We start from the raw sequence: 144,179 nt of genomic DNA, 5'->3' as shown, positions 1-144,179 counted from the left end.
GTCTTGACTTGTTTTCTACTAGCCAGAGATTTTTAACTGTTTTTTGGTCTTAAAGTCATGACAGATACAAACACAGAAAAATACATGCCCAAAGACACAAAACCCCATTCCTACTAAAACCTGAAATTCAGCAGCACTGCAGCTTTATAATACATTACAGCAGCAGAGATCCACTGACTGTTTCTAGATTATTCAGTTTTATTTAAATCTTCATGATATAAAGGTCCTGCTGGATGTGACTTGTCTAGTCTTGTATCTCTGATTCAGGATTTTTTTCATCACTTTTCATCACTAAAATGTTCTTTAGTTACTAGAACTAGACTCCCTTTTTGTTAAAATGCAAATGCGTCTTATAAAATAAATGAACAATATCATCGTTTTGAGAGAAAACAATTTAGGGGCCCCTATTACACCCCATGCAAGGCGTGTAGCGTCAACAGTCTATTTTTACACCTCGCGCATGCGCCCTTAAAATAGCGATAGACTTTTGGAATATATTAATGCTGATGAGCGTGGTGGTCTGGAAACGACGTGTGTTCAGATAAATTTCTGGCATATTTCTATCTTGGCGGCAGGAAAAAAACATTGCGCGATTGATCCAGTGAAAGGACGTCTAAATTGAACTGTCACCCAGAACTGAATCACGATCACCCTGCGCTCCAAAATACCCCATACCATCTCTAACTTACCACAGAAAAATACACCTTACCCAGAGCAATCAACTATTAAAATAAAATATAAAAATAAAATCTGAACAGTAACTATGAATTATTATTAGTTATATTTATTTCTGTCAGTTACAAGGATTTATATTTATGTTTAGTACACAGACTTAATAACTGTAACGTAATATAGCAGACACAGGCATTCTGCTGTTTTCTAGTCTTCTAGTGTCAATTTGCTTTATTGACCTTAAGATGATCCAAATCACACCGACTAGTACACATCAGAATAGCTAAAAAAATAAATAAAAGAAGGTTTTGGCGTGTCTTAGTGAAAGTCTGATTGAAATGCTGTGGCTGATCTTAAACAGGACATTCATACTCAAAAACCCTCCAATGTGTCTGAATTACAGTGTTTTACAGACGCTAACAGGCTTTTTACAATCTGTATTCACATTTTCAAATCTCTTACTACCCTTAACACAACGTCTGTCTGTTGTGGACTATACTGTTCATACAGTTCATGTTACTATAATACAATATGTATTTACACCTGCTACTTAAAATATAAAAGTAAAAGTAATGGAAGGGAAAAGCTTAGGCTATGCCACAGGACCCTATAGTACAGTATCCCCCTCCCCCATGTTATATTAAAATGTTAATGTTGATACATTTAGGATGCACTAGGCTGTCTGTTTCCCTGTTTCAGCTGCATATCTGCCCATTGAAAATGAATGTATTTTAGTACAATACGAATATATATTAAGAATCTGAGTATAATATATTAAGAAGCTTAGTATAATAAATTAAGAAGCTTAGTATAATATATTAAGAAGTTTAGTGTAATATATTAAGAATCTGAGTATAATATATTAAGAAGCTTAGTATAATATATTAAGAATCTGAGTATAATATATTAAGAAGCTTAGTATAATATATTAAGAAGCTTAGTATAATATATTAAGAAGCTTAGTGTAATATATTAAGAAGCTTAGTGTAATATATTAAGAAGCTTAGTATAATATATTAAGAAGCTTAGTATAATATATTAAGAAGCTTAGTGAAATATATTAAGAATCTGAGTATAATATATTAAGAAGCTTAGTACAATATATTAAGAAGCTTAGTGTAATATATTAAGAAGCTTAGTATAATATATTAAGAAGCTTAGTGTAATATATTAAGAAGCTTAGTATAATATATTAAGAAGCTTAGTATAATATATTAAGAATCTGAGTATAATATATTAAGAAGCTTAGTATAATATATTAAGAATCTGAGTATAATATATTAAGAAGCTTAGTATAATATATTAAGAAGCTTAGTATAATATATTAAGAATCTGAGTATAATATATTAAGAAGCTTAGTGTAATATATTAAGAAGCTTAGTATAATATATTAAGAAGCTTAGTATAATATATTAAGAAGCTTAGTGAAATATATTAAGAATCTGAGTATAATATATTAAGAAGCTTAGTACAATATATTAAGAAGCTTAGTGTAATATATTAAGAAGCTTAGTATAATATATTAAGAAGCTTAGTATAATATATTAAGAAGCTTAGTATAATAAATTAAGAAGCTTAGTATAATATATTAAGAAGTTTAGTGTAATATATTAAGAATCTGAGTATAATATATTAAGAAGCTTAGTATAATATATTAAGAATCTGAGTATAATATATTAAGAAACTTAGTATAATATATTAAGAAGCTTAGTATAATATATTAAGAAGCTTAGTGTAATATATTAAGAAGCTTAGTGTAATATATTAAGAAGCTTAGTATAATATATTAAGAAGCTTAGTGAAATATATTAAGAATCTGAGTATAATATATTAAGAAGCTTAGTACAATATATTAAGAAGCTTAATGTAATATATTAAGAAGCTTAGTATAATATATTAAGAAGCTTAGTGTAATATATTATGAAGTTTAGTGTAATATATTAAGAAGTTTAGTATAATATATTAAGAAGCTTAGTGTAATATATTAAGAAGTTTAGTATAATATATTATGAAGTTTAATATATTAAGAAGCTTAGTATAATATATTAAGAAGCTTAGTGAAATATATTAAGAATCTGAGTATAATATATTAAGAAGCTTAGTACAATATATTAAGAAGCTTAGTGTAATATATTAAGAAGCTTAGTATAATATATTAAGAAGCTTAGTGTAATATATTAAGAAGCTTAGTGTAATATATTAAGAAGTTTAGTATAATATATTATGAAGTTTAGTGTAATATATTAAGAAGTTTAGTATAATATATTAAGAAGCTTAGTGTAATATATTAAGAAGTTTAGTATAATATATTATGAAGTTTAATATATTAAGAAGTTTAGTATAATATATTAAGAAGTTTAGTGTAATATATTAAGAAGTTTAGTATAATATATTAAGAAGCTTAGTGTAATATATTAAGAAGTTTAGTATAATATATTATGAAGTTTAATATAATATATTAAGAAGTTTAGTTTAATATATTAAGAAGTTTAGTTTAATATATTAAGAAGTTTAGTTTAATATATTAAGAAGTTTAGTGTAATATATTAAGAAGTTTAGTATAATATATTATGAAGTTTAGTGTAATATATTAAGAAGTTTAGTATAATATATTAAGAAGTTTAGTGTAATATATAAGAAGTTTAGTGTAATATATAAGAAGTTTAGTGTAATATATTAAGAAGCTTAGTGTAATATATTAAGAAGTTTAGTATAATATATTAAGAAGTTTAGTATAATATATTATGAAGTTTAGTATAATATATTATGAAGTTTAATATAATATATTAAGAAGTTTAGTTTAATATATTAAGAAGTTTAGTGTAATATATTAAGAAGTTTAGTGTAATATATTAAGAAGTTTAGTGTAATATATTAAGAAGCTTAGTATAATATATTAAGAAGTTTAGTGTAATATATTAAGAAGTTTAGTGTAATATATTAAGAAGTTTAGTGTAATATATTAAGAAGTTTAGTGTAATATATTAAGAAGTTTAGTGTAATATATTAAGAAGTTTAGTGTAATATATTAAGAAGTTTAGTATAATATATTATGAAGTTTAGTGTAATATATTAAGAAGTTTAGTATAATATATTAAGAAGCTTAGTGTAATATATTAAGAAGTTTAGTATAATATATTATGAAGTTTAATATATTAAGAAGTTTAGTATAATATATTAAGAAGTTTAGTGTAATATATTAAGAAGTTTAGTATAATATATTAAGAAGCTTAGTGTAATATATTAAGAAGTTTAGTATAATATATTAAGAAGTTTAGTGTAATATATTAAGAAGTTTAGTATAATATATTAAGAAGTTTAGTGTAATATATTAAGAAGTTTAGTTTAATATATTAAGAAGTTTAGTGTAATATATTAAGAAGTTTAGTATAATATATTATGAAGTTTAGTGTAATATATTAAGAAGTTTAGTATAATATATTAAGAAGGTTAGTGTAATATATAAGAAGTTTAGTGTAATATATTAAGAAGCTTAGTGTAATATATTAAGAAGTTTAGTATAATATATTATGAAGTTTAGTATAATATATTATGAAGTTTAGTATAATATATTATGAAGTTTAGTGTAATATATTAAGAAGTTTAGTTTAATATATTAAGAAGTTTAGTATAATATATTAAGAAGTTTAGTGTAATATATTAAGAAGTTTAGTTTAATATATTAAGAAGTTTAGTATAATATATTAAGAAGTTTAGTGTAATATATTAAGAAGTTTAGTATAATATATTAAGAAGTTTAGTGTAATATATTAAGAAGTTTAGTGTAATATATTAAGAAGTTTAGTGTAATATATTAAGAAGTTTAGTGTAATATATTAAGAAGTTTAGTGTAATATATTAAGAAGTTTAGTGTAATATATTAAGAAGTTTAGTGTAATATATTAAGAAGTTTAGTGTAATATATTAAGAAGTTTAGTGTAATATATTAAGAAGTTTAGTGTAATATATTAAGAAGTTTAGTATAATATATTAAGAAGTTTAGTGTAATATATTAAGAAGTTTAGTATAATATATTAAGAAGTTTAGTATAATATATTAAGAAGTTTAGTGTAATATATTAAGAAGTTTAGTGTAATATATTAAGAAGTTTAGTGTAATATATTAAGAAGTTTAGTGTAATATATTAAGAAGTTTAGTGTAATATATTAAGAAGTTTAGTATAATATATTAAGAAGTTTAGTATAATATATTAAGAAGTTTAGTGTAATATATTAAGAAGTTTAGTATAATATATTAAGAAGTTTAGTATAATATATTAAGAAGTTTAGTGTAATATATTAAGAAGTTTAGTATAATATATTAAGAAGCTTAGTATAATATATTAAGAAGCTTAGTATAATATATTAAGAAGTTTAGTGTAATATATTAAGAAGTTTAGTATAATATATTAAGAAGTTTAGTGTAATATATTAAGAAGTTTAGTGTAATATATTAAGAAGTTTAGTGTAATATATTAAGAAGTTTAGTATAATATATTAAGAAGTTTAGTGTAATATATTAAGAAGTTTAGTATAGTATATTAACAAGTTTAGTGTAATATATTAAGAAGTTTAGTATAATATATTAAGAAGTTTAGTATAATATATTAAGAAGTTTAGTGTAATATATTAAGAAGTTTAGTATAATATATTAAGAAGTCTAGTATAATATATTAAGAAGTTTAGTGTAATATATTAAGAAGTTTAGTATAATATATTAAGAAGTTTAGTGTAATATATTAAGAAGTTTAGTATAATATATTAAGAAGTTTTGTATAATATATTAATAAGTTTAGTATAATATATTAAGAAGTTTAGTGTAATATATTAAGAAGTTTAGTGTAATATATTAAGAAGTTTAGTATAATATATTAAGAAGTTTAGTGTAATATATTAAGAAGTTTAGTGTAATATATTAAGAAGTTTAGTGTAATATATTAAGAAGCTTAGTATAATATATTAAGAAGTTTAGTGTAATATATTAAGAAGTTTAGTATAATATATTAAGAAGTTTAGTGTAATATATTAAGAAGTTTAGTATAATATATTAAGAAGTTTTGTATAATATATTAAGAAGTTTAGTGTAATATATTAAGAAGTTTAGTGTAATATATTAAGAAGTTTAGTGTAATATATTAAGAAGTTTAGTGTAATATATTAAGAAGTTTAGTGTAATATATTAAGAAGTTTAGTGTAATATATTAAGAAGTTTAGTATAATATATTAAGAAGTTTAGTGTAATATATTAAGAAGTTTAGTGTAATATATTAAGAAGTTTAGTGTAATATATTAAGAAGTTTAGTATAATATATTAAGAAGTTTAGTGTAATATATTAAGAAGTTTAGTGTAATATATTAAGAAGTTTAGTGTAATATATTAAGAAGTTTAGTGTAATATATTAAGAAGTTTAGTTGGGAGATTTTGGGAGCTTGAGTTTTCTTGAGTCTCTGTATGGATCATCTTTATACTAGACTACATATATCTGTCATGTTCTTGCTGGAGTGTTGCGTGACGTGTGCAGGTGTGATGAATCTCGTATAAACCAATAGGGTGTCAGAATGGTATATATTTATACTTCTCCTCCAACCACAATTAGATTTATTCTATCTGGAGAGATTTATCTGGATAGGGGGGTTTATTTTGAACAATGAGAAGCCAAAATAAAAACAAGCTGAAATAAATTAAGAGTAACAAGGTTATTTTTAGTTAAGTATAGATAATCAAAATTTTTACTTACAGTTTTTCTTGATCAATAACACAAAAGTTTGACCTTTATGATCTGCATAATTTTGTATCTTAGCTTTTAGTGAGATTAGCGCCTCCCTCCATGATGGGGGAGTAACTGCTTCTTTGAGAGTCTAAATAAAAAGAGGCAAGCAAATCTGGTGGGATCTCAGTTTTAAACATTTAATATCACTCAGGTGGATCTCCATCACTTCCCTTTTTTAAGTGACTTTGTCCAACATTGTCTTAGTAATAGTATCACCTTAATGCTCTTGGAAACAAATCAATCAAAGAATTAGAAAAATTGGACATTTTGGAAAAAGGCCTTTTTATTATTAAGAGGAACATGAACATTAAACAATGTTATTGGAATTTGTTCAAGCATGCATTTCATTTCATACAAAAAATGTTCCTCTTTGTCATATATTTCTCTAGTTAGTTTCTAAACATTTGCTACTCTGCTTCTGTTCTTCATGCCTTCAAAGGAAGAATAATGTGTGTTTTAGCCAAACTTTACAAAATAATCATGTTCGATTGGGGATAAATGTGATTCCTGCAGGAAAATTATTTGTACCTGTTTCCTTTTTAACCTCCTTAAAAGCCTGTCTCTTTTTATAGAGCATTTAAATGTAAATGGGTTGAATTTAAACTACTTTTAGATCATAAGACATATGTACTTCCAGTAACAGTGCAAATTCTACCCTGGCTGCTTCAGCAACATACTTTCATTCTTCAGAACATCAAGCTCAGCTTTAACATCCTTTCTAATTTTATTTTGAAGCTCCAACAAGTTTTTTTATTTTTTAGCTCACAATTTAGCTTGTTGATTTGTTTGTTGATGTCTAGCATTGCTTGAGCTGTGTCGTGGAAAGTAACAAATTACATTTACTCACGTTACTGTAATTGAGTAGATTTTATGAGTAATTTGTCATTTTTAAAGTAGTTTTTAAAATAGGTAAAGTACATTTTGACACAAGTAATTTACTTCGCTATGTTAGAAAACTCATCGTTACTGAGTAAAAAATAAAATGCTGGGAAAAAAACAATGTCTGAATAAAAAATAATAATAATTGGCACTAATGAGCTGGATCATGGATGGAGCACAGTCTTGGGGGTGAGAGAAATGCCTAATGTTCGCTGTGTTTATGTTCTGCTGATTTTATCACACATAGTTGCGCTTAGTTTTGTTCTCCATGGCAGTGCAGCTGAACTTTTCCCAGCAGTGTTTATTACTGTTAGTGGCAGAGATGCTGTGTGAATCAGCTGTGTAGCCTGGGGTCAGTGTGTGCGGCTCGGGGGAACCAGTGTTCTGTCAAGTCATGCTACCCATCGATATGTGCTTCTTTACGACACTGCGCATGTGCCCTTCATTTTATGTTTTTAATGATAAATCCTTAAGTTTTTATTGGGAACATAAAACAATCTTCTTGAATATTAAAAAACATGTAAATAGCAGTTAAAGCATAGCAATGTTAAGTAAAAAAAATAGTTAAAAGTTAAAATAATAATGAACTGTAAAACTATAAAATTATGGTTTATAGTCACCTATATGACCATCACTTTTGACAGTAAAGAAAAAAAATGGATCATAGAAACCTATACCACTTGTTCTTGTTTTATCGGGTGGTCTGAACAAATACTGCCTGAAAGGTCCAACTTATTATGTGGAATAATAGTTCATTAAACTTTTACTTTAGCTTTTACTCAAAGTACATTTTAAATTGAGTACTTTTTTACTTTTACTTTTAGATTTTTAGATGGGTACAAATTGTGAATAAAAACTGAATGCAATGGTGTGGAGATGGCAAATGTCAATATTTTATTCATAAAAGAACATAGATGACAGATCAAAAGTTTAATCTGAGTAAATGAAACATTTTAAAGGAAAAATATGTTTAACCAAAATTTCACAGCGTAAACAAATCCCCAAAAAGTTGGGATAAGTAGCAATAAGTGGCTGGAAAAAGGAAATTGAGCACATAACGAACAGCTGGAAGACCAATTAACACTAATTAGGTCAATTGACAACATGATTGGGTATAAAAAGAGCTTCTCAGAGTGTCAGTGTCTCTCAGAAGTGAAGATGTTAAAAGGGTCACCAATTCCCCCATTGTTGTTCAGAAAGATAGTGCAGCAATACCAGAATGGTGTTACCCAGCGTAAAATAGAGAAGTTATCATCATCAATCGTGCAGAACATCATCAAAAGAATCAGAGAATCTGGAACAATCGCTGTGCGTAAGGGTCAAGGCCGTAAAACTCTACTGGATGCTCGTGATCTTAAACTGCACCTCAAATAGGCCTGTACAATATTTCGATATCGGTATTTATCGCGATAAGAAATGTTTCATTAACGGTGATATCATTTTTGTGGCATATCTATATGTATTATTTACAGAATCTATCACAGACTGGTGTTTTTTAGCGGCGTCAGTTCACTGCGGAGCTGAACACAATCAGCCTCTGTAGCCGGGCTACATCACTGCGTGATGACATAATCACACAGGCACGTAGCCGGCTAGGCTAGGCTAAGCCTGGGTCGGCTCTGCTCCGCATCGCATCTAAAATCTCCCGCGATGAAGCTCTGCTGTGCTCCGGTCCACACCTAAAATGTCCCACGATAAAGCGAAACAGACCATAACCGGATCTCGGAGTTCCTCGGTTAGGCTCGGCCCCGCTCAACTTCATCACGGGAGATTTAAGATGCAGAATGAGTGCACCTGAGAGACACGCTTTTAAATTGTCAGCGGGGGGATTGTTGGTTGGTGGGGAGAGATACATTTTAAAATCATAACCGGGGGGGGGGGGGGGGGGCTTTAAAGACTTAAATTAAAATTTCAGACAGTAGTGTACATATTTCCATTGCAGGGATTCTTAGCAGTTTTTTTCTGAGGCCTTCAAAGTATTTATATCGATATCGAAATTATATCGTATCGATCGAAATTAAGGAATATATCGTGATATAAATTTTGGCCATATTGTCCAGCACTAACCTCAAACAGGAATACCACTGTTAGGGAAAAACAGAATGGGCTCAGGAATACTTCCAGAAAGCAGTGTCAGTGAACACAATCCACCGTGCCATCTGCCGTTTCCAGCTGAAACTCTACAGTGCAAAGAGGAAGCCATTTCTAAGCAAGCTCCACAAGCTCAGACGTTTGCACTGACCAGGGTCATTTAAAATGGAGTGTAGCAAAATGAAGACTGTTCTGTGGTCAGATGAGTCACGATTTGAAGTTCTTTATGGAACACTGGGACACCATGTCATCCGGACCAGAGAGGACAAGAATAACCCAAGTTGTTATAAACGCTCCGTTCAGAAGCTGCATCACTGATGGTATGGGGTTGCATGAGTGCTTGTGGCTTGGGCAGCTTGCATGTCTGGAAAGGCACCATTAATGCAGAGAACTTTGTTCAGGTTCTAGATCAACACATGCTCCCATCTAGACGTCATCTCTTTCAGGGAAGACCCTGCATTTTTCAACAAGATAATGCCAGACCACATTCTGCAGCAATCACAACATCATGTCTACGTAGGAGAAGAATCCGGGTACTGAAACGGCCAGCCTGCAGTCCAGATCTTTCATCTATAGAGAACATTTGGAGCATCATAAAGAGGAAGGTGTGACGATTGAACAGTTAGAGGCCTGTATTAGACATGAATGGGAGAGCATTCCTATTTCTAAACTTGAGAAACTCGTCTCCTCTGTTCACAGACGTCTGTTGAGAGTTGTAAGAAGAAGGGGGGATGCCACACAGTGGTGAAAATGGCCTTGTCCCAACTTTTTGGATTTGTTGACGTCATGAAATTTTTAAACAACAGATTTTTCCTTTAAATTGATACAATCTCTCAGTTTAAACTTTTGATCTGTAATTTGTGTTCTATTCTAAATAAAATATTGACATTTGCCATCTCCACATCATTGCATTCAGTTTTTATTCACAATTTGTTTGAAATTTTTGTACTTAATTTGTACTTAATTACAATTTTTCAGTATTTTTCCTCCTCTGGTCGTTCAGCCCGCTGTCATTCTTCAGCCTCCTTCCCTCCTGTTTGTTAGTTGACCTCTCTCTGTTTTCACCTCACTTGTCCTTTTCAGTTTTCCTGAGTTGAGTTAGTTGAATTTTTAAGTGTAGTGAGGGTTTATCTTTGAGTTAGACGAGGAGCTCACCGCTCACCCTGCTACTCTTATCATGTCCAACCAGAAGTTCCCATCTTCATTTCTTACATATTTCAGGTTCTTCTTCCCTTAAGTTTTTAATTATATTGAATACATGATCAGTTGGATCTTAATCAACATTACAACAAAAAATCAATAATACTAATTAAAACAAATCTTATAATCGATTGATTTGTATTCAGATTAGCACTCTCAGCTCTTACAGCACACTCTGCTGCTCTGCTCATTATGGTTGTAAGCTAACATATTCTAAGAGAATTCACAATATCTATAAAAATATTGTTCATTATGACATTTGAAAAATGTAAAAGGATTCTGAACTGTTTAGGTAATAATTTTGACTTTTTTTCTACTAGTCAGGGATTTTTAACTATTTTCTAGACTTAAAGTCATGACAGAGACACAGAAAAATACATGCCCAAAGACACAAAACCCCATTCCTACTAAAACCTGAAATTCAGCAGCACTGCAGCTTTATAATACATTACAGCAGCAGAGATCCACTGACTGTTTCTAGATTATTCAGTTTAATTTAAATCTTCATGATATAAAGGTCATGCAGACAGTAGCAGTATAGCAGCATTTAGCTAGTCTTGTATCTCTGATTCAGAATTCTGTATCTTTCTTTCTGTATCTTTGTTATTTAGATACTAGAATTAGACTTTTTATTAAAATGAAAATGTGTTTGATAAAAATGTGACTTTTTAGAAAATAAATGAACAAATGTCATCAATAATAATTTAGGTGTATAAAAGAGGAAAAGAGAGAGAGAGAGAGAGAGAGAGAGAGAGAGAGAGTGTTCCTGATGTGTTTTTCTCTTTTCTAGGTTGGAAGACTGTGATCTCTCAGAGGGAAGCTGTGAACATCTGGCCAAAGTTCTCCAATCAGAGAACTCTAAACTGATAGAGCTGAACCTGAGTCAGAATAGAGGACTGGGAGATTTAGGAGTGAAGAATCTCTGTGACGAACTGAAGCATAAAAACTGTAAACTACAGATACTGAGGTAAGATTATTATTTTATCAGTCAATTCACACATTCTCACAAGCACACGTACTCTCACACGCGTGCACACTCTTACATGCGCATGCAGTCTCACACACGCACACTCTAACGCTCGCGCATGCACTCACGCGCGCACGTACTCTCACAGTTGCACGCACTCACCCACGCACTTTCACGCATACACACACTTTCACACGCGCGCACACTCACGCGTGCACACTTTTTCATGCGCACACAGTCTCGTGCGCACACACTCACACACACTCTCTCACTCGCACATACTCTCACACGCTCGCACATGCACACACTCTCACACATTTCTTTATTTTCTATTATCTATTGCAGATCTCCTGCATGTGGTTGGAGTGATTTATAGAGGCGGTTCTGAGTATTTTCTCTGGTGATGTTTTATCTAGTCTCTAATGCAGCATCTTCATTTCTTACATATTTCAGATTCTTGTTCCCTTAATTTTATAATCATATTGAATGAAAGCTCAGTTGGATCTAAATCAATATTATCACAGAAAACAATAATATAAATATAATAAATCTTAGACTCTATTGTTTTGTATTCAGATCAGCACTCTAAGCTCTTACAGCACACTCTACTGACCTGGAGTATGTTTCCCAAAAGCTTCATAACTAGGGCTGTCAACGTTAAAGTGTTAACACACACTGTTAATTTGGAATCAGTAACACGTTACTTATTGTTTAATGCAAGTTAATGAAGGCACCAAGTTTGACCCGAACTTCCCCCATAATCTGCCCCGCCCCCGCCCAACTGATCTGTTGTCTGGCGGAGTGATTGAACAGCGGCGCTCTTGCAGTGTCCAGCAGTAACACTCCATGTTACGGCCTGAAAAGCCAGACCAGTAACATATGCTAAGATGACACCCGCTCACGCATTTTTAGCCCAGACCAAAGATGATACCAACCACAGAGATACAAGCCAAAATGATTTATTTATAATAATCAGTAGCATTTACGTCAGGGATAAGAAATGCCTAAAATAACAAACAAAACTAACTTCGAAATTTTGAGCTAACTTACCTAACAAAAGAAAAGGAAATAAAAATACATAAATCTTCCCTCCCTCCCTAACTAACAAAACACAGGAGAAAAGAAACCCCCTCCCAAAGAAACAGGCCTTTATTGTGACGCAGGACCAGGATCAATTAATCAGCTCCTCCCTCTCACAGGTAACCTGCAGGACTAATAGAAAGAGTGAAGGAGAGCGCAAGAGTGAGGTAGCTTGGAAAAGGGAAGGCAACAAAGAAAAATATAAACATCTCCCTCCGTAACACTCCAGTTCAGACTTCCAGCTCCAACCTGCTCAGAGATTTCTCTCTCTGCCTCACTCTCTGTCTCTCTCTCTTCTCTCTCTCTCTCTCTCTCTCTCTCTCTCTCTCTCTCTCTCTCTCTCTCTCCGTGTGCATGCGCAAGTGAGCGGCGAGGTGGGAGTGTGGTGCAAGGAGCAGTTGGCGTTTAGCCAAACTTTTCTGTGAGTTTGTTGGTTTCAGTTTTGTTTTCTGAAGCGTTTACTTAATGTGAGTGTGTTTGAGTGATAGTGTGAGAGAGTGAGTGTGTGTGTGCGCGTGCGGGGTGTGTGTGTGTGTTTGGCGTGAACATGGTGGCTCTGGGCGACTCTCGGCTGTGTGAGAGCTTAATGCGCTGGCATGGGGTGCAGATCGTGTCCCGCGCGAGTATAGAAGACGCGTGTATTTCTGTGGGATCCGCTGTAGGCTATGGAAACATCGTCTCCACCTCTCGGATGAACAACGCGATTGTTTTATGTGTTAAAACGGTTGATCAAGCGCTGGTTCTGGTTCAGGGTGGAATCACTCTGAACGGTTTACTAACACCTGTGTTGCCCCTGAGTTCCCCATCTAAAAATATCATCCTGTCCAACCTTCCCCCTTTTATTAAAGATGATCTGATCAGGCAGGAGCTCTCCCGCTTTGGGAGAGTTTGTTCTGAAATAAAGAAGTTAAAGTTGGGCTGTAAATCTCCACTGAGGCTGAGGTTTGTTAGTTCCATCTAACAAAAGAAAATGTAAGGCAAATGAAAAGGGGGTAAAACAGGCTTAAAAAGAGGTGAAGGTGGTGGAGGAGGTGGAGTCAGAAGCTAGTCAGGAGTTGGAAGGCTATATGTCAGTGTGCTCTCAAGATGAGAGAACACCTGTAGTGTACACTGTACAACAAGTAAAGAGGTTCCTGCGGGTCACTAAAGGGCAGTGGGGTGTTCGGTTGGAGGACCATTTTCACTTTACATTAGTGGGTGTAATGTTAAGCCACAAAGTGCGTACTGGCATTTTAATACTGCATTTTTAGAGGATTCTAATTTTAAATACTTTTTTTTGGGTATGTTTTTAGATTAGAAAAAACATCTTATATATCTCTTCAGCTGTGGTGGGACATAATACAGATTAAAATATTCTGTCAGCAGTACACTCTCAATGTCATGAGGGACATAATCAGATCTCTTAAAGCTCTAGGGATTGCAATAGTGGAACTCCAGGGATTACAAAGGACCACAGGAAATTAAAAGCATATTAGCTCTCTTAAACGCAAAAAAGCCTCTTTGGCTGACCTACTGGGTATTACAGTACAGGGGACGCTGATCCGCTCGCGTTTTCAGTGCATAACTGAAATGGACGCTACTTCTAAGTTCTTCTTCGGTCTTGAGCGTAAAAATGGACAGAAAAGGTTTATGCATGCTGTGCAAACAGAATCAGGGGATCTCCTTTCGGAACCTGCTGAAATTCGCCAGCAAACAATCAGCTTTTTTTCAAAGCTGCATGAGAGCGAGTGGTCGGAGGTACAGGACGTGGAGGACAGGTTCCTGCAGAACATGACCAAACTTGAGCAACAGTCTGCTGAGGTGCTTGATGCCAAACTATCTCTGAAGGAGAAACACGAGGCTCTCCAAGGTATGGAGAATGACAGGGCACCTTTCATTGATGGCCTACCTGTCGAATTTTATAAAGCTCTCTGGTCAGTGTTGGGGCAAGATGTGCTGGAGGTTCTCAAGAGCAGCATTAATGACGGGAGTCTTCCGATAAGCTGCAGGAGAGCTGTCCTAACCTTGCTGCCCAAGAAAGGAGACCTGTCCAACCTGAAAAACTGGCGACCTGTATCTCTGTTGTGCACGGACTGCAAGCTGCTCTCAAAATCATTGGCCTCAAGACTAGGGAAGGTGATGGAGCAGGTAATCCACATTGACCAGACGTACTCTATACCTGGTAGGTCTTTTTTTGACAATGTACATTTAATTTGGGATGTTTTGGACGTCTCCTGACTTTTGGGCTTAAAGACTGATCTTTTATTTTTAGACCAGGAAAAGGCTTTTGACCGGGTTGAACATGGCTATCTATGGAAAGTTCTGGAGAACTTTGGGTTCAACCCTGGGTTCATAGCCATGATCAAAGTTTTGTTCAGTGAAATCGAGAGTGTACTAAAAGTTAACAGTGGTTTATGTGCTCCTTTTAAAGTACACAGGGGTATCAGACAAGGATGTGCTCTCTCTGGTATGCTGTATTCTCTAGCAACAGAACCCCTGTTAGTCAAGCTAAGAGCCTGCGTTTCTGGCTTGACTATACCTGGTTGTACCACTCCTGTATGTCTCTCTGCTTATGCTGATGATCTGGCAGTTTTAACAAGTACCCAAAACGATATAGACTTTTTAGCTGATATTTTAAATGATTTTAAGGTTTTATCCTCTGCAAAAATTAACTGGCTTAAGAGTGAAGCAGTTTTAGCTGGGCAGTGGGAAGGTGGGGAACCTGTACTTCCTTTTGTCCTTATTAACTTTATTAACGTGCCTTAAGAACAACTACGGATTATTTGTTTAATTAACATCGGTCTCGGGAGTGCGCGCGGCGCGGCAGGGGGCTGCCTCGCACCCTCCACAGTGTGCTAGAGAATGTCAGCGTTGATGAGTTTTTAGTATTGGGTGGTGATTTTAACTGCACTACTGATAACATGGACAGAAATCACATGGAACCACATCCTGCCTCTCGCAAACGGCTTTGTGAGAGGGTTAAGTCTAATGAACTGTGTGATGTCTGGAGAAACTTTCACTCTGATCAGAGACAGTACACTTGGACACATTTTAAAGATAATATGCTCTCACTTGCACGGCTGGACCGGTTCTATGTTTTTAAACATCACCGGACTGTTTTTACTAGCTGCTGTATTTATCCTGTTGGTTTTTCAGATCATTGTATGGTGCAGTATGCTATTAGAAAGCCCTGTGTGAAGCCTCGGAGTGCATATTGGCCTTTTAACACTGCTCTTTTAAATGATGCTAATTTTAGGGAATGTTTTCTCTTTTTCTGGAACACTTTTAAAATGCAAAAATCATCTTTTAATTCTCTGCAACAGTGGTGGGACATAGCTAAAGTACAAATTTTTGTCAGCAGTATACTCTCAATGTCACAAGGGACATCACCAGATCTCTTAAAGCTCTGGAGATAGAAATTGTTGAGCTCCAGAATTTGGGAGTAACCACAGGAAATCGAGAGCATATTAAAGCTCTCAAAATGAAATCAGCCATATTGGCAAACCTGCTGGGTGCGTTTTAAAAATGTGTCTGAGATTGATGCTCCTTCTAAGTTCTTTTTTAGCCTTGAGCAGAAAAATGGACAGAAAAGGTTCATGCATGCCGTGCGAACAGAATCAGGAGATCTTGTGTCTGATCTTACTGAAATTCACAGGCAGTCATTTAGCTTCTACTCAACGCTTTTTACGACTGTGAGCAAGTGGAAGCACAGGAGGTGAAGGAAAGCTTTCTCTGTAACCTGCCTAAGCTTTTAAAACAGTCTGCTGCAATGCTGGACAGGGATTTGTCCCTGGACAATTTGCACACAGCTCTCCAAGGTATGGAGGTATGGAGGTCACCAGGCATTGATGGTCTCCCTGTAGAATTGTACAAGTCCTTTTGGTCTGAACTGGGGCAGGATGTGCTGGATGTGCTCAAAAGTAGCTTGGTAGAGGGGAAGCTTCCTTTAAGCTGTAGAAGGGCAGTCCTCACTCTTTTGCCCAAGAATGGAGACCTAACTGACCTGAGGAACTGGCGCCCGGTGTCGCTGTTGTACACAGACTGTAAATTGCTCTCCAAAGCATTAGCTGCAAGGTTAGGAAAGGTGATGGAACAGATCATTCATCTTGATCAAACATACTGTGTGCCTAGCAGGTCAATATTTGATAATATACATCTGATTCGGGCAGTTTTGGACGTCTCTAGGCTATTGAGCTTAAGGACTGGTCTCTTATTTCTTAACCAGGAAAAGGCTTTTGACCGTGTTGAACACGGGTACCTCTGGAAGGTTCTAGAGAGCTTTGGGTTCAACCCTGGTTTCATAACCATGATCAAGGTGTTGTACAGTGACATTGAGAATTCTCAAGGTAATGGCTATCACAGTTCACAAAGCTGCGACAGTTGGTGGAACTGGCAGGACCATATCTTACCATCATAGGCAGTGTTGTAGTATCTGAAATTTTAAACAGATTGAGAAAAGCTCTCACAACTAAGGAACATCAGCTCCTGAAGGGCCATGCTTCACAGGCTGAACCTTTCCGAAAATTACCATCTCTCCAAACCTAGGTGACTGTGGGTCACTCCTGGAGGGTAGGGGGGAGGACAGGATGGTTTTAGGGGAGGTCAGTGGGAAGCTTTTATACAGAGCCTGTGTAAAGGCTATCAACAGGAAAAGGCTGGATGGTAAAGCTGAAACTCCATGGCGTAGGGAGCTGGGGCTTAACAAGGACACTAAGCCGGAGTGGTGGGTTATATACAAACCACCAATAACCAAAAAAATAGCTGACCTTCAGTGGAGAGTCCTGCATGGTATTTTCGTCTCACGTCTCACGTGTCCCTTTTGCATGCAGAGAGAAACAGTGTTTCATGCTTTTATGAGATGTTTTAGATTGCATCCCCTGTTTGGAGTTTTACAGACTGTTTTTACACTTTTAAACCTCAGGTTTTACACCGCAGAGTTTCATCCTTGGTTTTAAATACAGTCGATCCCAGCGGTTCAAGTGCCAGTTGATACATTTTATCCTTGGCCAAGCAAAACTGGCCATATACACCAGCAGAAAGAACAAGATAGCATCCAGCACAGATTATAATGCTGTGCAGATCTTCACTAGGCAGGTCAGGGCAAGGGTGAAGGTGGATTTTAATTTCTATAAGAGCATGAGTGACTTGGACTCTTTTAAGCTGGTGTGGTGTTATGGGGATGTGGTTTGCTCTGTGGAAGAGGACGAGCTTTTCTTTGCTGCAGTTTTTATTTGAGTGTGTTTTTTTTTTCTTTGTCTGGCTTTTTGCACATCTCTTTATTATTTAAACCTTGTAACATATTTATGATATTTATTGTTTCTGTATGTTTATATGTATGTTTTAGTCACCCTAGTAATGGTAGCAGCGATTGTTTGGTGGGTGGGGCTACAGCCTTAAAAGGGGAGGCATGACTAAACTTGGGGGCTCCTCTTTGTATTTGAAAATGGCGTTGTTAGAGGGAGGTAGGGTTTTTGTGCAGCAGGCCAGCTGTGACCCATTACTGGCTGATGTGAAGTCAGGTAGCCCTCATTACTTTTAAAACTCCTTTCTTTTCATTTTTTGTAAAGTTTTTCTTTAACGTCTTTTCTGCGTGCTGAGAACTAAAATAAAATCACTGGGGATTTTGCACCTACCTCTGAGGTGTTTGTCTCTCTATTGTTGGTGGAGCCCGCCTTCCAGTCCTTACACTCCTCCACATGTAAACCCAACAGCAGCAACATTCACATGTGGACTTTATTTTTCATTTTAATTCATGTTGCTATCATACAATATGCATTTAATAATCATTTTCAAACATGTTTAAATTTTATTAACAAACAAGACTATCCACAAGATTTATCACAATTCTGCATCTTTTTGATCTTATTTACAATGTATTGAATACAGCATGCCTCATGTTCCAAACCTTAAATAGTACCAGAAAAGATGCAGTTAAAAAAGAAAAAGAGAGAGGAAGAGTTGGGTAGGGATAAGAGAGAGAGAAAAAAGTATTTGTGTAACAAAAGTATTTACATTTATTACTCTGTAGGGAGAAGTACAGATACAAGGGTTTAAAATACTTGTGTAGAAGCTAAAGGATCAACTCAAGCTTTTTACTCAAGAAAAAGTGTAAAAGTACTGATTTCAAAACTACTTAAAGTATAATAGTAAAAGTTGCTCAAGTTCTCTATCAAGGGTTTTATATGTATATTATTTTATCCTTTAATGAGCTGTTGTGACTGAAAATAACTTTCCCCTTAGGATTCAGCATCCCAGTGTACAGTAGAGCTAACCTCTCCTTTTATTTAGAAAAACTGTTTAATTTCATCCTTCATCTGTTTAATGATAGTAAGGTTATTTAAAATCTGAAAGTGTATTCAGTTGTAGTTTAAGATATAGAGCTGGTATATCTGGTGGTCTGAAACATTTGGATCTTTTATACTGCAGTCCTCTTTTACATGCATAAAGAAGTAATTCAATTTTAAATAGGCTTTATGTAGAACTGAGTAATATAGTCCCTGATCTCTCCATATGTCCAATAGACCCAAATCTACTTAGATGTTATTCATTAATCTCATCTTCCTGGATTGGATCCTCTTAGTAACAGTAGGGTCCAGTCTATGGTGGAGGACTAAGTTAAAATCACCTCCACAAATTAATGTTCTCTGGCTCTCGGAAGCAAGTCAATCAAACAATTGAAAAAAAAGGCATTATTACTATTAGGAGGAACATAAACATTGAACAACTTTATTGCATTTGTTCAAACATTGTATCAATTTACAAATACAAATCAGCCTCAGCTCTTTTTCATTTATTTCTCTAGTTAGTTTCTAAACATAATTACAACCCGGCTTCTGTTCTTCCTGCCTTTAAAGGAAGAATAATATGTTTATTTATAGCCAAACTTTCTACATTTTTTTACGTTTGATTGGGGATAAATGTGTTTCCTGCAGGAAGATTATTTGTACCTTATCCTTTTTTATCCTCCTCAACACCCTGTCTCTTTTTATAGGGTTATTCAACCCATTTACATTTAATGTAACGTTAATTACTTTTAGATCATAAGACATATCTACTTCCAGTAACAGTGCAATTTCTAGCCTGGCAGCTTCACCAACATAAAAACATAAAATACATTTCCTGAACAAAGAGAAATAAACAGTGGCCTCCAGCTTCAGGGTGTCATAACACCCCGTTTGGACCCAACCAGTACTTGGGTCCCACTCATATCCCTTTTTGTTAAAATGCAAATACATCTGATAAAAATTAGGCTTTTTATAAAATAAATGAACAATATCATCGTTTTGAAAGAAAGCAATTTAGCTCGTTGCGATCGTACACCCCATCAGTCTATTTTTACAACTCACGCATGTGTCCTTAAAATAGCGATATACTTTTGGAATGTATTAACGCCGATGAGCGTGGTGGTCTGGAAATGACATGTTCAGGTAAATTAAGCAGTGGTCATCTCACACCTCGACTACTGCAATGCGGTACTAACTGGCTTCCCGGCCTGTGTAGTAAAACCACTCCAGATGATCCAGAATGCAGCAGCACGTCTGGTCTTCAACCAGCCAAAACAGGCACATGTCACCCCGCTGCTCATTGAGCTCCATTGGCTACAAGTTGCTGCTCGTATCAAATTCAAAGCTCTTACAATCGCCTACAAGGTGATGACAGAACAGCTCCTTCCTACCTGCACTGATCACTCCTGAAGGCTTACGCTACCTCCCGGCCGCTGCGCTCCTCCAATGAACGTCGCCTCGCTTTACCAAACACTCACACAAAGCAATCCAGACTGTTCTCATACAGAGTTCCCCAATGGTGGAACAAACTACCTTCCACTACCAGATCAGGAGAATCTCTCGCTATCTTTAAGAAACTCCTGAAGACAGAGCTCTTCAAAGAGCACTTACTCTCCTAACACCTCTAACACACTAACTACTTCTAACCCCATTTCCTTCACTCCTCTATCCCATTATCTCCCTTTGACCTCCTTTAGGCCCTGTCTGAAGATGATTTTTCCTTCTATTATTTTTGTACTTTACTATGGTAAGTCGCTTTGGACAAAAGCGTCTGCCAAATGTAAATTTCTGGTGTGTTTCTATCTTGGTGGCAGAAAAGCATTGCGCGACTGATCCGGTGAAAGGATGTCTAAATTCAACTGTCACTGGTGCACCCAGAACTGAATCACGATCACCCTGCGCCCTGCGCTCCAAAACACCCCATACCATCTCTCACTTACCACAGAAAAATACACCTTACCCAGAGCCTTCAGCAAGCAACTATTAAAAATAAAATCTGCCCGAGAGGTATAAGGATTTATATTTATATTTAGTACACAGACTTAATAACTGTAACGTAATATAGCAGACAAAGGCATTCTGCTGTTTTCTAGTCTTCTAGTGTCAATTTGCTTTATTGACCTTAAGATGATCCAAATTACACCGACAAGTACACATCAGAATAGCTAAAAAAATAAATAAAAGAAGGTTTTGGCGTGTCTTAGTGAAAGTCTGATTGAAATGCTGTGGCTGATCTTAAACAGGACATTCATACTCAAAAACCCTCCAATGTGTCTGAATTACAGTATTTTACAGACGCTAACAGGCTTTTTACAATCTGTATTCACATTTTCAAATCTCTTACTACGCTTAACACAACATCTGTCTGTTGTGGACTATACTGTTCATACAGTTCATGTTACTATAATACAATATGTATTTACACCTGCTACTTAAAATATAAAAGTAAAAGTAATGGAAGGGAAAAGCTTAGGCTATGCCACAGGACCCTATAGTACAGTATCCCCCTCCCCCATGTTATATTAAAATGTTAATGTTGATACATTAGAGATGCACTAGGCTGTCTGTTTCCCTGTTTCAGCTGCATATCTGCCCATTGAAAATGAATGTATTTTAGTACAATGTGAATATATATTAAGAAGCTTGGTGTAATATATTAAGAAGTTTAGTATAATATATTAAGAATTTTGGTGTAATATATTAAGAAGCTTAGTGTAATATATTAAGAAGCTTAGTGTAATATATTAAGAAGCTTAGTGTTGTCACAAATGAGGATGGAGGGATGGACGTAAGTGCCCAATATTATTTATTTAAACAAACTAGATAAAAAAAAAACAGAAAACAAAACACGGGTAACGCAATAACTCAAAAAAAAAAAAAACAAGATAAGGATATAAATCTAACTAAGACAAAGACTAGAAAAACTGAGGAAACATGAAACTCTAAATATAACTCTAAACATAAAATAACCTGAGAACACAAAGATTACAACCTGAACAAACTTGGAACACTTACATACAGAGGACAAGGATACAAAAGACTCAACCCTGAACGCTCAAACAGAGGGGCTTAAATACATGAGGAGAGTGAGGAACACCTGGGCTTGGATAACGAGGGGGCGGGGTTACAAATCACTAATGACAGGGTGGGGCTAGGGCGGAGACAGGACCAAAACACAACAGTAGCACATGGCTGGGAAACATGACAGGAAAACAGAGGGGCAGGAGCACAATAGACCAGGAGAGGGAGACACAACGAGACAGACACGGGCTAAACTGTGACATTACCCCCCCTCAACAGCGCCACTACCAGAGGCGCCGAGAGAGAGGGAACAGAAAAACAAGACAAGGCTAGACAAGACCAGAGAAAGAACACAGGAGCAGGAACTGAGACAGGAGACTAGACAGGAGAAACATACTGGGACTGGAATGGAGACTGGGGAGGCGGAAAAAACAGAGACTGGACAGGGGACGAGAACTGAGACTGGACAGAGGGCTGTACATTGGGCAGGGATGCAGAAAGGGCAGGGGACATGAACAAAGACTGAACAGGGGACGGAGACTGGACGAAAGACTGGACAGGGGACCGAGACTGGACGAAAGACTGGACAGGGGGCTGAGACTGGACAGGGGGCTGGACGTTAGACTGGGACAGAGACTGGACTGTGGAGAAGAACATAGACTGGGCTAGGGGCTTAGACTGGACAGAGGACTTGGGCTGGACAAACTGGGTCTGGACAAGACAGGGCGATGGAACCGGGACAAATACACTTACTGGGACTGACACAAATACGGTGACAGGGATGGGAACAGAAAAACCACCGGGGACAGGAATGGGAACAAACACAGACACTGGGACCAGGACAGGGAGAGACATGGGAACAAACAAAACTTCGGGATGCCCAGGACTGGCTAAAGTCTGTGGGGTAGTTAGAGGGGCCAGCCTGGGCACAGTTCTTGGGCAGAGGTCCGGGGGCCTTGGTGCGGGCCTAGGAGCCCGTGACCTGGGAGCAGGCCTGGGGATAGGCCTGGGGGCATACAACGTTCTGGGAGTGGGCACAGGGTCAGAGGCGGCCGGAGCCGCGGGCACAGGGTCAGAGGCGGCCGGAGCCGCGGGCACAGGGTCAGAGGCGGCCGGAGCCGCGGGCACAGGGTCAGAGGCGGCCGGAGCCGCGGGCACAGGGTCAGAGGCGGCCGGAGCCGCGGGCACAGGGTCAGAGGCGGCCGGAGCCGCGGGCACAGGGTCAGAGGCGGCCGGAGCCGCGGGCACAGGGTCAGAGGCGGCCGGAGCCGCGGGCACAGGGTCAGAGGCGGCCGGAGCCGCGGGCACAGGGTCAGAGGCGGCCGGAGCCGCGGGCACAGGGTCAGAGGCGGCCGGAGCCGCGGGCACAGGGTCTGGAGCAGTGGGTACCACGTGGGCGGCAGGCACTGCTGGTGCTGGAGCTGAGGCTGGAGCAGCGGGAGCTGCTGGAGCTGGAGCTGAGGCTGGAGCAGCGGGAGCTTAAGCAGCGGGAGCTGCTGGCGCTGGAGCTTAAGCAGCGGGAGCTGCTGGCGCTGGAGCTTAAGCAGCGGGAGCTGCTGGCGCTGGAGCTTAAGCAGCGGGAGCTGCTGGCGCTGGAGCTTAAGCAGCGGGAGCTGCTGGCGCTGGAGCTTAAGCAGCGGGAGCTGCTGGCGCTGGAGCTTAAGCAGCGGGAGCTGCTGGCGCTGGAGCTTAAGCAGCGGGAGCTGCTGGCGCTGGAGCTTAAGCAGCGGGAGCTGCTGGCGCTGGAGCTTAAGCAGCGGGAGCTGCTGGCGCTGGAGCTTAAGCAGCGGGAGCTGCTGGCGCTGGAGCTGAAGCTGGGGCAGCTGCTGGCGCTGGAGCTGAAGCTGGGGCAGCTGCTGGCGCTGGAGCTGAAGCTGGGGCAGCTGCTGGCGCTGGAGCTTAAGCAGCGGGAGCTGCTGGCGCTGGAGCTGAAGCTGGGGCAGCAGGTGCTGGAGCTGGGGCAGCAGGAGCTGGAGCTGGGGCAGCAGGTGCTGGAGCTGGAGCTGGGGCAGCAGGTGCTGAAGCAGCGGGAGCTGCTGGTGCTGGAGCTGAAGCAGCGGGAGCTGCTGGTGCTGGAGCTGGAGCTGAAGCAGCGGGAGCTGCTGGTGCTGGAGCTGGAGCTGAAGCAGCGGGAGCTGCTGGTGCTGGAGCTGGAGCTGAAGCAGCGGGAGCTGCTGGTGCTGGAGCTGGAGCTGGGGCAGCAGGTGCTGGAGCTGGGGCAGCAGGTGCTGGAGCTGGAGCTGGGGCAGCAGGTGCTGGAGCTGGAGCTGGGGCAGCAGGTGCTGGAGCTGGAGCTGGGGCAGCAGGTGCTGGAGCTGGAGCTGGGGCAGCAGGTGCTGGAGCTGGAGCTGGGGCAGCAGGTGCTGGGGCAGCAGGTGCTGGAGCTGGAGCTGGGGCAGCAGGTGCTGGAGCTGGAGCTGGGGCAGCAGGTGCTGGAGCAGCAGGTGCTGGAGCTGGAGCTGGGGCAGCAGGTGCTGGAGCTGGGGCAGCAGGTGCTGGAGCTGGGGCAGCAGGTGCTGGAGCTGGAGCTGGGGCAGCTGGAGCAGCGGGAGCTGCTGGTGCTGGAGCTGCAGCAGCGGGAGCTGCTGGTGCTGGAGCTGGAGCAGCGGGAGCTGCTGGTGCTGGAGCTGGAGCAGCGGGAGCTGCTGGTGCTGGAGCTGGAGCAGCGGGAGCTGCTGGTGCTGGAGCTGGAGCAGCGGGAGCTGCTGGTGCTGGAGCTGGAGCAGCGGGAGCTGCTGGTGCTGGAGCTGGAGCAGCGGGAGCTGCTGGTGCTGGAGCTGGAGCAGCTGGGGCAGCAGGTGCTGGAGCTGGAGCTGGGGCAGCAGGTGCTGGAGCTGGAGCTGGGGCAGCAGGTGCTGGAGCTGGGGCAGCTGGAGCTGCTGGTGCTGGAGCTGGGGCAGCAGGTGCTGGAGCTGGAGCTGGGGCAGCGGGAGCTGCTGGTGCTGGAGCTGGAGCAGCGGGAGCTGCTGGTGCTGGAGCTGGAGCAGCGGGAGCTGCTGGTGCTGGAGCTGGAGCAGCGGGAGCTGCTGGTGCTGGAGCTGGGGCAGCGGGAGCTGCTGGTGCTGGAGCTGGAGCAGCGGGAGCTGCTGGTGCTGGAGCTGGAGCAGCGGGAGCTGCTGGTGCTGGAGCTGGAGCAGCGGGAGCTGCTGGTGCTGGAGCTGGAGCAGCGGGAGCTGCTGGTGCTGGAGCTGCAGCAGCGGGAGGTGCTGGAGCTGGAGCAGCGGGAGCTGCTGGTGCTGGAGCAGCGGGAGCTGCTGGTGCTGGAGCTGGAGCTGCAGCAGCGGGAGGTGCTGGAGCTGGAGCAGCGGGAGCTGCTGGTGCTGGAGCTGGAGCAGCGGGAGCTGCTGGTGCTGGAGCTGGAGCAGCGGGAGCTGCTGGAGCTGGAGCAGCGGGAGCTGCTGGTGCTGGAGCTGAAGCAGCGGGAGCTGCTGGTGCTGGAGCTGAAGCAGCAGGTGCTGGAGCTGGAGCTGGGGCAGCAGGTGCTGGAGCTGGGGCAGCAGGTGCTGGAGCTGGAGCTGGGGCAGCAGGTGCTGGAGCTGGGGCAGCAGGTGCTGGAGCTGGGGCAGCAGGTGCTGGAGCTGGAGCTGGGGCAGCAGGTGCTGGAGCTGGGGCAGCAGGTGCTGGAGCTGGAGCTGGGGCAGCAGGTGCTGGAGCTGGGGCAGCAGGTGCTGGAGCTGGGGCAGCAGGTGCTGGAGCTGGGGCAGCAGGTGCTGGAGCTGGAGCTGGGGCAGCAGGTGCTGGAGCTGGAGCTGGGGCAGCAGGTGCTGGAGCTGGAGCTGGGGCAGCAGGTGCTGGAGCTGGAGCTGGGGCAGCAGGTGCTGGAGCTGGAGCTGGGGCAGCAGGTGCTGGAGCTGGAGCTGGGGCAGCAGGTGCTGGAGCTGGAGCTGGGGCAGCAGGTGCTGGAGCTGGAGCTGGGGCAGCAGGTGCTGGAGCTGGAGCTGGGGCAGCAGGTGCTGGAGCTGGAGCTGGGGCAGCAGGTGCTGGAGCTGGAGCTGGGGCAGCAGGTGCTGGAGCTGGAGCTGGGGCAGCAGGTGCTGGAGCTGGAGCTGGGGCAGCAGGTGCTGGAGCTGGAGCTGGGGCAGCAGGTGCTGGAGCTGGAGCTGGGGCAGCAGGTGCTGGAGCTGGGGCAGCAGGTGCTGGAGCTGGGGCAGCAGGTGCTGGAGCTGGGGCAGCTGGGGCAGCAGGTGCTGGAGCTGAGGCTGAGGCAGCAGGTGCTGGAGCTGAGGCTGAGGCAGCAGGTGCTGGAGCTGAGGCAGCAGGTGCTGGAGCTGAGGCTGGAGCAGCGGAAGCTGATGGTGCTTGAGCTGGAGCTGAGGCTGGAGCAGCGGAAGCTGCTGGTGCTTGAGCTGGAGCTGAGGCTGGAGCAGCGGAAGCTGCTGGTGCTTGAGCTGGAGCTGAGGCTGGAGCAGCGGAAGCTGCTGGTGCTTGAGCTGGAGCTGAGGCTGGAGCAGCGGAAGCTGCTGGTGCTTGAGCTGGAGCTGAGGCTGGAGCAGCGGAAGCTGCTGGTGCTTGAGCTGGAGCAGCGGAAGCTGCTGGTGCTTGAGCTGGAGCTGAGGCTGGAGCAGCGGAAGCTGCTGGTGCTTGAGCTGGAGCTGAGGCTGGAGCAGCGGAAGCTGCTGGTGCTTGAGCTGGAGCTGAGGCTGGAGCAGCGGAAGCTGCTGGTGCTTGAGCTGGAGCAGCGGAAGCTGCTGGTGCTTGAGCTGGAGCTGAGGCTGGAGCAGCGGAAGCTGCTGGTTCTTGAGCTGGAGCTGAGGCTGGAGCAGCGGAAGCTGCTGGTGCTTGAGCTGGAGCAGCGGAAGCTGCTGGTGCTTGAGCTGGAGCTGGCTGTAGAGCTCGGGCAGCGGCGGGTGCAGCTTGGGCAGGCTCGGAGGGTTCCAACCCGAGGAAAGGCGCTGGGAGCGGAATATCTCCTCGGATTTGCTCGGCGAGGAGCCGGAGAAATTCAAGGTCCGCCTTCCGAGTAGCATGCCACTGTGCTACGTCCATATTTAGGTTGAGTCTTATGTCACAAATGAGGATGGAGGGATGGACGTAAGTGCACAATATTATTTATTTAAACAAACTAGATAAAAAAAAACAGAAAACAAAACACGGGTAACGCAAAAAAAAAACAAGATAAGGATATAAATCTAACTAAGACAAAGACTAGAAAAACTGAGGAAACATGAAACTCTAAATATAACTCTAAACATAAAATAACCTGAGAACACAAAGATTACAACCTGAACAAACTTGGAACACTTACATACAGAGGACAAGGATACAAAAGACTCAACCCTGAACGCTCAAACAGAGGGGCTTAAATACATGAGGAGAGTGAGGAACACCTGGGCTTGGATAACGAGGGGGCGGGGTTACAAATCACTAATGACAGGGTGGGGCTAGGGCGGAGACAGGACCAAAACACAACAGTAGCACATGGCTGGGAAACATGACAGGAAAACAGAGGGGCAGGAGCACAATAGACCAGGAGAGGGAGACACAACGAGACAGACACGGGCTAAACTGTGACAAGTGTAATATATTAAGAAGTTTAGTATAATATATTAAGAAGTTTAGTGTAATATATTAAGAAGTTTAGTATAATATATTAAGAAGTTTAGTATAATATATTAAGAAGTTTAGTATAATATATTAAGAAGTTTAGTATAATATATTAAGAAGTTTAGTGTAATATATTAAGAAGTTTAGTATAATATATTAAGAAGTTTAGTATAATATATTAAGAAGCTTAGTATAATATATTAAGAAGTTTAGTATAATATATTAAGAAGTTTAGTGTAATATATTAAGAAGTTTAGTATAATATATTAAGAAGTTTAGTATAATATATTAAGAAGTTTAGTGTAATATATTAAGAAGCTTAGTTGGGAGATTTTGGGAGCTTGAGTTCTCTTGAGTCTCTGTATGGATCATCTTTATACTAGACTACATATATCTGTCATGTTCTTGCTGGAGTGTTGCGTGACGTGTGCAGGTGTGATGAATCCCGTATAAACCAATAGGGTGTCAGAATGGTATATATTTATACTTCTCCTCCAACCACAATTAGATTTATTCTATCTGGAGAGATTTATCTGGATAGGGGGGTTTATTTTGAACAATGAGAAGCCAAAATAAAAACAAGCTGAAATAAATTAAGAGTAACAAGGTTATTTTTAGTTAAGTATAGATAATCAAAATTTTTACTTACAGTTTTTCTTGATCAATAACACACAAACACTGGTTCTTGAGACACAATAACCAAAACATGTAGCGTAGGCACCAACCCCCTGAATCAGTTCTGCTACAGTCTGACAGTCCTCAGGGGCCGATGCTGTTGGATTTTTTTTCCTTCCCTTTTTTTCTAAGACACCGGCCCACAATTTAGAGTGGGCTGCCCACTGGCCCATCTTCAATAAAGAAAGTGGACTGAACCAATCAGGATATAGCACTAAAATGGCCCCACCCTCTCTCTGCGTGATCCACTGTAACTCACGCTACGTTTAGTGTTGAGCGGGTATGTTAAAGGAGAGGCAGTATGGAGAAACAGAAGCATCAGAAAGTGGGTGTGGAGAAATTACGCGTGAAGAAATGGAAGAGTCACACTGTAGCTGCTACAAAATGTGTAACAATCACAGACATGTTCGCTGCTGTTTATTAAGAATAGCTGCACACAGCGCTGCAAGACAAACGTGGACAAGTAGAGAAGCTCACGTGCGCCCAGAGCTGCGTGATTATAACATTCTAACTGGTGCAACTTTTTTAGACAATTTGATTTTTTACTTACAATTTTTCATTATAGTTTAATTTAATTTTGTTTTTACGTTTTCTCCTCCAATTGAGTTAGTTTTAATTATTAGTTTTATTAAGAGTGGGTTTGCTATCACATCAGATAGCTTATTCTGAGAAACACACAAACAAACTGTTATGCTCCTCCCCTTTTGTCTAGGGGTGAGGAGAGTAACAATAATGCATGTGATGGAGGAGGAAGTGGGAGGACAACAATTGGTGGTAAAAAAAAAGGATATTTATTACAAAAGGCAAAAGTATAAATACAGAAATACAAAAGATAAAGAGACAAATGAATAAACTGAAGATAAAGAGAATACAGCAATTAAATATGTTGATAACAAAACTAGAAGGTGTATCTTAAAGAGAAAATAAATCAACAGAAACTGTAATGTCTAAAGGGTGGACTAAAGGATTGTGCCAACAAAAAGAAAATAACAAAACCAAATTAAACTGCCTAACCAAAAAACTAAACTAACCAAAATACAAAAGTAGCACCCACCCCTAACCTAGTGTGTCTAAACAAAAGTGCTCCTGCATGTGTGTAAATGTAGGGCGCCACTCTTACCTGTCCACACAGTAGACAAACAGAAGTGAGGTAGAGTAATTAGTGTGCTCAAACAATGTGAGTTGTTACCAAAGTTTAGATTTAAAAGCTAGAGTGTAGATTTAAGTAAACATAGGATCAGAATCAATTAACTAGGGATGGACGGTTTGACATCGAGGCTTCGAAGCTTGTGTCACTTTTCCGACACGTGCTGACTCAGTGTACCGGAGCTTGTCGCTACTATCACGTGACTATGACGTTTGAAGCTTCGAACGCGTCAATGAACCACCGGAAATGGGCGGGACTGGTTCAAGGGTTTAGGCTACCCCATGTCTCACTGACTACCTAATAACACAGTAAAGCTCTTGATGGCCCGTTTGTGTTGTACAGTATCATTATTGATCTTGTAAACAGTATGGAATCTTTCACCACCTCTACCTCAACCAAGCGTTCCACTGCTTGGAAACATTTTGAGGAAATAGCGAGGAATAGAGTAAGCACTAAATGTATTAAAATGTTATGTTATTTAACAATAACACAACAATATGGTGTGTGAAGAAAATATTTATATTTTAAAGGAGCGGACTCAGCTCTATTCCTAGGAGTTAGCATATAATAAAACACCTCCTTAATGCTGAGACATCTTCGTGCATGGCAGCACCTTAGCACCCCATTCCTTCATTATATGGTATTTTCAAATTAAATAGTTGTTAAAATGTCCAGATATTTTAACATAAATTCAATGTAAACATTGCAGAAGTTTTAATAAGCATTTGTGAATCATTAAATAAACATGTGACCTTTATTTTATTTTATTTTTTGTAAAAAAAAAGGCCTAATGTACATCTGCATGAGACATTCAGTTGTTTTAGAAATTTGAGTCTACATTCAAAGGTTTTTCTTTGTCTTTTATATTGAACATTATATGTTCAAATCTATGTGTCACCACACACAATTGTTCAAATGCCAGGGTCACTATACACTGGCAAAATATTTCTTCTAATCATATTAAAAAACATATTAATTGTGTTTTTTTAATAATGACAACAACTATTTATTGCATCACTTTAATAATAAAACATAGTTAACAGTGGATCAGAAGGGATATTGAGTGAGCAGTACATCTCACAGGATTCATTTGCTTTGAGGTAAAATGCAGGCTGTAATAATTTATTTTAGCCACCAGATGTCACTCTTTCTGAAGCTTCAATGCCTCGAATCTTTTTCGGCACAATCAGGAAGAAGCTTCAAAAGCTTCAGTGAGGCTTCATCCGCCCATCACTAGCCCTGCGGCTCCTCTCAGGCTCCTCTTACGCTGTAAGGCCCGCCTCTTCCTGTCTCAGTGCAGAGTGTGATTGGCAGATGCAGCCAAGCTGGAGGAGGATCTTCATTGGTGCTCAGCCAATCACCTTTCTCCATTAACGTAACCTTACACAGAGCGAGAGAGAGAGAGAGAGAGAGAGAGAGAGAGAGAGAGAGAGAGGGGGAGCAAAAAGAAAAACAAAGCACACGTGCACTCGTTGCACATAACCCAAACTCAAAAACTCAATAAACTTTACAGGTTTCACTAATTTTCACCATGAGCAGTTAGTTACCTTTTTTCTTTTAATTACTGTTTTTATTAGTTTCAGTTAACAAAAAAATTATTTTTACTTTCAGTTTTCGTTATTCTGTTCGTTTTCATTAACAAAAATTCTTTGCTACTTAGCTATATTGTAATTATCACACCATAGCTTTATATAAAATAAAAATATCATAAAAAAACAGGTGCCTATGTCACAGACTATTTTCTGGAGTCCGACCCGCCCGAGGAAAGTGGTGGGAAATCTCTCCCCGACCCTTTAACCTTAAGTATTAGAAGTGAGCTGTTTTATCAGAGAAATTCAGAAAGTACATATTAGAGGTGATTTGAATAAAAAGGATAAAAAATCAATTGAACTACACAGAGCAGAGAAAAATAGTGGAGTTAACATCAGACACTAAACTTCTTATATTTAATATGTTGATACATTATGCTATTATGTAACCCCACATACATAAATTACAAGTCGTTGTGCTCCACTAATTATGAGGGGCCGGTCTAAACCGAAAATACCAGACCAATTATTTTATCCCAGTCCAGCCCTGCCTCAGAGAGACCTGTTGTATTTCACAAAGAACAAGAAAAAGTGGATTTTAGCGGAAGGAGATTTTGGGAGTACTAATCCTTAGTTGCAGTGTTGTGTACCTAACTCTATGTTTCTTTCTATTTCAAACTAATCTGGATATTTGTCTGCCCTATTCAATCCACTTACTCACAGCTATACAGATTTCCCCTGGTAAAGTTTGGAAAAGAAAGGCAGTCTGGGTAAAATATTAACTTTAATGGTTTCAGTGCGAGAACTCAAGTCTAAAGGAATTATGGATCAATTTGACAAGTCATTATAATTTTGGAAACTATTAGGGGTTCATTTGTTTTATTTGATGCTTCCCGTTCAAGACCAAATAGTTGTCTGGTGTTAGACGTTGGCGCATTTCCAAATGCAAGAACCTTTGTTTTTTTAAGGTTCAATTTATAGCTGAATAAGAACCAAATGTATTCAGGAGTTCAAGCAAAGCTGAAAGAGAGGTTTCTGGGTCCTTAAGGTGCATCAGTACATCATCTGCAAAGAGTGCCATCTTGTGGTCCTCTCCTGCAATACTGATACCCCTCATATCAGAAGATTCTCGTATTGGCTGAGCTAACGGCTCCATAAAGATTAAAGACCTTAAACATCTGCTTGAATGTTAAAAAAACATGTAAATATCAGTTAAAGCATAGTAATGGCAAGTTCAAAATAATAATGAACTGTAAAACTATAAAAATACAGTTTATAGTCACCTATATGACCATCATTTTTAACAGTAAAGAAATAAAATGGATCATAGAAACCTATGCCACTTGAACTTGAAAATGTTTTATGGGGTGGTCTGAACAAATTAAGTGGAATAATAATTTATATATATATATATATATATATATATATATATATATATATATATATATATATATATATATATATATATATATATATATATATATATATACAGTGCCCTCCATAATTATTGGCACCCCTGGTTAAGATGTGTTCTTTAGCTTCTCATAAATTGAGTTTTGTTCAAAATAATATAGGACCACGATGGAAAAAAAGAGTAAAATACAACCTTTAACTCAAGTGAATTTATTCAGTAGGAAAAAAATCCCACATTAGGAAATAATTATTTAACATCAAATCATGTGTGCCACAATTATTAGCACCCCTGATGTTAATACTTTGTACAACCCCCTTTTGCCAACAAAACAGCACCTAATCTTCTCCTGTAATGTTTCACAAGATGGGAGAATACAGAAAGAGGGATCTTTGACCATTCCTCTTTGCACATTCTCTCTAAATCATCCAACGACCTGGGTCCTCTCCTCTGCACTCTCCTCTTCAGCTCACCCCACAGGTTTTCAATGGGGTTGAGGTCTGGGGACTGAGATGGCCGTGGGAGGAGCTTGATTCTGTGTGCGGTGAACCATTTCTGTGTAGATTTGGCCACATGTTTAGGGTCATTATCTTGCTGAAAGACCCAGTGACGACCCATCTTCAGCTTTCGGGCAGAAGCCACCAGATTTTGTTTTAAAATGTCCTGGTATTTTAGAGCATTCATGATGCCATGCACCCTAACAAGGTTCCCAGGGCCTTTAGAAGAGAAACAGGCCCACAGCATCACTGATCCCCCGCCGTATTTCACAGTGGGCATGAGGTGCTTTTCTGCATACTCAGCTCTTGTGTTACGCCAGACCCACTTAGAGCATTTGTTGCCAAAAAGCTCTATCTTTGTTTCATCTGACCAAAGCACACGGTCCCAGTTGAAGTCATAGTACCGCTTAGCAAACTCCAAACATTTGCATTTATGATTGTGAGTGAGAAATGGTTTCTTCCGTGCATGCCTCCCAAACAGCTTGTTGGCATGTAGATAGCGCCTGATGGTTGTTTTGGAGACTTTGTGACCCCAAGAAGCTACCATTTGTTGCAATTCTGTAACAGTGAGCTTTGGAGAACTTTTTATTTCTCTTATCATCCTCCTCACTGTGCGTGGTGGCGAAATAAACTTGCGTCCTCGTCCAGGCTTGTTTACCACTGTTCCAGTTGTTTTAAACTTCTTAATAATTCCTCTGACAGTAGATATGGACAGGTGTAGGCGAGTAGCGATTTTCTTGTAGCCATTGCCTGACTTGTGAAGGTCAACACACATCTGCCTCACTTGAATGGTATGTTCCTTTGTCTTTCCCATGTTGAAGATAAATGGCCCCTGTGTCACGTCATATTTATACCCCAGGGAAACAGGAAGCTGTGAATTACTAATTAAATGTTCCTACATACTCTGATCAACTTCGTAAACTACTGTAGAAGTGACAGAAATACTTTTATTAAATTTATTTCCTAAGAATTGTTAGGGGTGCCAATAATTGTGGAACAGGTGATTTTATGAAGAATAATTATTTCTTAGTCAGGGATTTTATTTCCCCCTTAAAATTTACTTGAGTTAAAGGTTGGACTTTACTTTTTTCCCATCGTGGTCCTATATTATTTTGAACAAAACTCAATTTATGAGAAGCTAAAGAACACATCTTAACCAGGGGTGCCAATAATTATGGAGGGCACTGTATATTAATTAATAATAATTAATTTATGATTTGTTGTACTTTTTTAAATCAAATAATTAAAAGTAACTATGTAACTTTTACTCAGTAAATTTTAAATTGAGTACTTTTTTACTTTTACTCGAGTAGATTTTTAGATGGTACTTTTACTTTTACTTGAGTAGAATTTTATCAAACAAAAGGTACTTTTACAAACTGGATTCCAAAAAAGTTGGGACACTGAACAAATTGTGAATAAAAACTGAATGCAATGGTGTGGAGATGGCAAATGTCAATATTTTATTCGTAATAGAACATAGATGACAGATCAAAAGTTTAATCTGAGAGAATGTTGAATCAAAATTTCACAGTGTAAACAAATCCCCAAAAAGTTGGGATAAGTAGCAATAAGTGGCTGGAAAAAGGAAATTGAGCACATAACGAAGAGCTGGAAAACCAATTAACACTAATTAGGTCAATTGACAACATGATTGGGTATGAAAAGAGCTTCTCAGAGTGTCAGTGTCTCTCAGAAGCCAAGATGGAAAGAGGGTCACCAATTCCCCCATTGTTGTTCAGGAAGATGCAGCAATACCAGAATGGTGTTACCCAGCGTAAAATAGCACAGTTATCATCATCAACCGTGCAGAACATTATCAATGATCTTGATCTTAAACGTCACTGCACCTTAAACAGGAATGCCACTGGCAAGGAAATAACAGAATGGGCTCAGAAATACTTCCAGAAAGTGACAGTGTCAGTGAACACAATGCACCGTGCCATCTGCCGTTTCCAGCCAGCCTGCAGTCCAGATCTTTCATCTATAGAGAACATTTGGAGCATCATAAAGAGGAAGGTGTGATGATTGAACAGTTAGAGGCCTGTATTAGACATGAATGGGAGAGCATTCCTATTTCTAAACTTGAGAAACTCGTCTCCTCTGTCCCCAGACGTCTGTTGAGTGTTGTAAGAAGAAGGGGGGATGCCACACAGTGGTGAAAAGTTGTGAGAATTTTTTGGGATTTGTTGACGTCATGAAATTTTGAAAAAACATATTTTTCTCTTGAATTAATACATTCTCTCAGTTTAAACTGATCTGTAATATGTGTTTTATTCTGAATAAAATATTGACATTTGCCATCTCCACATCATTGCATTCAGTTTTTATTCACAATTTGTTCTGTGTCCCAACATTTTGCAATCCGGTTTGTACTTAATTACAATTTTTCAGTAATTTTCCTCCTCTGGTCGTTCAGCCCGATGTCATTCTTCAGCCTCCTTCCCTCCTGTTTGTTAGTAGACCTCTCTCTGTTTTCACCTCACTCGTCCTTTTCAGTTTTCCTGAGTTTGAGTTTGTTGAATTTTTAAGTGTAGTGAGGGTTTATCTTTGAGTTAGACGAGGAGCTCACCGCTCACCCTGCTACTCTTATCATGTCCAACCAGAAGTTCCCATCTTCATTTCTTACATATTTCAGGTTCTTCTTCCCTTAAGTTTTTAATTATATTGAACACATGATCAGTTGGATCTTAATCAACATTACTTAAGCAATAGAACACGAGAGGGAGTGTGTTATCACGAATAACATCACGCCTGCGATTCGGTCGTAGATCATCACAGCTGTGATGTTAATTGTGATAACACACAATCTCGAGTGTTTTATTGCTTTTATACAACAGCTGCGGGCGAGCGTGCCGCGGCTGAGCGCTAGCCTGTGCTAAGCTAACGCTGCTGCGTGTGTCCTGTGTGTATACGCCGTTAATCAGCAACGCATCAGCGGAGTGATGCAAGTTTAGTGTGAGAAGGTCGTGATGTTATCACAAATATCAGCACGGCTAGAACACTTCTCAACCAATCAGATTGTGAGGTTGGAACTAACTGTTGTATAAAACAGAAATCAATAATACTAATTAAAACAAATCTTATAATTGATTGATTTGTATTCAGATTTACACTCTCAGCTCTTACAGCACACTCTGCTGCTCTGCTCATTATGGTTGTAATATCACATATTCTAAGGGAATTCACAATATCTATAAAAATATTGTTTATTATGACATTTGAAAATGTTTAGTTAAGAATCCTGATTTTTTTCTACTAGTCAGAGATTTTTAACTGTTTTCTAGTCTTAAAGTCACAACAGATACAAACACAGAAAAATACATGTCCAAAGACACAAAACCCCATTCCTACTAAAACCTGAAATTCAGCAGCACTGCAGCTTTATAATACATTACAGCAGCAGAGATCCACTGACTGTTTCTAGATTATTCAGTTTAATTTAAATCTTCATGATATAAAGGTCATGCAGACAGTAGCAGTATAGCAGCATTTAGCTAGTCTTGTATCTCTGATTCAGAATTCTGTATCTTTCTTTCTGTATCTTTGTTATTTAGATACTAGAATTAGACTTTTTATTAAAATGAAAATGTGTTTGATAAAAATGTGACTTTTTAGAAAATAAAGGAAAAATATCATCAATAATCATTTAAGTGTACAAAAGAGGAAAAGAGAGAGAGAGAGAGAGAGAGAGAGAGAGAGAGAGAGAGAGAGAGAGAGAGAGAGAGAGAGAGAGAGAGTGAGAGAGAGAGTGTTTCTGATGTGTTTTTCTCTTTTCCAGTTTGGAAGACTGTAATCTCACAGAGGAAAGCTGTGTAGATCTGATCTTAGTTCTCCAATCAGAGAACTCTAAACTGATAGAGCTGAACCTGAGTCAGAATAGAGAACTGAAAGATTCAGGAGTGAAGATTCTCTGGTACGGACTGAAGCATAAAAACTGTAAACTGCAGAAATTGAGGTAAGATTATAATTTTATCAGTCGATTCCAATCAAACACACACACTCACAAACACACACACACACACTCTTACGTGCATGCACTCTCACACGTGCACTCACTCACGCATGCACTTTCACACGCATGCACACTGTCACGTGCACCCACACTCTCACACATTTCTTTATTTTCTATTATCTATTGCAGATCTCCTGCATGTGGTTGGAGTGATTTATAGAGGCGGTTCTGAGTATTTTCTCTGGTGATGTTTTATCTAGTCTCTAATGCAGCATCTTCATTTCTTACATATTTCAGATTCTTGTTCCCTTAAGTTTTATAATCATATTGAATGAAAGCTCAGTTGGATCTAAATCAATATTACCACAGAAAACAATAATATAAATATAATAAATCTTAGACTCTATTGTTTTGTATTCAGATCAGCACTCTAAGCTCTTACAGCACACTCTACTGACCTGGAGTATGTTTCCCAAAAGCTTCGTAACTAGGACTGTCAACGTTAAAGTGTTAACACACACCGTTAATTTGGAATCAGTAACGTGTTATTATTGTTTAATGCAAGTTAATGAAGACACCAAGTCTGTTGTCTGGCGGAGTGATTGAACAGCGGCACTCTTGCAGTGTTCAGCAGTAACACTCCAGTTCAGACTTCCAGCTCCAACCTGCTCAGAGATTTCTATCTCTGCCTCACTCTCTCTCTCTTTCTCTCTCTCTCTCTCTCTCTGCCTTTGTCTCTCTCTCTCTCTCTCTCTCTCTCTCTCTCTCTCTCTCTGTCTTTCTGCCTCTCTCTCTCTCTCTGCCTCTCTCTCTCTCTCTGTCTTTCTGCCTCTCTCTCTCTGCCTCACTCTCAAGGGCGTAGGAGCGGGCTTGATATTGGGGGGGACACATTTGCCAATATGAACCCAAGCCCACCCAATAGTTTCATAGAACAACATTTGTGGAAATTACTTTTAATTAAAAGTAAATTATTATTATAAGGTGATTTTACAACCTAAACATGTTACTCCACATTACAGCTACTGTTGTTAGAAAAATTATGCAAGCAATGTCTGAGTTATCACCTAATATTTAAAATAATATAACAGATTATTATTGTTATTGTTATTATTATTATTATTATTATTATTATTATTATTATTATTATTATTATGTATTGGCATGTCAATTCTGTTGTATATTTACATTTTCTCCTGCACTTTTATTTTTTTCTACTGAGAGCTCTTCTTAAGATGGTGTCCTTTTATGTAAAAGAATGTAACTTTACGTTTCATAGAGACTTTTATAAACGTCAGGATATGTGGTCTTACTGTGAACTACAAATGAACAGAAGTCACGTTACAGCAGTATTTCTCAACCCTGTTCTTACATATTCTACTGCATATTAAAACTGTTCTGCATATTCTAGAGCTTCCTCTGGGGGATATACATGATTAATTTAGGCTCCATAGGGGGCTAAAGGATTTTAACAGGTAAACTCAGTAAATGACTGTTTATTAGCTGATCAGCTGGATCAGGTGGAAAACACTAGTTTAGGGCAGTGATCAGGGTTAAGAAACTGCTTTAAACTACCAACTTAAAGTACTGTACGAAATTCTGGCGATCATCTACATCCAGCTTCTAGATAACTAGTTAGTTAAATCAATTTTCGTTCATTATAGCTCACAGTAAGTCCTGTAATCCTAAATGAATAAACAGTTTGAAAATTAAAGTGATTAGCTGATCGGGTACAGGGAAACATTACATATATATTTTATTTTTTTCCTTTAACCCTGACTCCCAATCTAGCTAATTCCAAAGATAAGCTAACACACTTACACAGCTGCAGTTTATTAATCACAGTGGGTTTAATCTGTGTGTTTTGATTCAGAGACGTGTATTTTTAACCAGCTATCAGAAACATATCATCACAGTTTACGTGGTTAGCCTACCGTTACCTTTCTTTTAGTAAAATCTCAGTATATCCAGATCTGTTTTAAAATCAGCTGAAGCTGCTGCAGCCCGATCCCGCTGCTAAATCTCACAGCGAGGGGGCGGGGCCTCCCCAACAGCAAACTGCCTCTGCTCCGCGCGCCGCAAAACCAGCAAGCTGATTGGCTGTTTCTACTGAGAGGCGTGACTTAATACCTGAACCGGCTCCGTGATTGGTCCGGTCTGTCTCCTCATTAATAGTACAGCTGACCTGAGCGAACTGATATCATTTTTGGGGGGGACAAATCCACCTGTTTCTAATATTGGGTGGGACATGTCCCACCCATCCCCCCCGGTTCCTACGCCTATGCTCACTCTCTCTCTCTGTCTCTCTCTCTGCCTCTCTCTCTCTCTGCCTCTCTCTCTCTTTTTCTCTTTCTGCCTCTGCCTCTCTCTCTCTGCCTCTCTCTCTCTCTTTCTTTTTCTCTCTCTGCCTCCTCACTCTCTCTCTCTCTCTCTCTCTCTCTCTCTGCCTGATTAATCACATGCAGTTAATCACAGAATTTTGTTGTGATTAATCAGATACATTTTGAAATCGATTGACACCACTATTCACGCTAAGAGCTTCGTTAACTTGTACTTAAGATTGATCATTAATTAAAGAGTGTTTCCTAAACCCGTGCGTAATTATAGTACTACGTAAACTCTCTCGTAAATTAACGAGTAACCCGACCCAGTCGTTATTCTGAAAGAACTACTAAGGTACTATATTATATTATATTACATTATATAACATTATATCATTATTCCAACTTTGTCTGTAGCTTTTAGTGTAAGTGGGCATCTTTGAATTGACCAATTAAACCCACAAATAAATAATTAAAATCCAGATTAGTGACTTATACCCAATTCCCACCAGAGAGGGCTTTACTGCACAACACAATATATTTCCCTGCTATGATCCCTAAAATCCCTGGTACTGAAGATGCAGTGCACGGGACGCCTGCGGTGTCTTTAATCACACCTACACGTAAGAAGGGGAAGCTCAATTTTGCCCTGCATCTTAAAATGTGTCGGTTTATTTATATGTAAATTCTACCCTCCCTGAGATGGTTTCATCAAGAGGCCAACAGTACATTTTATTTGTTACAGCACTTCCAGTCAGCCAGCTCACTTTATCATACCAGAACAGCTGAAAATACTGTTACTTTTCCCCACCTTTTACACCAAATTAATGTGAGCAGTTGATCTGCTGTTTAAGTTTTTCTTCGTAAGGAGGACTATTAAATGACTTCGCCAAAATCCGGTCCACAACATTAAAACTGGCTGACATTATGTGCAGCTTGCTACCTAGCTAAGGACTGGCGTGAGGCTAGTGTGAAGTGTGTCCGTCTGTGAGTGCTTTGTGACGGTGGAGGGGCTCAGCAGCTCCCGCTGGACAGTTAGATTATATTTCCTTCAGCATTTTGAACTTAGTTTAGTTGGTTATTTTCCGATTTCATATCTATTTTTCTGGTTTTATTAAATGCTGTTATTAGCTTATTAGCTTCTAGCTTGTTGCTGCCTTCTATGTTATTTAGCATACAGAACTTCTTACTGGTCTTTTAAATGAATGTTGATTTATTCATTTAATAGCTGTATCTAACTATTTTAAACTAGACAGACACTGTGTGATTTTTTAACCGGGTGTGGAGAGCTGATCCGCATGTTTGAATGGTTTGTCCTGTAGGAAAATGCAGGTGATTTATCTGCTGACACTGTTGTCTGACTGGCAAGCTGAGAGACAGAACGTCATGCAGCCTGTAAGCAGTAGAAGAAGCACCAAATCCCTGCGAGCCGCGCACCCATTAATCCACCTGCGGAGCTTTAAACACACGGATGAGCTCGCGTTCATGCTCGGGTTCAGGCAGACAATCTAAACTCTAGTATGCAGAACTATATTATTATTGTTATTATTTTTCCATTATTTTAATTAGCAGGATACTTTGATTTTTATGTCTCTGCCCGGACACGACCCGGCCCGAGGAAAGTGATGGAAAATCTCGGGTCGAGTCCAGGCTCCAGAAAATAGTCTGTGATGTAGTCATCTGTTTTTTAATACTATTTTTATTTTATATAAAGCTATGGCATGCTAATCACCATATAACTAAATAACGAAGTATTATTGTTAACGGAAGCAAATGAAATAACCAAAACTGAAAGTGAAAGTTCTCCTTAACTGAAATTAATAAAAACGGTAATTAAAAGAAAAAACTAAAACAAACTGAAATTACAGATTGAATACCCTTATTTTCATGTTTGATAATTTATTTATAAGCGCTGCAGCAGTTTAACAGCGGGTGGTGTTGTGCCGTTTCTGCTCCCGAAGAGGAGCCGATGTTCTGTGGGGGTCAGATTTCGGCAGTGCGCTGCAGCGCCTCGAACTAGCCGCGAAATAACGACAGAAAACCCTGAGTAAACTGCAGAATTCTGTATGGGATTAGAATATGAGTGTGAAGGAGATAAAAACCCTGTTTTGTAGAGAAACAGGAGATGAGGAATATTTGAGAAGCAGCTGTAACTTTACCTGTGAGTAACTCATACACCAGAACCCCCCACGCTGCAGGATAAACTGATAAATCTGATCATTTTGGTGGTTGGTTGGTTGTTGGGGTTTTATTGCCACTCCAGCACAAATGTGGTTATTTGTGGTGATAATTTCGGTTAAAATTAGTGAAACCTGTAGAGTTTATTGAGTTTTTGCTGTATGATCTCCTCAGTGAGAATCCCCAACCCATAACCAATCAGTGAGCACCAACTGCTTATCCCTCCCACTGCTCTTTCATTGTGGATGCGCAGAATGTCTTAAATGTCCTGTTTTTTAAAGTACAGATTTGGCACGTCAGGTGGTTAATATACCGTCACCATTTTACAATACCGTCACCATATTTAAATACCGTGGTATACCGAAATACCATCATACCGCCCAACCCTAGACGCATATGGAACTATCTAGTTGTCACGGAATGACCCAGGCAGGGAGACGAGGAGACGGACGCAAGTGCAGGTAAAGGCGAAAATAAATAATTTATTAAATAAATAACAAAGATAAACAAAAGAAACAAGGAACGAGTAACATGAAACAAAGAAACACAAATAACCAAAATAAACAATGAAACAAAATAACATCAACCTAAACAAACAAGAGATACTAGAAATAAACTAACAGGGCTAGGGAAATATATACAAGGGAAAAACATAGAAACTAAACACAAAGCAGGGTATATACAGGGAGCTAGGGAACAGAGAAAAACACAGAGCAAGGAACTAGGGAGCGAGGAATGAAAAAAGCATAACTAGGAGCAACAAAACAACAGAGGAAGGTGCAAAGACTGACGAGGGACAAGTGGCAAAGGGGATCTAAGAAACAGGAAACACACTAGAATAGGAAACACCTGGGGAAGGGGCGGAGCTACAATTGCTAACTATCTTTTTTACGATGACACTCAAAAGCCTTCCATCCATATTTTGTCAGTTTCTTGATCTGTTTACGATCAACATTGCGTGCAGCAGCCACCACAGCCTCCCAGACACTGTCCAGAGAGGTGTACTGTTTTCCCTCCCTATGGATCTCACATTTTATGAGGGACCACAGGTTCTCTATGGGGTTCAAATCAGGTGGCATTATTTTTTCTTCTTTTAGACCTTTACTGGCCAGCCACGCTGTGGAGTATTTGGATGCGTGTGATGGAGCATCGTCCTGCATGAAAATCATGTTTTTCTTGAACAATACCGACGTCTTCCTGTACCACCGCTTAAAGAAGGTGTCTTCCAGAAACTTGCAGTAGGTCTGGGAGTTGAGCTTCACTCCATACTCAATCCGAAAAGGTCCCACAAGTTCATCTTTGATGATACCAACCCATACCAGTACCCCACCTCCACCTTGCTGCCGCCTGAGTCGGATTGGAGCTCTCTGCCCTTTTCTGATCCAGCCTCGGGCCCATCCATCTGGCCACGCTCATTTCATCAGTCCATAAAACCATGGAAAAATCAGTCTTGAGATATTTCTTGGCCCAGTCTTGACGTTTTATCTTATGTTTCTTGTTTAAAGGTGGTTGTTTTTTAGCTTTCCTTACCTTGCCATGTTCCTGAGTATTGCACACCTTGTGCTTTTTGATACTCCAGTAATGTTGCATCTCTGAAACATGGCAAAACTGGTGACAAATAGCATCTTGGCAGCTTCACGCTTGATTTTCCTCAATTCATGGGCAGTTATTTTGCGCCTTTTTTCCCCAACATGCTTATTGCGACACTGTTGGCTATTTGCCATGAAACACTTGATTGTTTGGTGATCAAACGTTTGGCCACTTCAAGACTGCTGCGTTCCTCTGCAAGGCATCTCACAATTTTTGACTTTTCAGAGTCAGTCAAATCTCTCTTCGGACCCATTTTGCCAAAGGAAAGGAAGTTGCCTAATAACTAAGCACACCTTATATAGGGTGTTGATGTCATTAGACCAAACCCTTTCTAATTACAGAGATGCACATCACCTGATTTACTTAATGGGTAGATGGCTTTCAAGCCTATACAGCTTGGAGTAGGACAACATGTATAAAAGGTTGATGTGATCAAAATACTCATTTGCCTAATAATTCTGCACACAGTGTATATCCTCCTGAGACCCGGACTTTTGCTGGGTGTAAACGTTTAATTTCTCCAAGCTATTTGGGATTATTAGGACCAAAAAAGTAAACTTTGTCTTTGTACAGGAAGCCACTAATAAAATGGGACAATAGTTTCGTTTATATATATATATATATATATATATATATATATATATATATATATATATATATATATATATATAGTTTTTTGTATTGTCACGTCCTATTATTGCCAAACATTTGTCAAAAATGCACGCCATATGATGCTAGATTAATTCCATGTTTCTGTCTGGACTCAATGATATTGATTACCACTCATTCGTTTTTTGGGGAAAATGGTGAATAAATACTGCATATTTGGCAGTGTTGAATCAATGTTTGTGGTTCCATTGAGTGCGCTGTTTCAGGGGAGGAGACAACAAAGATGTTTTTAAACTTGTTCGTTAATTTTCGCTTTACGAAGTTTTTTGGGAAACACTTGCAGAACTAGCTCGTTCTTTACTCACGTCATTCGTTCATTATTTGCTAAGACTGATCGTTTTGGGGAAACCCACCGCTGCTTAACAAAAGTATTTACATTCATTACTCTGTAGGGAGAAGTACAGATACTTGGGTTTAAAATACTTCTGTAGAAGCTAAAGGATCAACTCAAGCTTTTTACTCAAGAAAAAGTGTAAAAGTACTGATTTCAAAACTACTTAAAGTATAATAGTAAAAGTTGCTCAAGTTCTCTATCAAGGGTTTAATATGTATATTCTTTCATCCTTTAATGAGCTGTTGTGACTGAAAATAACTTTCCCCTTAGGATTCAGCATCCCAATGTACAGTAGAGCTAAGCTCTCCTTTATCATTGATTTAGAAAAAACAGAGACTGTAAAAAAAGATGGACGCCGTGTCTCCGTTCCCATTCATTCAATGAAAATGAAGCCAAAATCTTCCGCCATGTTGGCGATCCTGACACCAGATTCTGCGCAGTAGAGACCAGAGGAGGGAGAAAAACTGTGGATAGCAACCTACTCATTTAAATAACCCCGCCCCTGAGGGCTGCCTCGCGGTCACAGACTGCAGAGCGGGGCGGAGCGAAGCTGACGGTCTGTTATTGGTCCCGCCCATAACCAGCCCTTTTACAATAACCACACCTTGAATAGAGCTGAATAACGTTTTAAAAAACGAATTCTGTGGGGATATACAAATATGACAATATAAGCAGAGGTTACACTAGCTGCTGCATTTAAATAAAGGGGGTAGAATTACAGTATAATTGAAAAAAGCGTGATTGAAAGTTGTCTGTTTTGCCATTGAAACCTATGGGGATGGGTGGAGTTACACAGCTATCTGAAGCCGAACAGCAGGGGGCAACCGACCTGTGGTGGCTTCACTTTTGAGAGACGATGCTCTGTCCAGCTATATACAGTCTATGAGAAAAACTGTTTAATTTCATCCTTCATCTGTTTAATGATAATAAGGTTATTTAAAATTCTATATTCAGTCACCAAACTTAATTTCTGGAAAGTGTATTCAGTTGTAGTTTAAGATATAGAGCTGGTATATCTGGTGGTCCTCTTTTACATGCATAAAGAAGTCATTCAATTTTAAATAGGCTTCATGTAGAACTGAGTAATATAGTCCCTGATCTCTCCATATGTCCAATAGACCCAAATCTACTGAGATGTTATTCATTAATCTTATCTTCCTGGATTGGATCCTCTTAGTAACAGTAGTGTCCAGTCTATGGTGGAGGACTAAGTTAAAGTCACCTCCGCAAATTAATGTTCTCTGGCTCTCGGAAGCAAGTCAATCAAACAATTGAAAAAAGGCATTATTACTATTAGGAGGAACATAAACATTGAACAACTTTATTGCCATTTGTTCAAACATTGTATCAATTTACAAATACAAATCAGCCTCAGCTCTTTTTCATTTATTTCTCTAGTTAGTTTCTAAACATAATTACAACCCGGCTTCTGTTCTTCATGTCTTTAAAGGAAGAATAATATGTTTATTTATAGCCAAACTTTCTACATTTTTTAGGTTTGATTGGGGATAAATGTGTTTCCTGCAGGAAAATTATTTGTACCTTATCCTTTTTTAACCTCCTCAATGCCCTGTCTCTTTTTATAGGGTTATTCAACCCATTTACATTTAATGTAACGTTAATTACTTTTAGATCATAAGACATATCTACTTCCAGTAACAGTGCAATTTCTAGCCTGGCAGCTTCACCAACATAAAAACATAAAATACATTTCCTGAACAAAAAGAAATGAACAGTGACCTCCAGATTCAGGGTATCCTAACACCCCATTTGGACCCAACCAGTACTTGGGTCCCACTTACAGTTGTGGTCAAAAGTTTACATACACTTGTAAAAAAACATAATGTTATGGCTGTCTTGAGTTTTCAATAAGTTCTACAACTCTTATTTTTCTGTGATAGAGTGATCGGAACACATACATGTTTGTCACAAAAAACAGTCATAAAATTTGGTTCTTTCATAAATTTATTATGGGTCTGCTGAAAATGTCACCAAATCTGCTGGGTCAAAAATATACATACAGCAACATTAGTATTTGGTTACATGTCCCTTGGCCATTTTCACGGCAACTAGGCGCTTTTGGTAGCCATCCACAAGCTCCTGGCAAGCTTCAGGTCGAATGTCTGACCACTCTTATTGACAGAATTGGTGCAGTTCAGCTAAATGTGATGGTTTTCTTGCATGAACCCGTTTCTTTAGCACTGTCCACATGTTCTCAATGGGGTTTAAGTCAGGACTTTGGGAAGGCCATTTTAAACCTTAATTCTAGCCTGGTTTAGCCATTCCTTTACCACTTTTGATGTGTGTTTTGGGTCATTGTCTTGTTGGAACACCCAACTGCGCCCAAGACCCAACCTTCGGGCTGATGGTTTTAAGTTTTCCTGCTGAATTTGGAGGTAATCCTCCTTCTTCATTATCCCATTTACTTTCTGCAAAGAACCAGTTCCACTGGCAGCAAAACATCCCCAGAGCATAATACTACCACCACCATGCTTGACAGTAGGCATGGTGTTCCTGGGATTAAAGGCCTCACCTTTTCTCCTCCAAACATATTGCTGGGTGTTGTGGCCAAACAGCTCAATTTTTGTTTCGTCTGACCAGAGAACTTTCCTCCAGAAGGTTTTATCTTTGTCCATGTGATCAGCAGCAAACTTCAGCCGAGTCTTAAGGTGCCTTTTCTGGAGCAAGGGCTTCTTTCTTGCACGGCAGCCTCTCAGTCCATGGCGATGTAAAACACGCTTGACTGTGGAGACTGACACCTGTGTTCCATCAGCTTCCAAATCCTTACAGACCTGCTTCTTGGTGATTCTTGGTTGACTCTTGACCATCCTGACCAATCTCCTCTCTGCAGCATGTGATAGCTTGCGTTTTCTTCCTGATCGTGGCAGTGACACAACTGTTCCATGCACTTTATACTTGCGTATAATTGTCTGCACAGTTGCTCTTGGGACCTGTAGCTGCTTTGAAATGGCTCCAAGTGACTTCCCTGACTTGTTCAAGTCAATAATTCGCTTTTTCAGATCCACACTGAGTTCCTTTGACTTTCCCATTGTAGCTTTTGTAGCTGAGTCTAATCACTGGGTCAAATGAGCCCTATTTAAATGGGCTCATGAGAAGTCAACAGCTGTAGTCAATCAGAATCACTTACAAGAAGTGAAGAGGCCATGACATGAAGCTAATTTGATTGACACAACTCGCTACATCACCAAAATTGACAAATTTTGTTGCTGTATGTATATTTTTGACCCAGCAGATTTGGTGACATTTTCAGCAGACCCATAATAAATTTATGAAAGAACCAAATTTTATGACTGTTTTTTGTGACAAACATGTATGTGTTCCGATCACTCTATCACAGAAAAATAAGAGTTGTAGAACTTATTGAAAACTCAAGACAGCCATAACATTATGTTTTTTTACAAGTGTATGTAAACTTTTGACCACAACTGTATATGGGATGTGGAACACCTGGAGGATTGGTGCAGAGAAAACAACCTCTGCATCAATGTAAAAAAGACAAAGGAGATGATTGTGGACTTCAGAAGGGGCAAGCATGCCCACCTCCCCCTGCACATTGGAGGATCTGCGGTGGAAGTGGTTGACAGCTACAGGTACTTGGGTGTGCACCTGACCAGCAACCTCACCTGGAGCAACAACACTTCCACTCTGGTCAGGAAGGCACATCAGCGGCTCTACTTCCTCAGGAGGCTGAGACGAGCTGGACTCGGGAGCGCAGTCCTCACCTCATTCTACAGATGTGTGGTGGAGAGCGTCGTGTGCTCCAGCATCAATGTGTGGCATGGAAGCTGCTCTGCTGCAGACAGGAAAGCACTGCAGAGGGTGGTGAAGGCTGCACAGAGGATTGTTGGAGCTCCACTTAACAACACACTGCACTGACACCAAGGACAAATTACTGTTTACTGTTTACCAACATGGTCACTTTACTTGCACTGAGACACTTTATCTCCACTGCTCTAATTCACATCATCATGCTGCTATAGCACACTTGCACTCTGGACTTCATGTTGCTGAACCTTTCTACTCTCTATTTATTTATTATTATTTTTTTATTCTTTGGGATATTTATCTATCTATTTTGTATATTCTATTTCTTATATTGTATTCTTTTCTTTATCTATATATCTATTAATAACAGCTCTTTGGGTGTAAAACTGGATTGTGAGATCACAATTTCGTTCCACCTCATGTACCACATGTGATGCGAATGACAATAAAATCTCCTTGAATCCTTGAATATAGCCCCCCTCCCCTTGCGCTCACACAGTCTATACTACAAACTTTTACTATCTACACGTCTCTAGCTCTTAAACACGTTTTTCAGCCTCAGTTAGTCTAGGCCCCTGAGACTGTACCTCTTCATCTGTTTGTTTTAATTTCTGAAGAATATCATTCTTCAGACTGTCGAGCTCAGCTTTTTAACATCCTTTCTAATTTCATTTTGAAGCTCCAACAAGTTTTGTTTTTTAATGTCTAGCATTGCTCGAGCTGTCGTTTAGTCCGCTGCAATTTTTGCATTCTTCAGTCTTCAGTCTCCTTCCCTCCTGTTTGTTAGTTGACCTCTCTCTGTTTTTACCTAATTTCACCTAGATTTAAAAAAAATAATAATTGGTGAGATCTCAGTTTTAAACATTTTATTTAACTCAGCTTGATCTCCATCACTTCCCAGAGTCTTATTATTTTTTAAATGACTGATTGCATTGTCCAACTCTTCTTGTTTATTATCATCATTTAGTAGTTCATTTTGATTTATTCCAATTGAAGGTAGATCCATCTGCTGAAGGAAATATTTAATCTCCTCAGGGTCCTTTAAGGGAGGTTGTGTGTATAGTTTCTTATTAAAATTCAGAAAGTCTTTATATATCTAGTGGGTTACTTGAAACTATTCCTGTTTGTGAACTCCTAATCTTATAAATGGTATTTAAAGATATTTGTTGTTTCCGCAATTACCTATTAGGGTTGAAATATAACACTGGAACACAGGAAAGGGAAACAGGTAAGTAAGCTCAGTCAAATTAGAGCAGATAAACTGTAGCACCATCATCTGGACTTTTCAAAATGAGAATAGAAAAGAAATCTACTCTCAGAAAACTGCAGTACTGCATATCACTACAGTATTAATGAGTAGTAGAGTATTGCTGTGAACTGTTCTGTAGGACTGTAAAATGTTTTAAGTTTTTGGGAAATGTATTCATACTTTGAGAAGAGATAACATTGATTTGAATGTAAAGTTTTATTTTGCAGGAGAATTGAAGGGTTTTGCCCTCTGTGTGTTTGTTTGATTTGTGTGTAAAGTTCTGATAGTATGAGGTAGGCTTTCAGAAAATGTGTGTAGACAATCCAGAAAAAAACTGTCAGTAATTTAATGAAGAATTTGTTCTTCAATACTTGATACCTCTTGAAAGGAATAGTTGTGCCAGAATAAGGGAGGGAGAGGAGTAAGAATGGGTGGTTGTGTTCAAGAAGAGTAAGGATTATTTTTGTGTTTGTGTATTTATTTTTTGTACATATGGGATTAAAGCTAATGACATTTTAATAACATTTTTGTAGAGTTTGGCAACAATTTTATGTCCCTACCTTTTTTAATGAATGTCTGCCTTTTGTCTACTACATAGTTTTGTAAAACACTCAAGTAACATTTTTAATAAAAAGTTATACAAAACAACAGTGATGCTGTTTCTGTAATGTAATAACTAGCTTTTATTATTTTAACAGTGGTAGAGAGGTAGTTGTGTTGCTGTATTTAGAGTTTAGAAAAAGTACCTCAAGTACTGGTAAACACTTTTTAGCAGTTGTAAAAATAATTCTGTAAAGAAGAGTGGACCAAAATTCCTCCACAGAAATGTAAAAGACTCAGTGCCAGTTATTGTTAAAGCTTGATTGCAGTTGTTGCTGCCAAGAGTGGAACAACTTACTAACAAGTTATTAGATTTAGGGGGCAAACACTTTTTCACACAGAGCCAGATCGGATTGAATAGATTTTGTCTCTTAACAAATGAACTTTTTTATATTTACTCAGGTTATATTCTAATATGAAAATGTATTTATTAATCTTAAAAATGGAAGTATGGTGCAAAAGCAAAAACAAAAGAAATCTGTAGGGTACAAATATTATTTCACAGCACTGTAACTGGAATTTCGCTTCATTTGCTGATCTGTTCTGGTTCTATGTGACCCAATTCACCCTGTGATTACAGACAAACTAGGTTTTCCATGATCTCAGTTTTAATGTTTGTTAATGTAAGTTTTTCTCTGCAGGCTGGCTGAATGCAGTATTAAGAATGATGGCTTCACTGCTCTGGCTTCAGCGCTAATTACAAACCCCTCATCACCTTTAGAAGAGCTGGATCTGAGCAGAAATGAAGTGTCAGAACTGCAGCTGTTACCCGAGCTAAAGGATACATTTCCTAATCTGAAAGTGAAGTAAGTTGCTGAATTTCTGTTTCTTTACTGAAAATAAAACTATAGTTTATATTTAAACTGTACTATTTGCTTTTCACACCACATGACTGAACACACACTGAAAAGCTCTGTGTCGTTTAGACAAATTACATTTACTAATATGGTAAAGATTTTTGATTTTAATGATTTATAAAAAATTGTTTTCTGGAACATTAAAATGTTGATGTGAGCCAATGAACCATGATATGAGACAGTCAGACACTGATGGAAATGATCAAATGATTTTAATGGTAATCAGATTTTTTAAAATTATGTTTTAAAAAAAAATCACAATGATTTTGTGCCACTTATTGTGAACCTGGGTGTTTAGAGAGGAAATTCTGAGGCTAATGTAAGAAAGTTCTGCACAGATTATGGCTTGAGAAAAAAAATGCAGTACATGCAAGATAAAATCAACCAACCAATAAGGATTATATTTTCAGTAGTAAATGATAAAATGATCAGGATTTATTATCAGATATTAAGGAAACAGGCTGAGTTAAAGCACTTGCAGCTCTTGTCAGCAGGGCTTCCACCCCCAAGGTGGCCAGTAGATAACAGTGGGCAAGTGGTGCTGCAGCATGGAAGCTAGCAAGCAGGCTGGATCAGTTAAACCTCAGCTGCTACACAGCCTATAAAGCCTCAGCACGTCTCAAAAAAGCTCAGTGACCAAAGAAGGTTTTGAAATTGAACTGCTGTAGCTATTTCACACGCCCACACTCATTTCCTACTGAATGCTCCTATATTTAAAAATGGTTTATTATTGTATAGCCTTTGGTGCTGCATCTGAAATATGATCTTATTTTTGTGTTTCTGTTTAGTTTATATAATGTTTACAGTTTTAACAAGATTCAGCTCTTGAATTTTAGCTCTTTCTTTCATTAATCTAACAATACCCTCTCTGAACATCCAGGTTCCCAATGCACATAAAGATCTCAGCATATGTTTTCCCGTTCTTCACCGTAGTTTCAGTTAAATCACAAAATGGTTTAATACGCACATCCTAGCTTTACTGTCTCTGCTATCTACCAGCAGAACAACATTAAAACTTTCACTTTAAATTATATTTGTTTATATTATGTTTTTCGTATTTTGATGTTTAAAGTTTAATTACAGTGTAGAAAACGGCTTTCCTTGAACCAAAATATTTAAATATATTTCAAAAACATTTTATATATATATATATATATATATATATATATATATATATATATATATATATATATATATATATATAAATGTTTTTTTTTTTTTACATATATACAGTAGACTGTTATGTACTACATAAATAGTGGAAAATCCACCTGCATGTAAGCTACTTTTTCCATCAGAAAGTAAAAAGCACACGAAAATAATTACAACCATCATTAATTTGTCTCTTTTAGCATGACATGTTTACTTTATTGTAATCACGACTGAAACAAGACATTTCTTCTGTGTCTACAACTGATAAAACAGCGTGTTTACAGAGTAGCACTGTTAGCCCTCACCACCAAACAAACACAGCATGAAATAATATTAAAACTAAAATACAGTATCAGTAAAATCAGCTTTTACAAGCCCCAGACTAAAATGTATATTTCAGTTTGGGCCAATTTACTGTAAGCTAAGCTTACAAACAGCCATATTTCACACCTAGCATGATATATTTACACATTTAACCCACTCTCTAATGCTAATCTCAAATGCTAATCGCTGCTAGCTTCCACCTGCTAGCCTACAGCTTTAGCAGTTAAAACAAACACTTTAACTCAACTTATTGTTGGGAAAACCGCACTACCCTCTGCGCCATCTCCAGTGTGTTCTTTTGATGGAAGCCCGAAGTAGAGATAAGTTATAGAGAGACAAGATACTTGATCTTCAGCAAAATAACAATTTATTAAAACAGAACTCTGGGAACGACTCACACTCACAAGGAGTTCAACAGAAGAAGTTCAAAGATTATTTCACAGACATTAGCATTTATAGACAAACCCCACCTCAGGCTCAACGAAGAAGGCACCTTGGTCAGTTCCCAAAAACTGGTTCTGGCTGGTCTTGATCAGAAGTTTGTCAAAATCTTTCTTACGCATACCGTAGGACTCAATCCTCTTTTCCTCCCAATGGTTTTGGGGCCTTTAAGCTCTAACAGCCAGATCTAGCAAGTAACTGATATTTACGACAGAGAGGTATTTTAGAGAACTGTCTCAGCTGCCATCCTCCGCTCTGCCGGTAACATGTCAACATGTCAACCTTTAGCTGGCCTCTAGGTCAGTGGGGCAAGCTTTATGTCAAGTTATGTTGCCTACCATAGTATCACACCTTTATTCATAATGCATTTGTTTTATACTTCATTAACTTGATTAAGTCAAGTCAAGTCAAGATTAGTATTAATTATAGTAAAGTTATTGAGTATAGTAGAAATTTCAAAGCATATTTCTAACATTTCTAACCCTTATTGACAATTTAAGCTCCTTACAAAACAGAAATACCCACTGATTTACTTTACAATCCGTCTTTATCTGGTACTCATCAGAGCTTCTCCGGTACAGCACAGACGAACAGCACAAAAGATTCGTTTGAATGAACAAATCTTTTAAGTGAATGGATTCTAATGATTCAGTTCATCATAAAGAGGTGCTGTGCCCATCACTACTAGTTATCTTCTGTAAAGAATTAACCAACTCCAAATAGCAGGTTTTTGTAGTCCTTGTAGAATTGTTAGAACTACATACAGGTCGGAAAGCAGGTCGCAGTTCTCGAAAGAGGGTTGGTCGCGGCCATCTAGGAAAACTTAGAGTCTGGTTTGAGCTCAGAGGACCTCTGGCACAGACACAAAAGGACCGCTATTCCTCCTATTACACCTCAATGGAGCACTGCAGTGAGTTTCAAGCTGTAATTTTACTTCTTTAAAAAGTTTAATAATCAAGGAAATCCTACCTAGTGTGCCTTTAAATGACCTTCACAGCATGACCGCAGGAGTGCTGTCAGCTTTGCTGCAGAGATTGAAGAGGGTCAGCCTATCAGTGCTCAGACCATACGCCAAACACTACATTAAATTGTTCTGCATGGCTGTCACCCCAGTAAGGAGCCTCTTCTGAAGTCTGTACACAACAAAGCTGGAAAACAGTTTGCTGAAGACACGTCAACAAAAGACATGGATTACTGGAACTATGTCCTATGGTCTGATGAGACCAAGATTAATTTGTTTGGTTCAGATGGTCTCCAGCATGTGTGGCAGCAATCAGGTGAGGAGTACAAAGACAAGTGTGTCACGCCTACAGTCATGCATGGTGGTGGGAATGCCATGGTCTGGGGCTGCCTGAGTGCAGTAGTTGTTCAGGCGCATGAACTCCAATATGTGCTGTGAAATACTGAAGCAGAGCATGATCCCCTCCCTCCGTAAACTGGGTCGCAGGGCCGTGTTCCAGAATGATAATGACCCCAAACACACCTCTAAGACGAGCACTGCTTTAATGAAGAGGCTGAGGGTAAAGGTGATGGACTGGCCAAGAATGTCTTCAGACCTAAACCCAATAGAAAATCTTTGGGGCATCCTCAAGCAGAAGGTGGAGGAGTGCAAAGTCTCGAACCTGTGAAGCTCTGGTAAACTCCATGCCCAAGATAGTTAAGGCAGTTTTGGAAAATAATGGTGGCCACAAAAATATCTTCAGGAAATTTCACTAAGGGTGTACTCACTTTTGTTGCCAGTGGTTTAGTCATAATGGCTGTATATTGAGTTATTTTGAGGGAAGAATAAATTTACACTGTTATATAAGCTGCATACAGACTACTTTTCATTGTGTTAAAGTGTTATTTTTTTGTAGTGTTGTCTCATTAAAAGATGTACTTAAATATTTGCAGAAATGTGAGGAATATACTCACTTTTGTGATAAACTGTATTTTCATGTTGGTGCTCCTTATTGCAGATCTCTTGCATGTGGTTGAAGTGATTTATAGACCTGATTCTGAGTATTTTCTCTGGTGATGTTTTATCTAGCCTCTAATGCAGCCATTTTCATTTGTTACATATTTCAGGTTCTTGTTCCCTAAAGTTTTATAATCATATTGAATGAAATCTCAGTTGGCGCTAAATCAATATTACAACATATTAAAATATGTAATTAGATTCTGAACTCTTTAGGTAAGAATCTTGAGAATCTTTTTTCTACTAGAAAGGGATTTGTTTTCTATTTTCTAGTGTCAATTTGCTGTATTGACCATAAGATCAGGCCTACTTGGGCTGCAGCAGGACAATGATCTGAACATCAGCAAGTCCACCTCAGAATAGCTCAAACTAAACAGGCCTAGTCAGAGTTTAGCTGAAATGTTGTGGCATGATCTTAAACAGACCGTTCATGCTCAAAAACCCTCCAATGTAGATGAATTAAAACAATTCTGTAAAGAAGAGTGGAACAACATTCATCTACAGAGATGTGAAAGACTCACAGTCACAGTCAGTTATCAGTAAAGTTTGATTGCAGTTGTTGCCGCCAAGAGTGGAAAAAACAAGTTATTAGGTTTAGGGGCAAACACTTTTTCACACAGGACTAGAGACTGGACTTTGAATTGGTTTGAATTTTCCCTTAATAATGAAAAAAATCACTGTTTTTTATATGTACTCAAGTGATATTAATTTATTTGTTAATCTTAAAAATGTAAGTATGATGCAAAAACAAAAGTAATCTGTAGGGGCTGTTATTTCACAGCACTGTAACTGGAATTTCACTCCATTTGCTGATCTGTTCTGGTACTGTGTGACCCAATTCACCCTGTGATTACAGACAAACTAGGTTTTTTCATGATCTCAGTTTTACTGTTTGTTAATGTAAGTGTTTCTCTGCAGGCTGGATGAATGCTGGATTACATATGTAGTCAGTGCTGCTCCGGCTTCAGAAAACCAGGATCTGAGCGGTAATGATCAAAAAGAGTCAGAACTGAAGCCGTTAACTGGTGATACATGTGTCTAATCTGAAAGTGAAGTAAGTTGCTGAATTTCTGTTTGTTTACAGAAAATAAAACTATGGTTTATATTTAAACTGTACTATTTGCTTTTCACACCACATGACTGAACACACACTGAAAAGCTCTGTGTCATTCAGACAAATTACATTTACTAATATGGTAAATAATTTCGTTTTTAATGATTTATAAAAATGAGTTTTCTGGAACATTGAAATGTTGACATGAGCCAATGAACCATGATATGAGAGAGTCAGACACTAATGGAAATGATCAATTGATTTAAATGATAATCAGATTTTCAAAAATGGATGTTCAGAAAAAGAATCACAAGAATTCTGTGGCAGAATGTTTTCCGCCATTAAATAAGCCAACAAAAGAAGAACTCATTAACATGCAAATCCAGAGTAAAATTGTAAAAATGTCTCATTTATTGTCATTTTCTAAACTTTAAACTGGAGGGATTTCTTCTAAATGCATTTATTATCCTGTCATTTACAGTTAATTACTGATTTTCATAAGAATCAGTATAATATTGTGTTTTACAGTTCAGTAGAGTTAAGAGTGAATTTACTGTGTTAATAACAGGAGACTGTGATTAATGTGAGCTTAACAATGTCTTTTTTCTGTTTTGCAGAATCTGAATCTCAATGAGGATATTTTACATGGAAAAGAAGAGAAGATGAATATGAAGCATACACACACACACACACACACACACACACACACACACACACACACACACACACACACACACACACACAATGTGATTCTTGTAATGTGTTCTTGGTCAAAAGTTAAACACCTGGAGTGACATGGTTTGTAAACCAACCCCACATGTTTAAAGATGAACCAACATTGATGGGGACTGAATGGGATCAGGGTTAGTCAGCAATAATGACCCCCTACTCAAGTCATTCTGCTAATGTTTCTATTTGTTATATTAATCACCTGAAATAATGGAGTGTAGATTAGGATTAGGCAGGAAGTGAAGAGTCAGTTGTAAGATAGCTAGCTAACTGTGATGGCTAGAGAAGTGGAACAGAACATCTTCAAAACATCAGGCAGGTCTTGTGAGATGTTTCCAGTATCACAGTGGTGTGAACAGCAGTTCAGTATTAATCCGCTTTAGTTTAGAGAAGTGTGTTTAAGTTTAGGTGAGCTTTATCAGGTGTCATTTTTAACTTCACCACTAGAGAGTGAGGAGCAGTGAGAGGTTAGGGGCTCTATCTTACACCCTGTGCAAGGCGTGTCGTGATGCTCATTGCTATCTTACACCTTGTCAACAGTCTATTTTCATGCCTGCCACCTGCATTGTTTAAATAGTGAAGCTGTTTATTAATATATCTACACCAAAGATCATGATCTGGAAGTGAGATGTGTTTAGGTAAATTTCTTGCGTATTACTATCTTGACAATGGAAAACACAGATGTGCCACAAGATGAAATAACATTATTGTTTATGGCTCGGATATCTTTAGTAAATTCATTACATTTCTATTTCTAATCCTACTTTGTTTTTTTGTTTGTTTATTATTGTGGCTAATAAGGGACTGAGCTGCAGATTTTAGCACAAACTGAAAGTTTTAATACAGGGTTATTTATTCTGCTGGTAGATATAGCGTAGACCTGTAAAGCTAGGATGAGTATTGAACAATTTTGTGATTTAATTAAAACTATGGTGCTGAGATGTTTATGCGCATTGGGATCCTGTGTGTTCAGAGAGGAAATTCTGAGGCTAATATAAGGAAGTTTTTCACAGATTATGGCTTGAGGAAAAAAAAAGTACTATGTATAGCAATTTGGAGCTTCCTGTGGCAAATGCAGTATGCCAGCCAAATCAACCAGCTTTAAGGATATTATATATCAAGTCTTATATTTTCAGTAGTAAATGATAAAATGATCAGGATGTATCATCAGATATTAAGGAAACATGCTGAGTTAAAGCACTGGCAGCTCTTGTCAGCAGCGCTTCAGACAGTATGTGCCTATTTGGATTGTTCAGTGCATCACGTATTTGTGTTTGTTTTGGCCCCTGACTGCACCTGCTACTCATTCCCCAACTAACTCCACCCTTGAGGTTGCCAGTACACAACAGCCAGCAAATGGCGCTGCAGCATGGAAGCTAGCAAGCAGGACTGGTTCAGTTAAACCTCAGCTGCTACACAGCCTAAAAAGCCTCAGCATATCTAAAAAAAGCTCAGTGACCAAAAAAGGAATAAAACGAGTCAATATTGGCAGGGAGTTTCACGTTTTCTTGCTCGCAGGGCAGACAACTCTCTGTAGTGTTTTGAAATTGGACTGCTGTAGCTATTTTACACGCTCATGCTCATTTCCTACTGAATGCTCCTTTAATAAAAAATGTGTTTCTGTTATATTCCTATAATGTTTACATTTTAACATGATTTAGCTCTTCATTTTTTGCTCTTCCTTTTATTAATCTCAAAATACCCTCTCTGGACACTCAGGTTCCCAACGCGCATAAAGATCTCAGCATATGTTTCCCCGTTTTTTCACCATAGATTTAATTCAATCACAAAATGCTACAGTACACTCATTCTAGTTCTACTGTTTATGCTATCTACCAGCAATATAACTACCCTTGTTTCAGACTAAGACTTTTGCCACTAACAAGTTTCACTTCAATGTATTTTTATTCCTATTATGTTTTTGTATTTTGATGTTTTAAGTTTAATTACAGTCTAGTAAACTGCTTGCTTTCCTTGAACCAAAATATTTAAATATATTTAAAATAGGAAAAGGAGTTGTTCTTCTTTTTCTATGGAAGGATTGAGAATGGAAACCCAGTTATTGAAATGTATACAGACCCTATATCCACACAAAATATAGGTCACTGTTATATTACTTAAATTACCTTAAATGACCTTTACAGCATGAACCAGCAGGTCAGTTACCTCTGCTGTAAGGCAAGGACGCTATATTAGTCGGAGCACACCTGGCTCTTAAAAGGAATGGCAAACCAACCCACATTACACCCAAAACACACCCATGATAAATTAAGATAATTAGTACTTGTGTTTTGCATGTTTCGAGTTGCGCAAGGCATACTTTTTCTGTAGTTACGATAGCAAAGACAAACTGACACACACTAAATCAAGCTGTGTGGTGCACAGTTGATTGGTTGGCTATAGATTGCTAAAATAGGGCCTTATACAGCTGTGGGAATTCCTCACTGCAGTTAAAGACCACCGTCTTATTTTTCATGTTTGTTCTCTGTATAAATAAAGGTAAAACTAACAGGAAGCTGTGCAGCAGTAGTGTTTTAATGTAAATAACCTCTGTGTGTTCTACTTTGTATTGTTTTTTGTTGACATTGACTGATGGCATCGTGTTACATATGCATATAATCATGTTACATATTCAATACATATAGTATGTAAAATATCATTTAGGGGTTTAATGTCAGGCAGAAAATGTAGAAAAATTCTGGCCTGTTAAGGGGTTTAATGCCTTATTCTCTGGTTTACTCTGCCTTTCAGTGATCATCTTCAGTAAATCAAAAATAATGAAAAGTGAATTGGTTCTTTTCTTGAACTTCTTGATTCTTAATTCCAAATGGGAGCATGCACGGGGGCGGGGCTGATGTCATCACTGATATTTTTTATATATATTTTTATAGAGATTTTCTGGGCTCTCCTGTCAGACAGCTTACTGCTCACAAAGCATAAATTCCATAAATCTATTATGTTTTTATTTGAAATTAAGAATAACTAACACATTGTTGATCTTTTCAGTTTTTTTCTTTTATTATTAATAAAAAATACCATATTTCTTCTTGTATTATTCCATTAATTCCTAATGTTTGAGGTTTTTGCTGTGATATTATTTCAGCATTGAGATATTTAGGCATGTATTGTATTAAAAGTCATAACTTTTTTTTGTATTGTGACAACACTTTGTTACAGTTTGTTACTATATGCACAGTGTGAATTTAAGAAATAAAACTTATCTTAAAAAAACGAAAGTGGTAGTTCATTATCAAGTGTTTTTTCTTGTGTATTTATAATTGTTCTTAATCCAGGCAAAAATATATTTTATCCGATTAATTAAAGGATGTTTTAGTAGAATACGCAATTAGTAAAATGTTTGATAGCTGCAGCCCAAATATCAACACACAGACCGACCAATTGCAGCACAGATAGCCTCTTTCACTCCAGTTTAAACAGTTGTTTGTATATACTGTATACAGTCTATGTTTCACACAGACGCATCGCTCTCGACTCGTCTCAACATGTCACGAATTGACCCAGGCAGGGAGACGAGGAGGCGGACACAGGTGCAGGTAAGGGAAAGATGAATGATTTAATAAATAAATAACAAATAAACAATGAAACAAGTAAACACGTAACAAAGATAAATGAATAATCAAAAACCAAAACAAACGAGTGAAACTAGAGAACATAAACCTAAACAAACAAGAGGTACTAGTGATAAACAAGAAACAAACGCTGGAAAAATAAACTAGGAATAAACAAGAGAGAGAGACTAATGATAAATAAACAAGGAGGCTATAAAACTAGACAGGATGAACTTAAACAGGGCAAGGGAATAAACTAGGGATATATATATATAAGAAAATAAAACAAGAAACTAAACTAGACAGAGGATGAATACACTAAACAGGGAAATGGAGTAAACTATGGAAACTAGAAACAAACAGAGATAAACACTAAACAAGGACCTAGGGCAATGACTAAAGAAACACTGAGAGGCTAAGAAACACAGTTCTACTATTAGGACTCCGGAAGAAATGTTGTCAGTTGCACGATTTAATGTTTTAACATATTTAGCAAAACAAAGATACATATATGAAGAGGTTATAATGAAACAGTCTTCTAGTAGAGTCTTTGGCGTAGGCCCCGTCATCGGCCCAGGACTTGATACATCTGGGCTCTGCAGATCCTGTCGTACATTGGAGACAGGGGCGGAGCCAACCCCCGGGCAACCAAACGGGACCAACCTGGAGGCGGTGGGGAAGGAGGAGGGTAAGAACGACCATCAGCGTCTGAAAGGCAGCAAAGGTACTGAATGAGTGATCTTATTTAAAGGCAGAGGGAACAGCTGATTGGATAGGTAATTAGGTGACGTAGCATTGGAGTCTTTAGTAGAACTTTCGCTGCGCTTTCATAGAGAGACAGAGAAACGCAGAGAGACAGACAACGGGGGACAGTGCAAAGACCGACAGAGGACAAGTAACAGAGGAAGTCTATTTAAGGAAACAAGAAACACTATAGAATTGGAAACACCTGGGGAAGGGGCGGAGCTACAAATGAGACACAGGTGGAAATCTACTAAGACGGGAGACACAGGGGAGCACAGGTCACGTGGGGAAGACACACAGAGACACGAGACAGGGCTAAGACCTGACAGAAGCCTCCCCCTAAACGCGCAGCTCCCGAGGCGCGTAAAAACGAACCCCGGGGGCTGGCGGCGGGGAGAGGCCGGGGAAAACAAGAGACGAAACCGGGGACTGAAACGGAGACAGGACAGAGGACAGAGACTGGACGGGAGACTGAACGGGGAACTGAACAGGAGACGGAGACTGGACGGGGAACTGGACAGGAGACGGAGACTGGACAGGGAACTGGACGGTGGACGGAGACTGGACAGGAGACTGGACGGGGAACTGGACAGGGAACTGGACGGTGGACGGAGACTGGACAGGACACTGGACAGGGGACGGAGATTGAACAGGAGACTGGACGGGACTGGACATGGGAACAGGGACGAGGACATTAACAGGGACAGAAACGAACACTGTAACTGGAACGGGAACAGAGACAGACACGGGTACAGGGACGTAAACAGAGACAGGGACCAAAACAGGGAGAGACATGGGGACCAGAAACACGGGTGGGTGCCCAGGACTGGCAAATGTCTGAGGGGAAGTCCAAGGAGCCAGCCTGGGCACAGTACTGGGGACAAAGTCAGGGGACCTCGGTGCCTGCCTGGGTACGTGGGACCTGGGGCCAAACAAAGTTCTGGGAGCAGGAACCGGCGGCGCGGCGACTCTGGCAGCGGGAGCTGGTGCTGGCGGCGCGGTGACTCTGGCAGCGGGAGCTGGTGCTGGCGGCGCGGCGACTCTGGCAGCGGGAGCTGGTGCTGGCGGCGCAGCGACTCTGGCAGCGGGAGCTGGTGCTGGCGGCGCGGCGACTCTGGCAGCGGGAGCTGGTGCTGGCACGGAGACTTGGGCAGCTGGCTCTGGCACGGAGACTTGGGCAGCTGGCTCTGGCACGAAGACTTGGGCAGCTGGCTCTGGCACGGAGACTTGGGCAGCTGGCTCTGGCACGGAGACTTGGGCAGCTGGCTCTGGCACGGAGACTGGAACTGCTGGAGCAGACACTGAGACTAGAACAGCTGGAGCAGACTTGAAGGCTTGAACAGCTGGAGCAGACTTGAAGGCTTGAACAGCTGGAGCAGACTTGAAGGCTTGAACAGCTGGAGCAGACTTGAAGGCTTGAACAGCTGGAGCAAACACGGAGGCTTGAGCATTTTCAGCAGACACGGAGGCTTCAGCAGCTTCAGCAGAGACGGAGGCTTGAGCAGCTTCAGCAGAGACAGAGACTTGAGCAGCTTCTGCAGACACGGAGGCTGGAGCAGCCTCTGCAGACACGGAGGCTGGAGCAGCTTCTGCAGACACGGAGACTGGAACAGCTTCTGCAGACACGGCAGGAGTCCGGGGGTGTGGCTCAGCAGCCGAAGACACCTCGGAGATGGGCGTGGCCGCCGAGAGAATTTCGGAGCTGGGTGTGTGCAGATCCAGCGGAGCAGCAGCAGGGCTTGAGACTGCGGGTGGAACGAAAACCCGGACTGGATCTGCAGCCTCGCCGGTAAAGTCCACTGCAAGCAGCGCGGGGCCGCCGGTAGAAACCGGCGTGGGAAAAGTCTCCATAACAGTCCCAGAGCACGGCTGGGTTGCCGCGGAGATAGTCCTAGAGAGAGACTGGATCGCAGCGGTGGAATCCAGCTCTGCAGCCGTCATGAAAACCAGCTCCTCAGCCTGAGGTGCTCTCTCCGGCTGAGTCAAGCGCGGGGAAAGTCTCTGCTCGCGGCTGGCTCGCTGGGCAGGAGTTCCTGTAGCGCGGCTCGGCTGCTACCGTGGAAATCACGGGGCACGGTTCGGCAGCTACCGCGGGGATCTCGGGGCGCGGTTTCACAGCAGTCACGGAGCGTGGCTTAGCCGCTGAAGAGGAGAGTGTCTTGGCCGCGGGAGGAGCTAGCTTTGGAGGCGCTGGGGAAGCTAACGCCTTAGCCACCGGGGAAGCTAGCTCTGGAACCGCCGGTGAGGAGCGCACCTTGGCTGCAGGGGATCGGACGGGAGTCGGAACGGCCTCTGGAGCTGTGCGGCCGAGAGCCGGGTAGAGCACCGCCCCTGGGGGAAACGGTAACGGAGCACGGACTGGTGCAGGGTAGAGCTCCTCTTCGTCCTCGGAGCTACTGGGAGCGCACCCGAGAAAGTCCCACGGATCCCGCTCCTTTAGCCTCGGGTACACGGAGGCACCGAGGCTAACCGCACCAGCCCTTAGCGCCCCCCCAAGAAAATCCTCCCCGGAAAAGGGGTCTTCTTCCGGCTGGCGGGACCCCTTAGAACGCCTACCCCGAGGCCTGCCGCGTCCTTGAGGCCTCGAGGTGTCCTGCGCCGGGGTCCCGCAAGGAGCACGGCGAATCGCCATTCTGGTGCCAGTCCACGCAGAACCTGCTGTGTCCATGTTGTGGTCGGTCTTTCTGTCACGAATTGACCCAGGCAGGGAGACGAGGAGGCGGACACAGGTGCAGGTAAGGGAAAGATGAATGATTTAATAAATAAATAACAAATAAACAATGAAACAAGTAAACACGTAACAAAGATAAATGAATAATCAAAAACCAAAACAAACGAGTGAAACTAGAGAACATAAACCTAAACAAACAAGAGGTACTAGTGATAAACAAGAAACAAACGCTGGAAAAATAAACTAGGAATAAACAAGAGAGAGAGACTAATGATAAATAAACAAGGAGGCTATAAAACTAGACAGGATGAACTTAAACAGGGCAAGGGAATAAACTAGGGATATATATATAAGAAAATAAAACAAGAAACTAAACTAGACAGAGGATGAATACACTAAACAGGGAAATGGAGTAAACTATGGAAACTAGAAACAAACAGAGATAAACACTAAACAAGGACCTAGGGCAATGACTAAAGAAACACTGAGAGGCTAAGAAACACAGAGAGAGACAGAGAAACGCAGAGAGACAGACAACGGGGGACAGTGCAAAGACCGACAGAGGACAAGTAACAGAGGAAGTCTATTTAAGGAAACAAGAAACACTCTAGAATTGGAAACACCTGGGGAAGGGGCGGAGCTACAAATGAGACACAGGTGGAAATCTACTAAGACGGGAGACACAGGGGAGCACAGGTCACGTGGGGAAGACACACAGAGACACGAGACAGGGCTAAGACCTGACACAACATCAGTTTCTGATTTTAAAGGACAAACACTGATGCAGTAATTCAAAATACAGGTAACCCAAACACAAGTACTGCGTTAATAAATAAAATCTGTCAGAGGTTTAGGAGTTCTTAAAGCTTTTTCTGATCCATTTTATTTAACTTCTGTTTCATTTTATTTTATCTTATTCTAATAATCTGGGATTATCAGATAGATAAGCGATAATGATCAAAAGTAAAACAAAAAGGTGGGAAATATTATATAATCAGTAGATTATATATGACAGTTCACTATTCTGAATTTGAAGAAATAAATATTTCTACTAATTTACTACAGTATAGTGTGATTGTAGTACCTACTGCTGGAAATTACATTCATTAATAAAAAAAATCATAAATTTTTATTAAACACATATTTATTCATGATAATACTACTGATAAAAATAACACTGCTATTATAATTAAGCAATGATACTCAAGAGGGATTGCTTTAGATTGACACAGCACTGCCAATATTACACGTTATTGCACAAACCTTAAGTGTATTATTATTAATTATTTTACCACAGTTTCATTATCACTGTTTATTTAAACATTTTGAGTTAAAGAGGATGAGAAAATACCAACTGCTTGGTTATAAACACTCCGCGAGTTAAAATAGATCAAAAGCTGCTCTATTTGTAGCTACGGGGTTACTAGGTTACCTGTATGTTGTGGAGTAATACATGGAGAGCTTCGGTTACAGTGCATTACCAGCTGATAACGGCACTTAAAAAACGCCTTTCAGCCAATCACATTGCAGGGTTAGCACTAACTGTGGTATACGTAGTAGTAGTAGTAGTAACAATGCCTACATTATTGCTACTAATATTATTTTTTATCAAAGTAATACAAATAATGCTCATTTTATTTCAAATTTAAGTAGTCTTATTGTCAATACTGCTCTAGCCCCGAGACTCTGCAGTCTCCTCCCTGATGGCAGCAGGCTGAAGAAGCTGTGTAGTGGGTGGGAGGGATCTCCTGCCAGATGGAGGGCTTTCTGTGTGAGGCGGGATTTGTACAAGTCCTGAAGGGAGGGGAGAGAGGTGCCAACAATCTTCTCAGCTGCTCTCACGATGCGCTGGAGGGTCCTGCGGCACGATGCTGTGCAGGCCCCATATCACACGGTGAAACAGCTGGTCAGGATGCTCTCGATGCCCCCTCTGTAGAAGGCGGTCATGATGGGGGTGGGGGCAGGGGTGGTTCTAGCCATTTTGGGGCCCTAGGCAAAATATAAACAAGGGGCCCTCATTCTTGAAACACACATAAACCAAATAACTAGAGATGGAACGATCGATCAGCAGTGTATCTGTATCGGCCGATTTTCAGCCAAAATACGGCAGATATTCTTCTGATTTTAGCCGATCTGATTCAGGAGTTTAGGGTGGATGTAACTGGTGAAACCGGTGAAACTGCTCGCTCACAGGAAGCTGCAGTTCCTCATCCAACCACTAATCAGAGCTGCAGCAGCAGCAGCAGCACAGGCCCCACTGTCTTTACTCAGTCAGAGCTACAGCCCAGCCACGGGCTACAGAGCTCAGCTGAGCCAGTCTGGAGCGTTTTTACAGTCTCTAAAGTTCATCTGTGTAAAAAATAAAGGTTTTAACCCCACTAAACGGATAATACAGCTCACTACATCTTTCTGCCCAAGCAGCTAACAGCAGCAGTTTAGAGCAGCCGTCACGGAGTCACTGCTCGGATTACATTAAAAACAGGTCAGTTAGCGCCGCTAACCTCATGATGTTTATAACTGCGGAGTTTAGTGGACACACCGCGCTGTCAAAGTGATGTTTATTAACGTAATTAAAACAGATTTCAGGTATTGTCTTATAAATATTTACACTTAACTTATATCTCTCCTAAAAAGCGTTTATTTTGGTCAGTAACTCTCGTGTTTATTTACTATCAGTGTAAATGACTAGCGTTTGCTTTGGTGTGGATGTAATTAGGGGAATCTGTACCAGGTTTGTCTGGCACCTGTGTGGCATTAAAGTGGCATTTGGCCCCGCCCAATATCGGTATCGGCGATCGCACTGATCGGTCTAGGAGGTGCAAAAAAGGAGGTTAATTTTGGCAGTGCATCTGCAATTCTTTCGCTCTGTGCCCGTTTCTTTCGTTTAGCAGAACCACTTTCATAACTCCGCTTCATTTTCACCGTGACAGCTGTCACTCTAGTCGCGTACAGTTCCCGCTGTTTTGGTTTGAAGTCAGATCATGCGGCACATTGCTACGTCATCATATTATGGACTAGTCCAATGCAAGCAACAAAGGGGGGTATGTGTGTTTGGACAATTAGTATTTAGACATTACTTCGATATTGTACTGATATTACTGTTGTTGTTTTTTTTTACTTTACATAAGTAACAAATTAACATTGTTTTTGGTGAATTTACTGTAACTGGGATGGTCAGATTTGGGGGCCCCTATGGAAGACAGATTTGGTTGAGGCCCTAGGCAAATGCCTAGGTTTGCCTAATTAAAGAACCGCCTCTGGGTGGGGGCTCTTGCTCTTCTCAGCTTGCGGAGAAAGTAGAGACGCTGATTTGCCTTCCTGGCCCCCAGCTTTTCCCTTCCAAATCGTGCCCCCGGAAGTGTGCTGCTGAGGCATGAGAGGACCATTTGAGCAAAGCTATCCATTCAGTTTCATTCATTTCGGGGTGTCTTTGAACCAATAATAAATGTATTTCCAAGCCGTTTTCCATTATGACACGGCCCGTGTTCTTTTTTTACAAAGAACGGATTTTCTGTCATTTTATCCATAAGATTAATAATCTGTTCATGGCTTTAGAAAATAACATTTTTATACAACTATGCTAACGATGACGTGAAAAAATATTTGGAGAAGTTGCTCCTCTTAATATAAAAGTACAGAGCTGACTGAATTAGAACAAGGTCAAAGTAACCTCTTATTATGCAAATATAATACTAATACTAACAGTGATAATACATTGTAGATAGTAAGATAGTAGTAAATAGAAGTAAGATAGACTATGAGAATTATAATTTATAGATATAACTATAATTTATATTACACATTTATTATTCTCATTACAGAGTTTCTAAATGCTTGTTATATAGACAAATTATGAATATTCTTCAGTAAATCCGTGGACTAATATTGGATATCAGCATTTCTAGGTTATATATGCTGTTCATTCCATGAAAGAGACAGAATGGAGCTTTCCTCACTGTGGAGTAAATAGTTCTGTGCAGCTCCTATTAACAGTACGGTTGTTTGCACGGCACGCGGAAGATTCGCGTCATGCTGGGGCCTGCGCAATCTCTCACTTTCCCGGTTAACACCCCACAAGAAGCCCATCAGGAAGTGACACGATTGGCCTCACCTGGCTCCGTTGAAATCAGCGGGATGGCTTGGTCCAGTTAATATATACTGTCAATGGTTGGTGCTCCAGGAGTGCTCACCCAGGAACTTGGTGCTGCTCACCCTCTCCACAGCAGTTCCGTTGATGGACAGAGGAGTGTGCTGTGTGTGAGTTCTCCTGAAGTCCACAACAATCTCCTCGTCTTCTCTGAGTTCAGAGAGAGATTGTTTTGTTATTGTTGTTGCTATTAGGAGTTTTATTGATATTAATAGAAACACCCTGTGACGATGCTCGCCGAAATCCCATACAGGGAGTAAGTGTAACTTAGTAGTGGATGGAGGCAAAAAGTCCATTTGAACAGTGAGATTTAATACACACAGTGAAAAAGTGCAAAAAAAAACCTTCTTAACTAAAAGCAGTAATAGGTCTTAGAATTCACTTAGTACCTGCACCATCTCCACACAAACAGGTGTGTCCTACAGAGCCCCCCCTGGTCACCAACCCCCCTCTCCCCCAACTCTTCTTGTGGGCCTAGCCCCACCCCCTTAACATAGGTCAAACCATTATTTATTGCTCCAGTTTTGTGCTGACCCACTTTAATACAGTTTAAAATCCGCAGAATCAAAGGCCTTGTGGCAGAACAGGTTGAAATAAACATAGTTTATACAATAAACAAATTTCTCTGTACAAGACTGGGGGGGGGGGGGTATTATTGATTGACTGATTTGCATATAGTGAGTGTCTGCATACCAGTTCGGCTCAGTTTTACTGCGAGCACACTCTCGGCCTTTATCAACTCTTTGGCTTGTTTTCTGTGCTACAAATGCACCCTCTTGCTGTTTATCAACTCTTTGGTCCGTTTTCTGCACTAAAAGTGCACACTCTCGCTGCTTTTAGGCTCTTTGGCCCATTTTCTGCGCTACAAGTGCTTGCTCTCGCCGCTTTAGATATTTCTCTCTCTCACACACACACACACACACACACACACACACAACCACATATACACAGAGACGCACACACACACAGACCTGTCCTTTCCTGCTCCTCATCCCTGATATTTATATACTTATCAAATTAAGTTCAAATTCAGAAATCCTCACAACCAAGCTGAGACATTTACAGTCCAATTTATCATGCATTCTTTTTTCCAGCACCCTATGCAGATTTTATCTTCCCTTAAAAATACAAGCATATACCATTATTTTAATTGACAACATTTTTAATCAATAAGAAATGCATGAAATAACAAAAAAATGCAGAGCTTTCAAACCTCAAATAATGCAAAGAATTATAACTTATATTCCAGAGGTTTTCAATTTGATAAATTCAAAGAAACTCATCATTTGTAAGTGTCCCCCTTTTTTAAAGCTGTCTGTCTATCTATATATGTGTCTGTGTGTGTGTTACGTTCCCCTCTGATGTAACTAGGGGTAAAGAGGAGTAACATTGGGTGTGTGATGGTGGATGGAAGGGAAAGACCAGGACAACAAGAATTGCGTATTTAAACAATGAACATTTAATGTTTTTTTAAAGGCATAAATAGTATAAAACAGTAACATTTACAGGGATGAAAGTACAAACGTACATTAAACTATTAGAATTAGATTGATTTAGAATGGTTAAATTTGTATTAATTTGTGTTAATGTGCTCTCACCAGGCGAAGGTGGACAAAGGACGGTGCCAAAGAAATGAAAAAAAAAAAATAACAGCTTACCTACCTAGCCAGGTCTAACCTAACCATAAAGGAGAAAAAAAAACAAGCAGTGGCACTCGCCCCTTACCTAGTGTGTCTAACAGAGATTTACCTACGTGTTGTGTACAGGCGCGCCCAGTCTAACCTGTCCACACATCGCTGAGAACCAAAAGAGAGAGAGAGAACTAATTAGGTGGGGAAGCAGACAGGGCGAGAAAACCCAGAGGCTACATATACAAAAATAACGCCGAAGCGCTAGAACCTCACAGCCAAACATCTCACAAGCCAAACAAACTACAAGCTTCCCCCACACCGACACTCTCACAGGTGAATCCATTTATGTGCCAAGGACCGCCCCCTAGCAACCAGCAGCGATCCCAGTTGGACGGCAGACACGGCCATGCAGCGTTCAACACAACCTGCAGAGAAAATAGGATAGAGAAGAGGGCAAAAGAAAAAAAACACAAAAAAAAACATACGTGCCCTACTGACAGTGTTGGGCACGTTACTTTGAAAAAGTAATTAGTTATAGTTACTAGTTACTTCTCCAAAAAAGTAACTGAGTTACTAACGGAGTTACTCCACTATAAAAGTAACTAGTTACCAGTAAAAGTAACTATTGCGTTACTTCGCCCTGTAAAAATAAATAAATAAAGAATAAATAAAGAAAATAAATGATGTAATTACTATTATTATTAGAAAAATAACAAACAAAAATAAACCCAAAATGTTGACAAAAATATAGTCTAACGAATAAAAAAAAATAAGAAACGAAAAACTCCACAGGACCAAAGAAAATTACTAAGACATGTAATACTGAAAAAAAAAACCGGAAAAAACAAATACACGTCTGGGGATAAAAATTAAACAAACCAAACCACACTCAAAGAAATAAATGTATATATAAACAAAACAAAAGAATGGACAAAAACAACAATCCGTTAAAAAAACTCATTTAAATCCATTAAAAAACTCATTTAAAACAATCACAGGCTTTTTGCGCAGAATAATAAAAGTTTCGGTTAGTTTCAGTTTCAAATCATGAAAACAGCTCACCAAAACCTCAACCTATCCTTTATATTTGACAATATTTCATTAACTTACAGGTCCTTACTTATTTTTATTTAACTGAACTGAGTTGTTAATTATTTATAGCCTCGCGCTGCATTCAGCTCCGCGCTGCGAAAGAGAGAGAGAGAGAGGCGCAGCGCATTTTGCCTGATTTCTCTTTATTAATTAACAGTACATTTGTTGGCTTTAGTAAGTTTAATAACATTAATTTTAGTATACTTGTCAGATCTTATTTATAAAAACTTTTTTTAGAAGACAGAGGTTATTCTGCGCGCAATGCCGCACCGCTGCGCCAAGCACCACTTTGCGTGCCTGACATTTCAGAGTGCTGGACGAGATTTTAATTCATGAATTAATATATTTAATATTTTAATAAATTTGCCCTGGTGATAAGAAACGAATGCTAACATATAGCGTTATATTTCTGTGTATTTCAAATGTTTTAAGTTTTATATAATTGACGGGCAGCACCACGCGCCAGATTGACAATGTGCTTTGTTTTTCAGATATAAAAGTGAAATTCAGTTAAATAATAGCAAAGTTAACTAAAATAAATTTATGTTCAGTCAAAGTTATTTTCTCTTTTAATTTTCCATTTCAAAACTCCAGCATTTGAGTGAGAATAAGCATCTGTTGAAATTTTTAAACAGCAGAATGCCTAGTTACAGTTATTTAGTCTGTGTACTAAACATAAATATAAATCCTTATAACTGACAGAAATAAATATAACTAATAATAATTTATAGTTACAGTGCAGATTTTTAAGTATATATATTTTTTCATAGTTGATTGCTGAAGGCCCTGGGTGTGGTTTTATGTGGTAAAGATGTGATGGTATGGAGTATTTTGGAGCGCAGGGTGAGCAATCGCGCTCTTTTTTCCGCCGCCAAGATAAAAACACGCCAGAAATTTACCTCAACACACATCATTTCCAGACCACCATCGGTGTTAATATATTCCAAAGTCCAACGCTATTTTAAGGACCCGTGCAAGGCCTAAAAATAGACTGTTGACGGGTGGCAAAGCGCCACGCTACACGCCTTGTGCGGGGTGTATGATAGGGCTCTTTGTCTGTATGCGCAAAGTTAAAAAAAGTTCATTCAGCTGCTAAAGTAACGTGCAGTAACGGGGTGTCGAAAATGGTAACGGCGTTATAGTTACAGTCAGAGTAATTAGTTAGATTACTCGTTACTGAAAAAAGTAACGGCGTTAGTAACGCCGTTTATTTTAACGCCGTTACTCCCAACACTGCCTACTGACACGTAACACGCCACCCCAAAAGAGCAACGTTAATGTGCGAAAATTACCTTAATACCAAACAACTATATACAACAAACAATATCATAATCAAATTATGAACGTGAAAGCGCATCAGCGACCACATTCTGTACACCTTTCTTGTGTTTGATATCCAGAACGTAATCTTATATTAGCAACGCCCATCTCATCAGTCGTTGATTTTGATTGTACATCCTGGAAAGAAACACCAGGGGATTGTGGTCAGTAAATACAGTTATTGGCAAATTACTTGATCCCACATAAACATCAAAATGTTGAAGGGCTAACAATAAAGCCAAAGCTTCTTTTTCAATTGTAGAATAATTTAACTGATGTTTATTAAACTTGCGTGAGTAGTAACAAACAGGATGAACTACACCAGAGCCATCCTCCTGTAAAAGCACTGCACCAGCTCCAACCGCACTAGCATCCACCTCTAGTTGGAACGGCTTAGAAAAGTCAGGGGCAGCAAGAACAGGAGCTTCACTCAAAAGCACCTTCACACTCTGGAATGCATGTTCACAAGCAGGAGACCACTGGAACTGCCTAGATGGACTGCACAGTTTAGTAAGTGGTTCAACAACAGAAGAAAAATTCTTACAAAATGCTCTGTAATATCCGGCCATACCCAAAAATCGGCGCAACTCACGCCGTGTGGTTGGAGTTGGAAAATTAACCACCGCTATAATGTTAGCATCCAACGGACGCACCTGACCTCCACCCACCTGTTTTCCAAGATAGGTTACAGTAGCTTTTGCAAAATCGCACTTTGACAAATTCAGTGTTAGGGAAGCTGAAGCCAATCGCTCAAAAAGTGTTCCCAAAGTTTTAATGTGGTTTGTCCAATCAGACGAGTACAAAATTAAATCATCCAAATATGCAGAACACCCTGGAACATCACCCACCACAATATTAATCAATCTCTGGAATGTCGCTGGTGCATTTTTAAAACCAAAAGCCATTACTGTATACTGAAGAAACGCATCTGGAGTCACAAAAGCAGAAATCTCTGAAGCTTCTGGAGTCAACGGGACCTGCCAATATCCCTTTAACAGATCAAGCTGACAAGGTAACAGCATTTACCTTTCTGTAGTCAGTACAAAATCTAAATGTTCCATCTGGTTTTGGGACTAACACACAGGGAGAACTCCAAGGACTTACACTAGGCTTAGCAAAACCATGCTCCAGAAGATATTCCACTTCCTGTTTCATTACAGACCTTTTCGCCATGTTAACTCGGTAAGGGTGTTGCTTAATTGGGGTATCAGTAATGACTTTAATGTCATGCTGCAGAACAGTAGTTTGAATAGGAATGTCACAAAAAATTGATGGAAATTCTCTAATCAGAGATATGAGATCATCCTGCTGTTCTACAGTTAAATGATCTAATTGAGAAGGCAGTGTCGACAAAGCTTCAGTGTCGGCACTAGGAAGGGTCTGACTATGAAAATTCAAGCCATCGTCATAAGGAGAAGGATCAGGCAAAATACTCACGGCCACCACAGGAGCCAGTTTGGCATCAGCATCCTCACCAGGCACAAATCTGGAAAAATACTCTTTCAGCATGTTAATATGACATACTCTAATTTTCTTTTTACGTTCAGGGGTCTCAATTGCATAATCTGTGTCACTCAATTTCCTTTTCACAGTATAAGGGCCAGAAAATTTAGCAGTTAAAGATGAACCTGGAACTGGCAATAATGCCAAAACTTTTTTGTCAAAGGTCTTCTTCATGCTTTCTTGTGACAATTTTAAATTTTCTTTTGCAAGGTCCCATACCTGGTGTAGCCGTTCACGAAATTTACTTACATAATCCAAAAGATTTGTAGGTTTATCTACAGTACCACTGGTCAAAAAGGACTCCTTAAGCAACTTTAACGGGCCACGGACAGTATGTCCAAACACAAGTTCGGCAGGACTAAAAGAAAGGGATTCCTGTACTGCCTCATGAGCTGCAAACACAACAAGAGGAACTCCTTCATCCCAGGCTTTACCACTGTCCAAACAAAACTTGCGCAACATAGATTTTAATGACTGGTGAAACCGCTCTAAAGCACCTTGACTCTCAGGATGATATGAGCTAGAAACAACGTGCTGAATATTCAGGGTTTTCAGAACTTGAGCAAAAAGTTTAGACAGAAAATTGGTTCTCTGGTCAGTCTGTATAATTCTGGGTAAACCAAAAGTAGAGAAGAATTTCAGTAATGCTTGAGTTACACTTTGAGCTGTAATTTTCCTTAAGGGTATTGCCTCAGGGAAACATGTAGCCGTACACATGATTGTTAGAAGAAACTGGTTACCTGTCTTTGATTTTGGCAGTGGTCCTACACAGTCAACTAAAACCTTTTCAAATGGTTCACCAACAGCTGGAACAGGACACAGAGGAGCTGGAGGGACCGTTTGGTTTGGTTTACCTGTAATCTGACAATATTTTGAAACATCAGTTTTCATACCAGGCCAAAAGAAATGCTTAAGAATGCGGCTGTAAGTTTTTGTAATGCCCAAATGACCTGCCCACGGACTATCATGAGCTAAGGACAACACATGCTGCCTATAACCTACAGGGACTACAATTTGTACAGCGCTGTAAAGCTCAGGATCCTGTCGGGACCTCCAATTACGCATTAGCACATCACTTTCCATAAAATATGTAACCGACTTGTCAGGCATTTTTCCCAGTTTACCCACAATAGTAAAATATTTTAGCAAAGATGGATCTGCTTTTTGTGCCTCTACCAGCTGATCACGACTGATCTTCCACTCAATTTGTAAATTGTCAGTGAAGATGTTCGGAACCTTTTCCCCCTGTTGAGAACTCGAACCGGAATCAACAGGACACACGACCTCTGAAACAGATTCAGAAAAAAAGGAATCAGCCAGTGTTTCCACATTATCAAACGCTCGGGACTGAGCACGAGTAAAAAACACAGGCGGGAAAAATATCAGAATTTTCAGCACTAAAATCAGACATAAAGGCATCACTTGGAGCATTCAGAACCTCCAAACTCGGCAGAACTTTCCCTCCCGCGATGTCATTTCCCAAAATGAAATCAATTCCCTTCACAGGCAAGGCAGAGCACACGGCAACTTTAAAAGTGCCAGAACACAGGTCAGATACCAGCTGAACATAATGTAAAGGTTCTTTAATATAACCCATTTCAAGCCCCTGGCATACAGCGAACGAACCGCAAAAAGACTGTTCAGAAAACGGCAGCACATCGGCTAAAACAAAAGACTGAGCAGCCCCTGTATCTATTAATATGTGCACGGGTCTTAAACTAACGTCTCCTTCCAGACACATACTGCCAGTTAAAATAAAAGGCTGATAACAAGGATCTACATCAGGTGATCCACCGGAACCCACATCAACAATCTCAGACTCCACAGGACCAACAAATGCAACCCCTTTTGCTTGATTAAAACTGGTATTTTGTTTACTTTGTCTCTCCTGTTTTTTCTTAAGCGCCAAACAGTTAACAGCAATATGTCCCGGCTTATGACAATAAAAGCATTCCTTGTCATTAGATCGCGGAGGCGATCGGCTACCAGAAACAGATTTAGATCTATGTTCGGATGTATGCTCTACTTTAAATGGTTTAAAAGCCTGTTTGTGAGTGAGAACGAACTCGTCTGCTAAAACGGCTGCCTGCAACGCCGTAACAGGTGCACGTTCATTTAAAAACATCACAACACGTTCAGGGAGGCCATTTTTAAACTCTTCCAGCAAGATCAGTTCCCTCATAGACGCTAAATCAGTAACTTTGCTTGCACTGCACCATTTATCAAACATGACTCCTTTCTCACGCTCAAACTCTACAAATGACTGAGCGGGCAATTTCCTAAAATTTCTAAAACGTTGCCGATAAGCTTCTGGAACACGTTCATAAGCTCGAAGGATTGTAAATTTAACAATATCATATTGCGAGCTTTCACTAAGTGACAGAGCTGAGCAAACCTCCTGTGCTTTCCCTTCTAATTTGCACTGCAACAATATAGACCACACATTTTTCGGCCAACACAGCGTAGTAGCAAGCCTTTCAAAAACATTAAAATAACTGTCCACTTCACTCTCCCTAAACGGGGGCACTAATGAAACACACTTGGTTAAGTCAAATGAAGCGGTGTTCGATAGTTCGGTAGATGTAGACCGTTCAACAGGCGCTTGTGTAGCAGCATTAAATTGAACAGCAGAACCAGTGGGCGCGGAAGCTGGCATGGAAACCGGCTGCTCCTGTTGGACAGAGGCGAGCTCCCTCATCTTTATCTCCAACTCACGCAGCCTGACCTCCTTATCACAATCCAGCTCCATTTTTCGAACAGCCAACTTAAAATCAAACTCCGATTTCCGAGGCTTCTCTTGAGCCACCAACCGGAGACGGGCCAAACGAACTTGTACACGACTGTCGGTCAAAGACCGAGATGAACGGGAAGACCCCGGAGAATACGGCTCATAAGGAGGTAAAACAGCTCTCACCTGAGGCTCCTCACTGACCCCATCAGTCCCCTCTGGAATTTCTGGCTCCCCAGAGACACGCAGCGGCGACTCCTCGCGGTCAGGTGAATTACCCCGGTAAGGCGAAGCCTCCCCATCCGGAGAAAGTGCTGGTGCTGGCTGAAGAAGATCATGCCCCGTAGTTGTATCTACCTCAGAACGCGCGGCCAACACCCCTACATCTACCAACCGACTAAGAACAAGCTTGTGAATCTCCGACTTTAACAAAGCCCTCGAGATAGGAAGACTGAAGTGGCTAGCTATAGAAATTAGGTCATCTTTCTTGCACATTTTCAGTACTTCATAGCTAGGCTTATCAATAAACTTCTGTAAATTAAACTTTTCCATTTAATCTCTCTTGATTCTGGACAGTACTAACCTAAAATGCTGCAAAGCAAATAAATATAAGTACCAATTCCCCAATCAATAAACTCAGCGCACCAGCTTAACCCAAATCCATCACCAACCATCCAACCTCACACACCCAAATCAAAACCCAGGAAATATAAAGATCCTGGACGAGCCCCCAAATGTTACGTTCCCCTCTGATGTAACTAGGGGTAAAGAGGAGTAACATTGGGTGTGTGATGGTGGATGGAAGGGAAAGACCAGGACAACAAGAATTGCGTATTTAAACAATGAACATTTAATGTTTTTTTAAAGGCATAAATAGTATAAAACAGTAACATTTACAGGGATGAAAGTACAAACGTACATTAAACTATTAGAATTAGATTGATTTAGAATGGTTAAATTTGTATTAATTTGTGTTAATGTGCTCTCACCAGGCGAAGGTGGACAAAGGACGGTGCCAAAGAAATGAAAAAAAAAAAATAACAGCTTACCTACCTAGCCAGGTCTAACCTAACCATAAAGGAGAAAAAAAAACAAGCAGTGGCACTCGCCCCTTACCTAGTGTGTCTAACAGAGATTTACCTACGTGTTGTGTACAGGCGCGCCCAGTCTAACCTGTCCACACATCGCTGAGAACCAAAAGAGAGAGAGAGAACTAATTAGGTGGGGAAGCAGACAGGGCGAGAAAACCCAGAGGCTACATATACAAAAATAACGCCGAAGCGCTAGAACCTCACAGCCAAACATCTCACAAGCCAAACAAACTACAAGCTTCCCCCACACCGACACTCTCACAGGTGAATCCATTTATGTGCCAAGGACCGCCCCCTAGCAACCAGCAGCGATCCCAGTTGGACGGCAGACACGGCCATGCAGCGTTCAACACAACCTGCAGAGAAAATAGGATAGAGAAGAGGGCAAAAGAAAAAAAACACAAAAAAAACATACGTGCCCTACTGACACGTAACAGTGTGTATATGTATATATGTATGTATGTACATATTAATATAACATGTTTTAATTGTTACACTTATTAATATGCTATACCATATGTCTGTCTTTGTTAAAGTTCATAATACAACGTATTTCAGCATGAAAGCACATATTTGTAATGTGTGACAGCGTCCTGTATCATTACTACATCTCTGCTGTTTGTAACAAACAAAACGGTGTGTAAATCGGGTATAAATTGGTAGAGTTTATTATAGTTTATTATAGTTTATTATAGGTGTATTTTACACCTTGCTCAGTGTAAATTAATGCACTGGGGGCGCAGGGTTGCCTCCTCTAATATGGCAGCCACGCTGACACGCCAGCTCCAACGTTGAACTTTAGTCACAGTCCTCTCAACATATTGGACATTCTGGGATGACAAGTGTAACGTCAGTGAGCCCAGATTGAATGACCCGGGGCCTGGAGACATCATGCTGCCCAAAAAGAAATCAGGTTATCAAAAGAAGAACATTAACCAGTTTCAGAAACAGTGGCGCTGGTGCAGCAGCTGGAGCAGCAGGAACAGCAGTGGCCAATCCTGGCGGCTGTTATGAAGATGAGCATGAGTTTGGAGATTACCAAAAATAAAAATATTTAAGGGCGAGTTCCCCCCTTATGTTGGTATGTTGGTTCGAGAGAGAGAGAGACGGGCAGACACAAGAAGTCCTGGCTGCCCAAAGAGCAGAGAGTGTGCCCACACTGCCCACTTAACAGACCAGAGACAGAGCTGCACTTCCTTACAGAATGTCCCTGTAATGGGTTGGGAGCAGTAGCTCTCCAGCCCAGAAGGTTTTAGAACCCAAGTGCTGAGCAGTGGATCTCAAAGCAGGTAAACCCAAGAAAAAGGAAAGTAATAATAATAATAATAATAATAATAATAATAATAACAATAATAATAATAATAATAAGAAGAAGAATTAATATATAATCGTAAATATATATATTAATATTATATAATAACATTTTATATATATATATATATATATATATATATACAATTATTATTATTATTAAACCCCGCTCCACGCGGGGATCGAACTCAGGCTGTCGCGGTCGCAGCCCAGTGCTCTAACCGCTGCACCAGCGAGCGGATTGGGATGCGGCACGCCAGCGATGCTGATCAATGCTCTCTCCAAAGGGATAGCAGGGAAGAAAAGAGAAAAAGAGCCGAGGCTCGCTCGAAAAACGGGCATAGATTCGCTCTCACGAGCTTCAAAGATCCAGCGCCGAGTGGTTGGTAATTAGCCAATCAACCCTCGGCGCTGGCCTGGCGTGCCCTCCGATGCCCTGGAGGATGCCTCGGTTGGCCACCAGCCCTTACAGTCCCAAATATACCCAGATTAGATCCCAATTCTACACCAAATTCACCCAAAAAATTCCTGCATTTATAAACATCCCTGAACCAGATAAACTCCCCTACCTGCTTGCAGAACACAGTGAGCGCTGAACACTGGCAGTGCAGTACGTCCACGCCTGCCACAGCCTGAGGGACAGTGAGTGACCACAGATACACAGCTGTATTACTGTTTATTTTAAGTACTGGTAATAACTGTTTTTTTTAATAATTAATTAAAATATTTAATTAACCTCTTACTGCAGAAGCGCCCTCTAGTGGACCTGTTCTGACTATGTAAATTAGAATGCTTAAAAGCGTCGAAAATTCTAAACACACCGACCAACTAACCGACTCAATACGTGTATTGCTTTGAACAAAAAATCATGTGACCGATACAGGAAGTGTATCATTTGGATGTGCTGCGCCAAATTGTGTTTATAAGGAAACAAACTGTATCGACATGTCGCAGATTTTTGGATGGAGTTTTGCCGTTGCTTTTGTATTTTTTAATTTTTGCTTGCCTTCACTGATCATGGATCGAACCAGGAAGTTTTTCACTGTCTGGAATCATTTAGATTTTTTGACACCAAATAAGATATTTTTGTTCTTTAGACATTGTTTACTGTCTGGAATTATTTAGATTTTTTGACACCAAATAAGATATTTTTCTTCTTTTTATTTTATTGTAGATGAAGTGTCGACAAGAGCACTTCATCAATACTGAGGCATTATAGAGCTCAGCAAGGCAATGAAGAATGGGCAGATACTGGTGTGAGTACCCCAGGTGTGTTAACATTCTCAAATTTAATTAAAATGTTTCAATTTAAAATTGTGTTACACACAAAAGGCTTTGTGTAACTACGTAATATTGTTTGTAACCTTTATTACTGTAATAAGGCAAAAACACACACAAAACATATCCAAACCTTTATCTACTTGCACTTAGATATTTATGCACAGCATCTTCATCTGTACCCTGTAAAAGAGTTTTTCCTAAGGCAGGAGAACTTGTATCTAAAAGGAGAAATCACCTTGGAGCTAAGACACTTTAAAACCTTTTGTTTCTCAATAAAAATACAAACAAATGAAAGCATTTTATTGCCATTTTTTGTATTTTATTTTATATTATTTAACACTTTCATTAATAAAAATGCATATCTAAATTGCACATTTAGCTGAATTTTATTAGACAAATTAGCTATATTTTAGAGTTAGTTTAGCATTTACACAAGGTTTTAAGCTACTTTTAGACTCTTAAGAACAACTGAACTCAAACAAATTGAGCAAATTAAATGATACAATTATGAGATCATATTTTAAGTCGATTAAATATTGTGTTTTCAGGATGCTTGATTTCATTTTGTTTACCTGCAATGATGTTATAACTACTGCAGGGGTCACTATTGAGTCACCAACACAGTGTCAACACAGTGTCGACACAGTTTGTGTAGTGTGTCGATACACTCCTTGAGGTATTATCTTCCCATCACTAACTTTAACTACCTGCAATTTACAACCATCTACATGAAACCAGTCGCCAGAAATCTCCAACTGAAAACAGCCTGTTTTTTTTCCACATCATTTACATGGGGAACACGCCTCCCCAACAAAATAGCCTTATAAAATATTATTAGTATGTAAAATGTTAAGAAATATTAAAATTTAAATGTAGGCTTTCAGTTAATTATGCATAATTACATTTAAATCCAAAAACCTTACTATGAGTAAGAGAATGACGTGTTATGTGAATAATCTTGTTTGTGTGAACCCAAGTAGTGAGTTGTTTTTAGATATTGGACCTGAACTGTGTATGTGGGTGAGTGTGCAAAGGACAGTTAGGCTGACACCTCAAAACTGAATGTCCAGTCTGTAGTTTGTAATGCAAAAGTCAGCACCTAAGCAGCAGAGGTGAGGCCAGAGTACAGGTAGAGAACAGTAGTAACCATAGATAGTGTTTTAACTCAATCAGTTAGAAATAGTTGCTGAGGAACCGCTTAACTGACCTTTGCACAGGATGGCTGGATGGGGTTTTGGGTGATATAAGGTCTTGCAAATGTAAGGATCACGGAACTTCTTCTACTGAAACTCTGTCTGAGTGGAAGGGGTTCCCAGAGCTCTGTTGTAATAAATTGCTAATTTGCTGAAGATCTAAGTATCCTGTCTCTCTATCAACTCTACTTCGGGCTTCCATCAAAAGAATCAAAGGGAACGCACTGGAGCAGTTGAGGGTAGTGCTGATTTTCCCAACAAAAATAACATCATATTATATTATAGAAAATTCACTTACTATCACAGCATCCACAATACAGCACTGAACCGCAGATAAAATATCCATAAAGTCCTTTATTCACCTGCTCACTTCTCCTCACACACATGCGTTTAGTTTCAGCGCAGCCGCAACGTTGTATTCTCAAGCTCCTAGCAACCACACTATGGCTGTATTCGGAATGGCATACTACTATACTGCGTACTGCATACTGCACTAGTATGTACTGCATACTGCACTAGTATGTACTGCATACTACACACTGCCCAGTATGTAGTATTCGGTACTGTAACACTTTTGATTGTAGTACCCTACACGATCCCGTGACACACCAGTCAGTGCTCTATAGTGCTCCGAATTCCTCAGAGTGAGTTGTAAACAGAAAGAACATGAAAAATGTCCTACCTTTTCATTATTAAGACTAATGAGATCTGCATACTGTCCAGAACAGCAATTGCTGCTTTTATTTTAGAGTTTAATGTAAGTGCAGTTAACCCAATTCTAACAACCATTTAGCAGCAGCCCCCACAACCCAAGTATGTTCCAGTTAAATATGTTTTCCTATTTATTTTAGTAGATTACTATTTTCATCTATGTAAATACCAACAAGAAGAACACATTTAAACAAACTCTCATTCATATTTACACAATCTCAACAATAAAAGAAATGAGACACGTTGCACAAGTGAAACAATTTTATTAATTTGTATTCAAATCATTCCCTTATTTAAAAGAAAAATATGTATTAAAACTGAGGGAATTATTTATTAAATCAACAGAACGATTGATTAAGAAGGGAATTATTTATTAAATTAACAGAACGATTTATTGGAATTATTTATTAAAGTAACAAATTTATTAAAACTGAGGGAATTATTTATTAAAAGAACAGAACAATCTATTGGAATTATTTATTAAATAAAGAGAACGATTTATTAAAACTAAGGGAATTATTTATTAAAGTAACAGAATAATTTATTTAAACTGAGGGAAACATTTATTAAAATAACAGAATAATTTTTTGGAATTATTTATTAAATAAATAAGAACGATTTATTAAAACTGAGGGAATTATTTACTAAAATAACAAAATAATTTATTAAAACTGAGGGAATTATTTATTAAAATAACAGAATAATTTATTAAAACTGAGGGAATTATTTATTAAAATAACAGAATAATTTATTAAAACTGAGGGAATTATTTACTACATCAAGGCAGCACACAGCGGAGGGTCTCGACAGCGGTGAGCCAATACTTTCCAAAATAATTCCCTTAATTTAAAAATATATATATTTCCATAATTCTCTCGCACTCGCCTCCATCTTGTTTTTTTCTGAAGCGAGCTGGAGAAGCCAGTTGCAATGCATGTTGGGATGCAGTACACCGCGAAGATAGCTCCCCATGCACACTGCGGAATCGGAGCGGAGTAGTACACCATCCGGGTACCTGTAGTGCACTACAGATCCTCAGTTTGGTCGCATACTGCGTACTGCATTCTAGCTTTAGGCAGATTTAGTACGCGAGTAGTATGTAGTATGCCATTCCGAATACAGCCAATGTAATGTTTTCACGTAAAGTTGTACGTAAATACAAAGCTAAGGGTGTCTTCTTCTAGATTCTGTGGTTTTTATTGGTATACAAACCACTACTTTTCTTGAGTGATCGTCTTTTTAACCAATGGCGTGAGCGCTGGTGTTCAGGGCTGTCCAATCAAATCAGGTCATAGCCTTTCTCCAGCGTCACAAAAGTGATTGACACCTATTTCAACCAATAGTGGACTCTCAGACGAAAACACTGGTACGTAATTTGCCCTGATTGGTCTCCTAATGGCTGGGGGAGGGGCATGCCAAACCGTCACCACATGTTGCGCTGTCACCCAAAAAAAAAAAAACCCACTCCAAACGCCAAACTCCATAGCGCACACAGCGCGCAAACATGTGATTTTATGTGTCATTTCATCAAAAAATATTAATATTACTCTGGGATGGACTTAATTTATTTTATCACAAACAAACAAAAAAACATTAAACTGTTGTTGAACAGAGACAGATTTATATCACACATTATAAACTCCAAATATAACAGGTGCTTTTTTTTCCCTCTGCATTTAATGTTCTCAAATTGAACTTAAATAACGAAAATTCCCTCTTGGAAGTGAATTATTGTTTTGTCCCAAGTGTTTACTTCAGTTTAAGCCCTGAATGGTCAATGTGCTATATGTAAAACTTAAGATATCCAGTGTGATAGCATAGTAGTGTAAATCGCATGAAAATTAGTAAAAAAAATGGATTGGCAGTAAAGGGTTAAACTTGTGTCCAAATTCACCTGTACAGTTATCTTATGTTCTATTTTGTTAGGAAAATGTTGATCACAGCTTTGCAATACAAATGTGAATATTTGCCATGCTAATAAAGCAACATTGAATTTGAGAGAGAGAGAGAGAGAGAGAGAGAGAGAGAGTGGGGTGCTGCTGACTGTTAGTTGCCGCCTTAATGCAAGTTGTTTACCTTAAGTTTAAAGTAATTGAACCTTTAGGTTCAGTGTGTGTGCTATAACCTATTGTCTACTAATGCTAGGTTCAAGGTTCACAAGACACGATTTTGGGCCAGTTTTTCAGTCGCCGACAGTTTTTCGTTGATCGCCGACGCCAACAAAAACTCTGCTTGGAGGGAAATCAGCTCATATATTCGCAACTAGGGCTGCGTCCAGACACTCCAAAAGTGTCTTCTTTTTCCTAACGAACCTCCTCCTCTCCTCCGTGACCCGGAAACTGGTTCCTTGACGTCATCTTATCAAATACTGTAGGAGACAAAAGAAGCCACTTAAAATCCTCCTCGAAGAGGCTTGTTATTTGTTTAATTACATTCAATTAAATCATATTTCACTATTAAAAAAAATAATATTGAAGCTGTGATTGGCTGGACAGTATCTGGCATGTGCTGAAAGTGAGGGTTGTGATTGGCTCAGTTCATCGGTAGTCAACATCCTATCTAAAAGGGATCAGCTGTTTCCCATTTCCCCAGTTACAGCTCATTCCCTCCTTTCCTCCTCCTCCTTCTTCCGGAGTAGGAAAGGTTTCTGGCCCTAGAAGTCAGGAGCAGCAGCTACATACAGCCAATGAGATCACAGAAAGAGAACTGGGGGCCCAAATCACACCAAAGCTGTTTATGGCCAGTCTGAACACCCTACCATTCCCCCTGTTATATCAGTAAATGACTCTAGAGGGAGCCCACAAGTGAGTCCTCTATGAATAGGGGTAAATGGAGCTAAAAGCTAAAAACTTTACATTAAAAATAATTATGAACGAATTGTTCTGCATATTTATTTAATTTTAGAAAGTAGAATAATGTATTTAACAAAAAAATAAGAAAGCATGCCTATATATTTCAGTTTATCTAAAGAAAACACTGTTACACTGTAAAGCACTAGCATTACTGCTGATTGGTTGGCGAGCTGATCCTGGAGATACAGGTAGAGCATGTTTGAAAGGCGTATAACTGGAGTTTAGAATAAAAAAAAAATTAGGCAGCACTGAAACATTTGCCATAGTTCTGTGTTGAGGACATAAGCACACATTTCAGTATAAAACCGATCAGACATTTATAAACTCTGATTTTGCTCTGTTGCTTCATATGAACCTGTTCATTTTGGATTCATTGTGTGTGCTTATTGTCCTCTACAGAGATTCTCTGGAATGACATCAGTAGTTTTCGTGTGGGTTGTGTTCATGTGCGTTCTCGTGATGAAACGTGTATCTGGAGAGCAGTCAGGTGAGTCAGCAATTTCCTCCAGTGAGGAATCGTGTAATTTGTGACCTCGTGTGGTTGATCAGTTGTTTTTTGTAGAAGTCTTAACAACTGAAGGACTCAGGATTACAGCACAACCCGTCGTGTAGTGTGAACAGCACAATAACTGAAGACTCAAAAAGACGTGTAGTGTGAAGGTGGCATAACACAGCAGAGCTGAAAGTGAAACTCCGTGCTGAGACTTGATAAATGATCCACCTAGCAATATTTCTGCTGCATATATCAACATGTAAATAGCCTACCAATATCACTGTAGGCTAAAGTGCACACTAGTAATATATTAATCAATAAAGTCAAAAGTCAAAGTCAAAGTCAAAGTGGTTTTTATTGTCATTTCAGCTATATACAGAGTACACAGTGAAACGAAACAACGTTCCTCCAGGGACCATGGTGCACATAAACACAGTGTAGACAGAACAATAAGTGCAACAGTACAAAAGTGCAGACAGACAATACAACACAATACAGACAAAGAATAATAAATAACAAGACAGTGTGCAAATTATGCAGTGTGCAAAAAAGACCAGTGAGGTAGTAATTACCTCTATTACACAGTGTGCAATAGAGTCCAGTGAGGTAGTAGGGTTTTTGGTGCTTCCATTTTCTGGGGTAAGTGGGGTAAGAGTGTGTGTGCATGTACAGAAAAACCATCAGTTCTGTCTCTGCAGTTGAGGAGTCTGATGGCTTGGGGGTAGAAGCTGTTGCAGAATCTGGTCGTGCTGGACCGGATGCTGCGGTACCTTCTTCCCGAAGGCAGGAGGGAGAACAGTTCGTGTGAGGGATGGGTGGGGTCATTCACAATGCTGGTTGCTTTGCGGATGCTGCTGGTGGTGTAAATGTCCGTGATGGAGGGGAGAGAGACGCCGATGATCCTCTCAGCTGTCCTCACAATACGCTGGAGGGTCTTGCGGTCAGAGACGGTGCAGGTCCCAAACCAGGCAGTGATGCAGCTGCTCAGGATGCTCTCAATGGTCCCTCTATAGAAGAGTGTGAGGATGGGTGGAGGGAGACGGGCCTTTCTCAGCTTCCGGAGGAAGTAGAGACGCTGCTGGGCTTTCTTGGCTGTAGAGCTGGTGTTCAGGGTCCAGGTGAGGTTATCTGCTAAGTGGACACCAAGGAACTTGGTGCTCTTAACAATCTCCACAGAGGACCCGTCGATGTTGAGTGGAGAGTGGGTGTGTTGTGCTCTCCAGAAGTCAACAACCATTTCCTTTGTCTTGTCCACATTGAGGTGAAGGTTGTTGACTGTACACCAGTCTGTCAGCCGCTGCACCTCCTCTCTGTATGCTGACTCGTCGCCTTTGGTGATGAGACCCAGCACGGTTGTATCATCGGCGAACTTGATAAAGCTGTTAGAACTGTGTTTTGCAGCACAGTCATGAGTCAGCAGGGTGAACAGCAGAGGACTCAGGACACTGCCCTGGGGGGCCCCAGTGTTCAGTGTGATGGAGCTGGAGGTGCTGCCCCCGAACCGGACTGACTGGGGTCTCCCCGTCAGAAAGTCCAGGATCCAGTTGCAGAGGGGGGTGTTGAGGCCGAGCGAGCTTAGCTTCCTGGTGAGGTTCTGTGGGATGATGGTGTTGAATGCTGAACTAAAGTCTATGAACAGCATTCTGACGTAAGTGTCCTTCTTCTCCAGGTGGGTGAGGGAGAGATGAAGAGTAGTGGTGATGGCATCGTCCGTGGAGCGATTGGGACGATACGCAAACTGCAGGGGGTCCAGTGAAGAGGGCAGTTGTGTCTTGATGTTCCTCATGACTAGCCTTTCGAAGCACTTCATGATGATGGGTATAAGTTAGGGGTGTCACGATTCTCTAAATCCTCGATTCGATTTCATTTTCGATTTGAGGGTCACGATTCGATTCGATTCTCGATTTTCTTGTTTTTTTTTCTTGTTATTATTTTATGCCTCATAAAATTTAAATAATATATTTATTATTATTATTATTATTATTATTATTATTATTATTATAAATATTATAAATATTATTATTATTATTTATTAAGATATATATGGTAATGCCATCTAGTGACTTTTTTTGGTAGCAACAGTGTGCACTATTAAAACAAGCAGTTTATCAGAGCTGTGTGTGGATGGCTGGTGAAACTGCTCATTACATGAAGCTGCAGTTCTTCATCCAACCACTAGCAGCAGCAGCACAAGCTCCGCTCTCTTCACTCAGTCACTACTTCAGTACAGCCCAGCCACGGGCTACAGAGCTCAGCCAGTCCGTTTTTACTGTTTCTGTAAACAAATAAAGGTTTTAACCCCACTAACCGGATAATACAGCTCACTACAGTTCATCTTTCAGCCCAAGCAGCTAACAGCAGCAGGTTAGAACAGCCGACACGGAGTCACTGCTCGGATTACATTATAAACAGGTCAGTTAGCGCGCTGCTAACCTCAGGATGTTTATAACTACGGAGTTTAGTGGACACACCACGGCCGCCAGGTAAGTCTTATAAAGGCTACTGAAGACTAGTAAAGGCTATTAGAGTGTAACCCCTGGCTCCCAGGGGTTACAAGAGGTTATTGAAAGCATTATTGGGGGGCAGAAATCAGTACAGGCTGGTTAGATAAGTGATGTGGGTATTGTCTTATAAATATTTACACATAACTTATATCTCTCCTGAAAAGCTTTTATTTTAGTCAGAAACACGCTTGTGTTTACTTTATCTGAGAGAAAGATGTTTTTTTAATTCAATGGAAAGCAACAGGTGTAGTCAATTATAAGTTTAAGATTTTTAATCCACCTCACTGTGATCTATAGTCAGTGTTCTCAAGTCACACTGACACACGCATTTCAGCGAGTTCACACGCTCTCACCTGCGCGCACCCACCCCTCCGTTAGATACAGATACAAAACCTGCGCGCCCAACCCCCGCCCCCCCTCCCCCGTTGGACAGATAAAAACAGTGATCACACTCCCGCCGACACTCAAAACTTGAGAGCCCTGTCTATATTTCTATAAATCCGTTTTCAGTTTCTCCTCCGTGGTTGAAAGGCAGCTGTCTCTCACACAGCAGAACTGAGGGCGGGGCTGCGCTCATGCAGTGGCTATCTCTATTTAAATGAATAGGATGCGCTGTGTTGGTGCCGCGCCATTTGCGTAGCGCGCTGCGCTATTTGCGTAGCGCGCGCGGGAGGGATCGTCGATCCTCTTTTTGACTTCGATACTCGAGATCGTGACCTCATTTCGATTCGATTTCGATAAAATATCGAGATCGTGACACCCCTAGTATAAGTGCAACGGGACGGTAGTCATTGAGGCAGGACACTGTGGACTTCTTCGGCACGGGGACGATGGTGGTGGACTTGAGGCACGTTGGGACAGTGGCGCTGCACAGGGGGATGTTGAAGATGTCCATGAGAACATCTGTCAGCTGGTCTGCGCACTCCCTGAGCACTCTACCGGGGATGTTGTCTGGTCCTGCAGCTTTCCGTGGGTTGACTCTGCGCAGAGTGTTCCTCACATCCACTGCAGTCAGGCACAACACCTGCTCGTCCGGCTTGGGCATGGTCTTTCTCACCATCGTGTTGTTTTGTGCCTCAAACCGTGCATAAAAGTTGTTCAGGGCATCAGGGAGGGAGGCATCACGTTCACAGGACGGTGGCATTGTCCTGTAGTTGGTGATTGCCTGGATGCCCTGCCACATGCGCCGCGCGTCACCCGTGTCCTTGAATTGGCGTGTGCGCGTTTTGCCTCTCTGATGGCTCGTGACAGGTCGGCTCTCGCTTTCCTCAGGGCCACCTTGTCACCCACTCTGAAGGCGGAGTCGCGGGTCCTCAGCAGCGCACGTACCTCAGCAGTCATCCAAGGCTTCTGGTTTGGGCGTGTGGTGATGGTCTTGGAGACAGTGACATCATCAATACACTTGCTGATGTAGCCAGTGACTGATGCTGCATACTCCTCCAAATCAACAGAATCGCCTTCAGTAGCAGCCTCCCTAAATATGTCCCATGCAGTGCACTCAAAACAGTCCTGAAGGGCAGAGATGGAGCCTGCCGGCCAGGTTTTCACCTGCTTCTGAACTGGTCTGTCAATGCTCAATGCTCAATAAATTCATGATGTTACCAAAGCCAATGAATAATCATGTTAAATAACTGTGATCTCAATATCAATCAAAAATAATTGTGATTATGATTTTGCCATACATTTTACCAGATGCAGAGAGAGAGAGAGAGAACAAAAAAACAATGAGCTATTCCTCTCCAATGCTTGTAGATGTGTTTGAGGGTCGTGAGAAGGCTGGGGAGAGAGAAAATGGAAGGGGTAAGTGAGGGAAATGCAGAGGAGTTGTTATCAGAGGATCCAGGACTGTGGCCAGACAAGCTAACTGCTCAGCAGAGAGAGACTCTAGATTGCAGACTGGCTAGTGAAAGTTAAGACCTGACCAAAGTCTCACCCAAAGACAATAAAGGCAAAGCATTCCCTGACTATTTTCAATATGTCAAGTCGGCCAATGGGCGTGAGAAGATTAGAAGATTTGATATGATTTGATTCTGAGTGTACAGTTGTCAATACGTTTAATTCTTTTGACTTTTCATCAAATTTATAGCACTTTAGACTACACAAAAATCATATTTTCCCAGCTTAATACATTTTTGTTTTGCAAAAGTAAACAGCCATATGTTCTATCTATCCTTTAATAATCAAACACTGTATAATCAGCTATGTTCCTAAAGCACTGCAGAAACAATAGCTATAGCCTCTCTGTTTGAGAAATGCGTTTTTATTGTAAAAATAGATTTATTCTGCCCCAGACATAAGTAAAGCCCATCATATTTAAACAAAAACTAGAATAAAATATTTGACACACTGTTGAGTATGATGAACCAATTATAATGTTTTAATTACTGGTTATTGATTACTGATTAATTTTAATAAAACAAGATAATAAAAAGTAAGGCAATTAAGGTAGCATTTACATTCTGATGTAAAAAAAATTAAGATAATTAGATAATTGTGATTCAATGAAAGTTTTATTGAAGTTGCAAAGTTCAGTGACTGAAGCACAAACTTTTAAACAGTAAAAACTGTGGCAATAAGATACATGTTAGTGTGCTACAATTAAACCAATTGCTGACAAGTGAACTGATTTTATATATGACTCTAACTGTGTTCCCACATACAATTTTGTGTTTTTTTCAGTCTGTTCAGGTTAACTGCATACAGACAGTTTACCCTTTGGGCCAGAGGACACTTAGGCCGGAGAAACCGGATCCTTATCCCAGCGTGTGTGGTCACATCCATTAGGGCTGTTTTTCCATCACCAGAATACCATGGCTTGAATTTTATGACACTTAAAAGTTAATTTGCTGAGGCATTAAGTCAAATTAATTAGAATTTTGTGGTAACTTCCAGTATATAACACAAGATAAAACGCTATATTTCAAGATGATTTTTTTTTCTCTTTCAGTGAGTTTTTTTCAGGCAGTGATGAGGCAAATCTTCTCAGATGTCTTGCCAGGTTTTTGAACACCAGGGTGACAGTTGTCCTAGTTTAAGCTGTTGTAGGGCAGCAGGATGCATGGACTTGCACACAGACCTGCACCTGCTGATCACACTAGACACAGTGTCTTTTCTGAAGGTACAGTCCTTGTCCACCTTTCTATGTGTGACCACAAAATATTAAGCACTTTTAGGTATTGCTGTTTGTGTTGTATCTCATTCTCCTTTGTTTTTGCTCTCTCTCTGTTAACATTAAAGTTATGGTCCAGTGCAGCTACGTGTAGACGGCCCTCAAAGTTCTCCATCAGGTACTTCTTCCTTTTGGTAGCATATTTAGTGTACAGAGAGTAGAGACTCTCAAGGTGCCCTGTAGGAATGCCTTTTGCAGATTTTTTTCTAGTTTATGTAAATTTTGCAGGTGTTCAAAGACAGCAGAATTTGTCTGGAGCCAGGGCCTCATGCTCTCTTCTTCAGTGGTGTTTGGAAGATGCTCACACCTTGTCATTGTTTCACCACATGTTCAGTGGTGCACGTTGGTGATGTGTTGAGGAATAGGGGTACACTTCTTCTTAAGCCTGATCGCACTTCCTTTACAGGTGCTAACACAGTACCAGAGATGGTTTGTTATTTTTCTTATCCAATCATATAGTTCCTCATTGTGGAATTTTTCAGTAACCTCTTCTTTACAGACTTTTCACAATGTGCCACAGGTCATATTCATGTATGTTTGTGTGTTTTAGTCGCAGACGGGTTTCTGCACAGGCGGGTTGCAGTCAGTGGTGATCCCAGATATAGACACACCAATCTTCGACAGACATCTCTCTCCCCATATCTTCAACCTCCAGCCAGTAGCTGTTCTTCACTTCTGTGACTTCTGTGCTAGCACCAAGTCTGACCTAGTATCCAGAACAGGGAACGTTCCATATGTTGCATTGTGGCCAGGGCTGTCATATCTGCAGTCTCCACACACCACCAGTTGTTTATCATACATTGCAGCTAGCACACCTTCGTAGTGTGTTGTCCACACCTCTTTTACCTCAGGGATGAAATAAGACTTCTGAATGTTAAACCATTCTCTCTTTGACAGGGAGTGCACTCATTGGCAGTGGCAAAACTAGCTGCAGAGACAGAAATGTTGCACTCCATTGTGGTGGAAATACCTGTGATGATTAATAAAGACAAATATTAAGTTCTGAGTCGTGTCAAATGAGTTACAAGGTTTTATTAATGCAAAATATTGAGAGTACAATCAGTCATGAAACCATCACGCTCTGAAGGTGCTCTGAGACTGACAGTTTCTCAGAGGGTGTTATCTATCCCCGCACTGCCTCATTCTGAAAACATTAACCATACATGGGCATAGGGTTTCCGCCCGCACCTGCATCCTTCAAAACTCCCTTCTGTTCCCAGACAGAGTTGCTTCTCACGTTCACATCCTGATGTTTACACAAAATGGTTATCAGATAAGATTTCTCTGCACGTACACAAAATGTCAGACTAACCTAAGAGTAACTCTGCAAACGAACTAATATGAGTGAATTAACACTGTGAATAATAAGTGTGAATAAGCACATCTAATAAAACCATGCATACAAATGATCACATCTAGTGGAATGAACATGCATAAAACGATTACACTTGTCATAACAAGGTGGTTATAATGGTGATAATGAAATTTCCCATGTCACCATCAAGCCTCAAATGTTTAGAGATCCAGTTATAGTCATGGCCGTCAGTGCATTCTGTTTTATTCTGTAGTTTAGATTCAGTTTTCCTCAGTGTTGGTGGCTGGACGAGACTTTTGCCACAATCCTCCCAGTGTCACAAATAGAAGAGCTTTAACAGTTCTTGGATCAGAGACTGTAAAAAAGATGGACGCTGTGTCGCCGTTCCCATTCATTCAATGAAAATGAAGCCAAAATCTTCCGCCATGTTGGCGATCCTGAAACCCGAGTCTGCGCAGTAGAGACCAGAGGAGGGAGAAAAACTGTGGAGAGACAGCCTACTCATTTAAATAAACCCACCCCTGAGGGCTGCCTCCACAGAGCTCACACAGTCCATTGGCCCAACCATACAGTCATTGGTCCCACCCCGGCTAGGTGTAACCCAGCCCTTTTACAATAACCACAACTTTTTAAATAGAGCTGAATAACGTTAAAAAAAAAAACGAATTCTGTGGGGATATAAAAATTTGACAATATAAGCAGAGGTTACACTAGCTGTTGCACTTAAAGAATGGATGTAGAATTACAGTATATTAGAAAAAAAGTGATTGAAAGTTGTCTGTTTTGCCTGTGGTGTCTTCACTTTTGAGAGACTATGCTCTATCCAACTTGTGCAGTCACGATTATTAAAAGGTTGATCATGCTTTTGTTAAAGTAACTGTATACTTTTTAAGTGAAATTGTACTTGATTTTCTTTGCTGAGCGGATTTAATAGGCACTGTGTCAGATTGCAAGATTGCAACATGAAGCAGCTGAATGCATTCATTTGAAAGGGTGTCCACAAACATTTGGACGTACAGTGTGTATGTGAGGTTTAGTTCACCTTATTTAAGCTAATGGGTGTAGACCAATGTTGTGTGGCCAATCAATCAGCTTGTTAATACCAGTTAATTCTATAGTAAGGCAGAGAGGTTAAGGGAAGGTGGAGATGTGCTTCAGGAAATTTGATTCTGCCACGCTAAAAAAGCAGAGTTTTAATAGTTTTAGTGGGATGCTTATCAGACAATATATAGCTGCCCTTTACCGAGGAAAAGGGGAAAAGTAACACTGAGGTCACTGTTAAACCTGTTAACTGTGAGCTTATCTAGACCTAGCTCTGCTAGGTGGGTGCATCGTTTGACTCATTCCTTATGGCTCACAGCTACTGCTTTCCTAGTACCTCCAGTTGGATGGTCTGTACATCCCAGCTAGTAAGAGGAAAAATTAAAAACAGAGGGAAAAGCCTCAGACTTCAGCTTGTTTGTTTGACACACCACTAAAGCTCCTGACTCAAAAACCCTCTCCTTCACATAGTCCTAATCTAGAAAGTGCTTGCTACTAACCCTAGCATTGCGGCTAACCGGAGGATTCTCACGCTTCAGCGCCGCTAGCCAATCCCCGAAGAACAGCTGTCCGCTTAAGAGGCGAGGTATGAAAGTGAACAATCTTTTTCTGATTCTTCATCCTACAAAATTCATTGCTACACCCAGGGCGATACAAAAGTGGCCCCCAAAAGTGGCATCAGTTATTGGTTTGGCTTTTATCATCCATTCAGGAACTAATGTAGGCTCATGGCTAATGACCTCACATTCAGTGCTGGGACAAGATGACAACTCAGTTTCACTGACAACTGTTAAACTTATAAGATTTGTTTGAGTGAAAACAAGTTAAGTTATTATTAGTTGTATTTTTTCTGATATTACTAAGGATTTATATTTATGTTCAGTACATGGACTTAATAATTGTAACTTAATGGGGGGCTGCCACTATGAGCAGGAGGTCGCAGGTTTGAACCGCCGCTAATGCAGCTTTGCCATCAAGCTGCCGGCGCTCAGAGGGAGCAAAATTGGACCTGCTCCCTCTATGTGGGAAGATGGCGCTCTCTCCCCACATCACTACTAGGATGATGTGTGCAGCACAGGGCGTCTGTGAGCTGATGTATCGGAACCGAGTCACTGCACTTTCCTCCAAGCGCGCTGGCTGCTCGACAATGCTGCATCAGCAGCAGCTTGAAAAGAAGCGGTGGCTGGCTTCACATGTATCGGAGGAAGCATGTGTTAGTCTTCACCTCCAGGTGTGTTGGGGCATTACTAGTGATAGCTCTGTCTTAAAAAGGACGCACACTGAAAAAGCTTCAGAATTTAAACCATTGCAGCTGGGTAATATATAAAAGACTTTTGTGTGATTTCTAAGGTTTTAAGTGAGAGACTGGTGCTCTGTTCAGATTGTATTCCTGACCTGCACCCAGTGGTTCTCGGTAGGTTCTGGACGCACCATGACCCTTATTATTTAGAAGTGAATAAGAATAAGAATAAGAGATGGATCATTTACATCATTTACATCAGAGCAATGTTCCAGGTCAGAAAATGATTGTTTGCAGAAATACCATCTCTCTGGGAAGCTGCAGAAAGTTCCCACATAATGAAAATGGCTCCTGGCACTAATATAAATCAGGCTTACACACCCAGAGAAAGAGGAAGAGAGAATTTTTCAGTGTAGTGTTTGGCAGCTCCACAACACAGTGCAAACTACAGTATGACCCCTGATTAATAAGTATTACAAATAATCAGTACTGCAACGTCTGTTGCAGTGACCATTCTATTTCCAATAGAGGTTAAATCACTGTAAAAGTCATTAATTATAATTAATGATGTCCTTTATGATGATTCCAGACTCCCTGTAGACCAACTCCCTGAGCTGGACAATATAATATAATACACTATAATGTAATGGAGTAATATTCATAGCTTAAAAATATAGTATACATACCCAACCTGGTTAATGGATTTGACAAATCGATAAATAAATGCCACATAAAACATATAACCAGGACACTGCTTATGGTTGTAATTCCTTTAATAAAAACAAGATGTTCGATCAATTATTTTACATATGTTTATTATTGTCTCGAGACTGCAAACGGAATGCTTAAAAAAATAATAAATATTTATAGACCTACAAGGGTGGGGTCAAACACCAGCACTAGTCTTTCCTGTACAGAGTGTTTGGTATAGTTATGTGTGTGTGTGTGTGTGCGTGCGTGTGTGTGTGAGAGAGACAGAGAGAGAGAGACAGAGAGAGAGAGCTGTATTTGCTGTATATTGTAGCAGTTTGGACACAAGAAACAGAAACTCTATCTACGTTATTTCTGATCTCGAGCTTCTTTAAGTCTGTCAGTGTAACGGTGTCTCTCCACCGCCTCTGTTTAGAACGGTGTGGTGATTGGTGAAGCGCAGCTGAAGTCCCGCCCACTGCCGGACATAACCCTAATATAACCGGAGTAAGTGAAAGTAAAATTCAGCACAGCCCTTTATGCAGCTTCTCCATTTTGTGAGGAAGAGAAACGCAGCTTTTTTTTTAACACGAATTACTGCAGTTCTGGGGGAAAATAAATGAATAAATAGGAACTGAAGGTCTACTCACCACAGTGAACGGTGAGTAAATATTACAAACATGATTGTTTTATTAAAGTGTCTGCAAAGAAGTGTAGCGCCCCCACCAGGTTCTGACACTACAAGAGATTAGTTTTGGTTGCCGCTAAACTCTGCTAACAGGAGCATAGGATGTGCCTGGTGGATCCTACAAAAAAATACAATCAACTCGTTCACTAGGGTGAGGGGATATCTCCCTTCAGGGTCCAGAGTGTAGCTAGTTCCTTAGACCTACATATATCTCCCATGCATCTGAACTTTTCTATTCCACTCTCTCATAGCACCCCATTGGATGAGTAAGTACGTGCTGCAGGCTGCGAAGCTCATTTCATTGTAGAAAACAACTGTGCTTAACACCAGAACTCATTTAAACACTATTAAAGTAATTAATTATGCAACTGATTGGAGATCAGTATTCTGAATGAAACTGTGATAACCCAATAACACAATGTACATAAAACAAAACACAGTTTTAATATTTTACCTCGCAATTCAGCTTGTAACTGGATTTTAACTTAATTACACTCAACTTTTAACCAAAAAAAAAATGCTGAGCATGTGCATTCAATGAATTCAGAAGAACATTCACAGTACACTCAGACAGACACAGAGAGACTTATAAAACCCGAGTTCAAAGACTATGAGGGAGCTACCCCCTTGTTGGTGCACGTTGGAGCTCAAAAAAAAAACTCAGAGTTCAAGATTACTCACAGTTCAGTCTGAAGATTGAATATCCCAAAATGGTGGTCCGGTGGAGAGAAAAACAAACAAAAAAATAATCCCCGAAAAATACCGACCAGAATAAACACCAGCGACGGGCTTTAACACTGCTTCTACACCTGGCTGCTCAACTCCTCCTTCCGATCAAGTTGCTATAGGTGGCAGCACGCAGTGACGAGCACCCCAAAAGCACAGATGAGTTCCAATCTCTTTCACACAAGCCCTCCCTGGTTCTCACTCTTTACAGTTGTCCAGTGGAATCCATAAAACAAGTCCCTCTCCAGCCACAATCTTCGCTCTCTCTCCCTTTCTCTCCCTCTCTCCTCTCTCCCTGCTCTTCTCCTCCGCGCTCTCTTTTTGCCCCCGCCCCTTTTCGTCTTCTCCCCGGAAAAAACCCAGACCGAACATGTAAAAGTCTCTCTCTTTTTTTTTTTTGAACAATAAATAAAAGTCCCATGGCAAGCACAAAATAAATGTTCACATGCATTTTAACACCATGTAAATGACAAAACTTAAATGTCAAAATATATATCTTCCCAGTTTCTTTAAAGTTTCTCTTATATTAACATATCTCTCAGCAACACATAACATGAACTTGGTACTGCTTCTATGTAACTCTGTGTTTGAAAGGAACAAACAGTCTTTGCTATGACTATCGGTACAGTTACAGATAAAGTTAACGTGGCTACAGAAGTAATACCATTAATAATTGACGTTTTAATCCGTGTTTTAAAGAAGAAAGTGTATTATGGCTGTTGGTGTGAGTTAAAGTGAAGTTTAACTGTTAATTAGCTGTACTGCATTGCTGATTAGCAGGTGTAATGGATGATAATATAATATAATAATATATAATAAAATATAATATAATATAACAACCGCTGAGTGCGGATCATCAGTTCATCTTTTTTATTTCTGAACTCAGATCGTGTGGGTTGAAATGAATACAGGGAGTAAAGGAAACACAGAATAAAGCGTTTATTGTATTTAAAACGGTCTGTTAACTGTTTTCCGGGAAGAAGGCTGTGTGTGTGGGGGGGTGGTCAGAGAAAGAGACGCATCCGTTTATCTGCAGACTCTCAGAAGAGGGTGTATCTGAATTCACATCCTGCGCACTGCGTAGTGTTCAGTTTAGAGTCTCTCTCTCTCGAGTCTCAGGGACTCATTGTTATCCACAGAAAAGTGTAGCTGCCAGTTTTATACAAACACTAGATTATAGCTGTTTTATATTTATGTGAATGTTGTTTATAAATAGAGCTGGGTATCGTTTTACCAAAACGATACTTTGAATTCGTATATATTGATACCCAAACTATACTTTTTTTTCTCTACCTCTTTCTGAATTGTAAGCAAAAAATACAAAAAGTGATAATTATCCTCTCACGATATATTTGCTATATTTATTTGAGTAATCTATTTGTCACTGTGTCACCTTGAGAGATTCCATCTTTTTGGATTTTGTTGGAACAAACAAACAATAAGCATTTAACTATAGTTAGTGGTGTTTTATTAAGATGAAAAACTACAGCACAACTTGGTCTTAAACTACATTTATTTTTCCCTAAGCATACTGCTTCAGGCATTTCAGTTCTTTTTAAGAAATATCAGCCTTAGATTGGCAAAATGAAATTATATTTATATTAGTGATGACAGTCACTTAAAGGTCTCATTCCATCGACCATTTTCTTTCCCATTCATTTTAAAATGTCTAGTTGTGCTCTCTAGTATGAAGGAGTAAGAAGGGTGGTTGCGAGCCAAGGTGGGCGAGGCCATGAATACTAATTCACGGCTTGACATAGACACGGTGCTTTTCCTGATCAACTGAATATTTTCTTTTACTAAATACTGTAGACAATGGAGGTTAAGGAAGAGTTTCATGTGCAGCATGCATATAGAACTCAGAGAGACCTATTGTATTTCACATAGAACAAGAAAAAGTGGATTTTAGTGGAAGGTGCTCTGTTCAGATGGTATTCCTGACCTGTGCCCAGTGGTTTTCGGTAGGTTCTGGACCCACCATGATCTTTATTATTAAGAAGTGATAGGAAACTGGTTTGATGGATAATTTACATTATTTACATGCAAACTGCTGTTTATAACATAGCAACATTTCAGGCCAGAAGATGGGTTACAAATAAAAAAGATAAAGATTAAAATGACATTTAGATACTCTGATCAGCAATGCTTATTTTAATTTTAGTAATTTTGAGGTTTGCAGAAATACCACCTCTCTGGGAAGCTGCATATGTTTTTTTACATAGTAATAGTTAATAAATTAATATTTTATATTTAATAATAATAATAATAATAATAATAATAATAATAGTATTTAATATTTTAATACATTTGCCCTGGTGATAAAAGCGAACGCTAACATATAGCTTTATATTTCTGTGTATTTCAAATGTTTTAAGTTTTATATAATTGACGGGCAGCACCAGACGCCAAGGTGACATTGGGCTTCATTTTTCAGAATAAAAATAAATAAATAAAAGTGAATTTCAGTTTAATAATAGCGAAGTGAAATCAAATAAATTCATGTTCAGTCAAAGTGCTTTTCTCTTTTATTTTTTTTATTTCTAAAACTCCAGCATTTGAGTGAGAATAAGCTGTTAAAATTCTTAAACAGCAGAATGCCTATAAGTGCTATTTTAAGCTACAGTTATTAAGTCTGTGTACTGAACATAAATATAAATCCTTATAACTGTCAGAAATAAATATAACTAATAATAACGTAGCGTTACTGTGCAGATTTGTAAGTATATTGTATTTTTATAGTTGATTGCTGAAGGCTCTGGGCGAGGTGTTTTTTGCTAAAGGTAAAGGTGGTAAAAAAGTGATGGTGTGTGGTATAGTGAATGGGAAGCGCAGGGCTGGTGGTGATTGGTGATCCAGTTCTGGCTGTGTGACTGACTAATATAGTTATTTTCTAATATAATTATTTTCAGTGTAGTGTTTGGCAGCTCCACCACACAGTGAAAAACATTTAAAATATAAAATTATGTTGTATTAAAAAAAAGAGCATTTAAACTTGTTTGCTATGTGTGCTACTGGATGATTAATGTAAACTTTCTAATAAACATTCTTTATGTGGATTTCAGACTTCCTGTAGACCTGCATACAGTCATAATACAATGAATGGAATTCCCTGAGCTGAACAATATAATATAATACACTTTAGTGTAATGTAGTAATATACATAGCTTACATAGCACGTTCTTTCAGGACACCAGTATACAGTATGCACACAACCTCAAACACACAACATCCGCCATCTTACCTCTGACACTCTTTCACTTCTCACCTCTTATTACCAACGCCAACGTTTACAGAGCATTTACTCAAACTAATCCTCTCAGCTCTTATTAATACATACAACCCCAACCGGTCCTATTTAACATTTAAATGGATTTTATTTTACTCAAATATAAGCTATATAATGAACAATAAATATTAATAGCTTAATGAGCTTATTCAGTATTACGAAAATATTAATTGGGGTGAATAAATATATTTTTATGCAACAAAAAATCTCTAAAATTTCAGAGATAAATATAATTTTTCTTATATATTTTTATAATCAGTAATCTCCCTTAGCATAAATATTATTAATAATTTTCCTAATTGTTATAGTGTTAAACATAAAAGACAACATATGTGGATTATTAATGTATAAAATGAATATGCTAAACAAAGTTTAATCAATAGAACTGGGAAACTGGGAGAGAGTTTTTTCAACTAAATCTCAATAATTCTAAATGATTCTTTTTATTATTTTGTTTTAAAGAACATTTCCCTGACTTGCGTATTTACACATTACATTTTTACCACAACATACAAGAATGACAAGTCTTTGAAGTTGTTTTATTTCATTTTATTATTTAGTTTTATCTTCTCATCTTCATCTTCTCTTCTTTTTTTTACTGGCAGGATAGTTGAATCTGAAAACACACACAAGATTAAATGATAAAGTTTAGCTCTGGTATTTAATGAGCCCCCAAAGCGCCAGATACTACGTGGTGAGCACCACATTTTTAGTGGTGAGCACCACATTTTTAGTGGTGAGCACCACATATTAAGTAGTAAGTACCAGATAATATTATTCACTGGTCTGTGCATGATTCACAGACTGTTACATTGTGCTGTGCACATGCTCTTTAATCCTCCATCCTTTCATCTTGAAAGGGGGAGAGTTTATACATTTTTGGAGTCATAATGGCCAAGTGATTCAGCCATATATTAGATTTTTCTTTTTATGGAAAATCTCTATTCAAAAGGCAGTTTAGTATAACATTAGGCATATTCTCTGTCTGGGAAACTGTCATATTGACATGCGTTTCAACATTGATTTGCTTATTTTTGTGTATATTGTCTATAGCCACGTCTGGGCAAGTTGTAACTTATCTGCAGTTTAAGAAAGCCAGCAGTTAGTTAGCTAAATTGCTAGATTTCTTGGCTAATGCTAGCTCGCTAGACAGCAAAACTGTAGCAAACAGGTAATAGTAGCTAGCAAGCGATAGTTTTAACTGACAGATTACAAAAAATCAGCCATGCAGAGGAGATGTTCCACAGTGAAATAAAGTTGTTTGGTAGCTAGCTATGTTAGCTAACGTTAACTACTTTATTTTGGTGTGGAATGTTTTAGCTAGGTAGCTACAGGTAGCTTTAAACCTAGAACTAACAACAGCCAGCAAGCTAACACTTATTAAAAGTGCACATAGCAATCTGTGAAGTTATGTACAGACCAGGGAATATACTGGTGTAATATCTGGTGCTCACCACTCAGTATTTGGTGCTCACCACTTAGTATCTAGTGCTCACCACATAGTTATATCATTTAAATTCAGTATAACCAAAAAGGATCACCATCGTTAGCTCGTTAGCTAGCGAGTTAATAAAACCTAATATTTTCAGATTCAGACAGTGTCACATCCTGGTCTTGTCTCATGTCTTTGTGTGTTATTCCCACGTGACCTGTGCCCCTGTGTCTCCTGTCAGTAGTTTTCCACCACCTGTTTCTCATTTGTAGCTCCGCCCCTTCCCCAGGTGTTTCCTATTATAGTGTGTTTCCTGTTTCTTTAAATAGCCCTCCCCTGCCACTTTGTCTCCGTCGGTCTTTGCACCTTCCCCTGTTGTTTTGTCTCTCTGTGTTTCTCTGCGTTTCATAGCCCTAGTTCTTGCTCCGTGTTTATTTCTTGTTTAGTTTTCTAGTTTCTTGTTTCTTCCTCGTTTCCCCAGTTCCCTGCTTAGTGTTTAGTTCCTTTCTGCTTAGTTTATTTATTATTGTCTAGCCTAGTTTTTCCCTGTCTAGTATTAGCTTCTTGTTTGTTTTCCCTTGTAAATATATATCCCTGCCCTGTTTAGTTTTGTTTATCTTCTTGGTTATTCTTGGTAGTTTCTAGTTTATTTGTGTTCTTACCTCGTTTGTTTCTTTGTTTATTTACTCCCTGTTTGTTTATCATTAGTACTTCTTGTTTTTCTTGTTTCATGTTCTCTAGTCTTACTGGTTTGTTTTGGTTATTGGTTATTTGTTTATCTAGTTTCATTTATTTGGTTCACTCCCTTGTTCCTTGTATATATCTCCCTGTTCCGTATTTAAGTGTTTACTTGTTTCTTGTTTCTTTGTTACTTGTTATTTATTTATTAAATTATTATTTATTGATTTCACCCTACCTGCACTTGTGTCCGCTTTCCTCGTCACCCTGCCTGGGGTATCCGTGACAGAAAGACCGACCCAAACATGGACACAGCAGGTTCTGCGTGGACTGGCTCCAGGATGGCGATTCGCCATGCTCCTTGCGGGACCCCGGTGCAGGACACCTCGAGGCCTCAAGGACGCCGCAGGCCTCGGGGTAGGCGTTTTAAGGGGTTCCGCCAGCCGGATGAGGAGCCCTTTCCGGTGAGGATTTTCTTGGGGGGGCGCTAAGGGTTAGTGCGGTTAGCCTCGGTGCCTCCGTGTACCCGAGGCTCAAGGAGCGGGATCCGTGGGACTCGGGTGCGCTCCCAGCAGCTCCGAGGAAGAAGAGGAGCTCTACCCTGCACCAGCCCGCACTCCATTGCTGTTTCCCCCAGGGGCTGTACTCTACCCGGCTCTCGGCCGCACAGCTCCTAAGGCCATCCCAACTCCCGTGACTCTCGCGGCCGAGCCGCCGCGCTCCGTGACTCTCGCGGCCAAGCCGCCGCTCTCCGTGAAGCCCGCGGCCAAGCCGCCGCGCTACGTGACTTCCGCGATGGCAGTCGAACCGCGCCCCGTGTTCCCCGCGGTTGCTGCCGACCCGCGCTACAGGACCTCCAATCGGGAGAGCCAGCCGCGAGCAGAGACTTTCCCCGCGCTTAACTCAGCCGGAGAGAGCAAAAATCCAGTCCGGGTTTTTGCGGCTACCGCAGCTTTGAGCCCCACAGCTGCAGCGCCAGCACCTCAGGCTGAGGAGCTGGCTTTCATGGCGGCTGCAGAGCTGGATTCCGCCGCTGCGATCCAGCCTCTCTCTGGGACTATCTCCGCGGCAGCCCAGCCGTGCTCCGGGACTATTTTAGAGACTTTTCCCGCGCCGGTCTCTACCGGCGGCCCCGCGCTGCTTGCTATGGACTTTACCTGCGAGGCTGCAGATCCAGTCCGGGTTTTTGTTTCACCTGCGGCTTCAGGCCTCACAGCAGCAGCGCTGGATCTCTACGCGCCCAGCTCCGAAAACCTCTCAGCTGCTGAGCCACGCCCCCAGACTCCTGCCGTGTCTGCAGAAGCTGCTCAAGCCTCCGTGTCTGCAGAAGCTGCTCAAGCCTCCGTGTCTGCAGAAGCTGCTCAAGCCTCCGTGTCTGCAGAAGCTGCTCAAGCCTCCGTGTCTGCAGAAGCTGCTCAAGCCTCCGTGTCTGCAGAAGCTGCTCAAGCCTCCGTGTCTGCAGAAGCTGCTCAAGCCTCCGTGTCTGCAGAAGCTGCTCAAGCCTCCGTCTCTGCTGAAGCTGCTCAAGCCTCCGTCTCTGCTGAAGCTGTTCAAGCCTCTGTGTCTGCAGAAGCTGCTCAAGCCTCTGTGTCTGCAGAAGCTGCTCAAGCCTCCGTGTCTGCAGAAGCTGCTCGAGCCTCCGTGTCTGCAGAAGCTGCTCAGGCCTCCGTCTCTGCTGAAGCTGTTCAAGCCTCCGTGTCTGCTCCAGCTGTTCAAGCCTTCAAGTCTGCTCCAGCAGTTCCAGTCCCCGTACCAGCGCCAGCGGCCCAAGTCCCCGTACCAGAGCCAGCTGCCCAAGTCTCCGTGCCAGCACCAGCTCCTGCTGCCACAGTCGCCGCGCCGCCAGCACCAGCTCCCGCTGCCAGAGTCGCCGCGCTGCCAGCACCAGCTCCCGCTGCCAGAGTTGCCAGCCAAGCAGTTCCTGCTCCCGGAACTTTGTGTCGTCCCAGGTCCCATGTACCCAGGCAGGCACCGAGGTCCCCGGACTTTGTCCCCAGTACTGTGCCCAGGCTGGCTCCTTGGACTTCCCCTCAGACATTTGCCAGTCCTGGGCACCCACCCGTGTTTCTGGTCCCTGTGTCTCTCCCCGTTTTGGTCCCTGTCTCTGTCTATGTCCCTGTACCCGTGTCTGTCTCTGTCTCTGTTCCCGTCCCAGTTACATTGTTAGTTTCTGTCCCTGTTAATGTCCTTGTCCCTGTTCCCATGTCTAGTCCCGTCCAGTCTCCGTCTCCTGTCCAGTTTCCCGTCCAGTCTCCGTCTCCTGTCCAGTTCCCCGTTCAGTCTCCGTCTCCTGTCCAGTTCTCTGTCCAGTCTCCGTCTCCTGTCCAGTTCCTCGTCCAGTCTCCGTCTCCTGTCCAGTTCTCCGTCCAGTCTCTGTCTCCTGTCCAGTTCCCCGTCCAGTCTCCGTCTCCTGTCCAGTCTCCGTCCACCGTCCAGTTCCCTGTCCAGCCTCTGTCCCCTGTCCAGTTCCCTGTTCAGTCTCCTAGCCCTGTCCAGTCTCTCGCCCAGTCTCTGTCCTCTGTCCTGTTTCCGTTTCAGTCCCTGGTCTCGTCTCCTGTTGTTCCCGGCCTCTCCCCGCCGCCAGCCCCCGGGTTTCGTTTTTACGCCTCGGGAGCTGCGCGTTTAGGGGGAGGCTTCTGTCACATCCTGGTCTTGTCTCATGTCTCTGTGTGTTATTCCCACGTGACCTGTGCCCCTGTGTCTCCTGTCAGTAGTTTTCCACCACCTGTTTCTCATTTGTAGCTCCGCCCCTTCCCCAGGTGTTTCCTATTATAGTGTGTTTCCTGTTCCTTTAAATAGCCCTCCCCTGCCACTTTGTCTCCGTCGGTCTTTGCACCTTCCCCTGTTGTTTTGTCTCTCTGTGTTTCTCTGCGTTTCATAGCCCTAGTTCTTGCTCCGTGTTTATTTCTTGTTTAGTTTTCTAGTTTCTTGTTTCTTCCTCGTTTCCCCAGTTCCCTGCTTAGTGTTTAGTTCCTTTCTGCTTAGTTTATTTATTATTGTCTAGCCTAGTTTTTCCCTGTCTAGTATTAGCTTCTTGTTTGTTTCCCTTGTAAATATATATCCCTGCCCTGTTTAGTTTTGTTTATCTTCTTGGTTATTCTTGGTAGTTTCTAGTTTATTTGTGTTCTTACCTCGTTTGTTTCTTTGTTTATTTACTCCCTGTTTGTTTATCATTAGTACTTCTTGTTTTTCTTGTTTCATGTTCTCTAGTCTTACTGGTTTGTTTTGGTTATTGGTTATTTGTTTATCTAGTTTCATTTATTTGGTTCACTCCCTCGTTCCTTGTATATATCTCCCTGTTCCGTATTTAAGTGTTTACTTGTTTCTTGTTTCTTTGTTACTTGTTATTTATTTATTAAATTATTATTTATTGATTTCACCCTACCTGCACTTGTGTCCGCTTTCCTCGTCACCCTGCCTGGGGTATCCGTGACAGACAGACTACTCTGAAAAAAAAAAGATACTTTAGGCCAACCTAAAAAGCTACTCTAATTTGTTACAGCTAAATATATATATATTATTTATATTATTATTATTATTTGGTAGTTAATTTTATACACTTTCTGTAATTTTCCTTTCAGCCAAAATACATGTTTTCTATAGTCACACAAATAAAACCTATTAAATTATGTTAGAATAACTCAAAATGACTTAATAACCTAATATTAAGTAACAATTGAGCTGAAACTTTCAAATTCATAATTGACCATATGAAGGCAGTACAACTGTGCTGTAACAAACATGTGAACACTGCATCACTTAACAATAAATAAAACAGCAACTTGCTCTTACAGCCTACAACACTTCATACAAGCATTTAGCTATTATATAACACTTCCCTCAGTAGCCAAAAGAAGGTACCCTGAGGGGAACAATGATGGTGAGGGAGGTTACACCCTTTACGTGTCATAATAGAGACGGGAAACAATGGGAAGAGCGTGACAATGACTGATCTGATGTGATTTGATTTGCTTTTAGGCAAACTGAGAAAAACAAGTTTGAACCAGTAATCATATTTTTTTATTAGATCAATATAAAAATGCAATAAAAAAATAGTTTTATTATACAGGCTGATCAGAATAGAATTAACCCTGTCTCAGCTAATCAGCACGGGCAGCAACACACAGGGGTGTAGTGCGATTGTAAACGCTGGTGTTTGGAGCTGCAGACAGAAATATCTCTTTATTTTTCTCAGCTTCACTGATCACTGAGCGTTAGCCCTGTGTTACTGAGAGCAGTTACTTAACTAGGGTTATCAAACTTAACACAGCTCCTAATAATGAACCCTATAGAAGTACGCAATTTCGGATGCAGCCTAATCTGTCACATCTGCACGTACCCAACTAGGTTTTGGATTTGACAAAATAATTTAATAAAATACTAAAGAAGACAATAATCATGGCACTGCTTATGGTTGTATTTTCTTTAATTGAAAACAACATATAAAATTTGTTATTTTATATGATTTATTATTGGCTCAAGACTGCCAGCGGAATGCTTAAAAATGAATAAATACCAGTAGTTTTACTGGAAGACTAGCCTTTCCTGTACAGTGTTTTGTATATAGTTATAAGTGTGTGTGTGTGTGTGTGTGTGTGTGTGTGTGTTGTATTTGCTGTATATTGTAGCAGTTTGGACACAAGAAACAGAAACTCTATCTACATTATTTCTGATCTCGAGCTTCTTTAAGTCTGTCAGTGTAACGGTGTCTCTCCACCGCCGCTGTTTAGAACGGTGTGGTGATTGGTTAAGCGCAGCTGAAGTCCCGCCCACTGCCTGAATGAACCCAAATATAACCGGAGTAAGTGAAAGTAAAATTCAGCACAGCCCTTTATGCGGCTTCTCCATTTTGTGAGGAAGAGAAACGCAGCTTTTTTTAACACGAATTTCTGCAGTTCTGAGGGGGAAATAAATAAATAAATAAATAGGAACTGAAGGTCTACTCACCCCAGTGAACGGTGAGTAAACATTACAAACATGATATTTTTATTAAAATGTCTGCAAAATAGTAATATATTTAATAATTCACTTATAAATCCGTGTTTTAAAGAGGAAAGTGTATTATGGCTGTTAGTGTAAATTAAAGTAAAGTTTAACTGTAAATAAGCTGTACTGCACGCTGATTAGCCGGTGCAATGGATGATAATATAAAATCATTTAATATAATTCACTATAATATAATATAACAACCGCTGACTGCGGATCATCAGTTCATCTGTTTTTTATATCCAAGACCGTGTGGGGTGAAATGAATACATGAACATGAGGAAGCACAGAGAATAACGCGGTTATTGAATAATAAAGGTCACTGTTAACTGTTTTCCGGTAAGAAGGCTGGAGAGTGCGGCCAGAGTGATGAACTACAGTTTGTTTCCGCTCCCGTTTAGCTGCAGATTCACAGAAGATCCTGTATCTGAATTCACATCCTGCATAGTGTTCTGTTCTGTTCTGCCATATTGTCTTGTTGTCCGAATTCTCAGACTCATTTTTAATCCACAGAAAAGCGTAGCTGCTAGTATTTATTCAAACACTAGATTATAGTTTAATTTTAAACATGGATTGGATTTAAATACTTAAAATGAATAAAATATAAACAACATTTTCCCATACTTGCAGGGGTGATAGCCTGATTGCCAATTTCACACGGTAGTGGACCTGTTGTGGAATTATGGTAAAATCATGAGAAATTTCATTATAAGCATGGATTTAAAAAAAACGTAAAATTAATGTAAAATAAACTCTTTCTGTCTCTCTTAGTCACTGGTGGGGTTGTTATGGCATCATATCAAATTGATAATATACTGCACAAAACATTTACAGTGAGCTGAGTCATTTTAATCCGTTTCCTTCTCGTTTCTGGGCGTAATTAATGTGTGAATTAATATAAGCGATTGAAACGTGTCCGTCTCCCCTTCTCTGTGCTATTCAAGCCTGCTATCAGCCTGCGCGTCTGTTTACCGTTATATCGCGCGTATACGCGCATCTGCATTTAACGCGCGGATGACTTGACTGTGAATCCCTGAAGTGCGTGTAACCCTGGTAAAATAAGCACTCTTTGGGTAAAGCCATTCTGAGGAGCCTGTGTGTAGACCCCTCCCACTTTTCCCTCTCTCCCACTCTCCCCTCTCTCCACCCTTCCCCCCCCCCCCCCTCTTCTCTCTCTACCTTGCTCTCTCCCAGCGTGTGTGTGCTGCACGGAGCTGGAGATAAATGTCCATTTTGCGTGTGAGGAAATATTGAGTAAAGACGCTGTTTAAACTGTACTACAGTGATACACAAGTACCCTCGTTGGAGATTTTTTAGTTATTGGATAAACTTTTGCGCTGTTTGATTGAGGGAGACTCCGGTGAGTTCATATATTGCTGATTAGGAAAGAGTTTGCGAATATAACTTAGTGTTTTCATGTTCTAAGCTGTTAAAAGTGTTGATAGTGAAGTTAGAAGGTTATTAAAACAACCGGAGTGAGAAATATGTGAGATAAAGTGCTGTGAAATGACTGAGTTCAGTAACGTTATTAATTTGTAGGCTAAGCCAGCGTTTTGTTTATATGTGTATATATGTGATTATAAGTGTGTATTTTTGCTCTTTACTCGGTTAGAGACACGTTAAGATGAATATTCGCGCTATACAGACTTACTTAACAAAGTCCTGTATTATATAGGTTGTTTTAATAGACGGGAGAAACGAGTGAACTTGTCAAATCCAAGATGGCGAGCCAACCCTGAAACTACGATCCCCAGAATCCTATGCGAGCGTTTTCCCGCCACCCGAGCCCCAACGGCGCCTCAAGGAGGGAAACAGATAAGAGGAGCAGAGTCACACACACACACACTCTAAAAAAAAACGTAGTCTACCCGGGTAGTGAAGAGACCCACTTTTTCTGACAATAGCAAACTCAAATCATAAAAAAAAAAGAAGAAGAGACACGGACTGAAACAAACATAAAAAAAGGGGACTGCTGGGTTTTTTTTTTACATTTAAATGCTGTTTCACGAAGAAGATTGTGATTAGTTAATGAGTTCTGTAAGGGTTGTTGAGCAGATTGTGTTCTGATTTACTTGATACTGCATAGATGCACTGTATTTCTTTATTTTGAGGTTTTGGATTTTGTTTTGTTTATTAACTCATTCAGTGAATTTACAGTATTAAGCCCCATTGAATTAAGCCACATCCCCTTTTTATTATTTTTTTCCTTTCCCCATTTAATTTCATCCACACCCATATTCTCTTCATAGTCACTAAAGGTACATTTTATTTATTTTTGTTCTTTTAATAAATAACCTGCATCTTGAACTCTGTGTAAATATTCCGGTCTGTTGTATTTTAATCAGAGCCCTCCGAGCGAATCTAAAGAGTCTTCTGATACTGGTCCAACCCCGGATTTACTGCCTATATATTTTTTCTATTGTAATACTGTTGTATAAAATTTCTGATATTTTGTGAACTAGCTAATGTGGCTGCTGCGTTGCACATAACGAGTGCTACATCGCTTATTGTGGCGAGCCAGCCAGGAGGGTTTTAGACGATTTGCAACCAGACTACTTTAATATTTTACACATTTACAAATTTTTCCCTTTTATTTAAATAATTGGGTCATATGTCCATTATGGATATTGAGTTGCATGGTGTAAATGTTAGCAGGTCACTATATGTTTCTGGTCTCTCAGGTAGCGAAACACAGGATGAAATAGTAGCTGTACTAGATAAATATGGTACTATAACCAAAGTTGTCCAGCTCCAGACAAAGCACACAGGTGAACCAATAGCCATTGTTGAGTTTAGTTCTGAAGCTCCCATTTTGGGACTTGAACCTGATTTCCCTGTTGAGATTCCTAGCGCAGCAAATGTCCAGTGGTTTCTTGATAGCATAAGCAACTTACCAGAGCTCCAACCTGCAGTTCAGGCTAGACATGTTGCAGAAAATGAATGTAGGGATAGTGATTCTGACAGTTCCTCTGACACTAGTGCAAGTACAACCTTATCGCCTCACAAAGCACTTGTTAGTGCTAGCCCTACTCCCCTAAAGTCTTCCCAAAAAGCACAAAAACCATGCCAGGTTACCCCTGAACCCTTGAGTACTGACATGTTGAATCCTCCCGACATACAAAGGGTAGTAGTAGAACATGTTATTAGAAATGAATCACTGCCAGCACAGAGTTATGGGTCTAAATGGCTACGAACCTTCTCAGGGAAGACACCAAAGCCACCTGGAGAGGTAGACTTTGAAACATGGTGCCTTCATGTGGAGCTTATGTTCCAAGACCGTCTTCCTGTCGATGCTCAGAGGAGGAAGATTTTAGAGCGTCTTCTCCCACCAGCAGCAACAGTAGTAAAGCAGCTTGGTCCATCTGCTCATCCAGAAGAGTATGTCACCCTGCTTGAATCTGCTTATGGTTTCATTGAAGATGGAGAAAAATTTTTTCGCAAAATTCTTGAATACCCACCAAAATTCTGGAGAAAAACCCTCTGATTATCTCCAAAGACTACAAGTTCTTCTTGGTTCTGCAATCAAAAGAGGAGGTGTAGAACAGTCTAATGCAAAACGCCACTTACTAAAACAATTCATCCGTGGTTGCTGGGATCACACCCTCATACTTAGCTTACAGTTGGAAGCAAAGATCAGTAATCCTCCAGATTTTGCACAGTTTCTTCTCTGGCTCCGAACTGAAGAAGACAGGAGATCTTCAAAACTCGAAAGAATGCAACGTCATTTCAGCAATTCAAAGCAAAAGCCGTCCTTGAATTTTCACTCTGCACTGCAAATGTCCCCACGGTTAGATCCTCATGCTGAAACACTACAATAATACATGTGTGAGACAGAACAGCTAAGGAAAGAGTTTGCTGATGTAAAGCTACAGCTCAGAGAACAAAATTCAAAGAAAGAAAACAGAGATTCCCTAAAACACACAAGCCAAGAAAGTTCCTCTGGTGTTCAAGCTAACTCTTTGTCTTACCAAGCACCTCCCAGACCCAGAGCTGTTCCCCCTGTCCATCAGGCTATGCCTCCATCTCAGCCAAAAGCCAGGTTTTGTTTCAGATGTGGACAAGATGGTCACATTGCACGGCAGTGTGTTGAAGCCATAAACAAGTCACTGGTTGACCAAAAGTATAAAGAGTTACGAGCCAAGCAAGATGAGTGGAAGTTTAGGCACGACCAGTCGTTAAACAGGCCAGGGTCCCAGTAGAGGGACAGACTGAGACCCGTTTTCTTAATACTTGTCCCAGCCAAGCCGTAAGAAAACAGAGAGTTATGTGTGAGAGCTGTCTTGAGAGTCAACCTTGCAGCAATCTTATTGATGGACTAGTAGGCCCTAAATGCATGGCCACTGTCATTATTGAAGGCAACAAGTGTCAGTCTATTCTCGATTCCGGTTCTCAGGTAACCACACTGTCAAAGTCTTTTCATGAGCAGTACTTATCATCACATCCTATACTTCCTTTAAATGACCTCCTCGAAGTAGAAGGTGCTGGAGGCCATGTTGTTCCCTATCTCGGCTATACTGCAGTTAGCATTCATTTTGACAGCAGCATTACTGGACAGCCAACTGAAGTACACACACTGGCTTTAGTCATACCAGACTGTAGGTCCAATATTGCTATTCCTGTGCTTATCGGCACAAACTCCTTGGACATGCTTTATAGTTCCTCTATCTGTTCTGACCTTGCATCCAATGGGTGTAAAGGGACCCATGCTTATTCTGCTCTTTTCAAGAACCTATGTCGTAGACACCAAGCAAATCAAGAAGGCGGCAGAGTCGGTAAAGTGAGATTACAGAGCAAGAGCAATGTTGTCATCTCTGCAGGACAGAAAGTTGCCTTGTCAGGCTATGTGAGAAATGTGCTACACACACCAGGATCTCCGTTACTGGTTGAGCCACCAGTTCTGCCGAGTTTGCCCGGTGGTCTTGTTTCTTGTAGCTACCTCATGACCAGTCCCTCCACAAATTCCTTTAAAGTTCCTGTTCTGATCAAGAATGAATCTGACCATATTATCTCCATTCCTGCAAAGCGCATTATAGCTGAGCTGTTTGTACCGAAAGCTGTTTCTCTTCCCCAGTCCCAAAGAGTTTCAGAGACCAAGTCTCATGAGCATCCTTCAGCCTCCTGTAGCTTATTAGCTCCTGTTGGTGGTCAGAGCATGATTTCGTTCGACTTGGAAGAATCTCAATTGAGTGCTGAGTGGAAAGACAGAATAACTGCTAATCTAAACTCCATTCCTGAAGTGTTTGCCAATGGTGACCTAGATTATGGTCATACTACTGCAGTCACACATCGTATTCGGCTATCTGACCCCACACCATTTAAGCAAAGAGCTAGGCCTATCCATCCATCAGATTATGAAGCTGTGCGACTTCACCTAAAAGAACTACAAGATGCAAACATAATCCGAGAATCAGAAAGCTCTTTTGCGTCACCTGTGGTTGTCGTCAAAAAGAAAAGCGGCGCTATCAGACTTTGCGTCGACTACAGGAAGTTAAACAGCCAGACTATAAAAGATGCTTATGCATTGCCCAATATTGAGGAAACTTTCTCAGCATTACATGGTTCCAGATGGTTTTCAGTCATGGATTTAAAGTCAGGATACTATCAAGTGGAAGTGGAGGAGGAAGACAAACATAAGACGGCCTTTGTTACACCGATGGGGTTCTGGGAATTTAATCGGCTTCCTCAAGGGGTGACTAACGCTCCAAGTACCTTCCAACGTGTCATGGAAAAGTGCATGGGAACTATGAATTTGAAGGAAGTGTTGGTCTTTCTGGACGATTTAATCGTTTTCTCTGACACCTTGGAAGAACACGAAAGTCGTCTGATGCGTGTACTAACAAAGCTGAAAGATTTCGGACTTAAACTTTCCCCAGAAAAATGTCACTTCTTCAGAAGGTCTGTTCGTTACCTCGGTCATATTGTCTCAGAAGATGGGGTTGAGACGGACCCTGAGAAGATATCCGCCCTGACAACTTGGCCTAAACCTAGAAATATCCGTGAGCTCAAATCTTTTCTTGGCTTCACAGGGTACTACAGGCGTTTTGTCAAGGACTACTCAAAGATTGCACGCCCATTAAATGATCTGACTGTTGGCTATATTCCCCAAAAACGACGCTCAAGGGGGAAACCCCACCAACTTGTCGACCAAGATTCTGGAGGACCACTCCAAGAAAAGTGGAATGAAAAGTGTGACGAAGCATTTAACACGCTCATTGAGAAATTGACAACTGCTCCCATCCTAGGTTTTGCAAATCCACATCTACCCTATGTTTTACATACAGATGCCAGCGTTCAAGGGTTAGGCGCAGCACTTTATCAGCAACAAGATGGGCAACTTAGAGTCATAGCCTATGCTAGCAGAGGGTTGTCCTATTCAGAGAAAAGGTATCCTACCCACAAATTAGAATTTTTGGCTGTAAAATGGGCAGTCACTGACAAATTCTTTGATTATCTCTATGAAGCAGAGTTCACCATCATGACCGACAATAACCCCTTGACATATGTTCTAACATCGGCTAAATTGGATGCTGCCGGACACAGATGGTTAGCTGCATTGTCAACCTTTAATTTCAGCATAAGATATAGAGCTGGAAAAAGAAATCAAGATGCTGATGGACTTTCTCGTCGCCCTCATGCTCAGCTAGAATCTGACTCAAGTTTACAAGCTGAGGATGACAGAGTTAAGCAGTTCCTTTCTCGCCTCATAGAAGACGATCAACCAGTCTTCCCACAACAAGCTGTTAAAGCTGTCTGTCAGATACATCTGTACAAGTCCAACTGTGTGGATAACACCCCAGCCATCGTTGAATGCCTTGCTATGAATGTCGATGCTATTCCAACTGAGTACACATGCACTGAACTGATTCCTGGATCTAGTACATTACCCTCAATGTCCCAACAAGACTGGATTTCAGAGCAACGAAATGATCCAGCCATCAATCGCGTTATTTCTCTTCTGGGAACTTCTGGGAAAAGAGTGTCTTACAGAGCCAAACAGCGAGAAGACAGAGAAGTGCAGTTGTTGCTAAGAGTGAGAGATCAGCTTGTCCTAGACAATAATGTGCTCTATCGAAGGCGAATGGTTAGAGGTGAGCCGTCTTTTCAGCTCGTTCTTCCAAAAACGTATCGCCAAATAGCTCTTGACAATCTCCATGATTCCATGGGACACATGGGAATTGACAGAACACTTGATCTTGTCCGTACCAGGTTCTACTGGCCACACATGCAAGTTGAGGTGGAAAAGAAAGTCAGAACCTGTGAATGCTGTATTCATCGAAAAGCTGCTGCGGAAAGAAGCGCTCCGCTTGTCAACATTAGAACTAGCAGACCTATGGAGTTAGTCTGTATTGATTACCTCACATTAGAGCCAGATCGTAGAGGGACGAAAGACATTCTTGTTATCTCTGACCATTTCACGAAGTACGCAGTCGCTGTTCCCACTTCAGACCAAAAAGCGAAAACTGTGGCTAAGACTCTATGGAACAGTTTTTTCATTCACTATGGATTCCCTGAACGGCTACATAGTGATCAAGGTCGCGATTTTGAGTCTGCTTTGATAAAAGAGCTGTGTCAACTACTTGGAATTAAAAAGACTCGTACCACTCCCTACTATCCGAGAGGAAATCCAGTTGAAAGAATGAACAGGACTCTCCTTAGTATGCTAGGAACCCTCCAGGAAGTGGATAAAGGGAGGTGGCGTGATTTTGTGCAACCGTTAGTTCATGCTTATAATTGTACAAAAAACGACACGACTGGATTTTCCCCATATCAGCTCATGTTTGGTAGAGACCCTAACCTACCAATTGATCTTGCTTTTGGACTTCCCAGAGAACAGACTGCTACAATTCATTCAGAGAATGTCAAGAACTTGAGAGAAAGCCTAAGGGAAAGCTACAAACTTGCAGTTGAGCATAGCGAGAAAAATGCTTCCAGGAACCGAGCACACTATGACAAAAGAGTTCGTGAATCTGTCCTTGAACCTGGAGACAGCGTTCTCGTCCGAAACGTAGGTCTAAGAGGAAAGCACAAATTAAGTGACCGATGGAGTCAAGAAGTCTACAAGGTTGTGAAACAGATTGGTGATTTCCCTGTGTATGTTGTCGCTCCAAAAACGTCTGGAGGACCAGAAAGAACTCTGCACAGAGACTTGTTACTGCCTTGTGGATTCCTCGCTCAAATGCCAGATACCAATAAAAGCGCTGAAGTAGTTGAGGTTGAGCCACCCGCTACTCATTTAGATGTTGATGTTTCAGAAACTTTAATGGAGGATGAAACGCCTGAAAATGATACTGATGAAGAAGACTATTCTGTTCAAGAATTCTTTCCCAAAGATGGCATTGTAGTTGAAACAAGGATCTATCCAGTAACTGGAGAAAGACAAGTTCAAAGTCTAAGCCCAGATGTTGAAGTTTTCTGTCCAAAGACTTTGGAAACTTGCAATGTCTCAAGAGAAGTCCCAAGCACAAGTGAAATCCTTGAAAAGACTCTTCCTGATACAGAGTCACAAGTACATTCAGTCCAAGAAACCAGTCAAGACAACGTGTGTAAAGAACCACCTGTACCTGTTGTATCTGAAAGTTCTTTAGAAAGAGTCAAGCCTGATTCTTTAGATGTAAAACATGACATTGACATTGACAATGATGCATCTATAGTGCAGCCTGAGTGTCCATCAGTTACACTTACTGAAACTGAACCAATTACTGTTCAGCCAAAGTCTGTGGTAGAAGCAGAGTTAAGAAGGTCTACTAGACAGAGGTCAGTCCCAGAGAGGTTAACTTATCAGTCACTGGGAAATCCACTAGTCTTAGTGATGCAGTCTTTATTCAGTGGACTTGATAAGGCTTTTACTCAAGCTTTGAACCCAGAAAACCTTGAACTTGCTCAGCTTATAGCTGGTAATGAAAGTTAAAGTAACATGCAGGGACGCATGTAGATTCTAGGCGGGGAGGATGTAACCCTGGTAAAATAAGCACTCTTTGGGTAAAGCCATTCTGAGGAGCCTGTGTGTAGACCCCTCCCACTTTTCCCTCTCTCCCACTCTCCCCTCTCTCTTTCATGTTCTAAGCTGTTAAAAGTGTTGATAGTGAAGTTAGAAGGTTATTAAAACAACCGGAGTGAGAAATATGTGAGATAAAGTGCTGTGAAATGACTGAGTTCAGTAACGTTATTAATTTGTAGGCTAAGCCAGCGTTTTGTTTATATGTGTATATATGTGATTATAAGTGTGTATTTTTGCTCTTTACTCGGTTAGAGACACGTTAAGATGAATATTCGCGCTATACAGACTTACTTAACAAAGTCCTGTATTATATAGGTTGTTTTAATAGACGGGAGAAACGAGTGAACTTGTCAAATCCAAGATGGCGAGCCAACCCTGAAACTACGATCCCCAGAATCCTATGCGAGCGTTTTCCCGCCACCCGAGCCCCAACGGCGCCTCAAGGAGGGAAACAGATAAGAGGAGCAGAGTCACACACACACACACTCTAAAAAAAAACGTAGTCTACCCGGGTAGTGAAGAGACCCACTTTTTCTGACAATAGCAAACTCAAATCATAAAAAAAGAGAAGAAGAGACAAGGACTGAAACAAACATAAAAAAAGGGGACTGCTGGGTTTTTTTTTTACATTTAAATGCTGTTTCACGAAGAAGATTGTGATTAGTTAATGAGTTCTGTAAGGGTTGTTGAGCAGATTGTGTTCTGATTTACTTGATACTGCATAGATGCACTGTATTTCTTTATTTTGAGGTTTTGGATTTTGTTTTGTTTATTAACTCATTCAGTGAATTTACAGTATTAAGCCCCATTGAATTAAGCCACATCCCCTTTTTATTATTTTTTTCCTTTCCCCATTTAATTTCATCCACACCCATATTCTCTTCATAGTCACTAAAGGTACATTTTATTTATTTTTGTTCTTTTAATAAATAACCTGCATCTTGAACTCTGTGTAAATATTCCGGTCTGTTGTATTTTAATCAGAGCGAATCTAAAGAGTCTTCTGATACTGGTCCAACCCCGGATTTACTGCCTATATATTTTTTCTATTGTAATACTGTTGTATAAAATTTCTGATATTTTGTGAACTAGCTAATGTGGCTGCTGCGTTGCACATAACGAGTGCTACATGCGGATAGCTTGACTCCTGTTAAATCGGGCAGAGGGCACAGATCAGGTAGTTACAAGGGACCTTAATTTTGGTCTTTTCATGGTCTTCAAAAAAACCAACTGATGTAACTTCCTGTTGTAGATGTGACTTGTAGAATGTTCCAGATTGTTCAGATGTTTTACAGTAACATGAATATGTGAAAACCCAGGGACACAACTGAAATGTGTATTTAAACCTAAATATTATGGATTTATTGTGAGCAAAATATTTTTAAAGCATGGATGGGATTTGGAGTCACACAACAATGCAAATCTGAAGGATTTGAATAATTATATTTCATGGTAAAGTTTATAGTTAGAAAGTGGGGACATGTAACAAATGCTATTTTTTCAGTGTTCTTTACCTCAGTGTTTTCCAGCAGGAGGTGGATCTGCAATGTGATTATTTATCACATTCTCCGTATTGTTATAAATGATCTTATATGAACATTGTTAAATAAAAAAGCCAACATGTGTGCATTGTTGATGTATAAAATGAATATGCTAAACAAGGTTTAATCAATAGAACTGGGAAACTGTGAGAAAGATTTTTCAACTAAATATAAATTATATAAATAAATTCTTTATATTATCTTGTTTTAAAGAACAGTTCACTCACTTGCATGTTTACATATTATATTTTTACCACAACATATATAGACTGATAAGTCTTTGAAGTGGTTTTATTAAATTGTATTAGTTAGTTTTATCTTCTCGTCTTCATCCTCTCTCCTCTTTCTACTGGCAGGAGTTGAACCTGAAAACATACACAAGATTAAATTAGAAAGTTTAGCTCTGATATTTAGTCCCAGAAAGAACATGTATCCTTGAAGGGATATTTATTTTTTTCTGTTTAAAAAAAAAACGGTGAGCAGCACGTGGTGAGCACCAGATACTAAGTTGTGAGCACCACATACTAAGTAGAGAGAACCAGATAGTATATTCACTGGTCTGTTCAGAACTTGAAAGACTGTTACATTGTGCTGTGCACATGCTCTGCAATCCTCCACCCCTTTCATCACGGAAGGGAGAGTAGTAATGTTTGGAGTCATAATGGCCCAAGAAGTGGTTAAGCCATATATTAGATTTTTCTTTTTATGGAAAATATTCAAAATCTCTATTCAAAAGGCAGTTTAGTCTAAGACTAGTTATAATCTCTGTCTGGGAAACTGCCCCATTGACATGCTTCTGACATGCTTCTATATGCATCAATAGATGTATGTGCAGAATGAACACCCTGAGAGATCAGTGACGGCCAGGAAAGACTGGATGACAACCATGAAAATTATGGTGACTACTGGAGAGACAGTGACGGCTCGGAGAGACGGCAACCGGGATGAACGGGCTGGCAACCCAATCTGAGTCCTCTGTGAGGAGGACGCCCAATAAAAGCTACGTTGGACTCAATGGAAAGATACCCCCAGGGGTGCCCGAGAGGGGGGGAGGAAGAGCATCCCAATCAGACGGATATAATGGCAACAGACCCAGGCAATGGACAAACGACTATGAGTAAGCAGTGTACATGTGGTAAAATCTGCAAAAACAGCCACGGCTTGAAAATCCACCAAGCAAAGATGAAGTGTTTGTTGGGAGCAGGAGCAACACAGCGCACAGGTGTTCAACCTGGTGAGACGCCGCAGGAGGCGGGCCTGGAGTCACTCCATAGTGCCCGGAGCCTCCATGTGCTGTCGACTAATCCCTCAAGCATCAGTTCGGAGCGGAGGCGGATTAAATGGCCTGCAGCAACCATGACTTCACTGTGGAAGCAGTTTGATGACGATGTTGATCAAATTCTGCAGACAATGGCAAAGGGAGAGGCTGAGCAGAAACTTCAGTCCATGACCACAATCATTGTCAGCATTGCAGCTGAACGGTTTGGTATAGAAGAGAAGAAAAGCTCCAGAACATCTTACTCTAAGAACCAGAGAGCTGTAAAGATCCATAACATCAGAAAGGAGATGAAAGCTTTGAAGTCCCAGCACAAAGAGGCAGGAGAAGAGGAACGCACTGGCCTAGCCCAGCTAATGTGTATCCTACGGAAAAAGATTAGGCTTCTCCGCCGGGCAGAGTGGCATCGGAGGCGAAGTCGTGAGAGGGCACGTAAATGAGCGGCCTTTATTGCTGACCCCTTCAAGTTCACTAAAGACCTGCTTGGGCAGAAACGCAGTGGAAAACTTGTCTCCTCACAAGATGAAACTGACAGTTATCTTACACAGATGTACAGCGACCCTGGGAAAGAGCAGGAGCTGGGAGAGTGTGACATCCTCCTAGATCCCCCTGAACCTGAAGTGCAGTTTGACTTGGCAGAGCTGCAGTTAAGGGAAATCAGAGAGGTCGTCCAAAAGCACGGGCAAAATCTGCTCCAGGACCAAGTTGCACTTCTTATAAAGTGTATAAGAACTGCCCCAAACTTCTATTACGTCTGTGGAAAATCCTGTGAGTCTTCTGGAGGAAGGGGAAGATCCCAGAACAATGGCGAGTTGCTGAAGGGGTGTGGATCCCGAAGGAAGAAAACTCCACTCAGCTTGACCAGTTCCGCATCATCTCCCTACTATGCGTGGAGGCAAAGATCTTCTTCAGTGCCATTTCCAAGAGGCTGTGCACTTACCTGATAAAGAACTCCTATATTGACACTTCAGTCCAGAAAGGCGGCATTCCAGGAATGCCGGGCTGTTTGGAGCACACGGGTGTGGTGACGCAGCTAATTTGTGAGGCCAGAGAGAAAAAAGGCAACCTGTCTGTATTATGGCTTGAACTGGCAAATGCATTCGGTTCCATTCCACACAAGCTAGTGCAGCTCACTCTGAGAAAACATCATGTTCCAAGGAGGTGTAGAGAGCTCATTGATGATTATTACAATAATGTCAGGATTAGAGTCACTTCTGGAGCTGTCGAGTTGGCATAAGGTGGAGATCGGTATCATCACAGGATGCACCATCTCTGTGACTTTGTTTTCCCTGGCCATGAATTTGCTCACCAAGTCCGCTGAGTCAGAGTGCAAAGGACCCCGAATGAATTCTGGACAACGGCAACCACCCATTAGGGCATACATGGACGACCTGACTGTCACAACCGAATCTGAGTCGACCAAGCAAGTCGTGCTGCTGGAGCTGACAGTCCCATGGGAGGACCGCTTGGAAGAAGCATTTGAGAGGAAGCTCTCAAAATACGCGGGACGGGTTAGTGACTGCCAGCAGGCTGGATGGAGGGCGAGGTGCTTCCCAGTAGAGGTTGGTTGCAGCTCGTTCTCTGACCAGAGCCTTGAGCAGATTAGGCATTGTGGGAGAGAAAAAGAGGAGAGCCATTCGCAAGACCACCGATGCGGCAGAGAGGGCCTCAAGATGGCTGTGGCTCAAGAGAGGAGAACCATGGAGCAGTGGTAGCTAGCAAGCCTTATGGACACAAGCTGCGGTCTGATCAACCCAGCTGGGTCACCTGGGGGAGGGCGTATGATGTTGAAAGACCCGAAACGCCCTATGAATCCAGGAACATCACTGATGATGTGTCCATATGCATCAATAGATGTATGTACAGAATGAACTTTGCTTATTTTTGTGTATATTGTCTATAGCTATGTCTGGGCAAGTTGTAACTTACCTGCAGTTTAAGAAACCCAACGGGTAGTAAGCTAAATTGCTAGATTTTTGGCTAATGCTAGCTAGCTAGACAGCAAACCTGTTGCAAACAGGGAATAATGTTAGCTAACAAGCTATAATTTTAAATGACAGAAAACATCAAAAACCTGCCATGCTGAGGAGATGTTCCACAGTGAAATAAAGTTGTTAGTTAACTATCAAGGTTAGCTAACATTACCTAATTTATTTCAGTTTGGATTGTTTAACTAAGTAGTTAATGGCAGCTTTAAACCTAGAACTAACGATAGCCGGCTAGCTAACTTTTAATAAAAGTGCACGTAGCAGTCAAGTACAGACCAGTGAATATACTATCTGGTGCTCACCACTTCATACCTGTCAAGTTTTAGATTAAAAAATAAGGGATATTTTCCTCTGTCCGCTTAAAGTCGTCCCACCAGCCCAACGAAGATTTAGTATCCCTTACATTTTAAGACAGGTTTACAAGAAATCTAAAATAACCACCTGTGAAACACTTACACACTAAAATTAGATTATCAGAATCTGATATGCCTACCTTTGTTGACACTGAAATGCTGTGTACATTCCTACATATGTCATTCTTTTAATACAGCCAAATTAAAAACCCTTTTTAAGATATTTTTTTAAAAGTTAAGATTTCATGTATTTTTTGGAATAAATGCACATCTTTTATATGATATATTTTTTATTTATTTAATGGATTTTAAATTGAACAAAGGGTGCACAAATTCTGCAAAATGACTGTTTGTGACCTAAAAATAGTATCATGAGCTTTTACTAAAAGGACATGGACCAGAAATATTCCATCAGTAAAAATTAGTCCTAAGGGGCCTACACAATTAATACTTCTTTCTTTTGATCACTCCACCCCTGATTAGTTCAGTTAATTTCGGTCCTCTCCACATTTCTAGTTAACTTTTAAAAGGTTTAATCTGTGTGTTTTTATTCGAAGACAAGTCTTTTTAAGCAGCTATCAGAAAAATCTCATCACAGTTTACATGATTCGCCTACCGTTACCTTTCTTTTAGAAAAATGTCCGTATATCCAGATATGTTTTAACATCAGCTGCTCCGACTAGCTGCCTGAACTCATAACGGGAGTGGGGGAGGGGGCTGCTCTGCGCTCCGCGAAACCAGCAAGCTGATTGGCTGTTTCTCTTGAAAGGCGGGACTTTCGCCTTGAACCGGCACCACGATTGGTTAAGAGACACAGAGCGGTCAGTGCCCTGTCTCCTCAAAAATAAAGTTTTTTAAATTTTAATATAATACGGGAAATTTACGGGAAAATACTAATACGGGAGGACGGCGGGAAAGAGGAGTAAAATACAGTAGTTTCCCGGCCAAAACGGGAGACTTGACATGTATGCACCACTTAGTATCTGATGCTCACCACTTAGCAGAGGCGTGCAGACATAGACATCAGGTGGTGCTAAAGCACCAAAGTGCCCTTTTGAAACTTCGTTTTTTTTATATATTATTATTATTATTATTATTAAGATTTTACTGAGGCCGGTTTGAAATGATCTTTTGAAAACCTGAGCGATTAAAAACGAGTGAAAACAGAATGCCCTGAAATCAGCTCGCACACACCCGACCTCTCTTCCTCTGTCACGTGACCCCACGCGGTCGCTCGCAAGGCACACTAGATGCGCTGCAGCAGCAGTTCAGTTCAGCGACATACACATCAAGTAAAATTGTACCGGTTGCCCTCTAAGCCAAATGTGACATAATTTTGTTGTGCAGTAAAATGTCTCATACAGCACCAAACTACTAAGCATCTTTAGCCGACTGCTCACCAGATAAACTAGCTGCTCTAGCCCAAATCAATGATGGATAACGTGAGTGGTGTGACATTTTTCCATTGAAAACTCACGTTTAAAGAATGTTACAAATAAAAGTCAAATTTCATTCAACATGTGCCTGTAATTTTTTATAATGAAGTGTTCCACGTGCGCTAAAATGTGCCCTTTTCCCCCCCTGAGCACTTGCCTGCCAAAATGTCTGTGCATGCCACTGCCACTTAGTATGTGGTGCTCTCCAATTTTTTATGTAAACAAAATACACCATGTCCCTTCAGGGGCTCCGTAGGTATTCGACATTTATAATTTAAATTCAGTATAACAAAAATGGATCACAGTGACTCGTTAGCTAGCCAGTCTATAATAACTAATATATAACTTATTTTTTCCAGATTCAGATAGTTATACATTATAAATGTCATTTAGTGATAAATGATGATGTGACAGAGGGACTAGCCTCTCTGATGTAAGCAGTCTTTTTTTTTTTTTTTTTTTTACCTCAGATGAGTTTTATTATACAGGCTGATCCGAATTTAATTAACCCTGTCTCAGAGCAGTTGGTTAACTAGGGTTATCAAACTTAACACAGCCCCTAATATTGAACCCCTATGGAATTACACGATTTATGTCACATCTGCATGTACCCAACTTGGTTTATGGATTTGACAAAATTAATTAATAAAATACTAAAGAAGACAATAATCAGGACACTGCTTATGGCTGTATTGTCTTTAATTACAAACAACATATTAAATTGATTATTTTATATTATTTATTATTGTCTTGAGACTGCCAATGGAATGCTTAACAAGTAATAAATATGTATAGATCTACAAGAGTGGGGTCAAATGCCATCAAGTCTAGTCTATTATTTGGTATATATAGTTATATAAGTATGTGTGTGTGTGTGTGTGTGTGTGTGTGTGTGTGAGCTGTATTTGCTGTATATTGTAGCAGTTTGGACACAAGAAACAGAAACTCTATCAACATTATTTCTGATCTCGAGCTTCTTTAAGTGTAACGGTGTCTCTCCACCGCCGCTGTTTAGAACGGTGTGGTGATTGGTTAAGCGCAGCTGAAGTCCCGCCCACTGCCTGACTGAACCCTGTTATAACCGGAGTAAGTGAAAGTAAAATTCACCACAGACCTTTATGCAGCTTCTCCATTTTGTGAGGAAGAGAAACGCCGCGGAATTAACCGCTTTTTAACACGAATTACTGCAGTTCTGAGGGGAAAATAAATAAATAAATTCACTCTCTGACTGTAGAACCTGGTCTTCTGCTGAGGCAGAGCCACACCACAGTGAACGGTGAGTAAACATTACAAACATGATATTTTTATTAAAGTGTCTGTAAAGTAGTAATGTCTTTAATAATTCACTTATAAATCTGTGTTTTAAAGAGGAGAGTGTATTATGGATGTTGGTGTGAATTAGCTGTACTGCGTTGCTGATTAGCAGGTGTAATGGATAATAATAATATATAATAATATATAATTTACTATAATATAGTAATACAACAACCGCTGAGTGCGGATCATCAGTTCATCTGTTTTATTTCTGAACTCAGACCGTGTGGGGTGAAATGAATACAGGGAGTAAAGGAAACACAGAATAAAGCGTTTATTGTATTTATAACGGTCAGAAGAAGGCTGTCAGGGTGCGGCCAGAGAGATTTCGCCCCCTTATAGCTGCAGATGCACAGAAGAGGCTGTATCTGAATTCACAGCCTGCACACTGCGTATTTGTTCTGTTCTCTTGTCTTGTTGTCCGAAGACTCATTTTTATCCAAAAAAAGTGTATCTGCTAGTTTTTATTCAACCACTTAATGGCTGTTTTATATTTATGATGCTGTTTATAAATTATTGCTGTGGAAGCCAATTTCTACCACATAAAATAAAATAAAATAAAAAATCCAGCATTTTTTTGCATCTTATTAAGTAACTGTTATCTTATTATTTTGATTAAGACAATAATATTGAGATAGTAAGTTAGGACTTACTATCTCAAAATAAAAAGAGATAGTATCACAAAACAATTACATAGTATCTCAAAAATATCTCAAAATAATGACTTACTATCTTAAGATAATTATAGTATCTCAAATAATGAAATAATGTTTCAGAATAAGCTAATAGTTTTTCAAAATAACGAATGACTATTTAAAATAATGAGATAGTATCTTAAAATAATTAGATAATGTCTCAAAATAACTTACTTTCTAAAAAATAATGACTTACTATCTCAAAATAATGACTTTCTATCTCATGAAATAGCAGTTTACTTAATAATAATAAAAAAATGCTGGATTTTTTTAATAGGATTCCATCGATTGCTATTGGTTTAAAAAAAGAGACAGAGCTAATCTAGTCCTGCTGAAGGAAAATAATAAGCAGAATAAGCAGTGTTTGTGTTATTTATGAGTTATTACTTCCTTTGTTTCGTGCAAGTTTAATTTTATATACTGCAGTTACTTTTCTGATTGCATAATGAGGGAGAAAATCTCCCCTTGGAGCAGCTAGAGGACGTTCATTTTTTAAAGTGTTTGTTGGTAATATCATCTCTTGTCTGTCATTAATCTATTTCTTGTTTTCATCACCCCTTTCTCATTTTTCTCATCTGTCTACCCTCTAAAACATGCATAAAAGAACATGCATTAAACAGTGCAGGAAAATGGCATGCAAATAGTAAAGACTCCATCCTTCATTCTCTTTTCTGGTTGTTTCTTTCTGTCATTTTTTCCACTGTTTTTGTTTCTGTCAGCACACTGAAGTTGGATGTACATTATCTAGACCTTATTTATGTTTAACACAAGTTGCCTGTTCTGATCTGTTTGTGAACATTTGAATTTAAATTTTTCTCCTATAATATTGTTCATTTTTCTTGGTACATAAACTTCACAATTTTTTTTGCAAATGAATAACATTAAAGCATGTTATGTTTGTCTTATGCAAGGCAATGACTTACTAGGCTAGCCTTCAGAATGGAACACACGTATTGGGTTATCTCGTGGCACTGCTGAGACATACTGTTTTTTTCACACTATAAGGTGCACTTAAAATCCTTTAATTTTCTCAAAAATCATCAGTGCGCCTTTTAATCCAGTGCACCTTATGTATGAATTGTATCAGTCAGGTTGTAAGGAGTAGTAAAGTCACTCCACTGAAGTACAGAGTTATACAGGAGTTTTAGTTTAGTTCTCCAGCATAGAGACTGGAACAGTATTAGCATTAGTAGACCAGGAAACAAACGTTAAAAATATGGTCATTCAAACCCAGGCTGCAACAGTATGAGATTTTTTCCAAAAATAGAACAGTAGTTCACAATTACCCTAAAGCAGGCAGTTCAGCTTGTTGTAGTCAGGTTGAATGTGTCAGTGTTGTTAACAGAGGATAATTAATCCAAAGTAGAGTCACTGGTATCCTCTTCCAGCTCACCCAGGGGCACCATTTTCTCACTTAATTACTATCGACATAATGATGAGGTGAGAAAGGAGGGTATACCTTATATTGGAAGGAGGAAGAGTTACTAGTGCATTTTGAAAATTTTAAATATAATTCAAAAGTTACTTTATTTCAGTAATTCATTTCTGAGTCAGAAGTGGGGTCTTCCTGGGTATCCTACCATACAGTCCCTTTTCATTCAGACGCCGATGGTTAGTACAGGTTGACACTGTTGTACCCTCGGACTGCAGGGCAGCTTGAACTTGTTTGAATGTTAGTCGAGGTTCTTTATCCACCATCCGCACAGTCTTTTGTTGAAATCTCTCGTCAATTTTTCTTTTCCGTCCACATCTAGGGAGGTTAGCCACAGTGCCATGGGCTTTAAACTTCTAGATGACACTGCGCACGGTAGACACAGGAACATTCAGGTCTTTGGAGATGGACTTGTAGCCTTGAGATTGCCCATGCTTCCTCACAATGTTGCTTCTCAAGTCCTCAGACAGTTCTCTGGTCTTCTTTCTTTTCTCCATGCTCAGTGTGGTACACACACAGACACAGGACAGAGGTTGAGTCAGTTTTAATCCATTTTAACTGGCTGTAAGTGTGATTTAGTTATTGCCACCACCTGTTATGTGCCACAGGTAAGTAACAGGTGCTGTTACAGTTTTTCCCAAATGTTTAAACGCATTTCTAAAAAACTTGGCTCAGTTTCTCAAAACTCTAAACACAAACTGCAAATTATTAACTGCTTTGTTAAAACTCTACAAATCTCCAGCAAAACTGATTCCTTCCACCAAAACAACACACACAGCTATTTTATGCTTATCTCTTACAGAGCATCAAATAAACACTGACAAGATAAATTCAGAGCACTGTTATCAGAAGTATTTGGTTGTGTTTTTGACTTCATGAGGCCGCTGTACAAATTCAAATGCATACAAGTCCATGGAAATATGTTGTCTTTCTGTTGTTTTTATTTATTTGGTGTGGTGTAGGACCCCCCCCCATTTACAGTACTACACAAATGTAAGCTATATTTACTGTATGCAATATGTTGCAAAACTGTAATTTTCACCTATTTTCACAATGAGAAACATGATAAGGAAAATTCACATACAAAGAGGACACAAAAATATATTTATTGCAAAATGCAAAGAAACAGGTCACTGTTCATCAGACCTCTGATCTTGGTCAGACCAGAGGACGTCATCTACATCAGCTGAAATATTCTCCCTCGCCAAACAGTGGGGAAAATGCCTTGCATGGTGAATCCATCTTTGGCAATCATCTGCGTGGATGTCATCACATGCCTCCCCCATTACATGAAGTAGAGCCACACACTCGTGGGGTCTGCGTTTGTACACTTTCCACCTCCATGCAGAAAAGAATTCCTCTATTGGATTGAGAGATGGGGAATATGGTGGAAGGTGCAGCACAGCGAACTGTGGATTTAGAGAACCAATCATTGACCAGAGCTGCCCGGTGGAAACTTACATTATCCCAGATCACAACATAGTAGGGCTGTATCAGTCACTTGAGGCCTCTTTTATATTCTGATAAATGATTGAAACATTCTGCTAATTAAGTTTACATAGGTGCAACTTGTATGAGAAAACTTGGTAATTAGGATTTTGTATTTGAAGGGCAGGGATTCTCAGGTGAACAAGGTGTACTAGATGATGCAGTTTGTGTTTTTAACGATTTGCAAAGCTGTGATTTATAGTGATATTTGAGTGAGAACATTTTGAATTGTGTTTAGAGTTTAGCAGTTTGGAGTCACAATGTCGACACATGAGCTTCATGTTTTTGGATTTGTGTGCATAGTCCCACATTTTCTGTGTAAACAATGTGGAAAAACTGTAATTGTAAGCAGTTGTTCTAATAATTAAATATCTGTTTCAATTAATTTAATAATTAATATTTTAAACAGGTCTAAAAAAACTTTTTAGTTTTTAGGTTACTCTCATTTACAATTGAATTTACACCCAGATTTTGTGTGAAAATATTGAAATATATCTGCTGTGATGTAAATGCTGTTTTGTGATCAGTTATGCTGAGTGTATTGATTTCATTGTGCTGGTCTTTTTCAGAAATGCAGTATATTTGGGTGATATTACTGTTCCTCCCCAGCGCACTTTCACGTAAGTAAACTCCACTAATCTACAAACACTCCCTAAACACCCACAGAGAAACACATATCAGTCAAAAACCCTTCAGAAACTAAATAAAATAATATGAAATCTTTACTTCACTTATACTGTTCAGAATGTATGTTTAGTTTATGATAAAATCTGTCTGTTCAGGTAAATGAAGAGTTATTATAAATATACACAGAGAAAAACATTTCAGAGGATGAATGTATATTAAATAGTTAATTTCTCATTTATTTTTGTATCTAATAAGTATATATTACTGAATGTTAAGAAGAAATATTTTATTGAAACAAAATCCACTTTTATACATTTAAATAGTTCCAGAGCACATTAAGGTACAATTGAAACTAAATAAGTTATCTTTGGTGTGAGTAGATTATATGTGGTGTGTGTGTAGATTATGTGGTGTGTGTGTAGATTATATGTGGTGTGTGTGTAGATTATATGTGGTGTGTGTGTAGATTATATGTGGTGTGTGTGTAGATTATATGTGGTGTGTGTGTGTAGATTATATGTGGTGTGTGTGTAGATTATACTTGGTGTGTGTGTGTGTGTGTGTGTAGATTATATGTGGTGTGTGTGTGTGGATTGTATGTGGTGTGTGTGTGTAGATTATATGTGGTGTGTGTGTGTGTGTAGATTATACGTGGTGTGTGTGTGTGTAGATAATATGTGGTGTGTGTGTGTGTGTAGATTATATGTGGTGTGTGTGTGTGTGTAGGTTATATGTGGTGTGTGTGTGTGTGTAGATTATACGTGGTGTGTGTGTGTGTAGATTATATGTGGTGTGTGTGTGTGTGGGTGTGTAGATTATATGTGGTGTGTGTGTGTGTAGATTATATGTGGTGTGTGTGTGTGTGTAGATAATATGTGGTGTGTGTGTGTGTGTAGATTATATGTGGTGTGTGTGTGTGTAGATTATATGTGGTGTGTGTGTGTGGGTGTGTAGATTATATGTGGTGTGTGTGTGTGTGTAGATTATACGTGGTGTGTGTGTGTGTAGATTATATGTGGTGTGTGTGTGTAGATTATATGTGGTGTGTGTGTGTAGATTGTATGTGGTGTGTGTGTAGATTATATGTGGTGTGTGTGTGTAGTTTATATGTGGTGTGTGTGGATTATATGTGGTGTGTGTGTGTAGATTGCATGTGGTGTGTGTGTGTGTGTGTAGATTATATGTGGTGTGTGTGTAGATTATATGTGGTGTGTGTGTGTAGATTGCATGTGGTGTGTGTGTGTGTGTAGATTATATGTGGTGTGTATGTGTAGATTATTTGTGGTGTGTGTGTGTGTATATTATATGTGGTGTGTGTGTGTGTGTGTAGATTATATGTGGTGTGTGTGTGTGTGTGTAGATTATATGTGGTGTGTGTGTGTAGATTATTTGTGGTGTGTGTGTGTGTATATTATATGTGGTGTGTGTGTGTGTGTGTAGATTATACGTGGTGTGTGTGTGTGTGTGTAGATTATATGTGGTGTGTGTGTGTAGATTGCATGTGGTGTGTGTGTGTGTGTGTAGATTATATGTGGTGTGTGTAGATTATATGTGGTGTGTGTGTGTAGATTATATGTGGTGTGTGTGTGTGTGTGTGTGTATGTGTAGATTATATGTGGTGTGTGTGTGTAGATTATTTGTGGTGTGTGTGTAGATTGCATGTGGTGTGTGTGTGTGTGTGTGTAGATTATAAGTGGTGTGTGTGTAGATTATATGTGGTGTGTGTGTGTGTGTAGATTATATGTGGTGTGTGTGTAGATTATATGTGGTGTGTGTGTGTGTAGATTATATGTGGTGTGTGTGTGTGTGTAGATTATAAGTGGTGTGTATGTAGATTATATGTGGTGTGTGTGTGTGTAGATTATATGTGGTGTGTGTGTGTGTGTAGATTGTATGTGGTGTGTGTGTGTGTGTAGATTATATGGGGTGTGTGTGGATTATATGTGGTGTGTGTGTGTGTGTAGATTATATGTGGTGTGTGTGTAGATTATATGTGGTGGGTGTAGATTGTATGTGGTGTGTGTGTGTAGATTATATGTGGTGTGTGTGTTGTGTGTGAGTGTGTGTGTGTGTAGATTGTATGTGGTGTGTGTGTGTAGATAATATGTGGTGTGTGTAGATTATATGTGGTGTGTGTGTAGATTATATGTGGTGTGTGTGTAGATTATATGTGGTGTGTGTGTGTGTAGATTATTTGTGGTGTGTGTGTGTAGATAATATGTGGTGTGTGTGTATGTTGTGTGTTTGTGTGTGTGTGTAGATTATATGTGGTGTGTGTAGATTATATGTGGTGTGTGTGTGTGTGTAGATTATATGTGGTGTGTGTGTGTAGATTATATGTGGTGTGTGTAGATTATATGTGGTGTGTGTGTATGTTGTGTGTGAGTGTGTGTAGATTGTATGTGGTGTGTGTGTGTGTGTAGATTATATGTGGTGTGTGTGGATTATATGTGGTGTGTGTGTGTGTAGATTATGTGTGGTGTGTGTGTAGATTGTATGTGGTGTGTGTGTAGATTATATGTGGTGTGTGTGTGGAGTATATGTGGTGTGTGTGTAGATTATGTGTGTGTGTGTGTGTGTGTGTGTGTAGATTATATGTGGTGTGTGTGAGTAGATTATATGTGGTGTGTGTGGATTATATGTGGTGTGTGTGTGTGTAGATTATGTGTGGTGTGTGTGTAGATTGTATGTGGTGTGTATGTAGATTATATGTGGTGTGTGTGTGTGGATTATATGTGGTGTGTGTGTAGATTATGTGTGGTGTGTGTGTGTGTGTAGATTATATGTGGTGTGTGTGTAGATTATGTGTGGTGTGTGTGTGTGTGTGTGTAGATTATATGTGGTGTGTGTGTAGATTATGTGTGGTGTGTGTGTGTTTGTGTGTAGATTATATGGGGTGTGTGTGTGTGTGTAGATTATATTTGGCGTGTGTGTGTGTGTTTGTTTGTGTGTGTAGATTATATGTGGTGTGTGTGTAGATTATATGTGGTGTGTGTGTAGATGATATGTGGTGTGTGTGTGTAGATTATGTGTGTGTGTGTGTATATTATATGTGGCGTGTGTGTGTGTGTGTGTAGATTATGTGTGTGTGTGGGTGTAGATGATATGTGGTGTGTGTGTGTGTAGATTATGTATGTTGTGTGTGTGTGTTTGTTTGTGTGTGTGTGTGTAGATTATATGTGTGTGTGTAGATTATATGTGGTGTGTGTGTGTATGTGGTGTGTGTGTATGTTGTGTGTGTGTGTGTGTGTGTGTAGATTATGTGTGGTGTGTGTGTATGTTGTGTGTGTGTAGATTATATGTGGTGTGTGTAGATTGTATGTGGTGTGTATGTAGATTATATGTGGTGTGTGTGTGTGGATTATATGTGGTGTGTGTGTAGATTATGTGTGGTGTGTGTGTGTGTGTGTGTAGATTATATGTGGTGTGTGTGTAGATTATGTGTGGTGTGTGTGTGTGTAGATTATATGTGGTGTGTGTGTAGATTATGTGTGGTGTGTGTGTGTGTAGATTGTATGGGGCGTGTGTGTGTGTGTTTGTTTGTGTGTGTAGATGATATGTGGTGTGTGTGTAGATTATGTGTGGTGTGTGTGTGTTTGTGTGTAGATTATATGGGGTGTGTGTGTGTGTGTAGATTATATTTGGCGTGTGTGTAGATGATATGTGGTGTGTGTGTGTAGATTATGTGTGTGTGTGTATATTATATGTGGCGTGTGTGTGTGTGTTTGTTTGTGTGTGTAGATGATATGTGGTGTGTGTAGATTATGTGTGTGTGTGTGTAGATGATGTGTGTGTGTGTGTAGATTATGTATGTTGTGTGTGTGTGTGTTTGTTTGTGTGTGTGTGTGTAGATTATATGTGGTGTGTGTGTAGATTATATGTGGTGTATGTGTGTAGATTATATGTGGTGTGTGTGTGTGGATTGTATGTGGTGTGTGTGTGTAGATTATATGTGGTGTGTGTGTGTGTGTAGATTATACGTGGTGTGTGTGTGTGTAGATTATATGTGGTGTGTGTGTGTGTGTGTAGATAATATGTGGTGTGTGTGTGTGTAGATTATATGTGGTGTGTGTGTGTGTGTAGGTTATATGTGGTGTGTGTGTGTGTGTAGATAATACGTGGTGTGTGTGTGTAGATTATATGTGGTGTGTGTGTGTAGATTATATGTGGTGTGTGTGTGTGTAGATTATATGTGGTGTGTGTGTGTGGGTGTGTAGATTATATGTGGTGTGTGTGTGTAGATTATATGTGGTGTGTGTGTGTGTAGATAATATGTGGTGTGTGTGTGTGTGTAGATTATATGTGGTGTGTGTGTGTGTAGATTATATGTGGTGTGTGTGTGTGGGTGTGTAGATTATATGTGGTGTGTGTGTGTGTGTAGATTATACGTGGTGTGTGTGTGTGTAGATTATATGTGGTGTGTGTGTGTAGATTATATGTGGTGTGTGTGTAGATTATATGTGGTGTGTGTGTGTAGATTATATGTGGTGTGTGTGTGTAGTTTATATGTGGTGTGTGTGGATTATATGTGGTGTGTGTGTGTAGATTGCATGTGGTGTGTGTGTGTGTAGATTATATGTGGTGTGTGTGTAGATTATATGTGGTGTGTGTGTGTGTAGATTGCATGTGGTGTGTGTGTGTGTGTGTAGATTATATGTGGTGTGTATGTGTAGATTATTTGTGGTGTGTGTGTGTGTATATTATATGTGGTGTGTGTGTGTGTGTAGATTATATGTGGTGTGTATGTGTAGATTATTTGTGGTGTGTGTGTGTAGATTATTTGTGGTGTGTGTGTGTGTATATCATATGTGGTGTGTGTGTGTGTGTAGATTATATGTGGTGTGTGTGTAGATTATTTGTGGTGTGTGTGTGTAGATTATATGTGGTGTGTGTGTGTGTGTGTAGATTATACGTGGTGTGTGTGTGTGTGTGTAGATTATATGTGGTGTGTGTGTGTAGATTGCATGTGGTGTGTGTGTGTGTGTGTAGATTATATGTGGTGTGTGTAGATTATATGTGGTGTGTGTGTGTGTGTAGATTATATGTGGTGTGTGTGTGTAGATTATATGTGGTGTGTGTGTGTATGTGTAGATTATATGTGGTGTGTGTGTGTAGATTATTTGTGGTGTGTGTGTAGATTGCATGTGGTGTGTGTGTGTGTGTGTGTGTAGATTATAAGTGGTGTGTGTGTAGATTATATGTGGTGTGTGTGTGTGTGTAGATTATATGTGGTGTGTGTGTAGATTATATGTGGTGTGTGTGTGTGTAGATTATATGTGGTGTGTGTGTGTGTAGATTATAAGTGGTGTGTGTGTAGATTATATGTGGTGTGTGTGTGTGTAGATTATATGTGGTGTGTGTGTGTGTGTAGATTGTATGTGGTGTGTGTGTGTGTGTAGATTATATGGGGTGTGTGTGGATTATATGTGGTGTGTGTGTGTGTGTGTAGATTATATGTGGTGTGTGTGTAGATTATATGTGGTGGGTGTAGATTGTATGTGGTGTGTGTGTGTAGATTATATGTGGTGTGTGTAGATTATATGTGGTGTGTGTGTAGATTATATGTGGTGTGTGTGTGTGTAGATTATTTGTGGTGTGTGTGTGTAGATAATATGTGGTGTGTGTGTATGTTGTGTGTTTGTGTGTGTGTGTAGATTATATGTGGTGTGTGTAGATTATATGTGGTGTGTGTGTATGTTGTGTGTTTGTGTGTGTGTGTAGATTATATGTGGTGTGTGTAGATTATATGTGGTGTGTGTGTATGTTGTGTGTTTGTGTGTGTGTGTAGATTATATGTGGTGTGTGTGTGTAGATTATATGTGGTGTGTGTGTATGTTATGTGTGAGTGTGTGTAGATTGTATGTGGTGTGTGTGTGTGTGTGTGTGTGTAGATTATATGTGGTGTGTGTGTGAGTAGATTATATGTGGTGTGTGTGGATTATATGTGGTGTGTGTGTAGATTATGTGTGTGTGTGTGTGTGTGTAGATTATGTGTGGTGTGTGTGTAGATTGTATGTGGTGTGTGTGTAGATTATATGTGGTGTGTGTGTGGAGTATATGTGGTGTGTGTGTAGATTATGTGTGTGTGTGTGTGTGTGTGTAGATTATATGTGGTGTGTGTGTGAGTAGATTATATGTGGTATGTGTGGATTATATGTGGTGTGTGTGTGTGTAGATTATGTGTGGTGTGTGTGTAGATTGTATGTGGTGTGTATGTAGATTATATGTGGTGTGTGTGTGTGGATTATATGTGGTGTGTGTGTAGATTATGTGTGGTGTGTGTGTGTGTAGATTATATGTGGTGTGTGTGTAGATTATGTGTGGTGTGTGTGTGTGTGTGTGTGTAGATTATATGTGGTGTGTGTGTAGATTATGTGTGGTGTGTGTGTGTTTGTGTGTAGATTATATGGGGTGTGTGTGTGTGTGTAGATTATATTTGGCGTGTGTGTGTGTGTTTGTTTGTGTGTGTAGATTATATGTGGTGTGTGTGTAGATTATATGTGGTGTGTGTGTAGATGATATGTGGTGTGTGTGTGTAGATTATGTGTGTGTGTGTGTATATTATATGTGGCGTGTGTGTGTGTGTGTGTAGATTATGTGTGTGTGTGTGTGTAGATGATATGTGGTGTGTGTGTGTGTAGATTATGTATGTTGTGTGTGTGTGTTTGTTTGTGTGTGTGTGTGTAGATTATATGTGGTGTGTGTGTGTATGTGGTGTGTGTGTATGTTGTGTGTGTGTGTGTGTGTGTGTGTGTGTAGATTATGTGTGGTGTGTGTGTATGTTGTGTGTGTGTAGATTATATGTGGTGTGTGTGTGTGGATTATATGTGGTGTGTGTGTAGATTATGTGTGGTGTGTGTGTGTGTGTGTAGATTATATGTGGTGTGTGTGTAGATTATGTGTGGTGTGTGTGTGTGTGTAGATTATATGTGGTGTGTGTGTAGATTATGTGTGGTGTGTGTGTGTGTGTAGATTATATGGGGCGTGTGTGTGTGTGTTTGTTTGTGTGTGTAGATGATATGTGGTGTGTGTGTAGATTATGTGTGGTGTGTGTGTGTTTGTGTGTAGATTATATGGGGTGTGTGTGTGTGTGTAGATTATATTTGGCGTGTGTGTAGATGATATGTGGCGTGTGTGTGTGTGTTTGTTTGTGTGTGTAGATGATATGTGGTGTGTGTAGATTATGTGTGTGTGTGTGTAGATGTGTGTGTGTGTGTAGATTATGTATGTTGTGTGTGTGTGTGTTTGTTTGTGTGTGTGTAGATTATATGTGGTGTGTGTGTAGATTATATGTGGTGTATGTGTGTAGATTATATGTGTGTGTGTGTAGATTATATGTGGTGTGTGTGTGTATGTGGTGTGTGTGTATGTGGTGTGTGTGTATGTTGTGTGTGTGTGTGTGTGTGTAGATTATATGTGGTGTGTGTGTGTGTGTGTGTGTTTATTAAAGGTTCTGTTGGTTTTGTTTACAGAGTATACAGGGAGGTTCAGGGTGGTGGGTCCAGAAGCTCTTGTTTTCAGTGTTTCTGGTTCTGATGTTGTTCTGTCGTGTTCTGTACGAGAGGAGTTTAGTCCAAACATCATGAACGCTGTGGATATGAACGTTACTTGGTCCAGATCAGACCTGAATGATTCACTGGTTCATCTCTATGGGAATCATAAAGATCTAAACACAGATCAGAATCCTTCTTACAGAGGAAGAACCGCTGTGTTTAAAGAGGAGCTGAAGAATGGAGACGTCTCACTGAAAATCTCCAACGTTCGGATTACTGATGAAGCAGAATACAGATGCAGAGTTGACTCTAGGATCTGGAGGACTGATAAAACTATTAAACTCTCAGTTGAAGGTAAACATTTCAGTTGAGATGTGTTTCAGGTCGTGTTCACACATATCTGAATATCAGTCTTTCTCTGTGTTTCAGCTTCCTGATTACACAAACATGATGTTATATTTCACTAAAAATGAGTGGAGAGCATGATTCTCATGTGAACGTGCAAAACACAGCTTCACACTTCCACTTTACTGTGTGATCAGAAGTGTCTAGTCAATGCACACTGTGGTGTTTTCAACAGCAACATTACCAAAGCCTATATTTTAAGTGTATTCTGATTTTGGAATGTCAATTCAGCTGTTTAAACACACAGCAAGAAAACTGTTGATGCAAAGAAACTAAATATTTGCATTTTGTTCAGTTCTGTTTTGGGTTGTATGATTTTATTTAAAAAAAAAACTGTAAGCATTTGCATTGTAAGAGAGAGTATAGGGGGCACTTTCAATCAAACTTTTTGACAGGTGACCTTTGACCTTTGCCAGGTGCCCTTTTTTGACCCCTCCCCCACACCACGTGCCTCCTTTTCTGGAATGTGACCTTTGACCCCTCAGATCACCCTATGATGCTGTCTGTTAGTAATTATGTTTTCATTCATCTGTAATTACCTTTGACCCCTCAGATCACCCTATGATGAGGTCTGTTAGTAATTATGTTTTCAATCATCTGTAAATACCTTTGACCCCTCAGATCACCCTATGATGCTGTCTGTTAGTAATTATGTTTTCATTCATCTGTAATTACCTTTGACCCCTCAGATCACCCTATGATGCTGTCTGTTAGTAATTATGTTTTCAATCATCTGTAATTACCCCTGCCATTCGTCATTCATGTTTTGGATATGAGGTAATTTAAACCATGGTGACACACCGCCCCGCCCATCCCTCCGCCCTTCCTGCCCCATCCCCACCTCTTCCCGTCCCGCCCCAGCCCCGCCCCATCATTATTCAGATTGTCCTGATTGGTCAAAAAAAATTCCCGCCAAAAGTATTGACCAATAAGGTTGTTATTCCTATGGAGCAATCACAGCAAGCCTACGAGTGAAATGTGTATTTAAGAGTTAGGGAGATGTGTGAAGGACCGAGAGAACGGAGCAATGGAGTGTCTTTCTAATGCACCGAAAAAGCCATTTCCTGCAATGTCCAGAACTACGATAAAGTTGAGCGAGTTGGACAAGACTCAAGTCTGGCGTCTAGTAGACGGGACCTACTTTGGTTTTGTTTTTGATGAGTACTCTCCATACGTCACTCTTTTTAACAGCGAGACAGGAAAAGTTGTGGATGCGTCAGATCGAGTCGCAGTGCATTATAAGAGCTGGACCATATTTTCAGGACACTGTAAAAGCATGACCCATCATGTGAAAATGTTCTGCTTGGATGAAATTCCTAGCTTCTCTGCAGTGATGGAGCCATGGAGACCCTCAATAAGAGAGGAAGATCCACACTTCCTAAAAGTATATGCCAGCAGGGGTGAAGATGGAGAGTTTGTGATATGCCTGTCTAAGCTATGCTGTCGCAAGCGGACATCAGATGGCAAGCGGGTTTATAAAGATGCCCACGTCAAAGTAAGGTGGTGTGACTGGAAAGAATTGTATGACGATTGGGTAAGAAACATTGATCGGTTGATTGATGAGATGGAAAAAATTAAGGGTCTGGAAAGATTGAAAATGAGGTTGAACGACTATTTTGAATGCAACATTAGCCATCCATTTACCGACAAGGTTGTGGGCGTGGACATTGACCTTGTGAATGTGAAAGAAGTCAAGGGAGGAGTCAGAGTTTTGACCCGCCCACAAATGACGCAGCATATAAACCCTATGGTTATCAAGTCACAGGCTTCTTCGTCTCCTGGGGCAGCATCAACAACCTCTGAAAAATGACTCAAGAACTCTTAAACCTGTACTCCTATGTTCCTAACATAACTATATTACATCAGGATCAACTCAGCCGGAAACATCGGATGAAATTGACGGATGTATAAGCGCGGCTGTGCTTTCCATCATCCGGGGTGTGACCGGTGATCTGCTGGATCAAATTATTGTAAAGGATATGAATCAACACTGCAACGGTTGTGCAATTGACCACCCCAGTCAAACACAACACAGTTGTCTCTTTGACCATGAAGACTACTATCTACACTTCAACGCTAAAAGACTTTTGACAAAACTGTTTAAGCCTTGGTTGAAATACACCTTAGCCAGAGCGCTAAAGCTGTGCGGAATTTCGTCCATACCGTCCATACAGGCATTACATTATTATTATTATTATTATTAAATACCCCATCGAAAGAGTGTGCATGAAGACGTTCAGTCTACCGGCAGGGAGCCGTATATGTACACAAGAGAATTTGTTTCTGGGACCTCTCCCTAAACGTCTTATATTTTCGATCGTGGACAATCAAGCGTACTCGGGTGATTTTCGTTATAACCCTTTCAATTTTAAACATTATGATACAGAGTTTATAGCTCTTTATGTTGACGGAACACAATACCCTGCAAAACCATTTCAACCTAATTTTGAATCCGGTAACGTCGTCCGTGAATTTCAGTCTTTGGTTTTGGCATCCGGAAAACATCTTAAAGATCAGGGTCTTTCAATAAATCGTCAAGAATACACGCAAGGATACACGCTGGTTGCTTTCAACCTAAGTCCTGACGATGATTGAATTCTTTTTTTAAAAAAGAACTGCGTTGAAATAAAACACAACTCGAAGCAAGTGCAAAGCTTTGACTCAGTTTGCTGCGGACAACACTGCATATTCTTTTTATGTCACAGAGCTAAAGGATATTCTTTTAATCAAATTATGTCTTTGTACACCAATGATTTGAAAAGAAACGATGACATGGTTGTATCTTTTGTGAAAAAAATGTATCCTAGAGCAAATAAACACTGTGTCATGAAATGTGTTCAATGCGTTAACTCTGGTGAAAAATTTAGAATGTAATTCATAATGAAATAACGACTATGAAAATATAAAAATTCATTGTAAATGCATTTATTGAAATAAACAATAAGATTACAAAACATTTTTTACATTGCTTCATCATTATTACATCATTATATGCATACACACACACATTTAGAAATTTAACCATGTTGTAGGGTTAAAACTAGGAGACTTAAAAACTGGTTCAAGAGTATCAATTGAAGAGTCAGAGTCGCTACTTTTTGAACTTGGGGGTGTCAAAGCGGCGGGGGAAAACAAATACTCGGATTTCTTAATGTCCGATATTTTATGTCGAACGCCGACGTTAGGAATAGCTGAAAAGGGCATGTTTAAACCCGCCACGGCTTGTAACATTTCCGACCACCCTAGGGGTCTCCGATCATCAGACACTTTTTGAGGCGCTGTGAGGTTTTTAACCAAGTCCAACATGTGCGATGCTTTGATTGTTTTGCCTTTGAAAATAAATTCACCCTTGTCATTCCACGAAGCTACGTCGCTAGACTTTGATATTTTCTCCATGATGTAAGAAGCATTTTTTCTTGTTCTGGCTGCAACATTTCCAACATCTTCGGATGAGTGATGATCCCTAGTCACATCCGTCACGGGATTATTTTCAGTTTCAACGGGTAGGGATAGTGTTAGCTGACTCTTTTGCTCATCCCCTTGTTTGACTAAACTTAGAAATCTTTGCAAGGATGAAGCGTAAAGTTTTGCCTTTTCATAAGGTGTCAAATCAGACCTGGACAGAATATGACGCATTGTTTCATCTAAATCATTTTCCACAGTCTTTCTAACATTTTCTGTACCGCTTGTTATGGCTTTAAGCCTATTCAATTGATGTTGAGGTACCAAATACATTTTGTCCGCAGTTTCCATGCTATTTCCGTGGTCCTAACAAACTGCTAAGAAAAGGGACAGCTACACTTAGCAAAGGTAGAAGAAACCCTCCAGACTGATTTATAGACTTTCTTTTAGCTTCCACAGATTTTCTTTTATCAGCAAAAATCTTAATCGATTTCTTTTGCCTTTTCAATTGACGATACTGTTGCGACGTTAGAGGAATGTGTCCTCTCAGTAGATTAAGAGCTAATTCACAGATGGCTAGTATGAGGTCTCTGGGAGCATTGTGCAATATAAGCTTTCTTTCTCTAGGCGATGCTTGATATAGCGATCGCAACGTCTGGTAATTTCTTTTTAGTCGAGCGGACATTATGTCAAAAAACTTTTTTCTTGGGTATATAAACGGCAGGATTCTCCCAGGAAAACAACCCTGATCTGAGACGAAGTTCTTCTGGAGTTGATGCTTTCAAGTCTACAAATAAATACCCCTAAGGTCTGGCTGTGGCATCCTGGAAACACTCCAACATAAATTTTCCGTTTCCGGGATACATTTGACGCGCCAGCACACTGATCTGTAATTTATCTCTAGGATTTTTAAATAGAACCATATAATTGGTGTTTAAATTTATAGTTCTGCTACTTTTCCCTTGAAAAAACAAATTTTGAACCAAATAGATGACGCTCAGGTTTCTATGGTGTGTATATTTTGTGAAAGCATTCTGTACCTCCAAATTATTACTAGCCGAAAGCATTAAATCATCAAAAATGACCAGGCTTGATGTGTGCGGTGGAAAAATATTATCGTCACACAAAGAGTCGGGTATACCTTGAACAAAGCGAATGTTTACAACGTTCATCAACTCATCATAGAGAGGTTGCCAGCAGGAATAACACCATACAATTTGATCTGGAATTTTTGACATTGAAACCGCACAATTTTCTAGTAACGTTTTGATAAAAAACGATTTCCCGCTATTGCTGGGTCCACAAACGATACATGAAAAAGGAAGCTGAAGTCTAGCGTCAAACGAGTTGGGTATCACCATTTTACAAGGTAATTTTCTGTTAATAACCGTAAGGTAAAGTTGTCAAATCTGGCAGCAGAATACGCTTGTCATACACAACTCTGAACCGTTTCTTTTGTGGTTTGTTTTTCAAATGAAAGCCTCTTTTATCTTTTACAATTTGGTTATAAGACATCATAATTTCAGCGTCACAGTCGGGGTTTTTAAAGGTTTTGTCAACCAGTTCTGTCAACGATTTCAAATTTTAGCACCGCAGTGTCTACACAGGGTTTTACGACACTCGTGTTTTTTTGAACCACGATCCTGCAATGTGTTGCACCCGGTACAGTAGAACCTAGTTTTACACAAAGATTCATACGTACCATTCTGAGATTTATGCTTTTGAAAACAATACTGGGATCTACAGATCCTCAGACAGTCTTTGCATTGTACAGTTTGCTTAGCACGTTTGGGACATTCGCTGTCGAGACACACGTTGCAGTGGTAATCACATTTATGATGTTTCTTATCGTTAAATCCTGCATAACAGTAAGAACATACGTACGTTGTACCTAGTACAGCTTTGAGGTTTTTCACTCCATAATAATGATTCTCGTGCAAAAACAGAAACAAGGTTTTGCTGTGGGGTGTTTTGGTAGTCTGAAAAAAAGAATACCCTTTTTTGACCTTGGTGGTTCGGAACAACACTACAATTTTGCAATTCAACTTTTGCTCAAATCGTGTAATGTCTGCAAAGCTAACCGTATCATTTACAGATAATCCTACATCAGATTGTAATTGTCTCGCGTTTTGTTCTATTTGATAATCACTTTGTTCCGGATTCAGCAATTTGGAAACGCATAAAGCAAAACAAAGGTTGTCACTCTTATCAAAAACGTAAAGATGTCTAATTTTTTGTTGTACAACGTCAGAATTGAACATCTTGGACATACTATTGCGTGTACCACCATGTGGTGCATGTACAATTCGAATCACCAGTTCTATAGTTTCGTCAGAAAGTATTTCAAACCTACTCTGTATCGATTTTTCTATCATGGTCAGAATCGAATCGAGTTCTATGTTACCATTGATTACCTCAACACGCGATGAAACATTGAGAGATTCGCCTTGTATTTCAACATGAACTACGTCACGTGGGCCTACTTTATCATTCCCAACTTCAAGCATGCGGTTTAAAACCTCCAACACATAGTTGTAAAAATCCCCAAATGAATCAACGTTTCCTAATGAGGAAAAGTTTATCCTCCATCTAATTTCTGTTGTATTGAAGTTGTCTATACGATTTATAACTATGTTTGGATCTAAAACATGTCCGGGTTGATCATCTCTCCCAAATCCCATTTGCTCTCCCTCACTCACACTAGGCATCTGATGTATTTCCGGCTGTTGCTCATTACAGCTGTTGGGTGTATGGATATCCTCCATTTCATCAGTAGATGGAGAAGGGCTATTTGAAACATTCTCGTTAACAGACCTGACCCATGTTTGCAAGAATTTCATTTAATCTCAAGAGACTCTGGTTTAGTTGTTGTAATAATTCCTGAGATGTTTCAAACGAATCATTTATAGGGGATGGTACAGTGGCGACACAAGGTTGTGGTTCTGTCATGCTTTCATTCATCTCATTTATCATTTCCATTAGAAAAGGGTTCAGAGCTGTGCATGTGTTGTGCTGCGTTAGAGCGGTTTGAATGATGGATAGATTTTCTGACATATTTTCAAGATTAGAAGCTAATTCATGATCCCTGTGTTCATCAATAGACCCCAATCTTTCGTTAACCTCATTAATCTCATCTACCATTTCTAACAGAAAAGGGTTCAGAGTTGTGTTGTGTTCTATTAATGCATTTTGTATGTTGGTTAAGCATTCGCTTAATCCCGAAAACAAATTGTATGGTGTTTCTGATGTATTTTCTAGATTAGATACAATTTCAGAGCTGTGTTCATTATTAGAAGTCAACCTTTCATTACTACCATTAATCTCATTAACCATTTCTAACAGAAAAGGGTTCAGGGCTGTGTTGTGTTCTACATGATTTGTTTGTAGGTTTGAGGTACTTGGTTCACTGATTAATGAATGTGGGTTATTGTTTGTTTCATTTGAATAAGGCGAGTTGTTGGATTTTTTAGATTTATTCTTATTTAACAAAGAATCACAACCGGGGCGTTTCTGTGACATTATTATCTATATCATCAACACAATGTCTAACCAAGAGCAATACACGTTCTGTAAACAAAGGTATAGCCGACCTATATTCCTCCCGTGATCTGCTTGCAGCTGCACGTTCCAGCCTCCGTAGCGAAATTTCCACGGCCCTTTTCAGATATCGAAAGTCGTACAGGTCGTCCAGTTCGCATTCTTCTTGTTGTTGGAGATCTGTAATACAAAAAAAAAAAAAAAAATAGAATTATTATTGCTGTATGCATGAGTGTGTGTGTGTGTGTGTGTGTGTGTGGGACTATTGAAGAACAGGAGCCATGGGCCCCCAGGGGTGGGGCTATGGGTGGAGTGTGTGTATGTGTGTGTGTGTGTTTCTGTATGTGTGTTTCTCACCGGAGAAATTTCGGTGATCAGACAGTGCCGGACTGTTTCCTATCGAAAAAAGATTTCAATTAGCGCACGTTATTTAACAAAGGATAATTATTACATAATTTCAAAATTTGACTCACTAGGTGTAGTTGGTCGGTAATCATTTGATTGTTGACTTGTCACTATGGAAGGAAAAGAGAAAACATGTTTTACTTTTTTTTCGCCATTCCCTGTAAGAGTAAACCTGTGTGTATAAGTTTCTTACCAGAATTAACATTAAATTGTAGATTGTCAGACAAAGCCGGGGTGAAACTGTTTTCTAATGAACAGAAATCACATGAGTTAGAATATTTTAAATTAAATATTTACATATATTACATATTTCATTAAGTTTCACTCACCGTGAATGGTTAATCCGTAGTTACTAGGTTCCGGATGAAAAGCTATAGAAAATATAAATAAACATTTGAGTTTCATATTGAAGGAATCAAATCATCACGTTTGAAATTAAATAATTATTTTTAATCAAAAATTAATAAAAACTTACTTTGAAATGGATGATATAGCACACTTTCGTCTGTCACAGCATCACAGTCTGTCACAGTTTCAACAATGAAACATTCTGATCCTAAAATAAAATAAAAGATGAATGTATATACTACATATTTCATATATTACGTAGAAAAGTAGTCTTAAATATCACTTACATTTGGTTTTGCATAGGATACATAGAACAATGTTAACTACTCACATTAAGCTGAAAGATGAGTGATTCCTATTAAATTCCTATTAAACCATAAGAAACAGTCATTTAACTACTTAAAGGTAATTTTAATAAAGGTAATATTTTGTGATAATTTCATATTAAAAGTTTTTTCTCTCACCAAAGTCCATATTGCGGTTGAAATCGAGGAGCGTCAAAGCGTTTGAGGTCTTCAAGCGTCGGGGTTGTCTCCAGAATGTTGTATATTGTGGATTACCAAGGGGTTTTTTATACAGTGATTTTGATTGAAGACCTCAGGTTATGACATCACAGAAAAGAGTGGGAGGTGTGTGGTGTGTGTGAGTTTGTGTGTGTGTGTGTTTCATTCATATCAAGCATCCGCTTCAAGGTATGAAGTTATCGCTATTTCAATTAGAAATTCAGCTCAAGTTATTGACGGTCGAGTTATAGTATTCATTATCAGTTTTTTTTTTTTTTAACAAAGGAATCAAAACATCAAAAGACACTGCTCTGTTTTAAATTTTAGTGATCTGATCAGAACATTCATGAATAGCCCTGGGGTAAAAGCAGTTGCACATGAAGCAACATGTGAGAATCAAACAATGGGCTAGTTCACTAGTTCCTTTACCCATCAATACACTGATTGGTCTAACTAATTCATATCTTACTCTCAGGAAACGGCTTCCTACCACCACCCTCCCACCCCTTAACTCCATCAGCAACCACTTACCTCTCTTTAGCCTCAAGGAGTGGGGTAACCATCTCAACTCACATGAAAGAGAGGTAATTTAGCTAAAGTATAGAAAAGTATAGGCTAAAAAAGTATTAAAATGTAATATAAAAGTTTAATGTTTAAGAATATAATTAATGTTGGTTTTGTATGTTTGACAATAATCAGAAAATCTATTTGTTCATATAGAACAAACTGTCAATTATTGCAAAGTAGACACGATTCATTCTTTTGAAGTCTTCTGAATTAAAAACAACCTGGAAATCGCGCGAGTGCAGGTCATTTTCAATTGCATAGCATTTTAAATCTTGAATGACACTGAGGCTTACATTACATCCGAGGCTTGTCATAACCAGCGCGGGATTAAAACGCCTAG

The 144,179-nt window shown here is 39.9% G+C and overlaps 2 protein-coding genes and 1 long non-coding RNA gene across 3 annotated transcripts in view; 1 reads left to right on the top strand and 2 right to left on the bottom strand.

Annotated features, from left to right (window-relative positions):
* Nucleotides 1–23,708: 23,708 nt before the first annotated feature.
* On the bottom strand, nucleotides 23,709–83,288 carry LOC125806735 (serine-rich adhesin for platelets-like; the record flags this gene model as incomplete). The annotated part of the gene is made up of 8 exons (XM_049486353.1): nucleotides 83,244–83,288; nucleotides 78,316–78,378; nucleotides 76,690–76,791; nucleotides 75,157–75,668; nucleotides 26,327–26,742; nucleotides 26,160–26,247; nucleotides 25,872–26,106; nucleotides 23,709–25,730 (listed from the first exon to the last, which is right to left on the bottom strand). Coding segments are annotated over exons 1-8 (3,483 nt in total), but the record flags the coding sequence as incomplete, so codon positions are not given.
* A 39,427-nt stretch (nucleotides 83,289–122,715) lies between these two features.
* LOC125780657 (selection and upkeep of intraepithelial T-cells protein 5-like) overlaps nucleotides 122,716–144,179 on the top strand; it is a 472,342-nt gene continuing 450,878 nt past the window's right edge. Inside the window, exon 1 of the mRNA XM_049463186.1 lies at nucleotides 122,716–122,899. The gene's annotated coding sequence lies outside the window, so the exon portion shown is untranslated. The remainder of the gene's footprint in view (nucleotides 122,900–144,179) is intronic.
* LOC125780668 (uncharacterized) lies at nucleotides 142,624–143,544 on the bottom strand. Its single transcript, XR_007423940.1, has 4 exons — nucleotides 143,234–143,544; nucleotides 142,897–142,977; nucleotides 142,751–142,792; nucleotides 142,624–142,668 (listed from the first exon to the last, which is right to left on the bottom strand). It is a non-coding gene; the product is annotated as an uncharacterized LOC125780668 (long non-coding RNA).

The sequence above is a fragment of the Astyanax mexicanus genome, chromosome 13 (genome assembly GCF_023375975.1).
Source record: "Astyanax mexicanus isolate ESR-SI-001 chromosome 13, AstMex3_surface, whole genome shotgun sequence".
Taxonomy (NCBI): domain Eukaryota; kingdom Metazoa; phylum Chordata; class Actinopteri; order Characiformes; family Acestrorhamphidae; genus Astyanax; species Astyanax mexicanus.
Note: the sequence above shows the minus strand (reverse complement) of the source record. Positions and strands in the feature narration are given on the sequence as shown.